This window comes from Periophthalmus magnuspinnatus, chromosome 16 (assembly GCF_009829125.3).
Source record: "Periophthalmus magnuspinnatus isolate fPerMag1 chromosome 16, fPerMag1.2.pri, whole genome shotgun sequence".
NCBI classification, from domain to species: domain Eukaryota; kingdom Metazoa; phylum Chordata; class Actinopteri; order Gobiiformes; family Gobiidae; genus Periophthalmus; species Periophthalmus magnuspinnatus.
In genome coordinates, this window is record NC_047141.1 from 19,055,101 (window position 1) to 19,156,151 (window position 101,051).

A 101,051-nucleotide genomic window follows, 5' to 3' on the forward strand; every position below is an offset into this window, starting at 1 on the left:
TGTGCTGATCAATCAAGAGTATCTAGGCTATATATGTAGTTAACTTTGAATTGCGGAAGAAAACGTGTGAAGCTAAACTTTTAAAGGAACTGAAAATGTGGTGTACATAGACTACTTCTTAGATATAAGATTAAGGTTTCACAATGTCATGTGCAAAAGGAGCCTCATCTGGCCTATGCATTTTTGTGCAATGTCAGGAGTTCAGGCTCCTTCATCCATCACCTTCTCACCATGCATGAGTTATGTAACATTATACAGCAGCAAAATAACTGACATTCTGACAGTAGGGAACAAACTGAATCACACCCAGGTTCAAGGCATATAGTTTGTACTGCTCTGTACTAAATAAATACATTGAACTGATTATGATTAGATAGGCCATTACAAGTCAGCAGTATAAAGATAACAGAGATAAAGTGGAAGTATCTCTCACGTACAGTTTTAATAACCATAACTCAAATATGAATTTGCTGTGTTACACAAGTTGCAATTATGGATTTTTCTTTTTTTTTTTCAGACTGGAAGTTGGCACAATACATAATGTCTGTGTAACATGGCTTAGGCTTATTGAAACCTAGTGTTTAAAAGTCTTCTTCATTGAGATGGCCATTACAAATTACCTGCCTCCCAAACTGCATGTGTAAAAAACAGTAAAAGGTACTAGCAGAAAATTACCAGACCTACCAACCAATATATCGGTTGGCCCAAAATAGCGGCAAACTAGCCATCGGTTCCTCTAATTTCTAAACAATCAGTAACAGCATTGTCCATGAAAAAAACACATCGGTCCATCTCTACAACCAGTTATTCTCCATAATTTTTGTCCATAAAAATTAGATGCTGTGAATTTATGATGTAGGTTCCACTTTTACTGAAATGAAAGTATCTAATGCAAATCACATAAAAACAAACAGGTTCCTTCCAGTTAATGGAGGTTGCCAGTGTGAAAATAGTTCATTGTCCATTGATTTTACGAGTCCTTCACTGTTTCAGAGACTTGCTGAAACTGAGCTTTAGGCTTGAACACATGTTGACTTTATGTTCTCAGTCTTTGTTGCTCCTTTGCCCAGATACATTTAGAGAAGCTTCTTGAAAGAAATGTATTGCAGAGTTATTATTAAAAAATAGTATGAATCCCACACTGTTATATACGGAGCATTGAAAATCTCCAATGGAGGAAACGTCAACAGTGATAAAATAATCAACAGCTCAGTTAATTCCCATTGAAGATATACATTTGAGATAAATTTTTCTCACCACAGAATTGTCAGGCTCCTTTGTCCAAACAGAATTACTTTTTCTGTTGATGTTTTCCAACCTCAGCACTTATTTTTCCCTTTCAGTTAGAAAATATGTAAAATCTAAAATGTATGGAACTGAGCCTGTATAACTACAGTAACAAGTATTGCATTTACAGAACATTTATGGACAGTATAGGTAAAACTCAATAATGGAGGATACTTCAAATTATACAGGAAAAAGGTTCTGTTTTTTAATGGACATTTTAAGATTGTGAGAGGATTTGGATAATTGGAAATGATTGGAGACTCAGTACTCTTCTTGACACTGTTATCCTGGTTTGAGACTGGTTAGTGAGATATCAGTCAGTCATATGATAAGATAAACTAGGCTTTATGCTTCTTACTCAATACTAGCTTTAAAACAACTACAGCTGGGACTACTTTAAATTTGATCTGGAAAAAAACATACTAAGTGACGAATAAAATAGCTATGTTATCACTGGCTTAAATTCAACAAGTGCAATGTGGGAAAGGAGAGAGGCACAAACTGTATTGTTTTGTCTGCAGTTTAATATCAATCTGTTCTTGGCCAAAACTCCCTGTATCATAGCAGGTAGTCTCAGTCATGTTTACTAGGCATCCATTTGCAGCTGACAAACAGTTCCATGTGTTTGTGAATGTGGAGCCGGAGGGTGCATGTGAGGCAGGGGCACGGTGCCAGTTGGCAGTGGGTGGGTTGTCCAGGGAACGTGTAGGAAGCACCATTACTCCACCCATGCATATTTACACGGGAGGCAGAACAACAGCTGCTGTTGAGGTTTTACACTCAGCAATAATGTTTGTGTTGTCTACTTTGTAATTTCATCACAAAGTTATGCAATAGAAAAATAGAATAGAATCTTAAGATTATATTTCATCATATTTCAAAATGTATCTTGGCATAGTGATTGTTTTCCCTTGAGTTATAGTGGTTTCTCATTAAATTTCCCTACAATGAATGAATTAATATTATAAGTAATATTTTTATGGCTAATTCAAATGGATGGTGAAAACATTGTATGGTATTTTACTGTTCCATACAGCCATTTGCGGCCTTTTAGAAACTACAAGGCTGTGCTGCACAAAAAAAGGAAGTGTGTACAACGAGTAGCTAGTGAGTCCTTCCCCACTTTTTATTAATGACCTAATGTTTGGTGTCATAAAGTGTTGTAAATCTGTGTGTGTTCTGGTCCAACAGTCATTATTATATGATCTTCTAACAGGTTGTCAAGATGAACCAACAGTGCTTCAACAGGAGCTTATTGTCACACCCAAAAAAAAAAAATCTTGAATAGACTTTATTGCATTATTATTAACAGCTCTCTCCTACACACCTCAGCCGTCTCCACAACAGTGGTCCTTCTCATGTCTGTGTTTGGGCTCTTGTTTTTGCCTTCAGGGTTTTGGTCAGGAAGAGGAGGAGGCAGCAGACAAACAGACTTACACAATAATCAAGTCGCCCACCAACCTATGGTTTTCAGAAGAACTCCATTTCCTCACACTGACAGAAACACCTGGACACACTTCCTGCACCCGAGCGGATGGTAAAGAGTCACAAATGTAGTTGTTAAATGTGATTATAGCTGAGGTTTATGGAGAAACTATAGTCTGGATGCAACAGGCACCTGCCATTACAAAAGGGTATACAAAGAGGAGGGTGGCATTACACTTGAATGTATATACTTATACCGGTATATGATATGGTGTTTAAAGTTTATAGTTGACTCACGATTGCCTTTTTGGTATGACTCCAACCGTACTATTGAAACTATTGAAACTATTGAAACTACTATTTCAGTTTGGAATCCACTTTATTATTATATGTGGGTTTTGTTAAAGAAATTCCTTTTCTGTGCTGTACTGAGGGCTCTCACTGCCAGGTTAGCTGTCATCAGAGGTATAATACTCCCTACAATGGAAGCATAGCCAGACTGGACTGGACTAGACTGACATGGACAACACTATCACAATGTCTGGAGGGGTCATGTCTCCAGATGGTAAATAAACTTCTACGTTAGAACTTCAACATCATGTCTCTTCTCTCTCGGGCTATAACAGTTTATTCTACAACAGGTTTATCTGTTACCTTTTAATTTTATTGATGCCTTTTGATCATATATTTTTTAAACGTTTACATATAAATGCAAGTTGCAACAAGAGCTCTAATTTAGATTGAACAGGTGAAGATGCAGAGGTCAGGTCTTGCAGTGAATCAGCTCTTTCTGTGTACTGTGGTGTGCTCACCTGCTTCAACCTCAGGGAATTGTGACCTTTCAGCCCGTTTAATAATCACCGCCCTAGACCAATAAACCACCTCACAATGTCCTCTGTGTTGTGTGTTTCCTCTGTGAGTTCACAAACTTATACCGTGCAATCGTTCCCATAGTTAACCATTCCACAAATCCCACTGTAGCTGGCAGCATGCTGGTCCAAAGCAAATGAATAGCAACAGAAAATATGAGCCTAAACCACATTTCCTATGTGACATTTTATGGCATTATAATTGTTGTTCGATCATGAAAAGAACGCAGCATGCAAAGACAGAACATAGCATACAAAAGAGCATGGTCAGCAGGCCACAAATCTTACTGTCTGTGAATGATCTAAACTCAAAAAAATCGTGATATACATTTTTGACATATCGCCCAACCTTACTGGAACACATACAAGGCAAAATCATGCCTTAAGATTAAATATAGAGCTGATATTTTGTATGTATTTGTAGTATTTTGAAAACTGGTCAGGTGGAGCGCCATAGCATTTAGTGATACATGTACTGCCTACATATCAGGGACGGAAATGGGTGGATGTTTTAAAAGGGGGTTCCTCAAAAGTCCACATCACTTTCAAAGCTAGTCCATTGCCATTGGGTATGTATACTCTTAGTCTCTCTGTGACTCTATAGTTGACCTTCCCCCAGTACCCCCAAATCAATGGGCCCTTTCACTGATCAGTCTCATAATAAGCCACTGTTTGAGCCTAGAAATATTTAGGGAGGTGGAAAAACAGAGAGCTCTAGGCAGCAGCTTTTCTGTCTTGCATTATTAAAGGAGATTGCGTTGACGTGTGTGTACTACCCAGAAAACGGACTTGATCTTAATATGCCAGATAGGGTTTAGCCAACCTGGAACATATCCTGAGGAAGGCAACGTTAAGCTTTTGTTGTAATGTACCATATGGGCTATAGACAGCAGGTAGGAGGGAATGGAACTTTAAAATGGAAAGAAAATGAATTCAGAGTGAGAGGAATAAACAGTAAGATGGCACTAGACCATGAGGGTACTTGTTTACACAGGGCCCAGTGAAGGCTGAATTCCTCACAAACTTTGTAATGTGCTTTTTCATATTTATAGGTTTCAGGCAAAAGTTAAAATATTATGTTATGAATTACGGGAGACTGTTGTCATGCAAAATCTTTTAAATCAGGGAGGAATCCATATGCCTGAACCTCATGAGAACGTTGGAGATACACCTCCTCTAACCCTGCACCTCTGCTCTTGAGAAACAGTTTTTGATCTGACTAACACTGGGCAAAAAGATCCTTAGAGCATCAACATCTCTGAGCCCTGAACCGTGTTTTAATCTCTCAGCGCCACTCACTGTTTATCTTCAGTGGAAGTTTACAAATAAAAAGCCCAGAGTTGTTGTTACGGCTTTTCATCTAATCCATTACTTCTGGCAGATATATTTGTCGCACGGTCCTTCTTCCTTTCTCACATCAATTTTGTTAGTGTATTGTGAAATAAAAACACTGTCCAACTCCTTAGGGAAACACGCAATCTGCTGTATTTGTTTCAGCTTGTCTAAATAGTTCAATCCTGATGCAACCGCAGATCTAACCATGGAGTTTGATAGGTACATTTAGTGAGCACAAGCCTAGAACCTATTATAAAACTTCTTTAAAACATAGTCTCTCGTGACTTTACATGGTTACTATGAGAGGTGATAGTTTTGGTCTTTGGGGAATGTTTATTTTGCTTTCTTTTTTCTAGGCAGGATTTCTTGGTCTGGGTAAATGTTTTGACTCAGTTGAGATATATGAAGTTAGAAGACTTACGCTCACTGCATGACACAAAAATCCTGTTGAGCAATATAACATGCACAATAGAGGTGGAAGAATGTCATTGCGTGTGATAGAGATGGAGAGGTCAGTGATCAAGCAAAGACATAGCTAGTTTTAGGTCACAATTTTAAGCTTTTGGGTTATTGAAGTAACCATTTACCATAGCAAAGCAGAAATTACAAGATCATCAATCAAAGAAGGGAACCTCATAAGTTTAAACATGATTGTGAACCATGTAACAAGAGGCTATTTGTCTCTGTCCACTGAAAACACACTGTAATCTAGGAGACAGCTACCATGCTGTACCGTGCTTGGAATGGTGCAGCCTTGGTATATTTTGGTTGTTGCAGCAGAGGATTATGGGTAACTGCAGCCAAACCAGTCACCGCAGCACACTGGACTGTGCAAAAACAGTTCACTGAGTGTGTTGCAAACTCAGCAACTTCTTCTTTTAAAATATAAAATTGTGTAATGTGCAATTAATTAGCTATCTTTTTTTTTTGTTAAAAGAAGTCTACAGATTGGCCAATTGAAGTATTGTCTGTTATGCTCTCAATTTTAGCATATTGTTATTATTTTATTTCTGCATATTGCTCCTGGAGACAGAATGAAGTGTTTGGTTTATTGAACTTGTTGCATTTGATTCTTGTCATTCACCAACATGAAATTGAGATTCCTGTTTTGATGATGTATGTTCAAACAGTGACATAGCTTTGACCCAGGTCAGCCCTGTGTCTGCAGCTGGACTGTGGATGTCTGTTCACTTAGAAAATTCAAAGAAGCACGTGTGAGTCCACTCAGCCTTTCATCCTTCATACAGACCTCTTCTCTTGAGACCAGCATGCTTACCGACCATTAACCCAAATATTTTTAAATACATTTGAATATAGACTTCAATCTTAGCAGGGCATTTAGCTAGCTATCCCATAACCTTTGATTGCTGTATGCGTGAACCAAGCATAAAAATGTTGAGGGCACCATCAAATCAATGGTACTCTGTGTGAGAGAGCTTGAGTTGTCAAAATAAAAGTCAGCTGGTTTATTGGTGTGGTTTGCATAAGGATTTACCTTAATGTGTACAGCTAAATTCATCCAAAAGGGCAAAGAGGTTGAAGACACATACAAGCTGACTTTGGGCAAATGGGCTGAGTGTAGAGTGTAGAAGTATTCAAGGGTAAGATTGGCCAGTTTAGAATTAAAATACAAAGAAGAAAATCTGGTGCAGTATCTTTAAAGGGATAAAAAATGTCAGCTGGGCCTTCACATTTAACTGTTCAGCCTCCAGTTTGCTGCTGTGAGGATGACCACGTTCACCTTCAAAACACAAGTAATGAAATTCCTCACACTGATCTCCCACGAATAGGCACAGGTCTAACGCAGCAGAGTGCAAAAGGAGCACTTCCTGTGAGGGTGTGACCCGCAGTACAAAAGGGCCTCTATAGCCCCAGACCACAAACCTCACTCAGTGCTTTCCTATTTGAGGACCACATAGGGCTAAAAGCACTAGCCCATCTTATCAATGTTGTCTCACTGCTCTCCTATGACCCTTGACCTTGGACATAACTGGAAACAGAGGCTGGCACTGTGTTGGTGATGGACGTGTGAGCCAAGGTCGGAGTTTGGGGATGTTGTCAAAAGATTCTTCCCATTTGCCCACAAAGAATACAAAAATAAAGCAATGTTATTTGAAGCCATTTTAACCATAATGTTCTCCATCCCCTTACTGTTATTTATTTTTCTATTCCAATTGGCCCTGGATTCAAATTTAAGTTTCTATGGACCAGCTCATTAGTCAACAACATCACAAGTCTCAAAATGGAGCTGCGGACACGTAATTTGTAAATCAAAGTGCTGCATATATTAGTATAAGAGGACTCGGCCAACAGTTGTTGGCCACTCAGGTCTAGTACTAGTAAATCTTAAAATCTGCTCTCCTCATCCTGGGGCAGGTGGAATTTAAAACTAATTTGCAAGCAATGCTAAGGCCGTTACACTCTAAGTAATCACACATGCACTGCTCTCAAATCCAAATGAGACCTGCTTCCTTTCATCCAGATATATCCTCAGTTTCTCTGCTCTCCCCCATTACACATATTTTCCACTTTTGTTTTTGGCTCATTGAGAGGTCAGTCAGTCAACACCTGTCTCCAAGTGGTATCTTCCCTTTTGTGGGGGCCGAGCAACATTTCAATGGGATTTAGAAATAAACATCTGTCAAACAATGTGTCTCAGCATAAAAAAATAGAACTGTAACTCAAGAATATCATTCTAACTTTCTGCCCTAAATAAGCAACTACAGCATTCTTATTATTAGGGGTTTTCCTCTGTAATGTGCTCTATGTGCTTTTTTTTTAGCAAAAGATTGAACCCTCATTTGTACTCCATGATTCATATTAATTTTATCACTGCTCATGAATGACTAAAGGTATGCTTTCAATATTCATTTTTTTTGCAGTAGACTAATTGTTTTTGTACAAACAAGGTTGCAGAGGAAGAAAAACAAAGCAAAACAAAACATTGCCTTGGTGCGTTGAAGGGTGACAGAAGAAGCTAGTGTAGATGTTGTGCCCGCATGCCTCCGAATGGGACACTCAGGGAACTCTTTGGTTAATAAAAAGGAAAGAGGGAAATAAAAGAAAAAAAAGTAGTGGCGGAACTAATGCTCCAGAAACCCGCTCAGAGCCTCATAGGCTCTTTTTCAGTGTGAAAGAGGGTCTGGCCGCTCACACCTCCCGTCCATGGTCTGGACCACTGCCTTCACCCAATTCAGCCCCTGCTTAGTACTGGCCCCACCCAACTGTGAAGCGCTTTTGTCACATGTGAAAAAAATTCTTTTCAGATTTTTCCCCTTGCCTCCTCCTTCCGTCCCTCCTCAGCATCAAGTGCAGGCTGAGGCTGCGTCCGGCTCGAGCTGCGGGAGAAGCGATGAGGAGAAGTGAGCGTGCGTCCTGCTCACACAGGAACGTTTAGGATGCAATACCTTTGATCGCCTTTTGCTTGGATTGTAATTGTATTTTACCAAGGACAATAAACTAGTCTGCGGATTTGACTTCCCCGTCAATCGGATGCGAGCAGGTAACCGTCATCCAATGTGCACGGGCTGAGCACCAGCAGTTTCCTCATTTGGGCAAGATAGAGTTGGTCTTAAATTAGTAGCCTTTTTTTTTAAAATTAGGTTGTGTTTCTTATTGCAAAAAAAAATCTTATGAACACCTTTTCCCGATAGGCCTATTGATTGATTATTCCCTTTTATTATACAAAAATCACATTGTTCTTCGACTTTCAGAACTACCTATCTGAGCAACTGGCAACTGCAGGTGTATTTTATGTTGGCGTTTTGTATTCTTTCTATAAAATCAGCAAATAGTCTGTGTAAACTATGCGATATTAATGAGTAACTCTGTTCATACTGTTTGAAGTCCATGTGTTTAAGTTTATCCCATTGTGTTTAAATGTTCTCATGATTTCTAGATCTGATTTCTATTTGCTTCTATTTGCCCTGTTTTGGTCGACTATTATCTGAAACTCATCAAGCCCAGTGTATAAGCTCTGTGGATAAGTCAAGTGTGTAAATGGGTCAAGATGATAAAATTCCTCTTTTTATAGACGTGTTCTTGAACTCAAGTGTGACCCTAACCCGTGCGTAAAAGTTCACTGGCGCGCTTATCCACGTCGCCATCTACTGGTTTCTTTTTCTTAGCGATTGCACTCTCAGAGGGTTGTGGAGAGCTGCACTCAACTGTTACTGCAATGGAAAATGGTTTACTTCAAATGAGGGGCTTCTGTGACAAGAGCCAATAGGCCTATGGTTTCCATTGTGTACTCCGTGATTGTACGCCAAACTAGAAGACATTTGTGTAATTAAATTTGTTAAGTCTGTTTTACAACTCAGAGTTTGTCTTTTATTAGTATCTCTGATATTTTGGTTAAAATTCAACCACTTATTTTCTTTGGTTGCAGCAAAGTTACATGAGTAAATATATTCAAACTCTAGCCGGGTCAGAAAATGACTTTATAATTGTCTATGGCATGCCTATAATTTACATTTCCACAGGTGAGTGTGTACATAATATTTTCCATTTGACAACGTCCCCTGAGAGGCTAACCAAGCATGTTCACATCTAATTGTCATGCTCTCTTAATCTTTTCCTATAATGTGACCCTGTCACCAAAGAATACATCTGTCGCAGATGATTTGATCTCAACCAATAAAATAACTAGTCTTTTACATTAGATTCGCACAATTGCACTCATGCCATGCCCCAAGTGGTTATGCCAGTGTTTTAACAGCCTGTGTGATCTCATAACCACATAGCCACAGTGACTAGTAAGTGATGGTCTACTGATTCCATATTAAAAGGGTGTAAAATTTAATTTTCTGTATTGTTATCAAGAACACTGGCAACCTTGGGCCAATAAAGCCATTTGGGCATTTTGCAGTCGGCACACTGTCTACTGTAAGTTTTTGTCATCTGTAAACTTGGACAGGCAGCAGAGAGGAGAGGGGGAAACCAGATACGGTCATTACACCAAGGGAAGGTTAACCATTGTGGCCAACCTCCAAGCCACTGTCTCAGCCCATGCAGAGCCTCACACTGCCCACATCTGCAGGCACAATTGAAGCTTTTTGACCACATGTACAATATAAGGACTTCAGACAAATCCTCAATGCATAAAGTAAATTAAAACAGTGTGCCAGTCCTTATACACACGAGTCAATGTGAGGCATGAAACAGACTGAGGGCAGTGCCTTTAATGTCAGTCAAGGTTGGAATGGCCAAATTCACACAAGAGCCTATAGTGCCCTCTAGTGGAATCTACTGAAATCTAAGTAAAAAAGATCACCTATGTTTCAGACAAAAATATTATCTTATATTCCACTGAAAATAACCCAAACCACTGAAATGGTTTAGATTAATTTATTTCACAAAAACATAAGGTCTGTGTAATTATATTAGCCTACTAGTAACATGATCACCTCCATTTATAGTCTATGTCTTTTCCCTCCAGACCCAGGCCCGAGTCGACCATGGGCCCCATACCATTGTGCGTGTTGCCCCTCTTCTCTCTGGCTGTGCTGTCGGCTGTAGCTGCAGTGGACGATGACTACACGTGGCCACAGTGGAATGTCCCCCTGGTGAGGAACAGGCGGACCACGCTCCTCTCCAGCCCCAACTTCTCAGCACAACCTCAGCCGGAGCTCAGCGGCACGTGTGGGATCGAGTGCCAGCGCCGCCTCCCTGTGCCCTCTCTGGATGATGTGGAGCAGTTTTTATCCTATGAGACCGTCTACGAAAATGGAACACGCACCTATACTTCAGTGTCTGTACAGGGGCTCAATGAGGTGACCCCCTGGTCCAGTAATGCCACTTCCCACTCCCGCCGCAAGAGGGAGGTATACGGCACAGACACCCGCTTCACTATTTCAGACAAGCAGTATTCCACTAAATACCCTTTCTCCACCTCTGTTAAAATTTCCACTGGATGTTCTGGGGTCCTGGTGTCGCCTAAACACGTGCTGACCGCTGCGCACTGCATCCATGACGGAAAGGATTACCTGGATGGGGTGCAGAAGTTGCGCGTTGGAATCCTGAAAGAGAAGTCCAAACGTGGAAAAGGGGGCAAGGGGCGAGGCGGGGGAGGAGGTCGAGGGAAAGGTAAAAAGAGAAAGGGAGATAAACCAGAAGAGGAGGCTCAAGCGGATAGTACGGGTAAAACAGAGCGGAAAGGCAAGGGCAAAGGCAGAAAGAGCCGCAGCAGACGCAGTATCGAATCAGAGAAACCGAGTTTTAAGTGGACCAGGGTTAAGAAGACCCAAGTACCTAAAGGCTGGTTCAAGGGTGTTTCTAAAGGACTGGCTGCAGATTTTGACTATGCACTCCTGGAGCTGAAGAAAGCCTCCAAAATCAAACACATGGATCTAGGTGTAATCCCATCAGTCAAGAAACTCCCAGCAGGAAGGATCCACTTTTCTGGTTTTGATGATGACCGACCTGGCAACCTGGTGTACCGTTTCTGCTCTGTCACCCAGGAGTCCAGTGACCTTCTGTATCAGTACTGTGATGCCAAGCCGGGCTCCAGTGGCTCTGGGGTCTACATCCGACTGAAGGAACCTGGCAAGAAGAAGTGGACAAGGAAAATCATTGGGGTGTTCTCGGGGCATCAGTGGGTGGATGTTAATGGCAATGGCGCACAGCAGGACTACAACGTGGCAGTCAGGATTACCCCGCTCAAATATGCCCAGATCTGTGAGTGGGTGCATGGGGACTCCAGTGAGTGCAGGGTGGCCTAACCAGAGCAGGACAACCTCTACAGTCCACTGTCCCAGCTCAGAATACACTCACCTACATGACAACCAGGGGCCCAATGACTGCCTGGCCTTTTTGTTTTTTGTTACCTCTTGCTTAATCAGTGGGTCCAACGCTACACACAGCCATATAGACTTGTGTAGGAAATTGTGGCTGTTTATTTTTCTAATTTATTTTCCAAAAAACTGAATATAAAATAGAGTAAGGTTATAGATTAATTTGAAATGAACGCTTGGTTGTGATTCTACAAGATATTTAGCCACCTTATCTTTTCCGGGGCAACTTTCTTGAGAAATTTTGTTTATTTGTGTATCAGGTATTATAGGCGGCTAATAATAACTATAATCAGACATTTTTGAATCAGGTCTACAAGTTCAAATGTGCAGTGCAAGTGGATTTTCAACCCTTGGCTTTTCAGTTGTTTTTATGAAGTTTATTGCTACTACTATTTGAGATATGACTATTCTTATGAGAAAGGGATGCTTAATGATCTTGTATGCGAGATGCTTTATAGTGAAAATGGTTTTGCTACATTCTTGCAACACAGTGAAATTAGATTTCATTGTTATGCACATAATTCCACAGGTGCTCTTCCCGAAGTTGTGGTGCTAATTTATGAAATGATAAATGTTTTAAAGTTGTGAGTTAGAGGGAAAAAAGGACATACTATATTTTTGACAGCCTAATTTTTATGTGGCTTCATGAGATGTATGAAGATGGGACTGAACCATTCACCATTTTACTTGAGTTGTTTAGATTTGTTAAATAAAATTGATCAATCTTGTTTCAGAATTATTTTATACAGTGTATATAATCCAAAAATGTTTGTTGTTGTTTTATATACCAAATATGAATTGAATGATGCTGATTGACAACCATTAAAACAAGATAATTACTGTTGTGGTGTTTTTAGTTGATGTGTTCATATACATATTACATTGTAGATACAGGATCCATCGGCGTTGTGGAAGTGTGGACAGAAGTTTGAAATTAGGTCAGATAAGGTAGTGTTGGCTTAAAATGAGCGTTCATAACTATTTTATCAGTAAGACACTGTCGAATTCCATACAATATTTACATGAGGAACAAAATGTATCATGTATTCCTGGTTGGATGTTATGAATGTAGTACTTGCAGGCCAGGAGTACTACTACTGTATACACATATGTCCTTATGGTGCTTTTCGGTGCCAGACAGTTTCAGGTTGAGAAAAGAAGTCAAAAAGGTATTTCATTTTAAAAGCCTTTCTAACAACGATAGCTGGTAGAGTTAAAATGCCAACATGTTATGGTCTTTCAGAGTTGATCAAGTTAAACTGACACTGTCAGTGTTTTTTGCTTTTTATATTTTCTGGTATGCAGCAGGATGATGACCTTGCTCAGCAAGATGAATTGAATCTGCGAGCCAGATCAGTAGGATGATGTTTTGTAATGAAAAACACTGGCATCCAAAACCTTTTGGTTTGTCATTAAATTTATTGCATCTCATAGGGCTTACATGCACTGGGGTTTGGGCCATTGTAATGAAAATAACTTTACAACTGAAGAAAAATACAATTTTAGCTTTTGTAAAATGTGTATAATTTCCCACAACTTTCTCCAAGTAACATCAGATTCTCACAACCAAGCACTGAACACACTTTTGGTAACACAAAGACTGTGATGTCACTGGTCAAGACCAGTCCACCTTAACAACATGGGCCACTGAGATTCAACAGAACAAAAGTATATAACATTACTAACTGTATTATTATTATTTCAGGCACCAATTCATTGTTCATTCTTTGCATTGTCCATACAACATCTTTCAAATTTATTTGCATTCTCATAATTCTGGACTAAAAGGCATTTTTTATTAGAGAAAAAATACCTTATTATAGTCCAGTTGAGTTTGGCGTAAACAAGAAACTGCCTTGTATATTCTATGAAATTTGTGTTGTATTGTATTGAGGTTCCAAGCAAACATGATCAATGTTGATTTATTTCATCGTAAAATGTCAGTAGACATTTTATTATTGGAGATATGTTTCCAAATTGCAAAACCACAAATCAGCAGCTGACTGAGGACCATTGTACAAAGAACAAAACAAAATAAGACATAAAAGACAAAACTTACAAAAATAAGCCACAAGTTTAAATAAATACAACAGAAATTGCTGGTCTTTAATAATAAAGAAGCCCATAGATGTCATTTATTCACTATATCAATAATTTAGCAGACGGAAATAGATTACTCACACAACTTCTTACATTGTCTTCAGATTCACAATTATTTAATTCTCTTCAACAGACATACAGAGTAAAGACATAATAATCCTCGAATCAGGAAATCTATGTACATGAATGAGGACCTCTCTGTAAACATCACATGACCAAAAATCTAACCACTCTCATCCAATCAGAGTGGGGAGACAATGAAAAAACCCGCCCCTTTTTCAAAGAGACAGGAGCAGAAACAGTTATGGGTGGAGCATGGGACACCAAAGCACATTCATCATTCAACTCAGCTCTAGAAGTAACTTTAAACACATACAGATTTGCCTTCACTTTCTCTCAACCTTTTTTTAAAACTTTTTTCTCCAAAGTTTGTGGATTTGACAAAAGATTAGTAACATCTACAAGAGCACACACATGTTTTTTTTCACTTATATATTTTCATAGATATCTGCTATGGTTCACTTTCACAGTTTGTGCTACGACATCACACAGGAGAAAGGACAGTGGAGCAGAGTTACCAAGGCGGACAGAGGGACAGAGGAGCAGTGACTGGAGTCCTGAGATGTTCACAGACACCAGGCAAATGGTGAAGAGAGGGCCCTGGGCAAGAAACATGTCAGCTGGAAGACACAGACAATGTACATTACCATTTTACCTGTTTTATATAATTTCAAAAATTATTATTCCATATGGTTGTGAACAGTATTGTGTACTTTTAACTTTTTAGAATATATAATTGTGAACTCAAAGATAACAAGATAAAAGTGGGGTTAGTCATTGCAAAACTAACTACTGTAGAGACATTTCCTACCAGGAGGTTATAAGAAGTCCTTGAGATCGAGTTCTGCCAGAGGGTCCTTGGGTTTCTTGGGACTTTGACTTGCAAGTCCAGGGGACAGCTGGAGTAAAAGATTCCAGAAGAATAAGTAAAACACTAGACCTAACTGCAGTAAGGTTGTCACTAAAAGTTTCTGTGCCATTGCCCTACCGGTGCTCCTGGTGCAGCCGCTCCAGGCGCTCCAGCAAAGGTAGGTCTCATCATGGGCTGCCCCATCATGGACTGTCCCATCAAAGGCTGTCCCATCATTGACTGCATCATTGGAGCTCCGGGGGCTCCTGCAGAGGGCTGGAAGAATAATAATATGGTACTAGTCATATTTTATACATATTTGCAGTAGTTACAATGTAAATGCAGCTCACCATTCCAAATCCTGGCTGCATTGGAGGCACCATGGCTCCACCAGAGGGCACTGTTCCTGGGGCTCCTGAAGCTGCTGTAGGCGCCTACATGGACAGAAAGGGAACTTGTGACAAATGGACATGGTTTATTATGATAATCACAGTAACTACAGCAAGAGTCTTACCAATGGGGCTCCTGGGGCAGTCCAGATGGGCGGAGCCACTTGGGGAGTCCAATTAGCACCTCCGGTCAGCTTCTTCTCACCCATAGGATCCCTGGGAAATATGATACATTGTAAGAAATATAACTCAATAAAACAATTATGCCACAGACAGCAGAAAACCTAAAACACAGTAAAGATGACATGACATGTTCTAAAAAATATTTGAACATTCTATGTCCTTACCTTTTCTTGACTCCAAGATCTGAAAGAGAAGAGAATAAAACATAAAAATCATGTAAATTTTATGCTACTGCAAAAAAAAAAAAAGCTCCTGTGCCTTACCTCCCACCAGATTGGCCAATGACGAGTCCAGGTCCTCTGAGATAGTTTTGGTGAGGGGAGGGGTGGCGGCCGGGGGAGCAGAGGCAGGAGTCCCCACACTGCCTCCTATACTGCCAGTGGTGCTGCCTCCTGTGCTCTGTGGCGTGACGGCAGGCATCAACAAGTCGCCTAATCCATCAAACACTTGAGATGGGACAGAGACAAACAGGAGGGATTACAAACCTCAAAATCTATAATCTGTAATGTAAATGTGTGAGCAGATTGGAAAAGAGGGGCACAATAGAGAGGAGTGCTTCATGCAAAGGGCTGTCAGTGAATGTCCAATAGGGAATATTACTTACACTAAACGATATAACACTAGAAGGTTAATATAGGGCAGGGAAATTACTTAATAATTCTTAACACAATGAGTAGCTAAAAAAGATTATTTAATAGAAGATCACAAGTTGGTTGTTTTCGAGGATTGAACATGACTGAATTGTACACCATCAATTTTGGGTCTTTATAAGAAGAGCTTTAACATAACATTTGACTTATTTTCATTTTTTGTGCACTGCCTAAACAGAAGATTAAGCAATGTATTTACCCAGCCCTACATTAAAGTTACATCTTTTACCTAAAAATAGACAGTGATATCAGCGTCCAAGTAAGCAACACATTTTCCAAATACAAGTAACAAGTGTTCTGGGATTATTGCACTAAACTACATTGTAGCCTTGATTGCAAAAATAAAATCACAAAGCCTGAAGAACAAAAAGTAGGCATACAGAAGTAAACAACATCACAGTTTGCCTCATGCAAGAGACAGAACATGCAAAATTAGACCATACTTAAGAATGGAGGGGCAGTCGCCGCAACACACTGAGGGACTGAACTCACCAAGTACATATTAGAAGAAGCAAGCAATGACCCAGCAGGGATAGAAATAGAGATAAAGGAGTGTGTAGCAGAAGAGAGAAAGTTAGAAAGAGTGTGGACAAGCAAGAAGGTGGAGAAGCCACGGTTGGTGAAGGTACAAGAGAGAGAGAGATATATTAGAGCTTAAGTGTTAAGAGCAAAGAGTTAATCAGTCAGCAAATTGCAGAAGAGATTTTTAGGGAGGACAGTGATTGCAGCCGAGTGTATCTTTCATGCGGAAGTGGGCTCCCAGTGACAAACAGCTGTAACTAATTCATTTTCATTAAAAAAATATATACAAATCAAGCAGTGAACCTATGCTAATAAAAAGGCAGCAGCTTAATTCATTCAATAAGACAGTGACTGCTGATTACGAACATAAGTGTAACTTACTTGATGCATCAAATCCACCAGATGGCGCTATTGTTGAAGCTGCAGGTTCTGTGGCTGTAGAGCCTGGAATAAGGGGCACAGCTGAAATGGCTGCAGGGACAGGAGGAGTGGGAGAGGGGAGAGAACCCAAAGCATCAAAGCCAGACTCCAGGAGGTCGTTCTGAACTGGAGCAGGGACCAGAGCTGGAGCTGGGGCCAAGGGAGGGGCCACTGTAGGGGCCAGAGTGGGGGACATCAGACCTGTGGAGGGAAAGGACAGTTATGGTATATAGTAAAAGACTGAAAAAAACCCCCATTTTATATATATATATATATATATATATATATATATATATATATATATATATATATATATATATATATATATATATATATATATATATATATATATATATATATATATATAGATATATATATATATATATATATATATAGATATATAGATATATAGATAGATAGATAGATAGATAGATAGATAGATAGATAGATATATAGATAGATAGATATATAGATAGATAGATAGATAGATAGATATAGATAATATTGTGTCATCCCAAAGACAAGTTAAATGAAAGCATGAAGCAAGTTGTTGCTACTTGAAAGTACTGTGTTGGCAAGAGCTAAATAAAGGTATGACATCATGATTTGGGTTTGGACATTTTATCCATCTCTATCATTTGTGCAAAGCCACTTAAGAATAGCTGAGTAATGAAATCTGAACAGTCATGCCAACTCTGCGTCAATATTAATCTGACAAATGTTTCTTCATTATTACTGACTGAATAATTTCTGAATCAGCACAAAACATTTGGCACATGTCTTGGGGTCTCCGGCTTTTGCCCAAACATTTTAGATTTCAAGCACATAGTAATGCTCTGAGTACATACCTCCTAATAGATCTTCACCAGTTCCACCGGGAGCAGATGTTTTGGACTCATCTACTGGGCTGCCAAAGGTGTCTGTAATGAAGGAGAAAAGATGTTGTAAGTTCTGAAGTTGTCTTGAAATATCAAGAATTACTTGCTCCCTAGTACAAACATGAATTTAATTAATCATGAAGTAGTTTAGGACCCACTGAATATTATTGCAGAAAATTATTATGACAAAATTACTAAATTATTTATAATTAGCTACACATCAACATGTATAAATCCATAAATGAGGACTCTCAAAAGAAACTGAAGTAGGATTAGTAGCTGCCTTACAATATATGGTGATACAATAGTGACTTTCCTGTGGATCAAGTGCATTTATACTTGTCTTGTGTGTTTTCATGATTTTGTGTAGTGTTGCAGTGCATACCAAGTAGGTCAATGACGGGGGCAGGCTCTGCTTTGGGAGGAGTAGTTGCCTCTGGGGCAGGGGCTTCAGCTGGGGCGGCTGCAGGCGGGGCAGGAGCTGGGGCCGAAGAGGGTGCTGGTGTCGAAAATGTGTCTATAAACAGGAAATGAAATGAAAAAATAACCAACAGGACTACTGATTAGACGGGCAGTTCCAAACCAATATCTGTTCTAGTTTGCTTTTAAATGCAAGCACACATGCAGAGAGATGAGTAAGCAAGCACTATTTGAACTGCATCATAACTGTATGTCCTCATACTCGAGGGGTGCACCATTTAGAAATATATCACTGATGTTGCACACCAGCTCCATGCATAGACTTATTAAGGCTGGCTGCACTCTTCATAAAGTAAACAGAGGGGACAGTGATGCAGTAAAATAGCACGACTTACCAGTAATGATGTCTCCAGCCGGTACAGGTTCGGGCAAAGGAGAAGGCCCGCGTGAAACAGCAGGGAGGTCTAAGTGACCAAGCCAAAAGCAGTTTACGAGAAAGAAGAAAAAGCCGCATAGCAAAGAAAAGTATTAGCTCAACGGAAATGGCAGAGGGTGTGGGTAAGAAGCATGGCCACAATATACCATTTAGTACCAGACAAGTGGGTCACATGCAGAGTGCTCATACCACTATGGGGACAAACCAAGACGAGGATTCAAAAACAGAAGACATATGGAAATAGTCAACGATGGAAACCCGAACAAGGTAGAGGTCCCAAACAGAAAATAAATGGATTTGCAAACACTTGTACCTGCACCAAAAAGGTCTACACTAGGAGTGGTAGCAGCTTTGGATTCTGTGGTAGGGCTTTGCTCAGGCATTGAATCAAACATATCTATGGACAAGGATACAGATGGACATTCAGAGTTCAGTGCAAAAAAGATGAGTTGAGAAGAAGAAATGAGGGGAGAACACTGCATAGTAGTACTAGTGTATTCTATCAGTGCAATGCAGTCAGGGGGCAAAAGTTAAAGGGGAATTCTGGCTGATTAAAGAATTAAAGGCACAAAAGAACCCATTCAGTAGTCCTGGTTTCAATTAATTTCGAATGCCTGAGATACATTGCAAATAGCAGGTATGTTCAATCAAAACTAACAGAAAATTCCCTTTTAACTTTAAGTGCAATAGTTGTAATCAAGCATAGATAAATGGATATCTAGTCTATTGGTGTAAAACCGGAGAAGAGAGGACATTTTTCTCTAAATCTCTTAATCCTTTCAATTCATTTGTAAAATATTAGGCCACTAATCCAAACAGGCTGAGCGACTTCTGATATTTGTGTAAAACTGCAAAAGCACATTTAATTTCTGTATTTTGGCCAAAATCAAACTAATATAACAAATGTATTCAATCAATAGAAACAAATATGTGTTTGTATTTTTGCAATATTGATAGAAACAGTGATTAAAGATATGTTTTAAATTGACATGGTTTGTCCATTTTAGGAAAGTGGACAAATTTTTGGGTACAAAATGATTTGCAAATTGAAGGTATACATTTTGTATGTGTAACTAACATAAGTAGCTTTGTAGTAACGTTATTAATTTCTGTATTGTTATTATCAAATAGTATTTAAATGCAGAAAACCATCACTATATGTTTTGCACATATGAACAACTAGTGTGGCCAGTTGTAAAATGTAGAGAATATAAAAATGCTTGATTATTTAAATGGCCATGTGCTCTGTAACTGAGGGAAAGTTAGTATGGAAAACAAAAGTAAATCTGAAATGAAGGGACTAGGCAGGTTAATCAACATATCATCAAAACTTTCATCATCATCATTAGAGTGCAGGGCAAGGCAGAGGCAGAATGAAAGCAAAAGGACTTTACCACCAAAAAGATCTATACTGGGAGCGGCTGTGGACTCTGTGGTAGTTTTGTCAGTTGTTGTAGTAGTAGTAGTGGTAGTAGTGGAGGTTGTGGATGGGGCAGGGGCAGCAGGGGCAGCAATGGGAGCAGCGATGGTCGGAGCCTCACTGGATGGAGGAGGAGTGACAGTAGCTGGGACAGAGGCGGAGGTGGTGCTGTCTGATTCGGCCGGTCTCATGGCAAATAGGTCCAGCTCCGGAGCCATGTTAGCTGATCCTTCTGTCGTGGCGAAGGGGTCTTCAACAGCATAGGTAAAGTGGAGTTATGGTGGTATGAGGAGAAGAAGGGGGAGGGGATCGTGGATATGGACGGGGTGGTTAGGGGTTGTTAAAACACGGTAAAAAGCAGAGTCTAATATATGATGTAACATATTCGCTAGACAAACTATGGTAATGCTATGCACAGACAGGAAAACCAACACAGAAACCTAACTTTTTAGACTGTATTACTCCATAAACATGCAACAACCACAACCAACATAATTATTTGTTTATAGTGTCCTGTCTCTTGTCGTTAGTGTAATTCTGTGTTAGGGATCTACAGACCAAAATGTCAAATCATGCTTTCATTAAAATGCATTGCTGCCTTTCAAACCACATATATTAATTATAATTTTGACAAAAATAAAAAGCATGATATTAAAAAAAAAAAAAAAAAAAAAAAAACAGCACAAAACAAGATTAATAGCATTGAAAATCCAGGGGCATGGTAAATGCTCGGAAGTTGGTGTCCTGATAATAAATCAGGATCAATCAATGTACTGTATCTCATGGTACAGTAGTTACTGGTAGTACGCCAATAGAATAGCAAATCAAACCAATATTAGTTCCTATATTTGCTAAAAACTGTTGATGAGCATAACATCTCGTCTAATGTCACACTATAGCTTTGGGCAGTGTAAAACAGATAATCTAATAAAGGAGATTTGCTTTTTACTGTAGTATTTAGTGAGAAATGAGCGGATGGGACAGCAGGTCTATGACTGGGACCTTAGAGCAGGATTGAGAGTGAATCAGTAGGCCCTGTTGGGCATGTTAGTACTACTGTCCTCTGAGAAGGCAGAAGCAGCTTGTATTTAAACATTACATTTGTACACAAACACAAACAGGCACACAACATTCACTTTCAGAAAAAGCCGTCAATCCACCCACCAGATCCAGCAAACGCATCAGCAGCAGGGCCCGCAGCCACGGCAGCCGGACCGTCTCCTGGAGAAGGTGCAAAGGCATCTATTGCAGATGGAAAGAGCAACAACGGCAAACACAACACCCGGGACCACGACAGACACATGGATCAAACAAAAGATGTGCCAACAGATGGAGCGGAGAGGAAACAAAAATGACAGGTCAGCATCAGGAGAAAGCAGAGAATACAAGACATATGCAGCCCATAAATCTAAGAGATCAAACTGTGCAATTTGTGATTTAACAGGCTGCATAGAGGTGCATTCATTGAGGGCAAACAGTGGCAGTTGTCACAAGTTAGTGGTACTCTGTGACAAAAAGGACATGTCAAGGTCAGAATTCTGACATACTTGCTATTTTGATAAATTATATTCTTGACATATCTGTTAGTAAGCCATGGAGGGAAAACTATCAGGGGTGCAAATAAAATAGCAAATAAGACACATCTCTTGATCTGGATGAAATATTAATTACAATACAGTCTATAGGGGTGCAAAACATGGTAATTGTGCAACCACCAATAGACGCTATGTTGTTAATAGGATTTGGGATGGGATCAGCCTGACATTGTGTTAGCATTTTAAAAGAAGGAGAAAGGCAGAATACAATCTGTCCAACAAAAATGATGTGAATTTTACCTTTTTCAAATTGTTGAGATGTAACAGTATGCTATCTCAAAATCCAAATCCTAATTATAGCACTAGATATTAAAAAGCAAACAAAAGGCCATGCTATTTAGCCTGTGTACCCAACCACACTGACCTCCAAAAAGGTCGATGTCTGTGGCAGTGGTGGTGGGAGCAGAGACGGGCAGTGAGGTGGGCACCGGAACAGCCGCAGCAGGGGCAGCAGCAGGGGGCACTATAGCGACTGGAGCAGGAGGAGGCGCTATAGCGACTGGAGCAGGAGGGGGTGCTATAGCGACTGGAGCAGGAGCAGAGACAACTGCTGCAGGAGGCTCCACTTTGGCCTCAGATACAGGCTCTGCAGCGGCTGGTCATTATAAAGCACCAAATCCAAGCACCAGAGCCCAGTCACAACCCAAAGAAGAGAGGAGAAAGATAAGAGAGATGAGTGCGACTGCCACCCTGAAATATAGTGATATAGGTTGGCATCTTTTTAGCAGATAGAGTGCAAGTAGTTTGTGCTAAAAATAAAAAGAATGATCATGTTGCAATTATTCAATTGACATATATTTAATGATACTCACGATCAGCTAGGAGATCTATACAGGAGATAAAACACAAAAAAGAACAAAAAAAATCTGTCAAATCAATTTAATCTCAAAATGCAAAAAGCAAAAAATCTATTTTATCAATTTGAACTAGCCCTGGATGATCATGTCAAGATTTCACTTCAAATGTCCAATGTCCAACAGTCAAATCTTCTATGCATCAAGTGCTTACCTCCCCAGTTTGTTATGAGGGAGGAGGCTGTTGCGCCTCCTGTTAACGAAGTGGACATTGGGTCCAGGTCCAACAAGAAACCATCATCAAGTGCACTAAACAAATGGCAGAGGGAATATTCAATATTGTACTTGTTGACAGTCTGCATTGATCTCCAATGTAATGTTAAAGCTACTCAATTAAACTAATATGATATTGTTGATGGATTCCTACTTGTTAGCTTTAGCGACAGGGACTGGAGCAGTGGGGGTAATGGCAGGAGGAGGGGGTTTGGCAGGTGGCCCAGGACGTGCTGGGGGCCCACCGGCAGCAGGAGGCGCAGGCTTGGCTGGTGCAGCGGCTGCAACTGGGGCACTGTTGTTGGCTGTTGCTTCCTGCTGGAGAGAGAAAGCCTAATTAACATGATGACCTAGTGATTTCATTATGTAAGATATGACTTGTGCTGTTTATTCAGAATACTTCCACTTTATAGGAAGCAATTGCAACTTGCATTTTTAACTTTATCTAAATCAATAGCTGGATTATTTCTAATTGTGGCAGGCTTATAATTGTTATATAATAAATAATAATATCATATAATTAATATATAATAAAACAATGGCTTACCTTGGTGGGCGATCTGCAAAAAAATATAAAACATGTGTAAGAGCAGATGATTATAATTGAAATGCAAAATAACAGCTTTATTATGTAGACATTTAGGGTTTCAAAATATTTAAAGGTACACAATGTAACAATTCTGATGGAGGCTTGTTGCTTGCTGCTTGTTTCCATGGAAACGTCACTGCTTTGCCTAGAATGCTCCACAGTGTAACAGTATGAGACAAGCGGGTATCGCAAGCATGGAACATCATAAGGCCAAATTACAGGTCACGTCTGTGGAGAAGCAACCCCGCTCAAAGTAAGAATGCATGTTTTTCAATTTATTTTTAATCAATATAAACACATGTAATTGAAAAAAATCGAGATAGACAGATAGGTTTAATCTAAAACTATGGAACATTTCAGCCAAACATCTCCATGGACACCACCTACTTAAGGACAGGTTTCACAGTGCACAGCAGAGTAATGGCATCTTGGCTCCAGTTTCACTTCAACAATAATCTTCCTAATGCAGGACACAATATCTCTGAAGCTGGAGCTAATGATAAGTTGATGAGAATGATTCAATCAAACATTAACATTGATTAATCAGACATTTGTTATTGTATGACAGAGATACAATAACAGGATTTATTCACAAAATTATTCCCTGCATTTCTGTATAGATACAAACACTCAGTGTGTTGTGATGTATACAGAAGAGAAAATGAATACATATGACTATAAACAATAAACCACAAGTCTTTTTGGAGCCATACTTACTTATCCTCTCTGTGAACAAGGAGACATAAAGGCAATCACATTTTAGAATGCAATAGAAAAAAAAAATAGGTGAAAGACATTTTGTTCAGTAACATAACTATAAAATATATTATAACAACAAATTATTTTTACTGAAAAGAAAAATGCACAAGAAGCCTCACCAATTCAGCGCAGTATATACATGCAAATGTGAATATCCTGTTATTTTATTTGGTAAATTAAATTGAAGGATTTTAATATTTTTTCCTACACTGCTTTCTTTTTCTCTCAATGAACTATTTAAATAAATACAAAAATCCAATAGCATAATAGTCTGTGTATCATTCAATTGATTTTCAATCTATATTACAGTATTTTTTGATTGCTCACTAATTATGAACTCTAATTACTTACGGCTTCTTCCCCTCCAGTGTGTTGAGGTGTGTCTCGAGGGACTCCAGTAGACTCTCTGGGGCCTGCACAATGACACAGAGAGGTTACAGAGGAGGACTATTATCACTGCATCTCAGATACAGCCGGCTGTAGTCAAAGAGGACAAGGCTGATTACCACTACAGGCAATAACGCTGTCTGTGAATCCATAAAACCATCAGGTCAGTGGGAAGTTCCCAGCTTAAACTGCGGTGCCAGAAGTTTATCCTCTGAAAGTTGCCACACAAATTGTCTTCTTTCTACATAGTCTATTCATTTACTGTATGCAGAAATGGGGGATGGCAATATTTCAATATATTAAAGCTTATAAATACTGCCCAACTCCTCTATCTGAGAACAAAAGTAGTTTACATATTTGACCAATGCATCTGAACAAAATTGGGAAAGCACGCAATCATGCCAACATGCAAAAAGCACCATATTTCCCATGCTGGAACAATAGAGTTAGCAATATCCCTTGTTACTAAGGTTCTAATACACTTTGACTCCATTTACCCAGTCTACTGAGGCAGAGGCTTGGTGCTGAATGGTGTGAGAGGGCATTTATCATTGAGATAGAAAATGTCAGGCTCTATCATCAAGGGGGCAACGCTCTACCTATAATCACATTTCAAAAGATAAACAGCTCTATTACCTGTTGTTGACTCTTAGAAGTGAAAATAAAATCTAACCACTTTCTGCCAAAAATAGCAAAAAGTGTAAAATAGTGCTTTCATTGTAAAAAAAAAAATAAACTTGTATATCTTGTATTACATTTAAAATTTGTAATTATAAGTAGGTAAGACCCCATTCAAAAAATTATTTTTATTAATAGCCAATTAACTGGATACAGTGAATGTGTTTTCTATACATTTGCTTGTGCAGCAGCTGTACTCGTCACAATTATTGTAAATGACATAAAAATCTATATATACTGCTGAATTATAGATAACCCATTAAACTTTGGTCCTTGGCTAGCATGCATTTTGTATTAGCTCTCCTTTTGAACATAACAGTATAAGTGCAAACATGGTTTAACATGCTTGTCAGGCAGCTAGTGCAAATGTTATTATTGTAATCCTGCAAACAGCAAGTGCAGCAGCTTTCCACTTGGTTGAACGTAAAGCAAAATGCAATAAATGTGAAAACATGGCTGTCTGGAATCTCTGCAGCCTTACAGTCATCTGCACCTTAATGCACTAGGTTGAACTTAACCTATGCTTAGCGCTTAAAAGCGGACACAGGCCCTGGTCAGCAGCATGGCTCAGCATATCACAGCTCTGTCTATCGGCCCTTTCCAGTCACTTCACCTCCAGACTGAGTTAAGTCTGTCTGGCTATGGGCTCATAGTGCAGCGTACTTCAAACCAGTGCACTCAATCTCAGACTAAATGTTGACCTTCCCTGCTCCATAAAGCTAGCACTACTCACACTCTCAGCCTGAATGATCAATCTGCATCTCTGGAAACGAAAACAGAAATACAGGCGTGGGTTTGGAAAAAGAGGGGTCATTCACCAAAATTAGAGTTTGTTGAGGCTGCACATGAAGGGGACAGACCTTTAATATTAATAAAAACACAAAGAGCAGTGGTTCTCAAACTGTGAAACATCTACTACTAGAAGGCCAGAGGAAAGTGGTATAACATAACTGAAAGTTCTATTAAAAACAGATCATTATGGACAAGTTGGATCCATATTTAGTTCTAGTTTTGGTAATGTTATGCCATAATCTAGTGGTGGTTATATGGAGTTAGGTCTAGCTTTGTCCTGGTACTCCCAGAATGTTTGAGAACATCTGCATTAGAACATGTATCTCTGAAATACATGCCACAGATTTACAAAAATATACAGTAACGTAACACATGCTTTGTTAGTAAAATAACGCAAAAAAAAGAGAGCAAAAAACAGGTTTTACCTGAGTGAGTTCAGGTATGTCGTTTTTGTCTATTCCGACTTGCTACAATAAAAGAAAAGAAAAATAAATACAGTTTATGAATAGCAGATGATGACTCGTGAGAGTATTCTTGTTGCTTTACCTCTGCAATTTTGAAGAACTCAGAAACTCGAGTCATTCGTGTTAAAAATCTCTTGTAGATTTCTAAACCGTCTTTACATTGGCTTCTCTTCATCTGGAAAAACTTTTCTGAAGAAGATTCACGGCATTATTATTTGCTCACTCTGTTTGCAGAAGTCAAATATTCACAATAGTATTTACCTAGTAAGTTTATTACACCATCATTGTAACAAGCATACAACTTAATCAGATCTTTAAAAAGGAGTAGAAAGCACGCATTTAGCACACAATGGTTTAGGTCCTTCGACTGAACCTGTAGAAAACAAAAAGCATATAACAATATTTACCAATATTTGAGAGATGCATGCTAACAGAAACATATACGTGTTGTGAGAGTAGCAATCATATAAAACGTGTTAATCTTGAAGGTGACATAAAGAAGTTGAGTCCCCTAAAACTAACTCTATCCCTGTCACAGTAAGATGCCTGTGTTTAGAATAACTCATGTTCTGCAATAGAAGAGAGCTATGTAGGACTGACATTTATCTACAATGTTGGTGGACAGCAAAAACAGTCCAGCAGCCTAGGGGTTAATCTAATGATTTTTCAACACATAGTTGAAAGTAGTTACTGTATCAGTACAAATGTTATTAAGATGTTCAGAAATCATTAGAAAGAATGTCACCTACATCAAAGTCCAGAAGAGCATCAATCTGGCCTTGCAAAATGTTCATTCCTCGTAGTAATTTTTCTACTGGCATGGTCCTCATTACTCCATCCGCCCTAAGAGCAGAATGAGAGAAACAGAAATGTAAGAAATAACCAGATGAATTAGTATAACACCGTTCAAAAGTTCAACAAACACGATTCAGTTAATTCTGATAATGGATATAGACAAAGCGACATTATCTTTACACCACACAAGGTTTACAGATGCATTTGCAGCAGCGGCTCAGCCCACTTCTGAGCATGAGTAATCACCACTTTGTATTCACCACCACAGTACAGGCAGGAAAGCTCTGCACTGTCCCAATGACAGGTTTAAATGGGCTCTACAACTGCACATACACTGGGTTATGGCCGGAGTGTCAAAGATTAATTTTATTTATGTCCTCCTACCCAAAAGTTCCATTGTGTCCTTGGGCAAGACACTTGACCCACCTTGTCTTCAGAGTCATACACACTAATGTATGCATGAGAATGTGTTTATGAGAGTAAATGACCCCGTAGTGACAATAGGCCATTTACAAGACAATTTGTCCAGAACTTTTCTTGGTTTTGTGGATTATAAAGTCTCACTCAGTCTTGTTAAAGGAGACATAACATTTCTAATACTAATAATGTTTTAAGGTAACTCTATACACTAATTGTACAAGTGATACAATGGAACACCAACCCTTTCTTGACTCTGCCAAAGTCAAAAGACATCTGTCGGTACGCGAAGGCTTTCTCGTTCAGGTAGCGACTGTAGCGTCTGATAAATGTGGACATGTCATAGCCTGGAGAAAACAGAGCACAAAGGAAAATTTTTACTGTGTTGACTACATCTATTGCTAAAACACTTGTTGGCCATCCATGTGTGCACAATTCCCATGACAGCAAGCCATGGGAGACATTTTATTTATGTAGATTAGTTTAATTAATGGTATGAAGAATTAAGAGAGCTCAGGTACAAGAGCCACCTAACAATCATGCTTTCTTGAGTGATGTATGTGGGATTTTTAAACAAAAGCCAAAATAACAAAGACAGAAACAAATACTACGCACCATGGGAACCAGTTTTGTCCAGGAAATTGCTGAGGTTGAAAAGTGTGTTTCTAGATGCCAGGAATTGTAGAAATTTCTGCAAGAGAATACATAGTTAATGATATGTATACAGCATTGCTCATGCTATATCAACAGCAAATCTTCTATGGAAGAATGAATAATAAGATTAGTGGTTAGATTACATTCTGCAAATACAGCATTCTAATGATTGTAGTGTTGTCACAACACTGAAATTTCAAACTCGATTTTGATGCTAAGGAATAGATTTGATACTCAATACTTATTCCAATACCACATTCATAATAAAATGCAATTTTCGACATTAAATAATAGTACTTTCTTTTAAAATTATTGTATGTGCACTTGCAAGATGCAAGTGATTAGCAGCAATTCACTTCAATTCATTTTTATGCAATCACAACAGCCAATCATCTCACAAGACTTAACAAAATTATTGATTTAAACAACAGTAAGTTAGAAGTTCAGATGGAGCAGCAATAATGTATGTAGTGGTCACAGTAACAGTAAGAAAGTAGTGGCACAGTAGCCATAGTGAAAGTAGTTTAAGTATTACAAGTAGAAGTAACCACTGTAGTCCTAGTCCCAGCAGTAATGTCTTATCTTATCTTATTTTATCTTATAATATTATTTTTTGGTGTCATCACGATAGATTTCATATGGAAACTAGAAAACATTCACATAAGTTTCATAATTGATTATCTAATTGAAAAGGCATGAAAAGAATCTTAATTTCCTTGGAGCACAAGAATCTTGCCATGCATTCTTGACCACAAATATAGTGAATTAAAATGCCATACCATGGTCTCATTTGCAATTAAAACATGATAGTATTATAAATGAGCAATGCAGCAGTTCCATGTGGGGGCATAAAGTAATATGGCATTGACAAATAAGGTTCCTGTGCAGCTCTGAGAAAGATATGGCCAACAGTAATACATATTAAACATGAGCAATTATCATGTCATGTGCTGTATAGAAGTGAATGACACAAAACACAAAAGAGCCACAACAAGGCACTAAAAACTAGGAGTATCAGATTTCTACAACAAGCAGAAACAATTGTGCAATTCATTCATCACTTTGCCTAAATGAATGGTAATTAGTCTTATCAGTAAATGACCACAGCCCTTCTGGCTCTCAGAACATAAGGTCACTTGCTCTTTTGCCTGGACATTTGCTGGTTCATTCAGAGGCTGCAAGAGCAATTACCATGATATTAGAAGCTCTGTGACATGCATGTTGGGATTACTCAAAGAGGAATACTCAAAACTAAGGTGACTTCATTTATTAATTTCCAGTATTAGCAGAATTAATCATATCAATAAATAACCACCTCAGTATTGTAAATTAACTATTTGTATTTTGAGAGAGGGACTTTTAAGTCCTTTTGACTTAAAAAAAATTTTTGACACTAAAAGTGGAATGGGTTAAAAAAGTAGTAAATACAGTCATAATACATAAGTATATATAATACAAGTTATGAAAAATAGTTGGGATTTTTTCTTCAACGGAAACAGCAGTATTGGTAGTGGCGTAAGCGATAGGACATACTAAGAAGTAAGTAGTAGCAGCAGTAGCAGCAGCACAATAGTAGGAAGAGCAACTGCAAAGATGGACTGGACATTATTTGTAATTTGGGGTAGTTACTGTAATTGAGGTGGTATTAGTAATAGAACTAGTAAGTATAGTGGTTAAAATACCTTACCGTACATTTACACTTACTAATACATTTTTTAGTAGCAATTTCCGTGCTTGTATGTACTTAAGCATGGACTCCACCCCTTGTTTTTTTTATATTGATTTGGTAGAGAAGTTCACCTCGTTGCCGTGGACCATGAGGTGGTGTGTGGCGATGAGGGCTTTGAACACCACCACCCAGCTGGCATTCCCGGCCCTCTCCATCAGTGTGTCAGCCATCTGGGGCACGTTCACATTGGTCTCCTGGGTGGCCTGGATCAGATCTGAGAATTACAAAAAGAGATGCGTGTGGTTATAAAGACAGGTGAAGAGGTGCATGGTGAGGGGCAGTTATAAGGTGTGCTATTATGAAAAAACAACAACAACAACATTATGCATAGATGAAGGGAAATGTCAAAAGGTCTGGATTGTTCTGACTAGTAGACCTCTGATGGCTTATATTAGAATTTAAGATGTATGGCTTATATTGTCAAAAAATGAGCCTTGCTCAGTGTAACACAAAATAATTAGATTTAAGAGACTAAACATACACTAGACCGGCACTAAACATACAATTTCACCCTTTTCACCAATATTTCTTTATGGCTTAAATGGCATGTAGAAAACAAGACAGGATTCTCACCCACAACGCAGGATCTGGTCAACATTCAACAAAGCAGGAAATGTATGTAATTTTAGAGCATTTAATGTGCAAAACCAGTTTTGCAATGATGCATCATTTTAAAGGGTAAAGAAAACAATTTATAACAATTTTAACCAGTAACACTGTTCAATTGCATGATCAATGGACTATTAGCACAATAATGACCACCATGCATTTTCATTAACTGTGATAGAATGAGCTCTACTACTAGACAATAAGACTAGGCTAAAGCTCTTTTTCAGTACAGAGAAAAATAATCTTGCCTCACCATATAGAGAAATACACAAAAACACTATACCAACTATCTGTGCTGGCTTAAGAATCGCAAAACAGAATCCTTACCCACTCCACCCAATTTCTTCAACTAGATAAAAAAGTCACATTCACAGGACAGAAATCAACCTTTCCTGAATGATCTTGAGCTGTATCAGAACAGGTATAAGACCACATAGACTAATATATTCTCTTGGACCACTAAGGATGTCTGAGGGACTACATATCTATAAGGCCATCGTAATATAAAACAAAGTACTACAATTCAATGTTGAAAATAACATTCTATTGTTTAAATAAATACAGTTTTAATTACCATTGTGGTATCAGAATCAGTATTGAGCATCAAGCCTATTTCTTAGTATATGCAAAAATACCACAATAGAAAAGATCAAATATGTAACAAAAGAGAGATTCCAGCATGCTTGCTCCCCCAGGCATGATTGTGATTGCAGGGGGAAAGATATGTATTGACTGGGTGCTGGGAGATTGTCAGACTTTAAACCTGGGGCCATATCTTGAGTTAGAGTGATGGATGAGATAAGAAGGTGTGGACTGAGTGTTATACATGAAAGGAAGACAATCTGACCAGAATCACTAGCATCACTTTAAAATCTTATTCCGCAGAATGGGCAGAAAAAAGCACATATGACTTTTACAAACATGTGATTTATTAATATTGCCAAGTAAGCGCCTGCACACTTACTGCCAGGTTGTTTGATAGACCATATAACACCTCTGGGCCGCTAACTCAATAGGTCTGCTATATATTCGTGTCATTAGAACAATGTTTTACGTCACTGTACAGCAGCCTACAAGGTCAGTATAAAATGATATAGCCCACAATCTCTTAGGAGATTAAGGGTGTTTTGAGTCAGCCAAAATATAATGTTGACATTCTACAGAGCTAGTATAGAGTGTGGATAGTCAGCTGGTTTGGAAGCCTGACATGTATAAACCGCAGATCCTTAGACTGGTAAAACTGTCTGATAACATCCTGGGTGTGTTTGACTGGACCACAGACCATCTTTGAATAGTCAGTTGTGATACTCTGAAGATCATCATAGATGCCTCTCATGTACTCAACACACAGTATGAGCTCCTGCAGTCTAGGAGAAGATACAGGGTGCTTGTTCCTGCCCCAGTCCATAAAAGTGATTAACAACATGGACTGACTGCAGATGTGTGAAGCCTGAGAGATTGTATATTGTCCAGTTCTTTTTGTTTTTTCATTATGTCTTGTCTTTATGTCAATGCTACTGACCTCTGCTCAAAGTCAAACTTCTCCATAAAGAAATGGTAATAAATGAAACCTAAACTTAAACACTAAAAGTAATTCAGTGAATAGGTTACTGTTTATTTTATTCTGCTATACTAATTTAATAGTTTTTCTCAAGGGAATAGGTTATGCTTAACTCCTTCCTCAAATATATCCAAGCCAGGGACTTACTAACCCTGTCCCTTTTGGGCAGCATTACTATACTGAATAAGAAAGTATATCTAATAAATATTAATAAGAGAAACACACTATGCTTTGATATGCTTGCTCCCTCCTGTCACACTTGGATCATGCAGTAACATTGCACTTCCTCACTAGTGAGCCCAAACACGAGTGAATAATCCCTCAAGGCCTCATGACTCAGCAGCAGCATCTCCAGCCCACACTTTTGATTTCTCTGTCTGTCTGTCGCTCCTTCACTCTGCCTTTCCTCATTTGGCAAATTGATACTACGTAATCCAGAGCCCACTATTTTATGCCCATAGTTACAGTACAATCATTGGTCAAGAGTATTTTCCACATTTTTCAAAATATGTATTACAATGGAAAGATAAGTAACACCAATAGCAAGTCAATAGTCCTTATAAGTAAAATGTATACTGTTGTATGCAAGTAGTTTCAAATAGAGATCCTCACCAAAACATGTTGTATCTCCACGGGAGGTCCCTCATTTTTATGTAAATGAACCTTGTTAGTTTTGCTCTCTCAACGACCACATGTGCTCCTTGGTGTACTGAAGCTACTATGTTATTGTATGTCGTGACTAGCCTGCAGAGGGAAATAGAGAAAAGTGCTCTGCTGGGAGAGGTGTTTTCGATGCTGAACAGGATTTCAGCAGGAGCTTCTGACTCACCGTCTTCCCTCTGCTAAGATCTTAATTATTTACGAGTTTGTGTGAAAACAAGAGAGGAGCATGGTAGTGGGAGGTGAAGAGTCAAGTCTAGCACGCTGTGATATGTTACAATGTCCTTCAAGCAGGGATTTAGACAGGAGTACACATTAATGTTAATGTTGTCCAATATTATCACACAACGCATAAGCTCAGAGGGTGGTATAATCCAAACTAGGACACCAGCAGTCAGGCAATCTCAATTAATCCATGATGCAAGGTAATGAAATGATTGGAACTCTTAATGCTGAATGGTAGCTAACTTAATTCTCAGTCTGATTTAATTTACTTTGATGACTAAATAGATGACTAAGTTATCAAAAATAAATTGAAATATCAAAAATCATAAGTGTCATAATTAATCTTATTCAGTTATTCATGAATTTAATGTACAGTGAAAATATTACCAGTGTAGTATTTAATTTCAATCTACTTGGTAAATTATATTGATATAAGTAGTAGAATACTTCAAGGGTCACATGCCTGGTAATCTTCACTTGGTTGAATTTAAAGAGCTGGTAGTACTAAACTCTGGGGTAATTACAGTGTCTACAGATGCCCATGATTACTGTGACAGCAAGCACCAGAAAAGAAACATGCCAATAACCAATAATAATAATAACAGTAATAATAAAATCATATATTTTCACAGACTTCAAACTCATGTTTTGGTGTTTAAGCATGAGGGCACACAGAACATGCCTGGAGAGTGTTGTAACAGTTACACAAGGTCATTACAGGCACCAGCATTACAGCACTAGTCTCACAGAGCGACATTATCTACATGGGTGCACAAATGCCACTTATCTGCAGCTACAATCTGAGTTTGAAGTAATGCAATCAAGCTAATAATGACTAAAGACTTATATGAGTCATGAACATTATAAACGCAAACTATGTACCTACAGTTTTGCAGCAACATAAACAGATTTGATAGAAATAATTAAAAATTAATGTTAGGAATATCATTAGACAATTATGCAACTACAAAAAGACATCACATCAAGAAATCACAACAGAAATAGGTAATATGTTTTTTTGTTTTTTTTTAACCATTGCATCGTTTAACCATGCACCACAGTTAGGGCTGCACAATATATGCAACTGAGTCAAAATCAGTTTGAATTGGAGGTCATTGCAGATCTTTTGAAAGAACACTTACATATAGATATTAGATGATTATTTTACATTCTGGTTATCGTAAAAAACTGTAAATCTAAAACAACATAATAATAGAAACATCTGTAGTCTGAATAACCACTATTAAGTACTGACTGTGTCAGATTTTACATAATTGGTCTTCTTAAACCTGTTCAAACTTAAGTAGTAGTTAGGCCTTTACTAACTATTCTGAAATGTATGGGATTCTTGTATCAGTTTCGCAGTTCATAATTGATTCTTCTGTCCAAAGTAATGCTTCTGGACGTGCGGGATTTATAGCATGTACTGAATCCTGAATGCAAAACATAAATTGCAAAGGAAAAAAATAAAACATGATCTATTTTTTTTAGAATGTTATTGTCTCATTCTGACTCAAATGTCATCGTATAGAATTCAAGGAGCACTGGAGTCTGGTTTCCCATAGTGCTTTTCATCGATAAATGTAACTGATATTTTGGTAGCGAGCACAACTGCTGCCAACCCACTACACACTAGACTACACTGTCTATAAACCAAGCATACATCTCGTAGGATCCTCTTTTTCACAGATGGATTTTACACACACTGGGGACATGCCAAGGTGGTTTCTGTGGTAACAAGCTTTTATATTTGCACAACTCATAAGGAAAGTGTAAAAAAATTTAAAAATCAGCTACAGCAGCAGTGCTCTGATGAGGCTTATCTTATAGTGGGTGGGTATACAAGCGCTGCAATATTCTATGGCTGACTAAGTCCTTAACTTGGAATAAATGAATGAGATGTTCTACTGCAGGCTGCATGTTTTGTCTTCAGTAAGGGCATGACGTTGTTGATAGCTGCTTGGAATAATAATATCATTAATCATCTCTTTATAAAGCACTTTTCTGGTCAAAGATGCTTTCATTATGTGTTACATCTGTATGGGCTGCAACAATAATGCAATTTCCTCATAAAGTATATCCGTCTATTTGTTTATCTGTCAAGACAAGACCAGAGCTGGACCTTAACTAACAAAAGCAATTTATGGACAAGGGCAAAAATCAGGTGTATATGGGATCTAAAGCAGGAAAAAAATGATAACAAGAACTGAACCAGAATTTGACAAAAAGAGGAAACAAGGTCAGCGCCTTCATGTCACTAGACCTGGATCCAAAGTAGGAACATTAAACCAGAGCTATCTGATTAGCTGATGGCTGACATTTGTATTTAAAAAACTTACCTAATACATTGATCAGTATACATTAATCCTCTGATATATTTCACTGTAATTCTCTGATAATTTATTATGTTAATTTTGTTGCCTGGTAAAGAGTGATGCCTGTGTTGAGAGGCACACGTGAATAGATAGTGAAAGCGTGGGCTTTATTTATAGCTCCCACCAGCCTCCAGCTACATACAGGGGGAGAGAAAAAGCACCCACAATGCAATGCTACTACCCAGCACAGCATAGCGTAGCAGCGCCAATGTGGTGTGGCAGCCAAACAAAAAGGAAGCTATCGAGATACAGACACTGTGGAGGCATGGAGGAATAGGCAGACAGCCAGCACAATGCAGCTGGTAGTCGTGGTGAAAGAGGATGCTCATTTAGATATTGTGGATTTTATGTAACCACTTTTTAATGCTGCAATGTACAAATGCTACCTTGAGCAAAAAGAACGAAACAAATCTACAGTTTAATTATTGCTGATCAAACCAACCAGTCATACATCACCAAAATCAGATCTGCTTTCCCTGCTGTGCAAATCGATCCATTTCTCTCTAATGACTTTAATTGTCCTTCCTCTAACCGCGGCTCAAATCCAATGGGTGATAACTAAGCACCAAAACTGCAACAAAATGCAATACCCTTTGATGCATATTCTCCATTGTATCTTTAGGTACAGTTCATTTTTGTTCTGAAATGTCCATCCAATCACTGCCATCAGCAAGACTGGTTTTGAGTTTCTATAAAGCTGAACAGTCTGATCTTATATTGAGTATTGTATTACTACAGCTGAAAGTGACGATCAATCAGACTGAACCTGGCACTGTGATTTTCTCAAAAAACTATGTGGTATTCATTAAAAACAGTATTAGTATAACACATTACACTGTACTGCATGCATATTGACTTTGAAAATACACTTGAAAACATATCCACAGAACTGTATGATTAACCCAGGCCTTGTAAGATATACTCTCTAGTGTAATAAGTCACTCAAGATATAGGGGCAAAATACTGAGACCCCAATGATCAGGTTCAAGGCCAAAGTGCCCTCTAAAGCCCCTTCTAATCTGAGATTTAGTGAGTGGTGGGTGGTCTGGAGGAGGCAGCTCAATGTTCAGATCTTGAGAAGATAATGGTGTAGTTAAGGCTTTATGTGGGCCACAGCTCTGGATGCTCCTCATTAATCTGGACACATACTGCTTCTACGATGGTCATGCACCCACACAGTTTTAGACATTGTAAGGCCTCTCATACTACCGTTTCCATTCTCCTTAATGTGTGCAATGCAACTCATCCATACACAAGCACTGCACAGATTGGAATAGGGAGGAAAACATAAGAGAAAACACAGCAGATGCAATTTGCTACCCAGTACTCATAAACCAAACAAGTTCTAGTGGTATAGTATGTAGAACTTTTGGTAGATAAAATGCACAATGTTAGCAAAACATAGCAAAAAATGTGTATCCAGAATTGTAAACACCACACATTGAAGCAGGTAATTTGGGTAAAGGAAAAATCTTATATTGCTGAAATAAATAAAGGTAAGGTTCTTTGTTTGTGCTAAATATATAAGCTTTCCAAGAGTTGTAGTATGGTTTATGGTTGGCAATTTTTATTACAGGGGCTGCATATAGTGTACATTCAAAACATGGTGGTATTAACCATTAAACTCTGACTACATTGCAGGATTATTATTACTTAAGATGATACACAAGACATACACATTCTTATCCATAAATAGATATAGTCAAGACTTTAAGAGGAGCAATAGGTGCATAAAGCAACAATTTACACAGCATTTTAAATGACAGGGAGACATAACAAACACTAGTCATCCGAAACACAAGTTGTTGGTTAAATCAGGGGCTTCAGATGTAAAACATACACCATGGAAAAAATGGTGTTCAACCAGCTCTCACTAGTTCTTTCACATGGCCTTCTCATTGTCCACAGATTACAGTTATGCTGCAGTTATTTCTTGCTATGATAGATGTACACTAAAGGGGGAGCATGGCAGTACCTCCAGTACCACCCCCACTAGGCTTTCATCCTATTGTGCAAACACACTATGCCACACACTATATCACAATGACTCATGCATGTTTTGCGGACAGTTATATCAGTTTCATAGGGGACCACACCCCCAAACATTAACATAAACAAGCTACATCAGTGGGTACAGGTTGGGCGATCATATGATTTCTGTTTGTGTTTTTGTCTGGCTTAGTTCTGATTTACTAATGTGTTACCATGGACCCTGTAAAGTCTGCTATATAGTTACGATCTATGACATTGCGGATCATTAGGTTATAATTTGTACATTTTAAATAGCAAAATGTATCTAAAAAGAAATAACTCAGCTGACTTCTGCTTTGGAAAACTGCAGTGCCTAATGGGAGCAGCTGTAAAAGTTGATTGCTTAAAGACTAAGTTGAGTCCTGTTTTCTCATGATTTGATTATATATTTACTTCTGCTAGAGTTTTAATCCAATAAGCATGTATTGGACTTGGAAAGACTGTCTGTGGTGGTACATGGAATGAAAGGGTTGTATCTTGTATTACTTGGAGCAAAGTACAATTACACTAGTGTGAAAAAAGCTATTAATTAGAAAAGACAAATTTAGCAACACGAGAGAAGCTAGTGATTGTTTTTCCAGCATCTGCCATGCTGATTTTTCTGAAAACAAGAATTTAGTGGGAACGCAAAGTAGAGTGGGGCAGAATATCACTTCCAGCATTATTCAATTCTAAAGTAAAACAACATCAGTAAAGACGAGCATAAAGAGCTATTAGGAGTGTTCATCATTTAGTGAACACGTGGCCTTGTTACACCCGGCACCTGTCCTGCCTGCATGTACCATACAAGCTCTGGGCCGACACTAAAAAAAGAAGTACTAAAATGCTGCCTTCAAGTGTAACCCTCAGAGTTTGAAGGCAGAAAGCCTCATTGCTCACTGTGGTCGCTTTCGGTTAGAAAAACAACTAAATGGCCTATTTTGTAAGTGTATAAAACAATTCTATAAATTCACTGTGTTGCACAAATACAGCTGCTTTAAACCTATGGTTAATATTATTCATTTGATCACAATCTATCATCTACTTCTTTCAAAAAAAAAAAAAACAGAAACAGCAAATGTAATAAACACCTGCATCAGGTTGTTTTATATGAGCAAAAAGTGGTTTCCTCATCATTACACTGGTATTGCATGGTCAAAATATACAATATACATTTCACATTAATTTTTCCTATAGACTTTATAAATAAAAGAAATGAATAAATAAATAAAATACAACTGTTGGGTGCTAATACTTGTGTTTAAATCTGTAACTGAAACTTTAAATCACAATATAATTAAAATGTTTCCCTCAATTTTCTCAGTTACCATACCTAGTTAGCCGCTGTCATGCCTTCAAACTTTTAATATTTGAATTTTTTGAAAAGTATATGGAAAAATGAATGAGATTTACTACGGAACCTCGGTGGGTTTTGACTGTTGCGGTAACCTAACCCATAAGACACTTGAGGGGATTAATGGTGTAAAGGCTGATTTTAACATTGTCACCTGTAACTGATGAGCTGTATATGACTGCTACAATGAAGATGATTCATAGATGTTGTAAAGTACTTGTCTGCTATTGTAAGTACATACATGAAAAGCAGTCACAGATGTCCGCAGTCAGAGATTATTTGGACGATGGTGAGCATTAAAATCTTTTAGATTTTGAGTCAGTCTCTTCTGATCTGTGTGCTGACAGTTTGCTTTGTCTGAAGTATTCATGCCTTGAGAAGTGGTGCCCAGGCAGGCAGCTGACTCACAGCTGCACCTCCTCAATCCCACCAAGCTCTGAACAGGAACACTCTCCATTCAAAATGCCATTCCAGCCTTTGTGTTGGAAATTTGCCAAAAGCAATGAGAACCCACAGATAAAAATACGGGCAAAAACATGCAGCCTACTGACTTGGCGGTTGAACCTACCATGAAGTGCAAACTGAATAAAAATAAATACAATATGATCTGATTCGTGTGTTCTTCAGTCATCGATTTTATATGTAAATCAGCTACATTATTTATTTCAATTACTAGAGTTTCAGCATTAAAATGGTGGCATTGTCTGCTTATTCCAGGAATTAAGGGTGTTTATGTATGGATTATAACTGAGTTATCCATAGGAACATCATAAGACATCTATATCCCACTTGAGATTAGTCAACCAGCCCAAGTATTAAACCAACAGTGATAACCACTCTGCTTTGTGGGTTCTACTAGTACTCTGACTTTGTATCTCACTCCTTCATAGAATATATGGTGTGTTCACAAACCACACATTCAAGTGCTTAGTCAAGTTCAGTACAGGACCTAGGACCGTTCATGTTCTAATATTATATTTCTCGATTCAGTTTATCACAGCACGAAGAGCCTGCTTCTACTTCTATCTCAACAGAACAAGTTCTGCAGTGCAGCAGACCATTTAATAGTTATCTGATGTGGGAGCTCTCCATAACATAGTATTTTGCAGCCACAAAAGAGACCAGTCTATTACATGTAGCTACGTTTTATTTCAGATGTGATGTGGCAGTGTCACTTCAGTAAAAAGCTTCAATGAAAAATACTGACTCAGACTTTGGCAAACTGTTTTGTTAAGTCATGGTGTACCCACTCCATCATTCAGCGTTATTATGGCAATAAGTGAGTGGACATTTCCAATGCATTTAACTTGTCAGCTTTAGTGCACTCTAATGGTGTTGCAAAATGGAAGTCATTGGCCAATTGCTGTAATTTGCAAACAACCCACACATTTATCCAGCAACTGATTCATTTTTAGAAACAAAAACCTATTCCAAATATTTTGTACTTTCAACAGTTCTTTAAAGCATTATCACTTTTTAGGTCAGCTGACTGTGTAGACACTAGTCACTGGAAACAAGGTTTACAGTTCATTCAATTGGCAGTCAATAGCCAAGTCAATCACTGTGAAAAATCTATTAAAGTGTATTTTCAGGGAAAATGATGATTTTGGTCGAAGTGCTCATACTGATTAAACCTTAGCCATAACAATGAACAGAATCAAATGTGCCAGGCAGGTATCAGTGTTCTCCCGTAGCCTACTGTGAACTGACCTACTGAGTTGTCAGTTGTAACGTACCTTATTCACAGAATATCACTTCATATAATTTGCCCTTAAATATTAACACATTACTCATAGTTCAAATGTCTTTGTGTTCAGTAGATTGGCACTAACGCTACTTTTACCAATGCAATCAATAATGCATGGACATCAGTATCAGCATGTCTATTCAAGAGGTCTGAAAATGCTATGGGGTTTTATGGCATCATTTGCATCACAGTGAGATAAGAGAACTGCCTGTTAAAATTACATAATAGTGATTTGTGATTAGTGGAATGAAAACATGCAGTTGACGTGTGCGTGTGAAGTTGGTAAAGCTGAGCAAAAAAAGTGCAGCCTACATGTAGGATAGAGCATCCAACTGTGTGGCCTTATTGTACGTGGAAGGAAAAGGGATTGTCGGTGAGGAAACAGACAGATGGCAGGTTACTCACATTCCAGGTGCTTCTTCTTTGGGGGGGTCTGTTCGTGTGTCGTGGCTTTACACACCGCCCTGCACACCTCAGACCCGGTGAGCGTGTACTGCGCCGCGGCGATGCGGTCCGTCAACGTCTGACCCGACATCTTCTCTCGGCTCAGTCCAACCCCGACGGTCAATCAAGCGTCCGAGCTGGTCCTACCCCCCCAAGACCAAAACGAGCCTCGGTAATCCCAGCTGTCTTCAGAGATAACACACACACAGCTAGCACCAGCGAGAAAAGAGCTTGCTTGAATATGGAGTAGCCCACTTTCAACGCACTTCCAGGCACATTTATGTGAATTGCATAACAATACTGGAGCTGGTTCAGTTCAAACGCGTTTCGGGAATAGGCTTAAGTGTCTTTTCCCACAAGGCTTTGTAACTGTACGTATATCTTGGTGACAAATAAAATATTCTACGCTAACAATCCATCAATATTTCCTCTAATTTGACCGAGTAGCATCTTACTGTTTGATTTACAGTGGGCCAGCCTCAGATATGGAGCTCCGATGATGCTGGCAGTTCCGCTCCCCCTCCTCCTGTCTTCCTTCCTCCTGCCTCTGGATTATCCTCTCCAGCAACCCCTCGCTTCTCAGTGTAGAGTGCTAAGGAACATAAGGACCTATCTTCCCCCCATCCAAAGCGACGCTTTCCTCCGCCCTCTCCCCAGGATGCGTCCTCTCTGCGGCCCACCGTCAGCCTCCGTGCCCTCGGTGACGCTCACTTCGAACCGGGTCGATGGATGGCGTTGTTTTCAGTGGAAGCAAATCATGTCGCTCATTTCATTTTTTTATTTATTTAGATTTCTCATCTGACTCCGCCTTTTTTCTGAGTCAGCTGACACGATGTTGCCAACCGCTCTGGTACAATTTCATCGCGAGAATCGGGAATGAACGAGAACTACAGAGGGTCTGTGCGTCTGAGCAGGAAAGGGTTAAATAAAAAGCTACTCTTCAGCCTAGCTTGATGCTGTCCTGCTGCTGCCATAGTATGAAGGTCATATAAACCATACAGCTTCACTACCCTCTTTTAAAGCTCATGTTTTAGGCACTATGGAAGTACAGGCCTCTGCCTCTGTCCATGGTGCTGCAATGTCCTCTGTGGTAATATAATACCTGGTGGTTAATACAGCCAAGAACCTCTCTCATTTATCCTGCTTTTGAATCGTATTAACTGCTGATCTGATTCAGATTGATATAATTAAAAGATTGCACCATTTACACCATGTAAAATTAAATATATTGAAGCAGTCTGTAACCCTTCGTAGAAATTTTTATTAAGTCACATCAATATGGGATGGCACAGCATCTTTACATTGTCCTGAAGGATGTACATGAAACATGTTAAAAGTCTTCAAAGCTCTGCCCCATATTTACAAATAATTAAAATTAAATACAATGGCTTTGAAAAGTAAATTATAATAAATACAAAACATGTACAAACTATTTCCCCTTGATAATCCCTTATTTTTCATGTACAAGTTGAGGTTTGTCACTAGTGTTGATCTGTATATTTAATTTTACGTTTTGATAAGGCCCTCAAGGAAGTCTTTCTCCACCATCTCCTCAATGTTCTGTCTAGCTCTGCTCCAAAAGACTTTCTGGCTCTCCAGCTTATGTCCCTCCTTGTTTCCTGGGAATGAGGCGTCCGTGGGGTTGTGACTGTAGGCAGGGCCTGATCTGCTGCTGCATTTGCTGTTGAAAACTTGACTGAGCAGGTTGAAGAAGGGCAGTAGCTGTTCGAGACTCCGGATGACATAAAGGGTCAGCATTAGATGACCAGGCTCCCAGGACAAGGTGCGAGTGGAGGAGTCCTCCTCTGGGTTTTTCTATGGAAGAATAAAGAAGAATATTGTTACATGTTCATTTCACTGCAGCAATGGATGTGGATACAAGAGGTATGTTATTACATTTATTGTAATAATTGTTTTAATATTTTATTAAAACAATTATTATAATAAATGGCCCATTTTGGCAATTATTATGACCCATGGCTTTATTATACAGGACAGTTGCAGCATGAAATGGGGAGAGAGAGGGCTGAGACATTCGGCAAACAACTGTGGCCAGGAGGGGAAGCCTGTGCATAAGATTTCTCCCCGTCCTTATTTTAATTTATAGATGGCAGAATTAGAAGAGACAGCAGAATATTACCTTGGCTCTCTTTCTCAAAAGTTTAGCCAACCGAACGACATAAGGTTTGAACTCTCTCTGGTGAGTCCCTTGGCGTCTTCCTTCCAAACCTGAATCATCTGAAGCCTCTGGGATAAAAGCCCAGCGATACCTGTTATAAAAGAAGAAAAGAAATGATCAAAGCATATACAATAACATGTGAAACCAAATACATGCTTTTGGACTTGTTTTCCTGACATCTGAAACTGTGGGAGGCTCTCAGGAGGAAGAGTCAGAGCTAGGTCCAGGAGCTTGCATGCAGACAGATAAAGATTAAGCCAGCGCTGGCTGTTGTAGGATGTGGAGAAACCATTTCCTCCAGAGTAAGTGGTCTCCAGTCCAGCCACAGAAGGCCCAGAAGTCCTGCACAACAACAAAGTATATGAAATTGTATTGGAGGTAGCATTTTGTCTGAATAAAATAAGTAAAGATAAAATTGATTACCTTGATATATCTTCATCTGCAGTTAGCTCTTGTTCCATCAAAAGAAAGACCTGAACCTACAAGTATTATAATATGCATATATTTGTTATATTTATTCCTAAGGTTGTAACTGTATCCACTATCTCATTTGAAAAGACAACAATGAGTGTTGTACCAGTTCAGTGATCATTGTTGGCCAGAGAGAGGTGAGGTGTTGAGGGGACATGCGCAGTAGAAGCACTCTGAAGAACAAAAACACCTGAGCATGAAGGATTGGTACCTGAGGAAGACGCAGGCTCTCCACCAGACGCTCTGAAATCACACCAACACAGAAAAAAAAAATTCAACAAATGAAAAAAATAATATAAATACTAGCACAGATGATACACTTCATAGGTTTCTTAAAGCAGGTTTCTTAAAGAAGATAGCCTTATCCAGTGATAGTAAACAAAATTTAAAGCTATTGGCATTATTTCCAACTCAGTTCCTTAAGCCAATACACAGTTATCAGATTTAAACATATGTTGATTTTTCCACCAACTGAAAACTAAAACAATTAACCTTGGATATCTGGTAGATATTTTTGATACTGGTCCACTTCACTGCTGTAGATGGTAAAGGCCAAACGCTTGAGCAGCATGGCTCTTTGTTCCAGTTCAGCATCTCGGTTTGTGAACAAACTCAAGGAGCTGCTCTGAGCCACAGCTACACGAGCTACAGGGAAACATAAGGCACACTGCTCAGAGTCATATAACTTGATACGGATTAACAATATGAAACATCATTCATACAACAGGCCGGTATCACATATACACTTTGGAACTTACTCATGAGATCTCTAAATGTTGTCTTGTCATGTGTCATCAAGTGGTCAATAATAGCTCTCCAACTGAAAAGAAAATTAACCAACCAAGGCAGTCAGAAAATACTCAGTTTGCACACAAAAGTAACAAATGTAACTGGTCCCAAGTCTACTCACTGACTGACACAGGAGGAATCCATCTGGAAGAAGGTATGGTCCATGAAAAGGTCAAAAGCCTCCTTCTTCCAGGCCCGACGGGTGTACTGATACCCACTGAGGCTGCTCAACAGCTGGATGCAAGCCCTATAGCTGGGGGCATTGTGAGCACTACCAAACACAACACGAAGTCATACATACAGTATTTCCTCTCATACCCAGTGCAACAGCAAACATATTCTGTCCCCACCTGTGGTTTCGGAGGTAGGGTACTACGTAGTGCATAATATTAACCAGCAGTGGGATTACCCTTTCCTTCTCATCACTGTAGAAAACCATGTCCAATAAATGAGCCAATACCTACAAATAAAAAGGTACATGGCAGTCAAAGCAGAACAGCATGAAAAGGTGCAGTGCAGTATTTGTCCAGTCACATGAACTAATCCAATAATCGGTGCAGTAAACAGCAGTGTGGCAGGGGCTAAATGAATCTACTCTCTAACAATGTGCAGATAAATGGGAAAAAGCACTGAGCTTGTTCTTTCAATTGCACTGCTCCTTTTCTGATAGAGGTCTGCAAACCATATTTAAGGAGAGAGTCATCAGTAACTTAAGTTGAGCATGCTTGTGTGATGAGGCAATACTATTGACAAAATATCAGTTAGATGAAATTTAAAGATGGCCGCACAACAGGTGTGTGCTAAGAGACAGACTGCAAGTAGAGAATTATCTGTATGCGTGTTTTACCTCAGCCAACAAAGTGAGGGCATGAACACTGTACACTGATGGAGTGAAGCTGGAAGCCTCCATCACTGTCAGCATTAAATCTAAAAGAACCCAAAGAGCACAAAAAGCTTCAGTGTATCTGACATTCACTTTTCTACAAAAATATGTAATAATACTGTTTGTATTAGACAAACTATGTCATTTAGTGACTGACCTTCTACATCCGTCTCTAAGTTGGCTCCATCCACAACAATCTGAGGAGATGGCTTCACCTCCAGATTTCTTCTCAGCCAGGTGGTTTGCTCAAGAGAGGAACCAGCAACAGTCCCAATTGCTTCTACTATTTTATGTGTCACATCCTAAATAGAAGGGATTCATTTCTCTGTAACCTTTAATGAGAAAACTATTTGTTTAGCAAAAACAATTAATAGAGTAATACCTGCAGCTCCCGTTGGTCCTTTTTGCTTTCAAGATTGGGGTTCTTCAATATGAACTCATTCAAAACTCTGGATAGGAAAAACAGTATGAAAGTGTAATTTGTATTAACACATTCACTACACAAAGAGCCTTAAGAGACATGAGGATGTCAATAATGATGAAACCAACCCCAGAATGAGGAACTGTCCTGGGGCAGGCAGGCCCAACTGTACAGAATCCTTGAGCAGAGCCAGCAAAGAGGGCCAGCTGTCTACAAGGCTGGAAATTGGAATCCTGGGACAAAACAGGAAACATGAATCCACAACCATTTTACAGTTTTGTTTTTTTTAATTAGTCACTTACCTCTGGACATAAGCATAGAAAAACTGCAACATGCAGACCTCCAAAGAAAGGTGTTTCTGTGGTTAAAAAAAATTTAAATATTGAACAAAAATACATACATAAATATATATTTTTTTGTGAATACATAAATTTATATTAAACAAACCTTGTCTTTTGCAATAGCAGGAGGCTGTTTCAAAACCTCTTTGACTGTTTGCATGACAGTTTCAGTCCTCATGGCACTCACAGAACGAACCAACTCAACCAGGAGCAGCTGTTCTTCACTTGCTATAGGGATAACCTACATTAAAAGCATTTTAAATCATATGAAACCACATACATATCTTAACCATATGATTATTTTCATGTCATTGAATTGTGTTGTACCTTATTTCTCACAGGAGCCTTGACTTGTTTGCGTTCGTTCCAAACATAGGCTATTGCTGCCATGAAGTGGGCTCCATGGTTCATGGAAATCGGACCCAGCAGTTCAAGGATCTGTTGACGAAGGTTCTTCATAGAAAACACAAAAACACACGCATAAATCATGGGTTTTATTTTTAGCCAAAAATAAACCCAAAATACATCATAATTGACACTACATGATCAGTAGTACCTTAGTGGAGCCCAGATTGATGTTGGAAGTTGAGCACGCAGAAGCAGCAGCTGGTTTATCTGAGCTGTCTGCCTGGTGAAGTAGGCTCCACAGCAGAGTGACTGATGACATGATGGTGTGGAGGATGGACAGGATTCCTGAACGGGCCTCAGCCAAGTGCTTCTGGTCTACACTCACTTGTAACTTTGGGAAAGAAAGTTATAATTATACATGGAAGTGCCGAAGCACACAGTGTAACTGCATATCAGGCTTTAATGACTTTTATCATAGTGCCCTCACCTGGTGGTATTGGGAAGTGGGGTCCAGAAGGCAGTAGTGAATTATGGCAGTCACTCCTTCCAGTACAGTTAGAATAAGATCAGGAGGAATACATAGAGCCATCCAAGAGGGCCTTCAGGAAAAAAAAAAAAAAATAGAAAGGGAAAAATATATTTAAGCCACACATAAAAATCAGACCATCCAAAGAAACACATGCAAAATTTCATCAAAACATCAGTATTTTACAGCCAAGATTGCCACCTAGTGTCCAATTGTAAGAATGTTTTAATTACTTGAACTAGATGGAATCAGGAGGGATACTGACAGTGTACATTTAAAAAAGATGAGAAATAGTTGTAGCTTGTAATCACATAGCATTTTAATACTGTACCTGCTATCACTGATTCCAGTCTCATAGCGGTACTGCTGCAGTAAGTTGTCTAGGTTCCTACACAGTTGTAGAGTGACAGAAGCCACCACCCTTCTCAGAACACGCCCCATGTATGGCAGGGTGGCTGTGATAAGCCCGATCCACTGGGGGTGCATCTTACAGGAGTGATGCTGATGGAGCGCCCTGATGACCGCGCACAGAAACAAACCCTGTGCTGTGATAGGCTGCCCAGGAAGGTACTGCAGCGATGTCATTGGCTGCTGAGGGTTGACATGCTCCACTTCTCCACCAAGAATTTCAAAACCTGCCCCAGAACCAGTGCCCGGGCCAGATCCCCCTGCCCCTCCCCCCACAGGACCTCCTTCTCCCCCCTCCTCAGCTGGCACCATCACCCTATGCTCAAGGACAACCAGACTCTGCAATAATCTTAACAGTTGAGACTGGACAGCACTGCAACTATCTATCTGGTCCTCGGAAAGATTTATAATGCTGTCTTCTGACAAGCCTTCTTCCACTGTTGCCACGTTGACTCCAGCAACTCTCTGCTCATGCCATTTCTGTGCACTGAATATTGTGGACAGCAAACAATGAAGCACCACCTTTTGAACCTTGCACTTGGAAAGAACATCGCTGATAAAACTGGCAAAGCCCTTAGCAGATCCTCCAGTGGCTTTAGCAAGCTCATTGAAAAGCAGGGTCAAAACCTCAACACTGGTAAGCTGCATGGCTCTGTTTCCAGCCAAGTCCTGCGAACCAACAGCCACATGTGCAGAATAATAACTTCTCAAAAAATAAAGACACAATGATATGATGATTTCCAAATACATTGCACTACGAAATGAATGGGAGTGAGAGTCTTGTGGGATGGGACAGTAAAAGTCTTTGCCCATTACTGATACTCTATGACGTGCGAGGAGATTCTGGAGCAGAGAGAGTTGTGGTGTGTAGGTGTTGTTGATGCTAGTTGTGGAGATTGCGCTTACAAACCCTGAAGGAGCTGCTCTTAACATTGCAGCAACAGCTGACAACGCGTGGAGTGTGCGAGAGGAGTCGTATAGTTGTAAATATAGCAGAACGTGCTGGTATAGAGGATGGATATTGAAGCGAGGTGGTGCAGAGGATGCTCTACGCCCTGGGACAGTGCCACCACCCACAGGCCCAACCGACCCTCCAATTGGAGAGCCCATGTCACTCTCAATCTCTGACACCTCTCCTTCTCCGCAGCTGTACCAGTTTTCCAAATCCAGACTGTCCCCAAAGAAAATATTTGGAGGTCTCAGCTTGTCATTTTGATTGGCAGCTTTCTTCTGCCTCTCTTCTTCCTTCCTTTTTGACTTTTTGATCTTGGGTTTAGCGCCAGGAGATTTATCGGCTAGTTTTTCCATAATCTTGCCTTTTAAACTGAGCTGGGTGCTACTATGGCTACGTTTGCGTGTTTGAGGGTCATCCACGTGCAAACTGTGGTCAGGAGTGGCTGGATCTAAGCTATCAGGTAAAGTTACAATTGAAGGGGAAGAGCTGTGGCGAGTTATTCCCTCTTTGTGCTGGTCTTCTGTAGTTACTGCAGCTGGTGGGACTGAGAGAAACTCCAGTGTGCCTTCAGCTAACATTTCAGGTAAGGTTTGATGATTAGATCCAAGAGGGGGGCCTTGGTCAAGTTGGACCCCAGTGGAGGTATCTGAAGAAGTACTGTCTGTATCAGTCTGTGGCCAGTTTTCATTCACATTTGATCCTTCTCCCTCATCTACTAAATTTAAAACTCTTTCAATTAGCTCTTGCACAACGCCGGACACTGCCATTTCAATTGAATCGTCTGACATGTAATCGGATGAGCCAGTCTGCTGCTCTGATGTAGTGATATTTGCCCCTTCAGGGTCTTCAAAACTGCCGTTCTCCACTGTAGATGACTGTGAGGCACTCGACTCAGAGCTTTGTGGCTCCCCCTGATGGTCACTGGGTTGGTATTCGCAAGCCAGTTGCAAATTCTCACTGCTCAGACTCAACAAAGACAGACTGTCACTCAAAGGGTTAACTGTAAGGCAAAACGGCTCCATATCATTTAATGCCAAACATTGCAGCTCCTCTTGTGTCATTCTTCCCCCATTAAGTTGACTCACATCTAAAAGGCAACAAAATAAACATTTTTTTTCAAAATAGGCAACATTACACATTTTATCCAAAGCAAATAAACAAATGATCACTGTTATATGGTTTGTACTTACTTTCTGAGAAGCCAGAGTCTCTGTTGTAAAAGGTATCAAGAGTGTCTTGTTCAGAGGGTGCTGGAAATACTCTAGCCCAGTAGCGCTGGGCTTGCACTCTCTGAATGGATACTCTGTGGGTCTTTGGGTGAAGCAGAAGAAGCAAAAGTGGCTCTAAAACTCGGGCAATATCATGGCGCTGAAGGACTTGATTCAGCCAAGCTCGACCCACGGCACTGGTACAAGGGTCCCAATAGCATAGACTGTCCAACATAATGAAGAGTGACCTAAACATGAAAGAGGACAAGAGTAAGTGAGTCCATTTATTAGAAATCAATATGAGTTTACAAGTTTGAATTTTAAAGTTTTTCATTTACAACACAAACCTATCAAAAGTGCGATTAAAAGGAGATGACTTGGTCATGTTCAAGTCTCTTGTCAAGTGCCAGAGAATGGAAAACTTCACATGTGCCTCAAGTCGTATTCTCTGGAATTAAAGTTTGTCATTAATATATACATACATCCTTAAATAAAAATAACATTGAAATCAATGGGTGTTTCAATTAATTAAATGCTCAAGCCAAGATCTTCATTGCTCTGCTTAAGAATACTAAAAATCTTTATCATGTGAGCAATTCTGTCTGCCAGAAAGCAGGGAAAAAAATCTAATTAAAGTAATGCACATTTTGCCCAGACCTTATCCCGGTGCATGAGCTGCTTGCTAATAACGTCCTCGCAGATACTGGAGGATGGGACAAGGTTGTGGAGTTGATAGAAAAGTTCAACACTGCGTTGATGGTGCTGAGGTGTTACTTCACTTAGCTGCTCCCACAGAATCAAAGCCACACTCTGCAGAAAGGATAACAAAGTTATGTTTCTAAACTCAAAACAATGTCCGTAACATTATGACTTACTTTAAAGAAGTTGGTCTTATCTGCAATGTACTTGAGGATTCCCTGAGTGAGTGGAGGTCTGATGACCACAGCCACTCGTCCCTGGCTGGGGCTCATGGGTTGGGTTGACTCAGAGTTGCCTCCTGATGCCACACTTTCAGCTGCCACCATGGCAACCGACTGTGTGAGCCCCACCAGATCCATGAGCAATGAGATGGCTACACCCTGAAAGCAGAAGTCTGTGGCCAAGCAACAGGCATCCATCAGGTTCTGGAGCCAGATGGGGAGGCTTACGTGCTCATTGTCTGTGTCAAAAGAAGAAGGGATTTAGCATATACATAATAATTTTACTCCAATATTACAGTCAGAGTGGAATCCTTCTTACTAAGTTGCTCATCTTGTGATGCTGAGGGTTTCAGGTTGCCTTCTGCAATATAGACAGGAAAACTAGAGCACTCCAGGAAGAGCTGACAGGCTGCAGTAAATGCAGCAACAATTTCTTTTTGGGCCAACTCTGATTCAAATAGTTCTGTTTGTTGAACCCTGGACACAGAGCCTTCCACCACCAGGGTTGCCATGTGCTGGGCCTCCACTCTCTCTTGACTAGGGACAACATACAGTGTGATGAGGCGTGAGAGGAACAGCTGGAAGTGCTCCAGGCAGCACTGCATAATAGGTTTGTCCAGAGGTTTGGACTGAGACAGGCCTGACGAGCGTCGGCCAGTTTTGAGAGTTGGGGTGGCATTAGGGGTCCTGTTGGCTTCCTCTCCATCGCCCTGGTACTGCACAAAGTCTGTAAAGCCAATCTCAGGGGAGCGCGCGCTGGGACGATTCTCACCCTCCTCAAATACTTCTCCACTTATGGGTAGCTCTAAGGTTGAAGGAGGAGTCTGCAGAAAATTAAAATGTCTTTATGAATGTATCTCATATAAATTCTAATATTTGGATGGGTTCAACATACTAAAGAAGTGTACACAGGTGTTGTGAATCCAACTAAAATATTTGAAAATGAAACCTAAAATCTAGATTGCAGTACAGCTCTTGGCATTTGGACTCAGATGGCATGTGAAGCCAAATTCCCCCTGTATTCCTCTGGGTGGGGCTGGGACTGTTATGGTATCCCATAGATATATGCAGAGTGTTTTCCACTCTGATGACTACGACACCTCCAGGGAGGGGGGTCACAAAATCCTGTCTTCTCATTTACTGAAGGCAAAGCCAGACTGGGCTCAGCTGTAGGTGAACCATCTTCTGTCTTTGTTTTCTTTCTATCTGCCTTGGCCTCATGAGTCTGAAATACTTTTATTCATTTGGGCTTAGAATTTCAGATTTCTCTTGATCAAGGGACATTGATCTTTACAACCCTAAAAATCTACTCTGATTAAATTATATTCACTTTTGACCAGAGCCTTAGAGACAGCATTTTGGAGAAAAAAGCTTTGAAAGTGTGATTTGCTTAGACAGAAAGCTCAGAATAAAAAAAAAAAAAAAAGTAATCCTAAAATATAGTTGGAAGTGACTACAGAAAAGCTAAAAGTTGAATAGAAAACTTTTGAATCCTCACCTGTCTCTCCTCCTTGTCTTTGGGCCTGTCTGATGCTGAATGTGATGGAGCAGTAGTAGGGTTTGAAATGCCTGGTGCCTGAGGGCCCAGGGGTAACACTAGAGGTGAGACCAGGGGGGGCTGCACTTTACTGAGAATTTTTGAACAGAGGCGAAGGCAGTGGGTGAGTTCTCCAAGGCCCAGAGCTTGGAGGTGAACAGTGAGAGCAGCCACCATCCGCAGCAGCAGCTGAGGGAGATGCTCTGTCTGGATCTCTATGTATGTTTCCTGAGAAATACAGTTCAGAAGTGAGATGTGGAGGTCTGAAAAACTACAGTCATCTTTCTTTTGACTCAAAAGTATACACAACCTCTGATGGATTCTAAATGATGAGTTGTGCATTGTAATTAAAATTAAACTTTTTCTGCTATTATTCAAACGATAAGTAATCAAAATCTAGTATATTTCTTCATCCCATAGTTTAACATAACATTTATTTTAAACAAGCAAAGAGCTAAGGACAAATGTTAAATATATGTATGCGTCAAAACAATAAAAAGCTGTAATAAGCATAGGACATTCAACATTACATTTCTTCCAAATATGTGAGTTTAGTGGTTCTATATGCATGCATGCTTAAACTGCACATTCACAATGAGCAAAGATTTCATTTTCACAAGATCCACACCAAATAGCCAGTACAAACATGGCATTATTATTATGAGCCAATCTTTTAAATGATGACTTCAGGCAAAACGAAAGAAAATGGTCTTAGGAATGTTGGCAGGAAATTGCGGAAATGTGATCATAGCCTGAGTGAAGCAGAGTGAGGTTGAAAGGCAGGAAAGAGCAGTACTTTACCTGGCAGATTACCCTCATGCTTCTAGTAGGCTTCAGGGAGAGAGAGCAGATAGTTTGAACAGACAGGAGCAAGCAGAGCACAGGCAAGACTTTGTTTGCATTAACACTCAAATTCTCTCTCATTCACAAACTCAGAACACTACAGAAACACCAAAGCATAAAACAAAGGCATTTCCAAACTATTTAGATTGGAAATACTATTTAGGCAGTGTACTGTAGAAGGGAAACTTCACAGGCACATCTGAACCTGTGTAAGGATTGCAGAGAAGAACACACCCAAGTGACCGCCAGTAACAAACAAAAAAATGCCAAATTGAAAATGTTATGAATGAGGCTGAAACAAACAAGGTCAGAGTCACTTTGGTGGAAGAGCAAAGCACAATTTAGGCAATGTACAGAAATAGTTGAGAATAACATACTACTAAACATATACTGAAAACATAATATGAATTAGAAAAAGAATATTCTGGCATTAGGTAAAATAGGTAAACAAAAGAGGACAGTGGAAGAATGTAAAGGGGAATTTTAATTGAAGAGTTTCAATAAAAGGAATTAGGAAATTAGGAAAGGGAAATGAATACATTGAAATATTAATCAAGAAAACAAACTCACCAATGAAACAATATCCAGAAGAAAATCGACGAGCTGACAAAACTCCACCAGAGAGAGTTCTGGACAGTCTATGGCCCCGGCGTGTCGAGGGCCCTGAGCTCCACTGGTCACTGTCCTTCTGTAAATGTCATATTTTAGTTTTGTATTTTACTGCAAATAATTATGTGCTATTACATTTCTAATGTGGAATCCCTACATACCTGCAACACTCCTCAAACCAGCGGGAGATGTAGTCCCACATGTAGTAGGGCTCAAATGAATTGAACAGCAAATTGGCTGTTTTTATTAGCTCTGCCGTTTTTTTATTTTCACGTAGTTTACTGAGGAAAATACATTTGTCAGTGACAGAATTATATTGAACCAACTGAACTATTCTCAAGACAGTATACTATGTACAAACCTGCTGAGGTGTGTGTGATCTTTGCTAAATGGACTTTGACTTTGGAGATCCAACTCTGTTTGACACTGTGTATGTAAAGTACGAAATACCTCAATTAAAACATCTTCAAGGATTGCTGGACCTGAAAAACAACAGGTTTTATTTTGATTCTTTTTTTTTATTGATTTAAAACATTTTCATCAAGATTTAGTGCAGTAATTTGCTTATCAATAATTTTTTTTACCAAGCTCTGGTTTATCCAGGAGGCTGATGAGGATGCGAAATGGCTTAAGGTCATGCATAAGAATGCTTTCCTCTTCACCACCTCTGGCTTTGCCCTGCAATATTCCCACCATTGCCTAAAAACAATACACAAACATAAAGACCTCTTCAAACACATAAATGCATTAATTCTGTAAAAAAAAGCCAACTGTATTGACTTATGCCATATTCATCTTAGTCCTGTGTGCTTCACGCATGGCCTGTCACATAATTGGCTGAAGCCTGAACAGACAGTCCCCGTAGTAACAAACATCTCCCCAAGGAGGGAGCTGCAAAACTGCATCAGACCAGATGGCACAAGAGCAAACCAAAAACAAAAACTTCACTTGCTGCTTTCTGCGACCCACTCCCAAGCCCTGGTGTACCAGAGCAGAACTTGCACAACCAGGGCAATGTTCAGTGTTCAGTTATGGTAAGCAGTTTTCAAAAGCCATGCTGCAGGGAATAGGGTAAAGAGCAGGACATATCTGGACCCAGGAGTTTGGTTGACAAAAAAAACAAAAACAAATATAGCAGCAGAATAAAGCTCTGTCTAAAGCTTGATGTGCTTTTTAAACATTTGGGTGAATTAAAACAGTGTCCTCAAAAACATAAGCCTCACCTGCACCAACATATCTTTAGAGTAGGCATTGAAGTAATGGCTAGCGTGCTCTTCTGGATTGCTCTGCCGTGTACTGCGAGGGCCTACCATCACCCCATTGTTGTCAAAGCCTTTAAAACCATACACATGCAGGGTTAATAACAATAGTTACTACAATATCATGAAGTCAAAATTATTAGCATGCTATGATTAGCAGCTTGGAAAAGCTCTTATAATGTAATATTATAATTGTAACTAACTGTAACAAAAAAGTAACACTAAGTGTGATTTCCTGGCAAACGCACATACTTACCAGCATTTTTTCCACAATTAGAATGCAAGTAAGAAAAAAATATAATATGACTACAGTGAAAATCCTGTATGTATGAATCTCTATGTAATGCTTTGGTAAAAATGTATATCAGAGGTTCCAAAATGATGTTGTTAGTCAAGTGAATAAAGAAAAATAAGCAAATCACAGAAAATAAGGTAGATACAGATATTGCTCCGAGTAAATTCTGCATCATCACCATTACTTGTATTTAAGCTGGGGTATCTGAGTTTTAAACAGTGAAAGGAAGAGGTCATTATAATCAGATGAAGTCTGACTTTATCAAATTTTGTAAAATTCTCATAGCTTTAATATTCAATTTTGATCTCTGATATACATGTCAATGTAAGTATAATTGAAGTTCGCACCCAGCAGCCAGGCGTAGAGTCTGCGGTTCAGGGACATGTCTCTTCTCAAAACCACATGCAAAGCTGCTGACAGGATCCGGATCATGTCTGGGCGGGTTGCCTGATTACAACACAATATAACAAAACATGTCTGTAGTCTACCTTCTATATAAAGTTACAACCAAGCAAAAAGAATCTGCAAGGAGCGCTTGTCTTAGCCCAGTGGTTCTCAAATAGTGGGGTGCGCCCCCCTGGGGAGGCGCGGTGAGATACGGGGGGGGGGGGGGGGGGGGGGCGCGTATGACGCGTATGACACTGTAGTACTGTACTGTAGTACAGCGCGCGCACAGCAAAGAGCAGGGGAGAGCGAACAGATCGTAACACAGGGCAGTGAACAAGAAACACTTTTGCTAAAGAGACACTATGGAAAACATTTTAAGAGGGATGAAAAGAAAGGCGGAGGTAAAGTCACCCGAAAAATAAGACGAGGAAGTCTGATGAAGCGTATTTAGCACTTGGCTTTATCGTGACTCTGGTGGGACACGAGGACAGACTGGTGTCTGCTGTGTCTGAAAATGTTGGCAGCGGACAGTATGAAGCCAAATAAGTTAAGACCCCACCTCATTACACCTCAGTCACGCTGATAAGACGATGGAGTTTTTTCAGGTTTTATTTAATTTTAATGTATTATTTTGATATTTATTTAATTTTAATTTATTCATTTGATGTTAATTTAATTTTATTTTTTTTATTTGATATTTAATTAAATGTTATTATATCATTTCATTTATTTTATTTTTTCGGGGGGGGGTGCAACCTAGTCAACTACAAGTAACCTGTAGTTGACTAGGTTGCACCATGAAAGTTATAGATTCACACATCAAATTATACAAACACTGTACTATTTGACTATTACAGTTGTATAAAAATCTATTTTAACAGCACTATTATGTTGCAGTTTCCAAGAAATACTGTAGCTCAAAGATCAAGCAAGTGTTATACTACCTGACTCATATGGAAGGGAAAGCAGAAGAGTATCAGGTCCAGGGTGCTTCTTTGGACGAGCACACTTGAGTCCTGGACAGAGGTACTGACTGCTTCCACCTGTCAGCAAAATCAACACACGATCAGGGGGCCTGATTCTAACAATAAAGAATTCCTTTATCCATTCCCATTAGGCCAAAATATAATGTTCAGGACAGCAGGCTAGCTGATAAAATTATCTTTTACGTACCATCAGTTCAATATCATTTCCCATGACATAAAGCTGGTCTTCCATTGAGAGCTTGCGGTTGAGATGAAGCAGGACAAAGGAGACCCCAGGCAGACGCACTGCGGGGCTGGTCAGTATACTGCCCCACAAGGCACTGTAGAAGGCCGACTGCTCCACAGCACCAGCCACTTTTTCTAACAAAGTGTTTGTTCTATAAGAAACAGAGATAAAAAAACAAAACAATAAAACCTCCACAATATTAGATTGAATATTTCAAAAAATACATTATACAAATAAAAAGTATATTTTATGTTACTACCTATAATGCTATAGGGATAACATTCAAACATTGTTGAACTGAAAAACAGTTGCTAGATTTGGAAAGGTAACTCAACAATAAATAATTGATAGAAATTATACAAATCCATGGCCATATTCATCTTTTAAAAAATTATAAAATTACACTCTACATACCTGTCATAGTACTCAGATCCCTCCTCTAGACCAGGAAGTACACCAGTCAGCAATCCCTGTAGGCCTGGTTTTAAAGTCTTTCCCAAGGGCAGATAATAGGTCTCATAGAGTCCGAGAAGCACAGGTTTTACAGACATAGCAGCATTGGACAGTAAAGGGAAGAGTCCAGCGCTGCAAATATCATAAAACAGAAAATCATGTTGAAGATACATAAACACTGCTGTACTGGCACCTAGTGGTGTAAAAAACTGCTGCATAATTACCTGTAGAGGAAGAGATCTTTTGCTAGCCTCTTGGAACCAATTATTTTGAAAATGATCTCATAGGTTTCCAAGGCTTTGCGGTGGACCCCACTCGGAAGGGCAGGGTGGAGGCATTGGGCCAGCCGTTTGCCTATTGTCAGCTTCTTGGGCACCACTTGGTATTTAGCATTGTTCTGTAAAACCTGTAAATTTAGAGGATGAGAAGCTGTTAACATGTGTGAATGAAACAAAACACAACTACAGGTATGTTTTTGATGAGGTAACAATATTATAACATGGCTTAAAGCTCACAAGAGCCAGTTTAGGTTAATATAGGTCAAAAACAAAAAGTAATATAGTGATACTGTCCAAATAATAGTAACAACAAAAACAACAGGGTACAAATCAGAAAATGACTTCCAGAAATTGTGTAAAATGCTATTGTTCATTTATAAACAATATACTTTTCTTAGACATTTTTGACTGGCTCCTTCGACCTAAACTTACCTTGTTGAGTTTTCCCAGAGCTGAGATAAGATCAGCCCATTCACTGGAATACTCAAAGTTCTTGAGGGCTTTGTCCACAGCGGCAACATAATTCCTGTATTTGGAGTCACTGAGCAGCTCCACCTCCTCTGCATTCATCCTCCTTAGTGTTTTTGGGTGATGTTAAACACTCAGCACACATAGACGCATCACACCTGTAAAAACACAATCATAAACGTATATTACTCAATTAAGTACAAAGAGTAACTAGGTGGGCTCAAGTCATATTTCACTAAGAAGCCACACAGGACTGTAGCAAGAAAGATAAACCCATCTGAGTCAGTGTTTAATAAATAACACCAATAATCTACCACGAGCACACATGATGAGGTCATCCTTAACCATCATTATTACTCAAAAGAATATACCCTTATATACAGGCCGAAACAGATTGTATTGTGAATTAAACAAACTTATCTGAAAGCCTACACTAGCAGCTTTCTGAGGTGAAGAAGGATGCCAGAACAATGTACGAACATAAACATTGTACATTTTATTCAGTGTCATATTACTTGTTCTTGTCCTGAGATTTCCAGTACAAGCGTTGTTCTTACTACATACGTTTTAATACAATGATTGTTTGCGATCTTCAAAGTATTTACTGGTTTTCATGAGGTCTGCGTATGTCACAAGTGCTAAGGCTAGCGTGTATGAAGACAAATGTTAATCAGCAACACAAATAGTCACAGCTTACCGTTGTTGTTTATTGGCCGATGACTGTTAATGACCCATGTTTCTTGACCAAAAACAGCTGACAACATCAGTGAAAAGACAAGCAAACAGGCTAACGCTGGTAGCAGGTTGTTAAATGATGGAGATACAGGGCCCCGGCTGCGATGTCAGAAGCCAATTCAAGAGTGTTTTTTTACATACGGAATAAAAAACAAGACGTTACTGTGTCCAAGACTACATATTTGCAATTCTCATCACTTATTACCACTGTGAGTAAACATAAACAGTGGTGAGCAGGACAGATCTTTTGGCAAAGGTACAATGCGATACGATTGACAGCTCCCAGACTGCACTGCAGAGTAGAGGTAAGTCCCTGCTCTTCCGCATCAACGTTTCCTGTCAAGTGACCGATCATCACCCCGGAAACAGCAGCACTGTGAACTCACTGTGTTTAATAGACACGGCAAAAGGGCGCAGTAAGTGAACTTTGAGTTATATTTATTTTATTGATACTATAACTAGTAAACACTCAGGGTTATTAATGAAGATGTATGTTATGCGCTGAAGACCACAGTAGCCTGACGCCTTTAATTTGAAATGTCCTTTTAGGATGTTGTCGTAAATACTTGATGGTCACAGTAGCTTCATTAAACCGGTAGATCCTGTGAAGAGTCACGCTGCACCGCGCTGCGTGCTCTCGCTTTGTTTTACATGTTCAGTCCATGTTCATATAATTTCTGGGCATAGTTGTTTTAAACAGGTTTATGAATGAATTGTTATCTTTTTTGAATATCTCTGTGAATGAATGGCACACACTGAGATGCCAGGGAAGACTGGAACTGCAGTATTTCTAGAGCTTAGGAAAAGGCTTCAGACTGGTTTACTTATCATAAGGTAAGTGTTTGAACGTATGCGCTATTTAACACAGCTAACACATAAAGATTTTATCTTAAACGTAAGGCTATGCTAAAATATGCTTTTTGTCACCAAATCCCATGGATAGTCAGTTCACTGGCTACTTCTGGGAGAGTTCTATGCATTTGGATATAGACTGAAATATTGTAGCAGAATTTAAAGCCTTTGGGTTGTGTAAAGGCTAACTAAAGCAGATAGTATGTTACAGGCATGATTATAGAGTTTGTTCCAATCTGAACAGATCATTTACTTGATGACCATGTAGGCTAGCTGCTCAAAACACATCAATTGATGGCTTCATGTTAAATACACTCTGCCATGATATACCCATCTGACACCATTTTGAACTTAAACTATAGGCCTAATGCTTTAAACTCAAGTCTTATTGCCTATAAGTCTTTTAACACTAGTTCAGTGCTTGAACCATTGACTATGACAGATTATCACAAATATTAATGTATGGAAACCTGTCAGTGCAGTCAAAGTCAAAACAAAGGAACATCACCTGTCTTCTGCCTTCCTCTTCTTCTATGGTCAGAGAGGTTAAAAAAAGGCCTCATTGCCCCAATCAAAATACTATGTATTTTAAATGGGGGAAGGTCCTCACATAATCCTTCAAATCGGGAAGGAATCACATTCCAACCCATAGCACACTTATCATATCATTTCACTTCTTAAACAAATTGTCTCAATTATGTGTATTTTACTACACTTTGGTACACTTGAATGTATGTATTTCTTAATACATGTGTATCTGTGAAAGTATTGTTTCACAGAACACCTATAAAGTGTAACTTAAAATGTTATTTTGAAATAATGTCATACCTTCTGCTCTATAGAAAAGATGTCTCTCAAAATCCTTCTGAGGCTATTGTTACTGGTGGAGAATCCACTCTTCATATAAAAGCACCTGAAGTCCAGCTAAGCCTGACTTTACCACCAGGGGTCACTTTTGAGCCAGGATCTGTCATACCTACATCAGCTGGAGACCACTGTGAAGAGGAACTGCATTTCAGGCTGCGCATTAGTACAGATCAGTCTAAAGGTAAACATACTCACATAATAAGCATAAGCATGTTTCAGTGTATTGCTAATTCAATGGCATCTAATGAATAATGTGGTAAAGTGCAAACGCAATATATTCCATGAAATTCTGCACTAAATATGAAATATCTCAAGCATTTGTTACTTAAATGCCAATAATTAATGTTAGTTATCATAATAATAGTAGATCGTTTTCTAAAATCTATAATATTTGAATTTCACTTTTTATAACTATTGAAGGAATATTCTTTTTCACACCCCCAAATGCAGCCAAATATATATATTTTTCTGCCTAAAGATTGCTGCCATTGACAAACCCAATTTTTAAGTGATCAAGTGCCTCATTACAGCCCAAGTCTAATAATTTAATGTGCCTTATATTTGTTTGCCTGGGGCTCTCCACAGAGGTTTCTGACAAGGTGATGGAGACACTCCGGGCTAAAGAGACTTATTGCTTCCACTGCCAGGCCTGCATGACCAGGCTGCTGGAGGACAGGTGAGGAGTAGACAGATGAGAGTGGCGATGGGTGAATGAAGGAGAAGTTTATTGATGGGCTGACCCAACCACACAACTGATGGGAAGAAATCTGATGGATGCTGGATTTGAGTCTGCACTTGTCAGACTGTGTGAGAGTTATAGAAGTGCTACGGAGTTTGGTGCAATGTAAAGGTCTGCTCCACCTATTAAAAACAATTGTCTCTATGCTTGAAATGAATTAGATAGACAGTGGTATCTTTCTTATTATTTTTAACTTGGATTTTTCAATGCTCTACAATGTGATATGCTGAAAACGGATATTTCTGCAATATAGATATCCACGCCCTTGGGGTTTGTTATTTGCACAAAACTATGTTAAATTATTTTTCCTGTTTATTAATGTTTACTATTAATTACATTTACATTAATTTACATTTAGGGCTATTATTGATTATAAACTAGTTATACTACCTTCAAAATAGCCTAGAGAAGCATTACAAGCAAAGTTAAATAAATACATACACCATATAAACTTGCTTATCATTCTAAAATAGAATCAGATTATGCCCATTAAACTTGGTCTTAATTGTTTTTAGATTGTTCCAGAGAGTTCTTCCTCTCCCGAATGGAAATTGGAATGCTATTGTGGATGACTGGTGTTGCCACCCGGATCCCTTCGCTAACAAGAAGTTGTTGCCTCGAGCAGAGGACTGTTTACTTGGCGATACCTTCCTGCTTTTAGCCAGAGATGGGAGCTGTGAACACACCCTTACTGAGGAAATAAGCCCAGTTTGTGCAACAGACAGCAAGGATCCCAAGGTAAGGAGAATCTAATTGGTTAAATTGCGATATGTTGTGCAGCCATAGTTAATGAATAATAATTGCTTACTCATTTATCCTTACATTTGAAAAAGATACAATCGTAATGCATTTATCATAATTGATTCAAATATAAAAGTTTAGCCCACCCCACTGTATCTAAGACAATTCTCTGAAAATGTCATGAGTAAGTTGGACTGAAACACTTTTGATGAGGATTGATTTCTCCTATCCTCTATTAGTCATTCACTGCATGAGTGGCACTCTTTGCATGACTGAAAGTGAGAGAAATGGAGAGAGAACAAATGGCAACGTGTGGATCATATATCTCTCTCTGCCTCTCCCCCATTGTCTCCTGCCTGGTTATAATGCCTATTGATTGTGGTTTAAAAGCAGCCAAGCTAATGACAGGAGTATACAGCTGTGATTGGTGTCTCATTTAGTTTTTTTTTTAATGGACAGAAACCATGCCATAGGCTCAAAGTCCTCTCATGTAACAGCTGTTCTTCAGAACTGGGAGAAGCAGTGGCACCAGGTAATACTGTATTTTGCATTTGTAAGCTACATTTAGCATTCAATTGTGAATAACTGATTTTTACCTTGTAATTTCATAGAGACTTTAAAGTTCTACATCACACAGGTGGTTGTGGAGCGATGTGTAGGGGACCGAAGGCGAGAGGATTTACTTAGTAGGTAAGTAGGAACAAGTACACTGCAAATCAAAATGATTAGTTGATCATTGATTCAATTTCATCCAGTGAGTATCAAGGAGGCCTAGAATATTGTCACATTTATAACATAGGAGACAGAACTACATGCAGACCATTCATCAATACTACAGATTAGATAATCCTGGAGATGTCAGTATTGGTAGCTTACTTCAAGATGAATAGCCATACATCCATTTTCTTCCACGTGTCCGGGGCTGGGTCACAGGGACAGAAGTCTACTTCCCTCATCCCAGGCCAGCCGAGAGACATACTGTAGTGTGTCCTGGGTCTTCCCTGGGGCCTTCTCCCGGTAGGACATGCCTGGAAGACCTCACCAGGGAACCATGTAAGAGGCATCTGGAACAGATGCCTGAGCCAAATCAGCTGGTTCCTCTTGACATGGAGGAGCAGCGCCTCTCCCTCGAGCTCCTCCAGTGTGACTGAGCTCCTCACCCTATCTTTGAGGGAATGCTCAGCCACCTTGCCGAGGAAACTCATTTTGAGCACTTGTATCTGCCACTTGTATCTGCCATCTTTCCTTTCTTGTCCTTTTACCCAAACCTCATGACTATAGGTGAGAGTAGGAACATAGATTGACTCCTCCACTTGAGGTAGGGATTCTTCACCACCTGGAGAGGGCAAGCGACCTGTTTTCCTTGTACTTGGAGGAACTGATTTTCATCCCAGCCGCTTCACACTCTGCTGCATACTGCTCCAAAGTTATGTTACATTATAAAGATTTTTTTTTGTCATTGAAAATGCATGCTATGTCTATTTCATATACGTCTAAATAAACTTTATTGTTTTAACAAACCTGACTGCTACCCAGACAACGTCTGATAGATACAATACAACATCGTCATCTCCCATCCCTGCATCTAATCTGTTCTAATAGTCTCCCAAATGGTCAGGTTCATATTCTTTTAAACTGTTCCAGGTGGAATTTAAATATGCAAATGTACACTTTTGTTCCTCAGATCTCTTTTCTTGGAGAAAACGGTGGCAGACAAATTGTGTGAGCTATCCAACTCTCTGAGCACATTCCACTTTTCTGTTCAGACCCCTGATGGAAAGCCTTTTTTGTTGGTGAGAACCAGCTATTTTAATCAAAGAGTTTTTAAAAAATATATATCTTTGCACTACATAAATGCTAACATGGGTTGTAAAACAATAATCTTTAAGGTTTGTCTGCTTGTTATCAGTCTGGCAAGTAATTAATCCAGGATCTCTGTTCCAATATATAATCAGGCTAATTCAAACAAAATTTTGAGAAAGGAACCAACCCTTGTTGGCGCCGTGTGCTATCTTGCTTGTTTCGGATAAAGTTTATTAGCTATTGAGCTTTTGCGTTTCATTGTGACAGTACAAGTGCCTCAGAGCAGTTATTGATATGACTTTTTGGAAATTAAACAGATGGAAATTCACGTGAACATCTGAACATCCTCTTTAGAGGAATATCTGCCATGTCATAAAGTGATTTATGGTCTCAGAAATAATCATCATATTTGTTTTAGTATTAAATTTTTTAGATGATCTTTTACATTTGGCGAAAGCCTTGATTTTTCATTACATAATTAAATAAAAATAAAATTTTGCTCATTATGCAAACGTTCTTTATTCAGGGCTCTGAAGATTGAATTTCTATCCAGACTCAATATGATATAGCTTAATCATCCATTTGTTGTAATTGTTGTAATTGTGTATTCTTAAAGTTTTCAATTGTATTTGTCTTTTTTGTTTATCTTTTAGGTCTGGCTTTTGAACAATGACTCCATTATAGCATCCATCCCATGGTCACACATTGAAAATGTGAGGTCCTCATCCTTAGACTCTCTGAGTCCTTCACCCAGTGCATCAAGATCCTTGAAACTCCTCTACATCTCCTGCTCAGACGCTGGCATCCAGCAGAGAGAGTAAGCCTTAATGCATCCTCTCCTCCATGCCCTCAATCTTTGTTTTGCGCTCCTTAATCTTCTCCTTTCATCTTGCCACGCATGCTTTCAATCACTACCTGTCTACTTGCTCGCTGCAAGGGGCTGAAAGACTATTTTGTCGGTGCAGGGATTTCAGGTTTTAATAGAACACTTTGCACAAAGGTTCCCTACTCAGAAATAATTGTCTAATATTTCTCATACAAGAATGCATCAAAGGTGTTTATCATCCTGGACCTGTCAGTTGCATAAACAACGTTGGTATTTGTTGCACACTTAGGCAGTCTTGTTTAAACTGGAGCTTAAGCCACGTGTACCTCACTGTCATGCTTTTGGGAGGTGTAGAGAAAACTGCATGTGGTTCCCATCCCACTGGAAAGGCCTTCAACTCTCATTATTTCTGTCAGAAGTGAGTGCTCAGCACTTTTTCCTCCTCTACTTTTTCTTTGAGCCCCTGAGACTGAGGATGATTTTGACCTCTGCTGCAATTGCAACCAAGGGATTATTAGAAATGTAGTAATGCATTATAATTAAAACAACTGAAACATAATGTAATTTGTCACTTCTATAAAAATGGGGCAATGTTGTCATCCCCATTTTTTGGCCAAAGGAATGGTATTTCAGAAATTGCTTTGAAACTAATTTCCTCTCCCCCATACATAATCTCCCATTCAACCTGCATCACTCATCTCTGACATTTTTTAAATTAAATGTAATGCCCTGGGAGCTGAACTCTTGTATTTTCAGGATAGAGTTAGTTACACATTAGTGCGGCTTGGGAATTGCAACCATTAAGTGGATTACACTCATCACTTGGAGGAGTGAGTTGATTGTACGTTTAATAAGCCTCCACCATATATGTTTTGGAAATAATCAAGGGAAAGTTTAAGTGAGTCTTTTTTCATTCATCATCATCTTGTATTTGTTGTGCTGTCTAGAATCCTTCTTGATAACTATGAGCCTGAAGTGGGATATGGTGGATAATTAATGACTAGTTAGTTGTAGAGTTGATCAACAACAGACAACCATTCACTCTCACAATCTCACAATGACCCAGAGAAATATACCAATATAACATATTTGCAGATCTATAAGAATAAATATACTACTTACAAAGTTAACTACTACTACTAAACTACTTAGTTTACACTTTGCCACTCCTCCAAGTAGATGCATGACACACAGTTTCAGATCTATACAGTACTATTTTTCTTCTGCTGAATGGAAGGAGGGTTGGTGCTGCCATTCATGTTCACTCCTCAATGATTAAATTCAAATCATATTTATAAGAGAACTGGTGTGATCTGTAGGTGTGCATATGCTTTGAGTGACCATACTATCAGAGCACAGTTACGTACAATTAAAGTGACCACTTACTGAGGTAATCTTCCAAATGTTAGTGCATAATGTGGTTCAGGTAATAAAACATGAGGTGAAACTTCATGTCGTCTGCATGAATTGGTAAGTATCACCAAAATAATTGGGTACAACACCACACACTCACCGAGCATCTGTCCTACCCTCTCACATATCCATGGTTTCAGAGTGATACTCTGTTGTTGATGCTGTTGTTAAATTAGCAATTACCGGTAAAAGATTATATTGGTCAAAAGTGCTCCAAATGGCACCTAAAACAGCAAATACATACCTATGGCTGGCACACTTGCTTCAGATGTATTTGCTACTACTGTTTACATGAGTTTATGATGTAAAGCTGCTTAATTCAAACTAAACCTACCCTGTGGGTTTTCTGACACCGTGGGAAACAATGTGGTTGTTTAATGTCATGTCAGTCTTTATAAATCATGTTTCCTGTGTGTGTCCAGCACAGTGACGAACTGGGAGGTCAACTCCATAGGACATCCACTGGTGCTGCCGATGAAGGTGTGCGAAGAGCTGCAGCAATTGTTGGATGAGAGCAACGCCACACTCCCCACGTCTCTGAGATGCATGCAGTCATATCAGGTGAAACTTCCATAATTGCTGTAAAAGACATGATGATAAAAAATAAGACAGAACATATACAGCTATAGAAGTGGGATAACAATATTCTAAGTAATAAGCAAATATTTATTTAATCTTCTCCAAAGACCAGTAGAGTTGACAAAAAGAGTTTGGGTTAGAAACTTCAGTCTGGATCAGATCTAAAAGTGGTGATCAGAATGTGCCATCTGTATACCGTACATGCATACAGTCGAACTACTCCAGATGAAGTTTCGCAATGTGATCAGGAGCTTTAAAATGGTTTATATGAAAACAGTATAGCAGCAAAAAAGTCAAGTGGTTAAGATTAAACTATGACTAAATCATGGTCTAAACTAGGAATAAACCAGGGCTGAATCCAAGAACTGAATTAAATTGGTACTAAATCGTCATTCTCCAAAACTAAAGGAATACCCATAGACTACACTAGAACTACTGTACAAAACAGTGGTTTAAATGTAAAAAGCCTAAACCATAGCTGGACGAAGACTCATGCTTGGCTGGCTGATAAATGATAATGAAGAAAAATCAGTAGATAAACTACGAAGGACTCCGGAGTCCCATAGAAACCACAAGCACTTTTTTTCCCCATCTACCTGTCTTCATCTCATGTAAAATCCCCCCATCAGCAGTTCAGCGGGGCTCCTGGCTGACACCAATCACTTATTTTGCTTAGTATTAACTTACAGTGCCTTGTTTTTTCCTGATATTCAGCCATGCTTGGCAGTGTTTTCATCTTGCTTTAATTAATTTCATGTTTCAGAGCTTTCCGTTAACAGCTTTGCCTTTGGGATTATGTGGGTCAGATGAAAGGTTTTACTTCTGGCTGCTTCTTGCTTCTTCTCAATAAACCTGCTGCTATTGTGTAAAATGTATATTTAGCCTGACTTGCCAAAGAAGAAAGCTTTTGACTAGGAAATAAGAGGTGCTAAATTGGCTGACACTTATATTCCCGAAGCAGTTTTAACGGTAGTGATGGGGTAATTAGCACCATTGTTCTCTACTCACTTAGCACAAAGTTGTAGAAGTCATTATTTATAACTTACAGAAAGAAAGGGCAGTTAAGGTAGAGTGAGTTGATGAATCCAAAATGAAAAGCACTGAAATATGATTAAAAGCTAGAATAAAAATATTAGGTGTTTTAGTTTTTCTGCCTTTTGTATTTAATGTTGGAAGTGCATGTCCCCAATTACACAGTGCATTTGTCTCTTTAGTACCAACATGAAACAATATGTTACTCTGTATACATCCTGCAATTGTCACAGTGAAAAATGGTCATAAACAGGCAATACAATGATCAAATTATGATCTGATCCCTGTGACAATCCTCTGTTTGAGTGAAATGGCCATATTGTGCATATTTGGCGCAACCAGTGCCATTATGTACTAATAAAACAAAATACAAGCATTTTCAGTGACATTCAGCAACACTAATTAAGTAATGAATCTTTCCCAAGAGAAAGCTTAAGCACAGTGCTTTGTGGTCTGGAAATAGAACTTACACAGTGTAATGTACTGTTACCAATAGAAACTAGGAATTATCCAGCTGATCACAAGGATAATTTACCCTCTTTAACAAGACACTAATGAAGAAAGTCTATTTTGTTGCATGGATAATGATCTATTTTTATGTATTTATTTTTGTCACAATCAGTCCCTGGTTAATAACTTTTTAATAGGCAAATTTACAAACAAAGGGTAAACTTGCTTTCTCGCATGTGTGTTCGCTTATTAAACCCCCGCAGTGAGTTTGACACTTTCTGTTCTATGGACTGCTGATGTATTGCAACAGAGGCCTATCAAAACAAGCTTATTTTACATGTTAGCGTGGCATAATTGGATGTAATTAACAGGCAGTAGCTTCTGATCCATGTTTCATCTCATGGATTCAACTTTCAATTATCTGCTTGTCCTGCTTTTTTGTTTTCTACTCAAGAGATAATTGGTATAAGATCATAATCTTAAAGCAGCAGGCCAACTTTTATGAACATGGGTACAGGCAATTAAAATATTACTCCAGAATCGACTATAAAATTGTATTTGCTTAAAAAAAAATTGCATCTAACATTTGATCTAGTTTCCATGTTATATAATTACAGGGACAATATGCCCATTTTAAACAATACAAAGGACATGCTATAAATGTGTTATGTGTCACTATGATACAATAGCAAGACACTGCAATTATAAAAAAAGAAATACATAATGTTGCTACTTACTTATTTATCGGTTGGATAATCGTAATCCATCTGTGCATCCCCCTTTGTACGGGCACGCCCCAGCTAAACTAGTGTGTTTTGGGTTTATTTTAGTCCTTGTTAGTAGATCAAAGCCTGCACCATCACTTGCCCTGTTATTGCGTATGGAATGTGTTCTTTTGTTACACCCCATTTCACTGGCATCGGGACAGAGGGTGCAACTATCTCTTGAGTTCCTCTTATAGGCCCAAAAAGAGTCATCTCTCACTTGACTTATTAATCTCTATGCATGCTCACATGGGATGCTATATAGGTTAGACTGAAAGATCTAATGTTTTGCATCAAAGAGCCAATATTGATCAATATGTTTCATGTTTCCCTATTCCTTTGTAGAAACTGTATGAAAAGTCAAAACTTTTATTTAGCATTTTTTAACCAGAACATTAATGGTAACAAACTAGTGCCATCTTACAGAACTTTACATTACATGAAGAAGGATTGTGGTCCGTAGGTTTGAGAGATCCAGCACTCCACTCTTTACTAACCACAATAAGTGTGCTGAATGGCAGGTGAGAGAATGTCGCCCATTAATCATGTCTCCACTCAGCGGCCGTGCAGCATCACCAAAGCTAATAATAATGCCGATGACAGCTGTGCTTACAGACTGAGCTATTCCACTGGGATGACTGGGAGCTCTGGATCTCTTCAGACAGGAAGAATCTGTATCCAATTCCAATTCAATTAGTTAGTTTTTTCTTTTTCATTCTGATAAATATTGCATGAGCTTCTAAGCGAAGCAGTGTTGTTTAGTCTAAGCTGTTTGACACTGTTGTCTAGGTTTCTCATGTGTGAAAATATCCCTCCCAGCTGCGTGCCAACTATGGAGTGCGATGATAACACCAAGCACCAGACTATGTGTGCAGCTGTTATTGTTTCACTATGCTCTTTTAATAACACATTTCGTCAAAGATGAGACCATGCAACCAGATCCTCAGCTTTGGTTTGATAAACACGTCAAATACAGGGGTTGTCATGTAGTCATGATGAGGTTGGGGCTAATCTGTTTCTTGCCCTGGCTCATTCTAAGCTTAGTACTGTTACCGATCAGTCATATATTTCTTCTCATTCAGACCTGAAATAGCCGAGAGTACTTTAGTAGAAAAACTTGCAACCTTATTGTGAACAGGTTTGCATATTCTCAAAACTAAGCCATATTTGACCAGGAATAGAACCAGAGAACAAAAGATGGCTCTGAATATATATATATATATATATATATATATATATATATATATATATATATATATATATATATATATATATATATATATATATATATATATATATATATATATATATATATATATATATATATATATATATATATATATATATATATATATATATATATATATATATATATATATATATATATATATATATATATATATATATATATATATAATATAATATTCAATGATGAAGTAACGTTAGTCTTATGCTTATAGGTTGGCCTGTTATCAAAATTGCTCTTATACAATCATATGACTTTACCAATTCTCCAAACATAAAATCTCACTCATCAACTGCATTCTAACACTTTCGAATTGAAAATATTGTTGTGGTGTTAGGACCACCACAGGTCTAAAATGGGCGATGTTGGCATGTTAGCTGCACATTCGCACATAAGCAATTACGGAGAAAAGCCTGGGGATTTATTTCAACAGAACATGACAGATCTGCTTGACTTGCTACTTTTTCTTGGGATTGTACATTCAAAGAATGTCCAGCAGAGTTTTAATGATGCGCTGGAGACTTCTCAAGGGGATAGCATTTGGTCTGCTTCCCTTCCCTCTTCCAACATGTTAATATGTAACATTGTCATTGTTTGGTTTGACACTACTCCCAATCTGTGTGGCATCATAATAAACAGTTTTTTATGGTTCCCAGTTGATCCACGGCCCAGAGTAGTTGGTTTCAGTTGCATCATTCTTAGAAAACCATGTGTGCAGTCTGTTACTGACTATCTGCTATGTGTTTGTTTGGAGGGAGGGTTTGTCTTTGAGAAAAAAAAATAAAAATCTATAGATGTATCTGGTATGTTGCCTTCAGCATACCCAATAGAGTGGCATCTTTGTTTTACAGCAAGTTTTAAATTAAGTTTTTAGTGTTTTGTGATTGAATTATGGTTTAGTTACTATTAATTATTCATTTTAAGTGTATTTTTGTTGCTTAATTTATTGCTTCATCACTAAATTAGTTTGTTGTTAGTTTTGCAGTGTTTTTAACCACAGAATGGTGAAATGGTGGAATTGAATTGCTTAGTGATTTTCACCCTTCACACTAGCCTTGCTAGTCTCTCACTTTTCCTTATATATGTTGTCGTCATCTTGTCATTGTGTTAGCAGCAGCTCACCTCCAGTCCCTGCTGCTTGTGAATCATTTGTATGAATTACCATTGATACGCAGGAGTGGGAGCAGACACTGGTGTAAGGGACAGAGAAGACCAGGCCTTGAGTGTCGCAAATGCCCTCATCCATCTTCCCAATATAGAGCCCTCACTGGAGCGGGACGTTGCTTGCAGCAGGCAAACGCCCAGCTTCAGCAGATGGAGAGAGAGGACAGAGCTCATTAGTTTTCTATTGCTGAAAAAAAATCTGAATGTGTGTTTTTGAAGTTGATTAAAAGCTCTCCCACCTGTGGTTTTCACTTGTTTGAGGAATGTAATTGCACATAATGTGTTACTGCTCAAGCCCAGGGAGATATACATTCCTAATCATTATCTTTATAACAAAGAAAAATGACAAATTATAGGTGAATGTTAAATGTGAAATAGTAAATTGAGCCAGAGGTTCCAAATTCAGATAGGATCAACTGGAACAAGGGATAAGCATTTTGTAGCAGGCTGTCTTTTTGAAATATGCAGTAATGTATTTTGTAGTGATTTGTTGAATAAAATTGATCTGAGATGATCCATTAAAATAAAAAATGTCATTTAAACATCTTATGAAAATAAATATTACTGTGTAATTCAGCAATACATTTAAGAAAATGTGTGTTTACAACTACCCCCCTGTATCCTGTTTCATAGGTGGCCTATCTAAGACTGTATACTCCAAGCTCTCCTTGTGAAGATGGACCAACATGTGGAAACGTGCCGTGCGGTTAAGGTGACAGAGACCTGACACTTCTATTTTCTCAAACTAGAGAGGACTGTTTTGAACAAATCCCCTTAAGTTTTCCATTTGTATTACTTTATATTTCAATCAGATTTCTAAACTGCTAACTGCTGTATTAGTATTCAAGTAGAGCTAAAGCAAGCTGTGGCACCATGATTTTGAAAGTCCTGAAAGGAGTTGAGTAGTTTTGACTGTAAACATTCTGTTCCTCAATTGTATTAATTTTCTGTTCCACACACATTAAACAGTGCTTTGCTGTCATGCTTTTTCTCTTTTGTCTGTTCTGTAGATGACTGGTAGGACTGAGTTAAATTCTAGTAAAAGCTTATTACAGAGACACTCAAGCCCGAGGGCGCAGCAATACTCACTCCACTCCAGTGTAATTACAGCTTGTAGAGTTAGGTGATGTTTGTCTCTGAATCTATTTTGTTGTTTGATATTTTTATGTAACACAGAAGAAGACCCAAAACAAAAAGTGGTTTCTTCTCGTTAGTCAAATGCACAGTCTTACAACTTACTTAATAAGCTTCGAAGTTGACACTGCAGCTAACTTTTCTGCCACTTTGATTTGCAAACCCTTATTAAGCACTTAGGTGAGTCAGTTTCATAATATTGTATTTTTATTTTTATTCTTTGAAGTTGTCTGACCTAATATAAAGCTAATTGGCTTACACTTGTATACTACTGCATGCATATGTAAATGATTCGGAAAACTGAAATAGCTGTTGGTGGGAAAATGCAAATTCTTGTCTGCTGTAGTTTTTACACTTTAAAGTCCACCTCATGCCCAAAGCAGCTAGAATGACCCAGCACAACTTCAGGGGATGTTAATAAATAGTTGCAGGCTTTTTCCAAGTTATAATTGGGTAGGTTATTCAGTAAATTGTCATTTGAAGCATTGAATATTGATGCGGTTGCAAAAAACTAATCAACACTGGCCACATAATGACACAATCATACGCTAAACTGTCACCATATATTTCTTTCCTATCAGTGCATGCATGGGTCTGTTAAATGCTGCTAGTGACTATTACTCCTAGAAAACACAAAGGAGTATTGTGCTCATCGAGGCGGCAAAGCTGGGAGTGAATTGGCTAATTAAATACGTCCAACTCCAAAACCGTCAAGGGCTCCTCGTTTCCTTTCTGCCCTTTCCAGGCAAGTGCAAATGAAGTAGGCTCTAAATAACCCATTTGTTTCAAGCCCACTGAGCCTAAGGAGGCACTCCACATTATACTGGCTGCCGCTACTGCTACTGTTTTGAAGTACACACCGACTGAACCATTCGGCCCCAAGGAATTGTGGGAGCTCTTTGTCATTCTCTCCTTGATGATCGACAATGCAAGTGTCAAATTAAAGGTTTGGGGCCAGTGCACTGTGGTCTGTTGACACTATGCAGCTCATTATCCCATTGAGACAGTTAGCGCATGAAAAAGTATAAGTATAAAGGTCTAGTCATACTAGTCTTACACTCAGGCATGATAATTACAAGTTAGCTTAGACACTAGCCTTTGTGTTTATTTGGTGCATATACCAAGATGGGGATTTTTATTCAAGGATGAAACTGCCCTTTTTTTCCTTTCCGAAGCTGCCGCTGCCTTCTACCTTGCAGTGATTTTCTCATAGATTTCAATATTATGTTTTTACAGGTGCCCCTTCCTGACGCAATATTTTAATTTATCCAGGCTTTGGGCCGTATTCTACCTGTATGTGAGTGACATGGGGGGTTCATTACATCTATTTTACCTAATGTTCTGTTTTTGTTTTTAGCACTTTCTGAAACAAAAAAAATACAAATGTTTGTGAGTCTGACTAGGTTTACCTCCAGATCAAATAAGCATTGTCAAACAACCTCTAGAAATAGGTTGCCAATTAACACTGTCACTTGGTGTGAAAGGGAAGTGCGTTTTTTATACTTTACCTTGCCACTATCGCCATCTCCTCCTTCACAAAAGAAAAATGTTCCCCGTGCCACATTGTGATAGCCCACATATGGAGCGATCAAGTCTACCAGAATACATTTCAAATTGGATTTTACAGCCCTTTGCCTTTGCTAATGTCTTTGATATTATTTCTGGATTAAGTGAAACGGTGATGTGTGAGATTATAACAAAGGCTGGTGTAGAAACAGAGGGTAGTTTGGGGAGAGGTCAAGCCTCTAATGCTCGTCTCATCTCTCAGAGGAAATGAGCCATTAGATTGAGTTCCCATTTTAGTCACCCAATCCTAATGGGTCATCTATATTCACCATCTACAAACTTGGGAAGAAAGAGGAATCACATAGTTTGTTATAGCTTACAACCATTGTGGATATCAAAATAAAGACAAAGCTATAAAGTATGCTCAAGTATTTGTCATTTATTGTACTTGCTTGTTTGCTGAAGCCTAGAAACTAATGTAGGCCTGCGGTATCTCAACAGTATTTAATCTTGTAATTTCTTATCTCAGTACTTAAATATTTCATGAATTATCTAAACCGAGTTGTCTCCAATAAATGAATGTTATCGCAATGAAAAAACTATTTTTAAAAAATGCAATAAAAACAAAAATATTACAAAAGAAGGTATGGTGCTTTATTCGAATTTCTAGTTTCTTCGGATAATGTGTTGTATACAGCTTGCATTCAAACCATGAGCAAACTGGGTGCTCTGTTGTTATGGTCATCTCATTACCCTGACCTTAGCATTCAGCCTGAAGCTCTTCTTTGTACTTTGTGTACAATGTCTTACTACAGCTGTTAACATATATGGTTGTATAATATTGTTACTTCTGGCACGGATATTATGCTTATGTCACCATTTTCTCTCAGTGATAGAATACCATATTAGTTTTATTGTATGCATAAACAACCTCCTTGATTAGCTGTATCTGTTCAGTCAGGCTTTTTTTTTTTTTTTTTAAATGCTTTTCATTTTACAATCAAACACCTACAGTACATGTTTTTCTAATAACTTTCTAGGGCTATAGTTTGTTTTATGGTATTCAGGAGGGCTATCTCCAGTTCAAGTTCAGACTCAGAGACAAGCTTGGAGCAAACATTATCAAACCTTCCTGATGACAAGAGCTACACAGTCACGTGGACTGACAATTACGGCATAAGGCAAGCTGTCATCTCTGTAACATGCCTATAATGCTTATGACAAGACAGCCAGGGAAAAGTGCTTACAGTTATGAGAAGCAATAGCCCAATGTGAAAACGTAAATATGTCAGCAGCACTGCATTTGTCGAAGTTGCAGAATTATACTTTTGATTTTTAACTTGGGCAAAAGAAAATAGTTGCAGTGCAGAAAGAGATGGTAAATCCTTATTGTGACAAGCAGGAGACATTTTGAGCTGACAGCTGACAGGAGAGATGGGAGGCCTATTGGGATGCAGTGTTGGGAGGCTGTCCCAGTGCTGCTGATGTTCCTTGAGCCTGAAGGTGTATGAATCACAGGCAGGAGACAGAGGAGCATCTCCCAGTGTTTGAGGGAGGCCAGTGCATCACCTTTAATCTACTACTATAGTATAGTAGCAGTAAAAGAACAATAGACCCTGTGTGCATTCACTATGCAGCTTAGAGTATAAAAACATGTTTTGTATTCATCATTAGAACTTGAATCATATTTTAACCAAATCAAAGTCAATTAATATTATATTGTGTTAGTTGCAACAGGAACAACATCCATCATGAGCTCTTCAAGTCTCAGTAGAATGTATAATCAATCAATTCACTTTAAAATGCATTTCCAAATGAGATGAATTTGAAAAACAGAGGCTATATCTGGCTTTCTCCCTGACTTTGACATTCAGCCAATGTTAATTCTTTGCTTTCAGTATAATTCAAAAGAAGATTACTGAATTATTGAAAAGAATATGTAATTTATCTAAGTCCTTTGAAAGAGCTGACAGATATGTACTGCATATAGACTGTGTTAGGGCTCTTACAGGAAGGAAGTGAAGGGAGGATGGACAGAACCAGGAACAGGAAGAGACAGAATGATGGAAACATTAATGACAGGGCAATCTGTCAACACTCAGCGCTAAGACAAATGGTCCAATCTGTGCATGTCACCACTGCAGCCTCATGGGGCTATCTCCACAAGTGTCAACTAGTCCAGCATGTTTGGGAATGGCTGAAAATCCACAATAATCCTTTTTTCCATATTATGTAAATTACCTTCTTTCCCACAAGGTATAACAAAGGGAAAAAAATATGCAATTGAACTTTTAGGCCAGAGGAAAGTTGTCTGTCTTGACAAAACAGACTGAATTGATCAGATTCTAGAGCCACATTGCCTGCAAGTACCATCAAATTTTGTTTTTAAAACTACCTCCACGACTAGACTAAATCCATCACAAACCAATTCTAAGAAAAGACAAAAACATTGCTTAGTTATTTGTTAATTAGGACAAGACAAGACTTGACATGACACCATTTTAAAAAAGAATATACAAAATGTACCCAATTACCTTTACAAATTACTGTCTGAATTAGAAGAATAACACTAAAACTGATATCAAACTAAAACAATCATGATAGATGTGTACACAGTGAGCAACATTGGCAATTTTTTTCTTTGTAGAACTCAAAATTGGAGTGTCCATCTTTCCAACATGGTGCCAAAGAAATACTATTTGCCAGGAAAGACAATAGCCCCTTAAATTGTTGTGCACATTTCTCTACTGTGCTCTCCCTCTTCCTTTTACAGGAGTTTCAGTTGATTGTAGCCTGGGGATAAAGCAGCCTTTGTTGGTGCAGCAGACTTGACCCAGAGCGGCCCATGGCTACACATCCTTTAGACGATAAACCTAAAAGAAAAGAAGAAAACCTGGAACTAAAGCGGACTGTAATAGGCAGAGACACATTCCCAGTGGCCAGCCAGGACAGCTTGTATTGTCTCTGTGTTGTAGCCATTGCATGTTGCCAAAAAATGAGCCGCCAATCCAGTCTTTCTCAGCCCGTGAATTTCTATGAATCTATCTTTAGACACGTTTTGTGAATGTTTCCAGGTCTGGCATATTACTGGTCTCTTGGGTGTCACATATTTTGACTTGACAGTGTAGTTTCCTTGAAGGAAATCTAGATAACTGTTTTCTCTTAGGCAGATTGTAGACCAAAACTCTACATTCATACTGCTATTAAATCAAACTATGTGGCAGTGGTAAAGGATATTTGGTTTGAAGCTTACACTGTGATTGGCAGTGTCCAGGGGCTCTATTACGGGTAAATTCTGGGACCCCTGTTCAATCCCTACATGCTGCCGTTAGGACACTTAATACACAGCAATAATGTGTCCTACCACAACTATGCAGATGACACTTAGATCTATGTCTCACTGGCAGCAGGTGAATATGAACCAGTGGGTTCACTCTGCCACTGCATCCAACAGATCAGTGTGTGGATGCAAAACAACTTTCTCCAGCTAAACTCAGACAAGATTGAAGTCATAGTCTTTGTCCCACAGAAACATAGAGTGTTAGCAGTCACCTCCAGTCTCTCTCTAAAACCTTCAAATCAGGCTAGAAATGTAGGGGTGAACTTGAGCAGTCACATCAAATCAATAACATCTGCAACTTTTTGCCATCTAAAAACATTGCAAAAATCAAAGGTATACTGTCAAAACCAGACTTAGAGAGACTTATCCATGCATTTGTCTCCAGTAGGTTAGACTACTGTAACGGCCTGCTCACTGGCCTCTCCAAGGGAGCGGTAAGACAGCTGCAGTACATCCAGAACACTGCTGCTCTGGTCCTGACTAGAAGTACTTCACACATGCGTCCTGTGCTCAGATCTCTGTGCTGGCTTCCTGTGGCTCAGAGTATAGACTTTAAAGCAGCTCTGCTTGTGTACAGGTCTCTCTATGGCCTAGCACCAAAGTACATCTCCGATATGTTAGTGCCATACGAACCATCTCACACTCTGAGGACTTCACGGACTGGCCTCCTGCTGGTGCCCAGAGTCAGGACTAAACATGGGGAATTAGCATTTCAGTTTTATGCCGCTAAAACCTGGAACAATCTTCCTGAAGATGTGAGACAGACCTCTACTTGGACAATGTTTAAATCCAGGCTCAAAACAATTCTGTTTAGCTGTGCATATGACTGAAAGGTTTTTATTCTGTACTTTTTCTCCTTTAATGTTAATTTTATACTGATTATTTGTGATAATTTATCTTTTGATTTGTTGTATTGTGATTTTAATGTCTTTCTTATTTTGTAAAGCACTTTGAATTACCTTGAGTATGAATTGTGGGGACACAAAATACTCAAAAACCAAATATGGACTTTGTAAAATGTATTGCAAGGTCACAATTTGTATTGTTGTAATTTCTTGCTGTTCTTTCTAAATGAGAGCTTTTTATATTTTCAGTACAGTCTAATTTAATTACCCCCTGGCATTCTTTGACATTGATATTCAGTGTTTTAGATCTTGGGGCTTTGTAAAACAAGGCTTGTTCAGTAGTGCCAAATTTTCAAGTGTTTGTAGCAGCAAACCCAGTGTACAGCTCGCCTAGAGCTGTGTATCTGGTAGCACTGTGTCCAGACCTCCAGCTTCTGTAACCAGGTTAAAAACTGATTGACTACAATGCACTGAAGGCTACATATTGTACACTGCTGTTCGGAGCTGTACTCTTAGGTTTCTCCAAATTTTATGTTTTTCTAGCTGAGAACTGAGGAAGAGGAAAACTTTCCAACTGTCTGCGGGAGTCTACAGAAATGTGATGTGTTTGTAATTAGTTCACTGTGGTTCTCGCTGTCAGTCTTGCCTCACTATATCATGTTTTTACTTTATCTTGCAGACATCAGTGCATTGAGCAATACAGAAAATATTTGCCTTCTAGTAACACTAGACATAAACATTTCATATATATTGGTTACTAGGACTGGCTTCTCCAAAAAATCTTACTGAATACTGTGGAACATTCCAGGCAAGCAATAGCGACTCAATAGAGGCAAGTAGGAAAAGTGACACAGTGCGCCTTTATCTAGTCCAAAAAAAAAAGTCTAAACCATAAATACAATATACCAAATGTGTACCAAAATAACACCAGAATTTATTTTGACTTAGGAAAGGTGTCTTGGGTAAGATGATAACCAAGAGTAAAATGGATCTCCACCTAACATGAGATTAACTATAAATGGCCAGACAGGAGAATTCCTTTTTTCCAACCTGACAAGGATAATTTGGCTTTGACTAAAATGTCTTGCTGTCTGTCAGATAGACTGCCATAAAATTTGGGCTCACAGTCTCCCTCCAGAAATAGCCTTTTCATATCATCAGCACTGTGGAAGATGGACTATGTGGACGTTCATGGCTCTAAGATAACGACAGGATCCACTGGCTGATTCACTCACTTTGTTCTACTGCCATTAAAATGACTTTTATAGTTTCAATAAATTATTTGTTGCAGTGAAATAACTTTTTCACCATTAATAACAGATTTTACAACACCTTTCTATTTTAGTATTTTTTGGTAATTTTTCAAGTTTAAATTATATAAATGCAGGTCTTCATATATTTATGACCATACAACTTTGTCAATGCCTAATCATGTTTAATCTCAAGTTAACCAGGGACGAGCCTGGTTAGTACTTATGGGAGAGCACTTGGAATACCAGGTGCCACAGTGAAGCAGCTATGGCTCTTGTTCAAACTGCCATTGTATTCTTAAGCAAGACCCTTCACCCACTTTGCCTGTAGTGTCTTTGTGGTGTGTGAGCAAGTGTTGGTGGTGGTCAGAGGGACAGATGGTGCAGATTGGCAGTGTAGCTTCCAGCAGTCTATCCCAGAGCAGGTGTATGACACAGTAGTAGTTTACCACAGAGAATAGAATTAATAATGCACAGTATTATAAAGAGACTTTGAGCTTCTGGAAAAAGCTCTATATAAGACTAATTTATTTTTATTATTATTAAATAATCAGCAAGCTCCCAATAACACTGTGTGCTTACTTTTGGGAGCACCAAAATCCCAGAACTGCCATTAAAGTTTAATAAGGTTTTTTTTTTTACTCAAGCAAAACACTGCACTGCAACAGCACTGTTCGTAATCATTACGGAGAAGGCATTTATATAGTTAGACTGTTATATTTTATGTAAATATGTTGCACTATTATCATACCTTCACTTACACTTAGAGTACATGTAAGGATTGATCCCATTTGAATACTCAGAAATGATTCATTTCTCTTCATGGACCTCAGGTAGAGCTGTTGTAATTAGTGCAGAGCAGATGCCAGCACTTGTGGATACAGGCCATGTGCGTGTTTAATATGGGCCTGTGGAGTAGACCGCTGCTGCAGAGGTGTGTCCATGCCCCGTCACTGCAGCCATTAGGAGACATTTTAGGTCTGGTGCGGACACCAGTGATCCTGAAGTGGGCAGGCAAGGCTACAGCGGGGCCAAGGCATGCTCCTGTCACAGACAGGGCCAAATGTGACCGATTGGTGCTGCGTGCATTTATTTATTTATTGTACTTTGTCTTCCATATAAAACTGTTACTCTAACAATCCACAAATTAACTGACACATATCACCAGGTATTTTGGTGATCTGCAAAAGTCAGATGTATTATTGGGGTAACTGATTATTCTAGTTATCTGATTTTTATTGGCCATGTAAATGTACTCTCTATTTACTCCCTGGCCTCCCTTACAGACAATGCCCGTCCCCATGCCGGACAATACTAGTTACACAAGGTTCATTCCTGGTCCTGTGATTGAGTGATAAAGTGAGATGGGCTAACAAGCACATTGCAAAGGGAAGATCAGAGTAAAACGAGCTACAGTAATAACATCCTCTGCATGAGACACGGCCCTGAGAGGCATCATTTAATGGTATGAAAACAACACAGGCGGCAAGGAGGTACACATTATGTTGGATCCAGACTGCCAGCCTCAAGTGTGTACTGAGAACTAATCTTCAGAACAGCTGCTTGTGTGGCTAGATACAAATACACTGGGAAATAATAGACTGTACACAATAAAAAAAAAAATTTGGTAGTTTTTTGCCTTGTTCATAGTGTTATGTAAGACAAGTTCTGTCTTGCCTGAGAAGAAAAACACTTTTCTTGTTACTATCCTTCATTCCTGCAAAAAGACATAAGTTTCACTGCTCCCTTTTATATATGAGCTTCAGATAGTGGTTCCCATAACCAATGCTTGTGAGAGTGAAAGGCTCGCTGTCTGTGTATCTTTGTGTTTTGTCACCTACAACTAGGGGTGCCAAGATTTGTTAGTTACCAGATTATTAAATATATTTTCATATGTTGGTTATGATCTAAATGATCTGAAATGAATCTAACCTGGATGTTACTGTGTTGTAATAGGTTTCCATGGAGCAGAGAATGTAGAATTACTATTGCCATTGATTAACAATATAATTTGAAGCTGAAGCTTTTATATTGCATTCATTTGCTGTATTGTCTCAAAGAAAGTTACAGGAAATGAGAATTACATTGAGCGTAAGTAGACAACAACCTAAGACTTGTTTTAATTTTATTCCAAAAATATGTTCACTCATAGCAGAAACATTGTCCACATTGTTCAGTAGCCTATCCTGTCTTTCATTTAGCCCACTAATTAATACATGCATTTGACTGAGTTCTTCTTGGTGACCAGCAAAGCTCTACTAAGCCCCTTTGTCAAGTGTCACATCAGTTTTTGTCTCTTTAGTTTATCTCTTCATTTCAAAAGAAAAGGCAGGGTAGATTAATCCCCGCTTTACGCTCTAGTGAATTACAAGCATTTCATTTCAAGAAATTGGACATCCAGTTTGTAAAAGTTGCCATTGCCAAGAGTTTTTTAGTGTTGAATAGCTAGCACTTTTTGTTAAGCAGTGGCAAATATAACCTGGCATGGTGTAGACAGCATGTTACAAAAGCTAATTGTCCTTTTATCCATCTCATCTGGGACTGGCCCGTGTAAGAGGGGGGTAACCGGAGAGACCCTAATTGCTTAAAGCGTTGACTTGTGGAAGGTTAAAAGCGGTATCGTCAAGTCCTATCTGATAGCTACATATGAGGCTCATGTTACACGCAGCACTTTGAGTATATTGCATTTCATCTGTGGCAGGGGTGGGTTGTCTGGATGTGAAGGCTGGTTCATTATTCTCCCGGTGCTCCTGCCAGGCTGCTTTGCTGGCATCGGGGCTCGTCTCATTTCATAGAGAGAATAGGAAATGACAAGAAGGAGAGCGCAAAGGGGCGGAACGGCATAGTTGACAACCACAAGCAGAGATTGTAACTGGAGAATTGTTAATGTAAGTATTTCCACATTGACTAGAGCTCCCTGGAGATATAGGCCTACAATATTACCCACTAAAGAATACTGGCGAGGAGTAATCTAGTCCTATTCTTGTCCATTTGGATGAATAATAGCAGCAAATTGAGATTGAATTTAAGACTTTGCTATACATGGAGAGGTGTTGGAAATTTATGGTGTGCAGAACATACATTAAAGCAACAAAATGCTGTGTTTGCATAAAAAACAATGTAATGCATGTATAAAGCCACTTCCATTATTCATAATGTGGAGGTAAATGTATTTTATTCACATCCCATGGGGGTTTGAGTTTGCGGCTTTTAACACCTGCAAAGTGTGCATTTAAGGGAGAATTATTTAACAGAAAACACAGAATCACAGTGGTAAAGGTGAGTGGGTATTTAAAGCCTTTACTCAGACTTTTTAAAATACTTCAGACACCTTAGAATTAGTATTTCATGTTTCATCAAAGTTGGACAGAATTTGTCATTTCTGTGCACAAAAAAAGCCGTTGTTATCAGCAGATGGACTGTCTAAAATAAAGCCTGTGAGAATATATTGATGGCTATATTAACAAGGTATTCTCTGTTGGCAACTTGAGCGCTGAAATGATTAAATGAAGGTTGATGGACTTATTTAAACATGGAAGTATTTCCTGCTTGGTACCACTGCATGTCACTAGTTTTTGGGAAAGAGAAGAAGACTTGAAAAAAGATAGACTAAAATATATTACATATTACAAATACAAATGTAAAAGTAAATAAATAAAATACATACACTCATACATTCAGGCATGTTTAATGAGGGAACAACATTATCATATTGAAGCACAAGCATTTGACCTAGTATATAGGGAAATGAATATCAGGAATGAAGTCAATGCAGTGTTCATATTCCCAGTTCGGATAGACTCTTTGTAATAAGTCATAAAATATGCAATGCTTTAAAACCTTTTCATTCAGGTAATTCCAGAACCAAGCAAGTAATAAATATGGCTATCTAAAACTATACAGCTTGCGCTATGTTTACTTTGCACAAGTCACATTCTGTTTGTACCAGAGACCTTACAATCTGGCTAATCTAATGCCTCCCTTGCTCCATATTAGCATTCATACTCATAGTGCAATTATTTTAACAAATTGCTCCATTACTAATCACCTACTGTTTTTCCTCACAGACCTTCCCCATTGAAACTAGCGCACTCCTGCTTGATTAATGACAAAGCTTTATACTTTCAGTGTGGCCTGGTTACTCAGTTTTTCAAGGCCTGCCAAGCATTATAATTCATTGGTCCAAGAAATTTAACATTGTGCAGCTGTACCACATGACCTCATGAAAAACCTTGAGCCACAGTGTGATGGCTGGTGCTCTTTTTTGGCAGTCTCCGCTCTGGCTTACATCGTAGGTTTGGTTGGGTCATTACTCACACTGACACCCTCTGCCCATCTACCTCATATTAGCCAGCATTTAATATCCCTACTGACCGGACGGCCTTGCAAAATTATCACTAAAAAGTCATAAACAATTCATTAAGACTTCTGTACAGCTACAGCTCACAGTCATTTTAAGTAGCTGGAAAAAGCACAATGATAAGTTTATATTGTTAATAGTATTTTACATGAACAAATCTTAAAGTTTTCATATACTCAGCAACAAGGTGCATTATGTAACTTTTCTGGTATCCACCACCTGTTTGGATCCATGAGGATTTTATTGCCCAGAAAGCTCCACAATATGGCATTATATATATTTTTTGTACTTAATGTACTTAATATATTGTCTTTTCTTTTTGCAATAAAAATGCCTGTAATTGTTACAAGCAAGTTACATAAGTCACAAGCCTCTCTAATTGGCAAAATATATTAAACAATGTGTTCATTTCAATTGTTTTATCACACATTTGAACCATAACTGCTATAAATCTTGCACTACAAACTCAGTTGTGTTTTTGTTGAAGAGGTTTTGCTAAGCATCACATGATACATTCCCCACATCAAGTGAAATCTTGTGAAACTTTGGTAATTTTCCCCTCGTTATTTAGCTCACATGCCATCTGACACTAATTGAGAATGTCACAGATATGCTGGAAATAAATTGCAAACCTATTAGTTACTACTTGACATTCAAAAATATGTTGTGAATTGATTCAATCATAAAGTCATTTAAAAAATCACAGAATTTTTGCTTCATATATAATTTGGAATAAGGATTCTGGGTATTACTCCAAGGCTTATAGAATTTTGTTTATCTATGAAAGTAACTCTATGACACACTGACTCTTCTTTCTGGTACTTGTCTGCCTCCATAGGTTTATAAGCCATGAAGGACACATTTGGTAAGCTTTATTTTATGTGTCATTTAAGCTTCAATCTTCAGTGCATCAATACTAGTTATAATGTTATTTACATTGATGAGGTTGATGAAAGTGGACATAGTTTTCTATAATTTTAAGACTTTTACAAGAATACCGTAACTCTTTTGGGCTCTGTACCCCTGCACGCAATCTGACACACATTCATCTGTGATTTCCCTAGTCCTTTTAAGACTTCAAAGGCTTCAAATTCTAATTTCACATTTGTAGAAAGTATAATTTATCAAAGTATGACTTTGGTTAATGCAATGGACGTCAGAAGGATCTCTGGAAAAGAATGGACCTTTTGAGAAAACTTGATCAAACAATGAGGCTTATATACTGTTTACATAGATTGTGGTAAGATGTTTTGTGATAAAAAATTTAAAGAGGCAAACTCTATTAGCCCACAGAGAAGGCATGTACCAGTTATGCAGCTGTTTAAAATTTATACTCAGCATCTTACTGCAATGTTGTCAAATGCCCCTAATATTCTGTATGTGTCTCATTCCACGTTTAGAATCATTTGGCAAAGTCAGATGCTCTCTGGTCACGTGGCAAACTTAAATTGAAATTTTATGAGAATTGCAAAGAATCTTAATCTGTTTTACATTCTCCATTCATGTTGTTAGTGTCATGAGTGTGATGTATTTTCTATAAATAGTATGTTTAAGTTTAAAATTCTCCCTATATGAACCGTAAGATATTCCTGATAAAACTGTGTACCTCAGTGTGTATTTTATCAGTTTACATATCTTTGACGATGTGTTCATTATGCTTTTGTACTGTACACTTTCATGCAGCAGATTCCACTCATCTCTGTGCCTGAGCCTCAACATTGCCCTGGCCTCCTGCTCCCTGTGTGTCTCTCTGTCCCTGGAGCGTCCGAGCTGCATGGTCCAGTTCCGAGAGGCTGTGGTGCTGTCAGCTCAGATCCATCTTGGTTTGGGACGCGGCTTGTTCATTAAGGCCAGCGTGTCTCAACAGGGGGGCGGGCCTCTACAACACAACACACTTATGTACAGCAGCATAAATCCACATTAGTGAATATGAGGCTCTTCATGTGGAGCAGAGATGATCTACATGACATGAGCTAAACCAGGGCATCAGTACATCCACAGAGACTCCCAACAAGATTGATGTTTACTAGAACTAGCATCGTTAACACAAAGAACTTTACATACATCAAATTAACAAAGCTTTATGATATTGCCACTTAATAATAGCTCTAAACACTTTAAAAATAGATGACATTTTTACAATCATATGACTAATATAATTCAGAGGTGCTAAGCATAATTGTATACCTATAATGATGACAATTAAACTTTATTTTTAGCAACAGCTACTATCACTATATCATTACTCCATTTTTCTTGCACACAAATTACTTCTGTAACTTCCAATTAAACTCTCACTACGCCGTATAAGAGCCCTTTCTACTACGACTATAATGCTCTGCTCATATTTCCTGGTGTTCTACTATCCAATTATTTTTTTTTATTTCAGTGATAACAACTTTTACATGTACAGCTCAGTTTTCTCACAGAATACCTACACACAGTTTCTTCAATATTTTCCAGATTTATTTCCTCTGGTCTGATTTTTTTTTCCCAAGTGAAAGGTCATTGGTGTGGGCAGTGCCAGATGGTTGTGAGGTAGCAGACAATGTAATTACAGCACTCTGGCAACTGATAACCTGCCAGTCTATGTTTCAACACCAGAAAGTGCTCGGGCATATTGAATGGGCACTGACAAACATGGCTGTCAGGAAGACAAGAGTAGAATAAAAGAATGACTAATGTGTACTTTTTAGGTCACTCTGCACCATCTATTGAACTGAGTCTTTATGCTGAGATTTTACCGCTGACAATTATGTTACTATTTGACACGTGATTTGTCGCAGTTACCCTCTCTCTAGAGCAACTTGCCTTAATTAATGGGCTTGGGACTGGCACAAAGTCTCCGGGTCCCAACTGACTACTACTAGTTTACTACTATTTAGCCAGTAGATATTCTTCATAGTGAACTTTAAATATGTTTTAAGTTGCTACAGTGGGGGCATTTTAATGAGCTTGTGCAACTGCTTTAGCAATTTAAGTTAAAAATGAATGTAAATAATTTAGTACCATATTTACTACTGTGTCCATATTTACTAGTGCGTCCTTGTGTATTGCAGTGATCTTGAAAACATGGCGCAGACACAAGGTAACAAGAGGACAGCAGCGTACAATAAAAACAACTATTTGGCAGTAATCTTATAACAGTCATGTGCATATGACATCACACCAGAAAGTAGAGACAAGGTTGTGTGCCGGGTTAACTCCCATAGCGTCCTGTACTTTTGTTTAGAGACACCCAACGCCTTTTATGTGTATGTGTCAAAATGAGAAGGAACAGATCATTACTATTATTAATTATGCTAGTTAATATCTCCATTACTCTTTGTATGCTATTCTATTTGAACAGTCTTATCCTCACAACAATGTAATCCATATGGGCCTACAGTGTACACCATAAGTCACTGGACCAGTGTTTGGACGTAAAGGCAGTTTGGGGACTGGCCTTAACAAGCGCAAAGGATACACTGAACAAGCCAGATAAGGTGTCACTGCTGTGGGGCTGGGCAATACTAATGCTTACCGTCACACACATCCTTTTTGAGGACAAGTTTGAACAATGTTATTACTTCAGGACACAACTGTCTACGCACGTTAAAGCTCCATATTGTGAAAAAGTGAAAGGCTTACGAAATAAAGACGATGATTTGATTTTCTTTATCATTAACAAATACTACTACATCTTTTTTATTTGCTTAATTATTTGTGGAAACTTTTTTCTTCTCCTTAAATAATGTTACTATTCCACGCAATCAACTATACTTCTACAAAATACTCAATAAATCTCAATACAAGGAGGAAGGAAACATTTTTAATAAACATAATTTTAGTCACCCTCCAGGCTTAGATGCCTTCTCCTCTTCAACCATCTTTTCTCTAATGTACATTTTTCTTTCTGGACGTTGTAATTACACCTGCCCTGCCAAGCGTAGCTCAAGGCGTGGCTGGGCACACTCACTTTGTTAATGTGCACGTGCAGAACAGGGTGGGTGATGGTCTCTGTGGAAACATTAGGTTGTAAGCAGCCTGCTCCTGTAAGTCTCTCCTGGGAGGGAGAGAGGTAAGAAAGAGACACACAGGGGGATTCTCTGGGCCAAGTGCAAAGTGCTGCTACTTTTCTAGATTCATCTGCAACAATTACAGATGAACAATAAGGATTAAGTACAACAATAAATTCAAATACAAAATAATAGAAAGTTTTTTTCCCTGTAGATTGTTCTTAACATTCAGTTTGTAAATGTGGGAAAAGTGCAAAACAAATTTACCTAAGGGTACTAATAAAGACACCTAACCTAATAAAAACCTTCTGAAAATTTTCTGTTATGATGTTTGAGCCCCAGTGATGCAAAATAAAAATCAGCACTATGTAGTAAATTTAGATTTTGTATTAGTTAAAAATACCAAGTTTTCCTCACTCAATGCATGCATGACTGGATTTATAATCACTGTAAAATTAATAATACTGTCTGAGAGGTTTGATTTCATGTATACAGTAATTATAACAATAGCAAATGTAGTTTCAAAATATCATTGAATATTGAAAAAAAAAAAAAATATATATATATATATATATCTTAATTCTATATTTTATGGCACCACATTATTCTGATCTCCCAGTCTGATTCCTATTTTGGTACAAAACACTTCTCACGCAGGAGATTTGTGAGGTGTGAAACTAAAGGTGTGAGCGATGATGAGCAGAGTGTTCGTCAGGAGGCAGCCGCGAATTAACACCAGCTCCAGCCCAGACGAATGGTGTTACACATCACTAACTGGGAGTAATCAGACACATCCACAAACTAAGATCAAACTCAGTGAACAGAGCCTCACTTTTTGTCAGCTAGAAAAGATTGTTAAAGTCACATAATGTTCTTGTCAAACTGGAATTAGTGCGAAATGTGCCTCAATTTAAAATACTTCGCTCTAGGTTTGTAGATGTTTGTTTGTGAAGACTGAGAGATACTAAACTCAGTGGTTATCTAAGGGTCAAAGAGATGCTCAATCATCTCTCGGTACAAGTGCTGCATTATTTGATTCAACAGTCAGAGTCTATAGACCTATTGCACCTCAAAGAACAGTAAACAATTGAATACCCATTTAATAATATTTTTGCAAACTATCCAATAAGAGAAATAGTCACTGACAGTGTAAATTCCACAATGGAAAACAAGGGTGCCAGCCTACTTTATAGCATAGCCACATAAAAAAGCAATTTCCATAATCCCTTGAAGTGCCCTGTGACAATGTGGGGTTAACTTTGCCTTCATTTGCATATACCACAATACAATAATAAACATCTCTTTTAAATTTTTTTGCAACTCCCCATGCTGTAGCTTGTTATGCTTATTTATATGAGATGCTAAACATACCCCCTGGCTTTAGCTGAAAAAAATAAATAGTGAGATTGTTTATGAGGTTGCAGGTTTCAAATAAAACTTAAATTCCTACTGTGCCCATACAGTGGCAATGCGTTATGCAGACACTACAACCATTCATTTTAACGTAAACATTTTGAGCAATCATAGATACAGCCAACACATACATCCTGTTGGCGACTCAGTAGATTGAACCTACAACCTTTAATAGAGAGTGGAGATTGTAATTGGTCTCTCTTTTTGCATCCGCGATTTTCGGAAATTCACCGGGAATGATACATCGTTTGAATCACAGTCGGAAATAAATTGGATCAGAAATAATAATTTGCTGTTCTGATCACCTCTGAACCCATTTTAATATATATATATTTTTTTTTTTACTTTTACTTGACTAATACAGTGCATTTAGGATAACAATTTGCTTGCTTATTTGAAAGTACATATCTAAAGTGTGCATGATTCACACACTATTGAACTCACTGTCAGCTGGATTAGATGCCATATGGTTCATGTTAGTGCTGCCTTGGGAGAGAGCAGGCATGCAGGCACATAGAGGGTGTGTGTGTGTGTGTGTGTGGGGTGTGGGGGTGTGTAGGGGTGGGGGTGTGTGTGTGTGTGTGTGTGTGTGCGCGGCCTTCATCAAAACCTTCAGATCACATTCCTCAAGATGATATGACCTTTACACCAGTCAGATAGCAACAATCCATAAACATTTTATTTAGCGATTAGCCATAAAAAAACAAAAAAAAACCCAAAATGGACACAACGAGTCAGATCGATTACCGACAATACCCAAACCTATATGTAATCTTCACTAGCCAAAATGACATCATAAAAACTCATAAACAAGCAATACAACTGTATGTCTATGCAGCAAAGGCATAATAATATTGATGTATTGGCCAGCACAGTATATTCTCTTTCATTAGAGTTCCAAGCTTTTCTCAACAGAATAAAAAAATAATAATAACGCATACCATTGAGTTGAGTGTGTCAGTTTTTGGGCATTGTTCATTGTCCATGCAATGCAATGTGTATTTTTAAAAATGTAGTCAAATGTCACAGCTGCCAGGTGCTTGTAACAGGACATGCGGCAGCGCTAGAGTGCAGGTTGAGTTAATTAGGAAGAAACCATGGTAGAATGTGTCATCTTAAGGGAGAGGGGAACAGGGTGTGGAAGACTCATGCAAATCCAAAATGGTCCAAAAGTCTGTGATTTTGAGTTTGGTCCTTTACACATCTGAGTTTATGCTCAAGTTGGCAAGTCTTGGGTCAGAGTTGATCTCATATCTGTAATGATACCCTTCCATGTGGTCCCTGCAAGCGTCCCGAATATTATACATCCACCGCTTTATGCCTTTTCTGTTTAGGTAGAGCACAAGTAGGAATATGACACCAATCAAAGCTAGGACTAGGCCCAGGAAAACATAAGAGGTTTCTAGAACACCTTCCATGTCACCTGAACATTTCAGCTGAGAGTTTTGGATATGGATTAAGGGGAGACACCTCAGCTCCTCTGGCTCCACACATGTTAGATTTTGGACATCGGTTATCTGTGAGGAGTTTTTCAGCCAGGACAGGAAGTCTTCAATAAAGCAGTCACACCGCCATGGGTTCCCCGACAGTCGTATGTGCAGACCAGGTTTTTGGCTGAATTCAGACATAGTTGAAATCGGAAGCTGTCTCAGACTGTTGTCTCTCAGATCCAAGTCATGAAGAGGTGGCACCTTCAGTGTCCCGTTCTGTAAGGAAATGATGGAGCTGTTCTGTAAACTGAGGTTCTCCAGGCTAGGCAGGCTGGAGAACACGTTGTCAGGTAGAAACACAAGGTCATTATTGGATAGGTCCAGGACAGTGAGCTGCTGCAGGTTTGCCTGCTGTAGAAAGCTTAGATCCGCCAAGGAACGATTATGGAAACACCTACTGAGGTTCAACACTTGCACTTTATTATCAACTGGAAAAGCTTTTTGGCTCAAATCTAGAATGGTGTTGTTGCTCAAATCCAGGCGCACAAGACTGGGCAACTTGTCAAATGCCATGGCGTCCACAAACTCCAGCTCATTTCCACTAAGATACAAATCTGTCAACTGATCCAAAAGACTGGGGAAAGAGTCTACACTGATACGGGAAATGTTGTTTCCTGTCACAAACAAGGCTTTGGTGTTGTTTGGTAACGAATGTGGAATCTCATCCAAGTCCTGGTTTTGGCATTTTACAGTCTGCGTGGAGCACACGCATTTCTCGGGGCAACCTTGACAGCACGCGATGACCGCGAGGAAGAAAAAAAGTAGCCGCACCATGTCATAGTTCGGCACAATTCTTTTGCGTTTGTAACATCCGCGTATCACTGAAAAAACGGACATTTTGTATTTTCTGTGTGCGCCACGTCTGAGTTAAGACTGCTAAATTTACCGGCTAGTGTTTTCCTTTGTGAGGGAGCACGAAACTTTTCAGCTTTGTCCTCCCACTTATATCCTTGCGGGGAAAAAATCTTCGTGGATGAAACACAGACCCCATAGAACTACCTCCGGATCATCCTTTGTGGTGTAGCTCTGAGCGTGCAGCTTGAACTTGCTGCTTTTTTCTCCACACCTTTCACAAACAAGTAGCCTACAAAACACAGTATTATTATCGATAAACAAACAGACAAAAATAATAATGTTACAAAGATAATAAGTTTGTTTCAGACACTTACTCTATGGATCTTTGACAACAGGCAACACTTTGCAAAGATGCGATAAAGTCATACTTCAACTACTTGTTCTCTAAACCGGTGGGAGACGAGATGGAAAGACTAAAGCACGGCAGCTCTGTGCAGACCATTGGAAGGAAGGACCATACCATTCTCACTTCAAAAGGGGTGGACGGGAAGCTCCCGGTAGTTTTTCTCAACTGTATTTTGGGTCCAACCCCTCTGCCTGTCGTGCGTAAAGGCAGTTGACTTTCGTGACAAAGGGATAAGTGTTATTTAAATAGATTATGTATTGGTCCAACCTCGTTTTTTGCAATTAGGTGGGATACGAATTTTAGGAATAACCCGTGGCAGACTAAATTCCACACCAAATTAACTTTGTAACACACTGATTTCGTAGTTGAAGTCCTTATGAAAATTACTTTTATAGTAACAACTCTCCTAAAAACAGTCTTATTTGGAAAATGCACCAAAGTTGCCAACAGAGGGCGCAAGGACAATTCCAAGTGCAGCCGTATATAAAGAGTCTATGCGTGCAGCACAGGTAGTCTATAAATCGTATGAAGAGCTGCATAGCACAGACGCTGGCTGCACAGTGAGAGCAAACTGGCACTGCGGTTGAAAGTATTAAACCAGGGGTGTCCAAACATTTTTCACCAAGGGCCAGGCAGGCTATTGAACCAAAGATGATACAGGTTCACGTGGTCAATACATTTACTGATGGACTGGACACTTAACCACAACCTTTATATCATCATTCCTTCTATGTAAAGTATTAGTGCCTTGGATTATGCAGGATTACTGGATACTGAGAAGCTCAATTGTGCGAGCTATTCATTTATGAATGTTGGGCGAGACCTCACTCATCAATGTCATATATAGAGTCCCCTAATTTGAGACCTTGTGAAACTTTAGACCTGACCTCCCGTGACTCTTCCCTATTCTTAATCATGGGTTATTTTGACAGATAATGTATAGTTGCATTAAACGGTATTTGAATATGTGAAATGAAGTAATAATAGTCTATTTGTAGGCCTACTAACTGAATTTATCCTAATTACTATGATCTAAATGTTGGACCATTTAAGTTTTTAATAGTATGCTCGTTTAATAAATTTTTCTCAGTACAGTAAAATAAAATAAGATCACATAATGTTAGTTATTGGTTGCTTTTATATTCATAGACTGTATATATGCTGTGCTTATACAGTAAACCAAACTCTGCCTAGAAGAGAAGAAACAGCCAATCAGATTGTTGTATCTTTCCAGCTCAGCCAATCAGAAGTCTCGATGTTTAGTCGGCTTTCACTTCAGCTGAGGGTTTCCACCTTCCAGATCTGTCAAAATTAGCTCTAGTTCAAAATTGATCTATTCACCAATTCGTAGCAATGACACAATTTTGGTACTCCGCTATTGTCGCTCTGTCTGTGGACTATTTTCTGTTTAACTAACGAGAGGTAAGAAGAAGAAAAAACAACACAGCGACTGAATGATGCCGGTTGCTAATGCTAACTAGCCTACGTGTCAGTCAAGCCAACGCTGAGCTAGCCAAAATTTGACATTTTAACTACTACAACAATTTACTCAATTCAACTCAGTCAGACCGAAACTAAAACAAAGCAAAGATACATAAAAATGTGTGGAATGCTGATCGTATCCCTTCTTGACATTATTAGGTCAATGTGCCTTTACTACTAGCGTTACTTGATCATTTTGGGCTTGTTGCATAACGCGCACAACTGCCTAGAGAGATTGTGTGTTAGACCTGTCAAAGTACACATGCAGCATTGTGTTTCCTCAACCTATATGATTATATATCAAATTAAATAAATCTATGTATTTATTAAATACATTTTCAGTGTTGACAATCAGCACTTTGTAGTTCAAATCAGCTTCCAACTCAGCTGATCAGCACTGTTTACTTACGATACACCCTCAAACATCTACTGCATTGAACTGAAGGGGCTACAACTACAAACATATCGTTAATATATTAGTATATTAGTGAATGAGATAAACTAGTTTACGTGTCACTATATATTTCTGTGTTTATGCAACTAAAATCATATTATATCATGTATCTTTCTGTTTTACAGGCACCCTTTATAATTATGGAGTTCTAAAAAGATGATAGTGGATTTTGGGGGGAAGGATCCCCTTTCCCCTCTGATTTAATGGTTCTATTTCTGGATCAGAAGGTTATAGGGTAGATGACATTTTTGCCTTTTGTAATATAGCACAAAATATATTTTTTTGTATACCAATTTTGTATTACTGAGTTCCTGATGCCAAGACCTATGATAAGCACCTTGTGTTGTGCTCAGCTCTGGGTCAAAATGGTGGACTGAAACAAGTCCCACAAGAATCTGGAGTCGCTAGGGTGCAGTGGAACCTCAACACAAGCACAATTCTAGCACTTCACAGCCATTTTGACCTTTAGTTAGCATCACGTCTTTGAGTAGTAGAGAAAAGCTAAATTTTTTGTTTTTTGTGACTCGCCATTTTGTTGTTTTTGAGTTTGTTTGCACTTTTGGGTGGTCGGCTGTTAGAGGCACTAGAGAGGAGGATTGTGTGACTGAAGATTAGGAGTGGGCCAAGATGAGTGTGGCATCTCCAGACTGCACTGTGAAATGCCGCTCTCTCCAGCATGCAGATGATGTGGTGGCAGCGCTAACGAGTGGCACAGAGGGGCAGCTGGTCACCTTCTTGTCCACTCACTGTCACAATGCAGCCACATTGCGGGACAACTTTGGTCGCACTGCCCTGCACATGGCCGCTTCATTAGGAAAGAAGGCACTGTTGGAGTGGCTGCTGGAGAGTAAGAGTGCAGATCTTCTGGCAAAAGATAAGGAGTCCGGCTGGACTGCACTGCATCGCAGTGCCTTCTATGGGCAAATTCACTGTCTCATCTCATTAGTGAAGGTAAAGGGTACTCCTCTAATCTCCACTGACTTGACAACAGGTGGCCGAGAGTAATGATTTATTTTTATATACAGCACGGTGCCCTTCTTTCCACCCAAGACAAAGAGGGTTTCTCTGTATTGGATCTGACAATGAAGGACCGCCCAGCACATGTGGTGTTTAGAAACAGTGGTAAGATCAATTTATCATGACATCATTTGAATGTAATTCTGTTTGAGTGTGCTTTTTCTCTGGTGAGTTAATTATATAATTATAACCATGTCCCCTATTCCAGACCCAACAGAGGTATACACTTGGGGCTACAACACAAATTTCAGCCTTGGCCATGGTAATCAGGAGAGTCGGCAGCACCCTGAGCTCGTAGATGTGTTTGCAAGGACAGGGGTTTACATCAAGCAAGTAAGCTATACCTTGTTATTATCTCTTCTCCTCAGAGACAATTGAAATGTTTTTAATGTCTATCGAGGAAACGTCATAGGGTTTCCCTCTGTGAAAACCACACATGCAAATGGCTGCTTCACATCACCACACTGGATACAAGGTTCAGCTCTATGCCAACATGTGTTCCCAATGCACAATGCACTCCCCAGATAAGGGAGCAAAACACTCCCTCCCCTGAGGCTTAAAATTGTTATAAAACATGGCCTTACTGCACCGTAGCATTTGTACGGCTCACAGTAAAGTTTATGTTATTTTATCCTTAATTTGTAAAAAGATATATATATATATATATATATATATATATATATATATATATATATATATATATAATTTATTATTGTCTTTCATGGTATTGTATAAATGTGTGTTCACTTTAAAGTGTAAACAGTATTTTTGTTCATATTGGTGCCACAATTGATCCACATTAATGTTTTAACAAGGTACTTGACCTTTACAAGCTGGTTACTTCAACTTTCAACTAATGGAAACATAATATGTTTGTGAGGGGTATTGTGTTAAACACTGACCCCTTGTGTTGTATAAAGAGGGCAGTGTTGGCATCAGTGTTCAGGAGTTTTCTATGTCCCAAACATCTGCAGCTGCTGGCTCTAGGCCCTGGCCTCAGGTGTGACTGTACAAACCAGGTGGTAGTCATAGTGGATTAGAGACAGATGGTCATATAGGTATATTGTGCCTTTCGATCAATTTAGAAGCTTACTTTTATGAGTAGCTGTGTATCTCTCTATGAATGATTTCTCTCTTTGTTTTATGATATGATTTCTGTTTTTACAGATGAATTACAGTGTTTTTATAAATAAAAAGCAATTTCATAAAACCTGGTTAGGGTCAGAAGGATTTAGTTTCCTGACCACTCAGTGACCCATATGTGCTTCATGTCGTCTTTGTGTTCATGGCCCGATCTAACAGGTGCCAGAGGTTAAATATTAATTCCACAATGACATGTTTTTAATTAAATGATCCACCCTGCTGCATATGCCAGTGCATGGATGTCCACATCAATGTGATGCTCAGGGAAACATCTTTGCTCAGTGGAAGTCTGAAGTAGAGCAATGCATTAGTAATGATGTTTGCCTTTCCACTGTCTTATGGTCTTTGTATGCTTAGTGTTTTACTATTATTACAAGAGGCCTTGGCATGGGGTTATGGAAAAGTGTTACAGCTGGCTTTGATGTGGAAAACAATAATTCATCCAAATCAGATAATTTATATATATATATATATATATATATATATACAAACAATTCAATTCATTTATTTTTGTAACGCCCAAAATCACAACAACAGTTGTCTCGAAGGGCATGTATATGTATATGTATATATATATATATATATATATATATATATATATATATATATATATATATATATATATATATATATATATATATATATATATATATATATATATATATATATATATATATATATATATATATATATATATATATATATATATATATATATATATATATATATATATATATATAAATAATTTAAAAAAAAAAAAAAAAAAAAGTGCAATGTCTTGTTTTTTATAGGTGGTCCTATGCAAGTTCCACACTGTGTTCCTATCCCAGAAAGGCCAGGTCTTCACTTGTGGGCATGGTCAAGGAGGTCGACTTGGCCACGGAGATGAACAGACTTATATGGTACACTCTTCTTTTCTTTGATCCTAAATGTCCCATATGTCAGTGGGAAGACTATTGATTACCAAGTACATTTTTGCATTTCAGCATCAACAGTGCTGTTATTTTTATCTGATCAATTTTTTTGGAGGCATGTTGTCTCTTGAGCAGATCAATGCATTTTTTTTCCTTTTCACTAAATGCAATAAATATTGTATTGAGTAACTTTCTGTGAAACCACGTCATACTGTTGTATATTAAAATGTTGACTGACTCTGGTCCTTGTATAATGTGTCTACAGGTTCCCCGGGTGGTGGAGGGTCTCATGTCTCATCATTGCTCTCAGGTAGCAGCAGCCAAAGACCACACAGTGGTGCTGACAGAGGAAGGCTACGTTTACACTTTTGGCCTCAATACATTTCATCAGCTGGGTCTGTCTCCACCTCCTGCTTCCGCCCATGTCCCCAAACAGGTAAGTAGGACTGCTGCTTTAGGTTTTGCATAGTTCATGTATATATTGTAAACTTTTCAATGTTTTGTACATGATTGTTATAGGTGTTTTCTAAAACACTGAAAGGGAGAACTGTGACTGGAGTTGCCGCTGGAAGGTTTCATACTGTACTATGGACAAGAGAGGCAGTCTATACCATGGGTCTTAATGGCGGCCAACTTGGCAAGTTTAATGAAAGGGGCTCATCTTATCTTGTTAAATTTGCATCTATATAAAAGTAAAATTTTCTTTCACAATACAACACTCAGGTTATCTGCTGGATCCCAATGGTGAGAAGTGTGTGACTGCTCCGCGGCAGGTCTCGGCACTTCACCACAAAGATGTTAGCATTGCCATGGCAGCTGCCAGTGATGGGGCAACAGTGGTTGTGACAGAGAAAGGAGATGTTTACTTATTGGCTGAATACCAGTGCAAGAAACTGGCTTCCAGGTAACACTCAGCACTACACTAGGAGTAAATATAAATACAGTATATATTACATTGTAATGACATGGTGACTTATAGGCAACTAAACATCAAGAAGGTGTTGGTTACTGGAGGCACTCTTGATCATAGAGTGGACTCACAGCTTCTACGGGAGACAGGAGGGGAGAAAGTTACCATTTTAGCTTTGGACGAAGCAGGAAGGGTTAGTGAAAATTGGCTATACATTTCATGTAGATATGCTAATTTGATAATTTAATTGTTTTATTCCTCTTTGTCCTCGTTTCAGGTGTTTTGTTGGCGATCCTTGGGCAGCTTGGTGAGACAGTGCCGCTGGGCCTACACACGGCAGGTTTTTATGTCAGACATTGCCCTCAGCAAGAACGGCCTGATGTTTGTGACTCATGATGGGGAGGCCTTCAGCGGCTCTTGGGCTGGAGAGTATAAGAAGTTTGAAGAGAAGAAAGGTGCACAATCATCAAGAATTACATCTTATGTTTCATTTAGATTTTTTTAAATTTGCATGTTTCTTGTAAACAGAAAACTGTGTGGAGGTTTGTGGTCAAACAGGGACATTCTATGAGAAGATCCGCTTGGAAAGGCTCCCTTTTGTACACCGAGCTGTAAGCGTCACAATGGACTCTAAGGGCCGAAATTATGGAGTGCTTCAAGTTGACCCCAAAACAAGGTAATGCAGCCTTACTGGAATGTGCTTACATTAAACAAACTATTGTGCCACCTAGAGGTAGATACATTAGCAACAAAAACAAAAGCTACATTTTTCTTCTCTCTAGGTGGCATCTCTAATATTTATGAAGTCTATTATTTAAATCATTTCAGACTTGTAATAGTCCAATTGTTTTGATTTATCAATACATATTTGTCCCCAGTTTGTATGAGATTCCCAGCTTCTCCCCATCCTCCTTCCCTGAGCATTTCCAGAGACTCCTGGAGGAGGCTGATGAAACCGACAGCATTCATGACGTCACTCTTCAGGCCGGAAACCGAACTTTTCCTGCGCACAAATACATACTGTCCATGCGCTCTGAGTTTTTCCAAAAGCTGTTTTCAGTAAACAACAGAGCAGTTGATATGGAGGAGCCTGATAAAGAAATAAGCAGAAGCGAAGATGCTGTGGGCTGTGATTTGATCATTTTTGAAAAGAGTGCCCCTGAAATGCTGGAGTATGCTCTGCACTTTATTTATACAGACTCCTGTGAGCTTCTGATACACGGGGCTCGGCCACGGGTGCCAGAGGTCCACAAAGGACAAAACCAGGTACAAAAAATTGCATTTGCTATGAAATATTGCACCGATACATGTCAAATGCCCTTTTCTCATCTAAATTGCATGCCTTTTTGTACTGGTCAGGATACAGAACAGAGCAGGCTTATCAGCGGACTGCAGGACTTGGACTTGCGAGGCCGGTCAGCGTTTGAGGTCTATAACTCCCTTACTTCAACAACCAAAAGAGATGGTGACAAGACCAAGGCTAAAGGCCCAAAAGCGAACAAAAAGCCCAAAGGAAACAAAGCAGCAGTCAGTGAGAGCGGCTATAACCCAGTGAAGACCTTGCAAGGGGTAGCGAAGAAGCTTGGGCTGGGAAGTTTATCTGCACGGTTAGGAAAATGAATGGGTCTACTTGTGAGCTGCTGTCAGATCATGATTAATTCTAGTCTTATTGCACTTCACAGACTGGATGGAGTCAAATATGATCATGGGAAAATTAACGTTGTGCAGAAGAAAACCAGCAGCAAATTTAAGTTCAACCAGAGAAAATGGTATGGAGTTTTTGTTACACTTGTGCAAAAAACATCTGACAAATTACATGTTTGTCTTTTCATAGCTCTTATCTGTGTGATGTTACTCTAAAGTCTGAAGATGGAAAAGAGTTTCCATGCCACAAAAGTGTCCTCTGTGCAAGACTAGGTAATAACTATTTATACACCAACATTTACCACAGCAAGACTGTATTACATTGACTGAAGAAGACTGATTATTCATATTATTTACCCAGAGTACTTCAACAGTATGCTTGGAAACCCCTGGATTGAGGTACTTGATGTGATTTACAGCACTGTGGCATTTTTAACCCCAAATGATAGTTAGTGACGTTTCTTCTGAATATTTACAGGCAACATCTTGCTCTGCTCTAGAAATGCCAACAAGCTCGGAGATCCTTCAGGTTATTCTTGAATACCTTTATACAGATGAATCTCCGACCATTAAAGGTACAAATAACTTTTAATGTTATCATTTTTCTGTGAGAAGCATTCATTTTTGTACAACCTTGTCACTGTGCAGAGTCTCTTAATGTGGAGTTTGTGTGCAATGTGCTGGTAGTGGCCGACCAGCTTCTCATCACACGACTGAAGGAGATGTGTGAAGTTGCCATAACTGAAAAATGTAAGTAAATTGTTATGTTTAAGTGTGCAATTACCAGGACTATACTTGGACAAACATTTAGAACGAAATAAAGGTCTAGAGGAAGGCCTAACCCGATCTACACTAGTAAAGCCAAGGTTGAAATTGTCTTGAATATGAACCAGGGTCCATTCTTCTGTTATATTTACAGTGTTACTGTACAGCTTTACTTACATACTGTATTCTTGTCTGTATTTGTCCAGTAACTCTAAAGAATGCTGCAGAGCTCCTGGAGTTTGCTGCTATGTACAACGCAGATCAGCTCAAACTCTCCTGCCTCCAGTTCATTGTTCTTAACATTGGTGCCCTCCTGGACTCAAAGTAAAACAGAGACAGAATCTTCGTATTATAATGAAACACATTGGGAATGTCTTATAGATGTGTTTTATTTTTGTTTTTGTATTCTTTTTGTTTACCCCAGAGCCCTGGATATTCTCAGTGATGAAGTGCTTGTAGAGCTCACTGCAGCCTACAGGCGGATGGTAAGTTTCCTTAGTTCACCCAACTAATGTCCCAGCTTGTGTCCAGACACATTTGACACAAGTTGATTTATGTTGACAAAGGGCAACTTGTTTTATATTGTCATATTCCTTAATTTTTTTTTCACCGCAATATTTTTTTCTAGATACCAGCAATGCAGAGAAGGATCATCACCCCGTACCCTGGAGCTCCTGATCTCAGTTTGTGTGAAGAAGATTTGGACTCCATATTCACCCTCAAACCTGAAACAGAAGGGGATCATTCTGGCAGGTATTTTGTTTCTGATGTCTGAACTCATTTGAAAAAAATACTGCGATGTGCTATTGTGTATTTTAGAGAAATATTATTGAAGAAGGCCAAAATCAAGGCCAAAAAGAAACCAAGACGGCGTTTGGACAGTTCAGGCGGCTACACTCTCTCAGATATAATTCAAAGTCCCCCAACTGCAGGTGATTTTTTTTTTTTTTTTACATGCAAGGGATGTAAATTATAGAACTGTAAAAATCTGACATATAATCATGCTATTTTCTTAGTGGTAACTCCATGTTTTGTGAAGTGCCAAAAGGCCAACTCCATAGAGTCTTTGCCAGAGTTACTCACTTCAGACTCTGAGGGCAGTTACATGGGAGTGAGCAGCCCTCGAGAGATTCAGTCCCCCATCTTCCACGACAAGCCAGAGGTAATTTAATTTCAAAATACATTTTTTCCTTATTGAATTACTTCAAACGGCAACCATTCTGACTTATTGTATGTGA

The 101,051-nt window shown here is 38.9% G+C and overlaps 6 protein-coding genes across 8 annotated transcripts in view; 3 read left to right on the plus strand and 3 right to left on the minus strand.

Moving 5' to 3' along the window:
- Positions 1 to 8,050: 8,050 nt before the first annotated feature.
- Positions 8,051 to 12,435, plus strand: prss35 (serine protease 35). The gene is made up of 2 exons (XM_033981688.2): positions 8,051 to 8,418; positions 10,354 to 12,435. Exon 2 carries the CDS (start codon positions 10,373 to 10,375, stop codon positions 11,633 to 11,635), a length of 1,263 nt encoding a protein of 420 aa, XP_033837579.1. The 5' UTR covers positions 8,051 to 8,418; positions 10,354 to 10,372; the 3' UTR covers positions 11,636 to 12,435.
- Positions 12,436 to 13,117: 682 nt separating this feature from the next.
- Positions 13,118 to 41,685, minus strand: snap91a (synaptosome associated protein 91a). 2 transcript variants are annotated; one of them, XM_055227615.1, is made up of 29 exons: positions 41,402 to 41,685; positions 40,908 to 41,089; positions 30,033 to 30,175; positions 28,194 to 28,269; positions 27,823 to 27,925; positions 27,116 to 27,209; positions 26,628 to 26,739; positions 26,449 to 26,555; positions 26,328 to 26,369; positions 24,397 to 24,458; positions 23,245 to 23,257; positions 22,852 to 23,015; positions 22,639 to 22,733; positions 22,443 to 22,457; positions 21,995 to 22,225; positions 21,200 to 21,277; positions 20,010 to 20,285; positions 18,929 to 19,012; positions 18,575 to 18,643; positions 18,145 to 18,276; positions 17,730 to 17,801; positions 16,843 to 17,082; positions 15,553 to 15,735; positions 15,454 to 15,472; positions 15,232 to 15,322; positions 15,068 to 15,151; positions 14,856 to 14,993; positions 14,679 to 14,766; positions 13,118 to 14,487 (listed from the first exon to the last, which is right to left on the minus strand). In XM_055227615.1, the coding sequence occupies exons 2-28, from the start codon at positions 41,035 to 41,037 to the stop codon at positions 14,686 to 14,688; spliced, it is 2,934 nt and encodes a 977-aa protein (XP_055083590.1). In that variant the 5' UTR covers positions 41,038 to 41,089; positions 41,402 to 41,685; the 3' UTR covers positions 13,118 to 14,487; positions 14,679 to 14,685. The 2 variants fall into 2 exon arrangements, with proteins under 2 accessions (XP_055083590.1, XP_055083591.1); XM_055227616.1 differs by lacking the exons at positions 13,118 to 14,487; positions 14,679 to 14,766; positions 14,856 to 14,993; ... (13 more) ...; positions 22,639 to 22,733; positions 23,245 to 23,257 and having other exon boundaries at positions 22,987 to 23,015; positions 24,384 to 24,458; positions 40,908 to 41,685.
- Positions 41,686 to 42,187: 502 nt separating this feature from the next.
- dop1a (DOP1 leucine zipper like protein A) lies at positions 42,188 to 58,783 on the minus strand. Its single transcript, XM_033981684.2, has 37 exons — positions 58,434 to 58,783; positions 57,701 to 57,894; positions 57,215 to 57,396; positions 56,952 to 57,122; positions 56,499 to 56,688; positions 56,270 to 56,368; positions 55,286 to 55,385; positions 54,608 to 54,717; positions 53,969 to 54,083; positions 53,746 to 53,866; positions 53,546 to 53,665; positions 53,346 to 53,463; positions 51,894 to 52,160; positions 50,715 to 51,219; positions 50,351 to 50,634; positions 50,133 to 50,285; positions 49,823 to 49,923; positions 49,458 to 49,723; positions 47,236 to 49,354; positions 46,866 to 46,977; positions 46,587 to 46,769; positions 46,358 to 46,483; positions 46,137 to 46,271; positions 45,992 to 46,047; positions 45,818 to 45,922; positions 45,651 to 45,717; positions 45,426 to 45,570; positions 45,233 to 45,312; positions 44,736 to 44,845; positions 44,507 to 44,656; positions 44,355 to 44,416; positions 44,089 to 44,241; positions 43,703 to 43,839; positions 43,549 to 43,604; positions 43,303 to 43,467; positions 43,087 to 43,216; positions 42,188 to 42,761 (listed from the first exon to the last, which is right to left on the minus strand). The coding sequence occupies exons 2-37, from the start codon at positions 57,836 to 57,838 to the stop codon at positions 42,453 to 42,455; spliced, it is 7,440 nt and encodes a 2,479-aa protein (XP_033837575.1). The 5' UTR covers positions 57,839 to 57,894; positions 58,434 to 58,783; the 3' UTR covers positions 42,188 to 42,452.
- Positions 58,784 to 59,068: 285 nt separating this feature from the next.
- ube3d (ubiquitin protein ligase E3D) lies at positions 59,069 to 71,927 on the plus strand. The gene is made up of 10 exons (XM_033981685.2): positions 59,069 to 59,305; positions 60,166 to 60,371; positions 60,776 to 60,866; positions 61,445 to 61,667; positions 62,130 to 62,202; positions 62,282 to 62,360; positions 63,355 to 63,463; positions 64,127 to 64,290; positions 66,135 to 66,273; positions 71,581 to 71,927. The coding sequence occupies exons 1-10, from the start codon at positions 59,217 to 59,219 to the stop codon at positions 71,656 to 71,658; spliced, it is 1,251 nt and encodes a 416-aa protein (XP_033837576.1). The 5' UTR covers positions 59,069 to 59,216; the 3' UTR covers positions 71,659 to 71,927.
- Positions 71,928 to 89,370: 17,443 nt separating this feature from the next.
- On the minus strand, positions 89,371 to 91,579 carry tpbgb (trophoblast glycoprotein b). 2 transcript variants are annotated; one of them, XM_055227620.1, is made up of 2 exons: positions 91,453 to 91,579; positions 89,371 to 91,367 (listed from the first exon to the last, which is right to left on the minus strand). In XM_055227620.1, exon 2 carries the CDS (start codon positions 91,118 to 91,120, stop codon positions 89,990 to 89,992), a length of 1,131 nt encoding a protein of 376 aa, XP_055083595.1. In that variant the 5' UTR covers positions 91,121 to 91,367; positions 91,453 to 91,579; the 3' UTR covers positions 89,371 to 89,989. The 2 variants fall into 2 exon arrangements, with proteins under 2 accessions (XP_055083595.1, XP_033837567.1); XM_033981676.2 differs by having other exon boundaries at positions 89,530 to 91,367; positions 91,507 to 91,530.
- A 1,173-nt stretch (positions 91,580 to 92,752) lies between these two features.
- Positions 92,753 to 101,051, plus strand: part of ibtk (inhibitor of Bruton agammaglobulinemia tyrosine kinase) — a 12,507-nt gene continuing 4,208 nt past the window's right edge. The window contains exons 1-24 of the mRNA XM_055227614.1: positions 92,753 to 92,906; positions 93,546 to 93,647; positions 93,999 to 94,371; positions 94,446 to 94,542; positions 94,646 to 94,770; positions 96,372 to 96,482; positions 96,760 to 96,930; positions 97,014 to 97,127; positions 97,214 to 97,398; positions 97,474 to 97,597; positions 97,682 to 97,859; positions 97,933 to 98,080; positions 98,283 to 98,670; positions 98,764 to 99,011; positions 99,087 to 99,173; positions 99,239 to 99,321; positions 99,410 to 99,447; positions 99,527 to 99,623; positions 99,697 to 99,798; positions 100,020 to 100,137; positions 100,238 to 100,298; positions 100,442 to 100,566; positions 100,633 to 100,745; positions 100,830 to 100,975. Coding sequence (XP_055083589.1) covers positions 94,048 to 94,371; positions 94,446 to 94,542; positions 94,646 to 94,770; positions 96,372 to 96,482; positions 96,760 to 96,930; positions 97,014 to 97,127; positions 97,214 to 97,398; positions 97,474 to 97,597; positions 97,682 to 97,859; positions 97,933 to 98,080; positions 98,283 to 98,670; positions 98,764 to 99,011; positions 99,087 to 99,173; positions 99,239 to 99,321; positions 99,410 to 99,447; positions 99,527 to 99,623; positions 99,697 to 99,798; positions 100,020 to 100,137; positions 100,238 to 100,298; positions 100,442 to 100,566; positions 100,633 to 100,745; positions 100,830 to 100,975 — 3,183 coding nt within the window. The 5' untranslated portion in view covers positions 92,753 to 92,906; positions 93,546 to 93,647; positions 93,999 to 94,047. The remainder of the gene's footprint in view (positions 92,907 to 93,545; positions 93,648 to 93,998; positions 94,372 to 94,445; positions 94,543 to 94,645; positions 94,771 to 96,371; positions 96,483 to 96,759; positions 96,931 to 97,013; positions 97,128 to 97,213; positions 97,399 to 97,473; positions 97,598 to 97,681; positions 97,860 to 97,932; positions 98,081 to 98,282; positions 98,671 to 98,763; positions 99,012 to 99,086; positions 99,174 to 99,238; positions 99,322 to 99,409; positions 99,448 to 99,526; positions 99,624 to 99,696; positions 99,799 to 100,019; positions 100,138 to 100,237; positions 100,299 to 100,441; positions 100,567 to 100,632; positions 100,746 to 100,829; positions 100,976 to 101,051) is intronic.

Coding starts and splice junctions, on each gene's coding strand:
- prss35 (XM_033981688.2), top strand. CDS start 10,373: ATGGGCCCCATACCATTGTGCGTGTTGCCCCTCTTCTCTCTGGCTGTG.
- snap91a (XM_055227615.1), bottom strand. CDS start 41,037: ATGTCGGGTCAGACGTTGACGGACCGCATCGCCGCGGCGCAGTACACG. Junction 26,740..27,115: donor ATGCTCTTCTGGACTTTGAT/GTAGGTGACATT, acceptor TGTTTTCTACAG/GTTCAGTCGAAGGACCTAAA. Junction 14,767..14,855: donor CGGCTGCACCAGGAGCACCG/GTAGGGCAATGG, acceptor CTTTTACTCCAG/CTGTCCCCTGGACTTGCAAG.
- dop1a (XM_033981684.2), bottom strand. CDS start 57,838: ATGAATGCAGAGGAGGTGGAGCTGCTCAGTGACTCCAAATACAGGAAT. Junction 46,484..46,586: donor TCAATCTGGGCTCCACTAAG/GTACTACTGATC, acceptor TTTTCTATGAAG/AACCTTCGTCAACAGATCCT. Junction 43,840..44,088: donor ATATCTACCAGATATCCAAG/GTTAATTGTTTT, acceptor GTGTGATTTCAG/AGCGTCTGGTGGAGAGCCTG.
- ube3d (XM_033981685.2), top strand. CDS start 59,217: ATGGCACACACTGAGATGCCAGGGAAGACTGGAACTGCAGTATTTCTA. Junction 59,306..60,165: donor ACTGGTTTACTTATCATAAG/GTAAGTGTTTGA, acceptor TCTGCTCTATAG/AAAAGATGTCTCTCAAAATC. Junction 61,668..62,129: donor CAGACAGCAAGGATCCCAAG/GTAAGGAGAATC, acceptor TTTAATGGACAG/AAACCATGCCATAGGCTCAA.
- tpbgb (XM_055227620.1), bottom strand. CDS start 91,120: ATGTCCGTTTTTTCAGTGATACGCGGATGTTACAAACGCAAAAGAATT.